The 144179-nt window shown below is 45.3% G+C and overlaps 1 protein-coding gene across 1 annotated transcript; it reads right to left on the reverse strand.

Annotated features, from left to right (window-relative positions):
• Positions 1–2411: 2411 nt before the first annotated feature.
• On the reverse strand, positions 2412–78433 carry GPR156 (G protein-coupled receptor 156). The gene is made up of 9 exons (XM_077293625.1): positions 78115–78433; positions 65393–65511; positions 65020–65143; positions 40861–40971; positions 23832–23957; positions 22823–22918; positions 22394–22630; positions 9122–9283; positions 2412–4169 (listed from the first exon to the last, which is right to left on the reverse strand). Exons 1-9 carry the CDS (start codon positions 78220–78222, stop codon positions 2973–2975), a joined length of 2280 nt encoding a protein of 759 aa, XP_077149740.1. The 5' UTR covers positions 78223–78433; the 3' UTR covers positions 2412–2972.
• Positions 78434–144179: the final 65746 nt, after the last annotated feature.

Consider the following 144179-nt stretch of genomic DNA (forward strand, 5'->3'; position numbering starts at 1 on the left):
GAGCCAGGTAGTAAAGCTGTGTTTTGGTCTCACTGCAAAGCAGGGACACAGGGAGATCCAATGGCGCCAAAAACACCTCCCTAGGACTGTCCAATAAGGAATTATGACCCATCTTAGGTTTTGGAGTTTTTAGCTGCTAAATGCAAGGGGCAGTCCAGTCCAGGAGAGGAGTGACCCCCAAGGGGTTAAGTGATGTCAGGCGGAGTAACGAGGTGTGGGTTCCTCACATGTGACAGCGGTGGGATTCTGGGTGACATTTCTGGTGCCATCCTTCATGTGTGGTGGCAGCATGGTGGGATTGAGATAATAGAGTGTGTAAGTGTGGGACCAATTTTCCCAGACACTAAGGACTACAAGCAGCAGCTTTTTGCCGCTGGGGTCTTAAGATCAGCTAAGTACTAGATAGTCAGAGTGCAAATACTGTAAGGTGTGCGTGCATCAAGCTGTAGCTCTGTGTCCGTGACCATAGATTGCAAAGATTGCCGGTGGCACCGGGGGCAGAGCCAGGGACATGGCAAATGCTGCAGATGGTGGGGAGGAGGTGGAAGATGATGTTGCTCAAACAGAGCTGGAGTCCAGCCCAGGGTCCCCAAGGAGCCACTCTGCAGCAGTCAGTCCCACAGTGGGTCGCTCACCACCTGTCCGTCCTCCAAGCCAGACAGGCTCGGATACCCTCCTGCAAGCTATCCTGGTCAGATTTGAGGCTGGAGACCAGTCCTCCTACAAGACTCTCATGGCAGCAGCAGAACGTCGTGAGGAAACTGAGCGCAAACACCAGCAACAAATGCTCCAGCCACAGAGCACAGAGGTTTGCAAGCCCCCTGAGATCCAGGACCCCAAGCTACGGGCAGAGGACTTTCCCCCTTGCTGTAAAAAAAGAGGGGACATGAACACTTTCTTGCTGGCATTTGAAAAAACTTACAATACCATTTGTCTGAGGACCAGTAGGTCTGGTTCTTAACCCCTCGCCTCACGAGTAAGGCCCTGGAAATCTTTGGGTATCTGCCTAGCATGACCACCCTGAGCTATGAGGATATCAAACACTCTCTGGTCCGGCAGTATAACTTGATTTTGAGACATACCGGAAAAAGCTACAGCGTATGCATCGGGTTCCTGCAGACAACTGGGCGGATCACATGCGGGCCCTACTGAGAGCACTTGACCAATGAACCACAGGATTGGAGCGCACCACCATCCAGCAGCTGATGCAACAGCGACAATTGCCGGCGACTACAGCAACACAAACCTGCTGGAGAAGGAGTAAGATGAACGTGGTGCCTGTGGTCCCTGCCCCCAAGCCAAAGAGGGCACCTGCCCATGTTTCCCTCTCAACGTTGGTGGGGGAACTCCAACTATATAATGTCTGCAAACAGCCGGGACACTTCAAAGCCATGTGATCCCAGCACCAGAAGGGCCTGTCCCAGTAAACGTCCACTTTTTTGTGTGGGTGAGAGTGGCGGGAAGTCCCTTGACAACTTTCAGCCCGTCACCATGGGCCAGGGCATGGCCATGGGACTGCGGGACACCAGCGCTGAGATGACTCCTGTGCAGCCTGAGCTGGTGTCCCCGCATGATTTGGTACCCGGGAAAACCCTAGCTGTTTCTGGAATTGGAGGAGTTTAACCGCCGCTCGGTACACGCCTGCTTAGGCAATATTGCCTTACGCAGGCGTGTACTCCGGAGGACAGAGAATGAACTTCAATCCAATATTGCGGCCAGCATGCAGCCAGCGGGTAAGGAAAAGGTGAATCAAACACCCGAAAACCCCGCCCATATGACCCAAAACTGGTCCCGCCAAATTCAGGTGACAGGTTCCCTTTAAATGTTACACAGCGGCCGACTTTTTTGCAATTTGGGTTGTATTACTGCTGACAACCAGCATGTATATCATTTGTGAGAGGTTGTCAGCTCCGCCCCCTGAGGATGACATCACGGATATCTGCTGATTACACACTACGAGCATTGATACAGGCAGACGGGTTTTTATGCGTCAGATCAGTTTTCCTGCAGATTAGACAGATTTCGTTCGGATCAGCCGCCCTTTACACACCCCGGATTTCACCGCTATCATCACTGATTAGTGTGGACGTCCGAGGGTGCGCTGCTCGGCTGGACGCTTGTGTTTGGATTATGTTATTATCTGAAGCCTGTCCACCTGTCAGTCCAAAACCACAACTTCCCTCCTTGTGACCGAGCTGTCGAGCTGAGGACGCGTTTTCTGCTAAAGGTCACAATTTTCAAGAGTTCAATGTGCGCAGACCTATGGATGTACAGTATATGGATACTTTTTATCTGTGATTCTGATGAAAAACAGACATGTGAGTGGACAGAAGTCCAGCAGGGCGGCGCCATCTTATAGGACACGGCAGAATACTTAGGGGACAATGTTAACAGATACTGGTGGTACATCATGTAAATAATGGCTTCCATCTCAAAGAAGCATGGCACCCTTCCGTTTCTTTTTAAAAATGGACATTTCTCTGTGACTTTCTTTTTTTTTGCAGACACACTCTCTACAAAAAGCCTGGGCATGTGAATATAGACTTTAATGGGTACGTGTTCTACCCACATACATGATTCACAGACGTCTGAATAGCGCCTGAGGGTTAATGCTGCTGAGATTGTGCTGAGACTTCCTGCTGGGAGAGGGGGACAAAGAGCTGATCAGAAAGCTGAGGATTGTTTTTCCATAGGCAAATTACATTAATTTTTTTTAGGGGAAAAAGTGCTCTTTGGACTGGAAGCCCTGCAGTGGAAAGTTTTTTTTTATTGTTCTTGTTCATTATTCCTCTGCTCCTGGCTCAGGGAAAAACCAAATCCGCCTACTGATTTACATGTATGGCTCCTACACAGGTCACAATTCACAAAGTCATAAATGACCAGCCAGGACACATTGCTGTCTCTCTAGACAAATGTCGGGCTGTCAGCCTTCGGTCAGAAAGGGAGAGGGGGAATCACAACTGGTTTCACCATCAAACAAAGGTTGGTGTAAGGTCCTCTTTAAAGTTTATGACCATGCGCGTGGTGCGGAGCTGATCCGGCCACCCGTACCGCCGGTCTGTGGTTTCCGTGTCCGTGTTGCAGCTGTCGCTGGAGTCGCACGTATGTGGTGAACACATGTCACAGTACTGTCTGTGGCAGTAGCACAGAGTCTCCTCTGAGCTACTGGAGTCTGACTCTGAGCAGAGGGTCTGGGGTCTGAAGGTTTCTGTGACTATATGGTTCCAGCGGTTAGCATGGCTGGAGCCATTTGATGTCTCTGGTGGCTCTGATAATTTGGTTATCCATAGGTCACCATTTTCTTGGCCACAAGAGTCCACGGTCTTCATTGGATCTGAAGGACGATGGGAACGTTGAAGGTTTGCTTCATCCAGTCTTCTATCACCCGGGTCATCACTTAGAGGGTTTGACCTATTATGTCTGTTGCTGATACCAATCAGACAGTTGGTTGGAGAAAATATGGGCGTAGAGTACTGCGAGGTGGTGGAGATGTTCCTGCGGCCATATCCATGCCCTCTCCTCCTCCGTGTTATGTATGGGGATAAGCTGATGCAGACATTTCGGAACCCTTCGGGGGGATGTGGTATGGGCTCTCGTTGGACGCTGTGACTGGCACGTCTCTGCCTTTGAGGAGACCCCTGATTACACCCTGACAGGGTCTCCACGCTGAGCTCCCTGAGGATCTCCTGAAGCTTCTCACTGCTGACGTAGTTCACCTTTCTGGATAGTTGCTCCCAGGCCTCGGTCGGGCCATCCACCGATCTCTCCGTGTACTCCCTATGAGACTTTGTGACGCTGTCCACAAAACTGACGTTTCTGGAGACTGACGCAAGGTCACTGTCTGCTCTTGGTCCTGCGGATAGGACAAAATCATGGAAATCGTCTCGCTCCTCACCAGGGAGCTTTATGTCTTCATCCTTGCAATTCACATCAGCCTGGATGACCATGCTTTGGGTTACGTCATCGTCTTGGCCGGCGGTCAGGGGTCCCTTGCCTTCCGGATAAGCAGTGGTCTCTGTAGTGGCCTTGTACTGATTGAGGGTCAGCGTGGAGGTGGAGATGGCAGAGACCTGTGTAATCTCCATGCTGGATTCTGACTTCAGGAGCTCCACCAGCTTCTCCTTGGCGTTGGTCACCTGCTCCTGGAGACTTTCTATCACTGCATTCTTCTGTCATGTGAAACAAACAGAGAAAAAGCCATTTACTGACAGGACAGAGGTCAGCGTAAAGTGTTTACTAGGCTTAATACAGAAAAGATAAATATGTTTGTACCATGTTAGCCAGTAGATAGAAAAATATGTAGAATTGAGAGTCCTCAGTGGTTGATACCTTTTAATGGCTAATGGCTATCAAGTCTATGCTTGATGAAGAGACGTGAGTAGTCTCGAAAGCTGCGATTTGTTACCTTTTAATGGCTAACTGAGAAGATGGTATCAACCACTGAGGACTTTCAATTCTAAATACTAGGCTTAAGATATTTATTGCATAGGCATGAGATAGGTCATCCATGTCTAAATAGTGGAGGTGCAGCACCCAGCCCCCTCAGCAAGCTCTGGACACATTCACTTCAATAGGGGCTGCAGTATCCCAGAACGAGCACTACAGTGAGCAGCGCTGTGCTGGTCTGGGACCGATGGAGGTGACCGACACCATAGATATGATATGGAGGATCAATCCTAGGCATAAACCCCTCTAATTACCAGGTAGTGAAACACTTTCTGATATATGTGGTATCTCAATCCATTACTTGTTTAAAAATCTCTGCTGTCTGGCAGTGAATAGGAACATATTCCTATTTATATTCAGAGGCTAAAAACCCTTTCCTGGCCTAGATGTTCTCACAGCTGAACATTTGTTACAATGCATCCCATCTAGGAAATCCTCCACACAGCTGTAGCACAGATCTCTCCTGTCCTGATATTCTGCAAGGTTCCTCCTCCATTAATGCCGGGGCAGACAACACATTGGTGCAGCTGCACGGGGCCCGAGAGGCACGGGGTCCACTGATATGATATACTGTTCTTGCACAAGGCCTCTCCTGTCTACATCCACCCTCTGCACTAACATTGTATCACTTTCCAGCCTTCACTTCTGACATTAGGACCCCAGAATAATTCTGGGTATCCATCAGGGGCGTAATGACCGCTGTCACAGTGGTCTCGACTGGGCCGTGCAGGTGGGGTATTGGTGCTGCCTATACCAGCAGAGACTTCAACTGGATTCGCATCCTTGGACACATCCAGTTGAAGTGTATTATTTGCACAGACCCGTCGCGTACGTGTACAGCAATACAAGCTGCCGGCCAATCAGAGACCAGCAGCTGATGTCATGGCCTGGATGGGGCCCGGAATAAGGGACATATATAGTGGAATTTAAAATGTATTACGCCCCTGGTCAAAATTACTGTTATTGTGAACAGATAAGCAATGTGAAGGTGAAATAACCTCATAAAGGCCTCAAGTAAAAGAGGACACATATATATATATATATATATATATATATATATATATATATATATATCTATATATATAATTGTCTAAGGGTTTTTCCGTCTGTCTGTCTGTCTGTCTGTCCTGGAAATCCCGCGTCTCTGATTGGTCGAGGCCACCATGCCTCGACCAATCAGAGACGGGCACAGCATGGCGACGATGATGATGTCATAATGGAAATCCCGCGTCTCTGATTGGTCGAGGCCGCCAGGCCTCGACCAATCAGCGACGGGCACAGTATCGACGTAGATGTCATAATGGTTGCCATGGCGACGATAATGTCATAAAGGTTGCCTCGACCAATCAGCGACGGGCACAGTCTGCCGCGAATTCTGGAATCATCATTGTCCATATACTACGGGGACATGCATATTCTAGAATACCCGATGCGTTAGAATCGGGCCACAGTCTAGTATATATATATATATATATATATATATATATATATATATATATATATATATATATATATATTATATATACAGTGGGGCAAAAAAGTATTTAGTCATTCAGCAATAGTGCAAGTTCCACCACTTAAAAGGATGAGAGGCGTCTGTAATTTACATCATAGGTAGACCTCAACTATGGGAGACAAACTGAGAAATAAAAATCCAGAAAATCACAGTCTGTTTTTTTTATCATTTTATTTGCATATTATGGTGGAAAATAAGTATTTGGTCAGAAACAAACAATCCAGATTTCTGGCTCTCACAGACCTGTAACTTCTTCTTTAAGAGTCTCCTCTTTCCTCCACTCATCACCTGTAGTAATGGCACCTGTTTAAACTTGTTATCAGTATAAAAAGACACCTGTGCACACCCTCAAACAGTCTGACTCCAAACTCCACTATGGTGAAGACCAAAGAGCTGTCAAAGGACACCAGAAACAAAATTGTAGCCCTGCACCAGGCTGGGAAGACTGAATCTGCAATAGCCAACCAGCTGGGAGTGAAGAAATCAACAGTGGGAGCAATAATTAGAAAATGGAAGACATTCAAGACCACTGATAATCTCCCTCGATCTGGGGCTCCACGCAAAATCCCACCCCGTGGGGTCAGAATGATCACAAGAACGGTGAGCAAAAATCCCAGAACCACGCGGGGGGACCTAGTGAATGAACTGCAGAGAGCTGGGACCAATGTAACAAGGCCTACCATAAGTAACACACTACGCCACCATGGACTCAGATCCTGCAGTGCCAGACGTGTCCCACTGCTTAAGCCAGTACATGTCCGGGCCCGTCTGAAGTTTGCTAGAGAGCATTTGGATGATCCAGAGGAGTTTTGGGAGAATGTCCTATGGTCTGATGAAACCAAACTGGAACTGTTTGTAGAAACACAACTTGTCGTGTTTGGAGGAAAAAGAATACTGAGTTGCATCCATCAAACACCATACCTACTGTAAAGCATGGTGGTGGAAACATCATGCTTTGGGGCTGTTTCTCTGCAAAGGGGCCAGGACGACTGATCCGGGTACATGAAAGAATGAATGGGGCCATGTATCGTGAGATTTTGAGTGCAAACCTCCTTCCATCAGCAAGGACATTGAAGATGAAACGTGGCTGGGTCTTTCAACATGACAATGATCCAAAGCACACCGCCAGGGCAACGAAGGAGTGGCTTCGTAAGAAGCATTTCAAGGTCCTGGAGTGGCCTAGCCAGTCTCCAGATCTCAACCCTATAGAAAACCTTTGGAGGGAGTTGAAAGTCCGTGTTGCCAAGCGAAAAGCCAAAAACATCACTGCTCTAGAGGAGATCTGCATGGAGGAATGGGCCAACATACCAACAACAGTGTGTGGCAACCTTGTGAAGACTTACAGAAAACGTTTGACCTCTGTCATTGCCAACAAAGGATATATTACAAAGTATTGAGATGAAATTTTGTTTCTGACCAAATACTTATTTTCCACCATAATATGCAAATAAAATGATAAAAAAACAGACAATGTGATTTTCTGGATTTTTTTTTCTCAGTTTGTCTCCCATAGTTGAGGTCTACCTATGATGTAAATTACAGACGCCTCTCATCTTTTTAAGTGGTGGAACTTGCACTATTGCTGACTGACTAAATACTTTTTTGCCCCACTGTATATATATAGTAATTTTTTATATTTTAAAAATTAGAAAAGGAAAATTTGTGTTCTCAGATAACTTTGATCGAGGTTTCAGACCTTAATTAGTCTGTTAGGGTTATGGCTTGGTCACCATCATCGTTAGGAAAGGCCAGGTGATACAAATTTCCCAGCCTTATAAAACCCAGCCTCCTCTATCCTTGTGTCAAAACACAGCAGCCATGGGTTCTTCTAAGCAGCTGCCGAGCACTCTGATAATGGAAATGGTGGATGCCCACAAAGCAGAAGAAGACTATAAGAGAATAGCAAAGTGATTTCAAGTTGTCCTTTCCTAGAGAGGTAAATCAGAACCCCCGATTGACTGTAGAAGACCTTCAGAAAGATTTAGCAGACTCCGGAGTTGTGGTACATTGTTCTACTGTTCAGAGACACCTTGACAAATATGGCCTTCATGGAGAAGAAAACATCTCCTGCATCCCCACCATAAAATTGAGCATCTGAAGTATGGAAAAGAACATCAAACCTGATGCATTTGGGAACAAATCCGGTGGGTCGATGAGAATAAAATTGAATTCTCTGGCCACAATGATCACAGGTATGTGTGGAGAAAAAGGGGCACAGAATTACAAGAAAAGAACATCTAGCCAACCATTAAGCCTGGAGGAGGATCAATCATGCTTTGGGGTTGTGTTGCAGCCGATGGCACGGGGAACATTTCATGGGTAGAGGGAAGAATGGAATCAATTAAATTTCAACAAATTCTTCATGCAAACATAAAAGATCTGTAGAAAAGCTGAAGGTGAGAAGAGGAAGAGGATGGCTGCTACAAACGGGGAATGATCCTAAACACGTCACAACCACAATAGACGACCTCAAAAGGCGCAAAATGAAGGTTTTACGATGGCCCTCACGGTCCCCTGATCTGAATATCATTGAAAATCTGTATCTAGACATCAAAATAGCAGTGGAAGCAAGACGCCAGAGGAATCTCACAGAACTGGAGGAATTCTCCAAGGAAGAATGGATAAAAGCCTCTTGTCTGGCTACAAAAGCTAAGATACTTGCAAAAGGGGGTGCTACTAGGTACTAGCCATGCAGGGTGCCCAAACCTTTGCATCGACTCACTTTTCCTTTTTGTAATTTTTAAACTGTAAAAGATGAAAAAATATATATTTTTTTTTGTCTAAAAGTAAATGTATCATCTCTAACTTTAGGCCTGTTAGATCATTTCATCTTCAACTTGCTTAACTGGTCACAATAACAGTAATTCTGACCAGGGGTGCACAGACTTTTATATGCCACTGTATACCAGGATGGGAGATATATATACTAGGACCGGGCACATCCAACTCTAGTTACGCCACTGGTGTCCATAGATCCGTTACATCCAGGCCGGGGGTCCCAAGGCTGGGCTGAGGGTGCCGAGGCCGGGCTGGGAGTGCCGAGGCTGGGCTGGGGGGTGCCGAAGTTGGGCCGGGGGTGCCGAGGTTGGGCCGGAAGTGCTGAGGCCAGGATGGGGTGCCGAGGCCCAATCAAGGACTGGGCTCGTGGGTCAGACTCGCCTCGGTCAGCAGCCGTCTCATGGAGGTGTTCTCTCCCAGCAGCTGGTAGATTTGCTCTTCGCTGTACATAGACCTCATGCTCTTGCAGGGACTGGTGAAGTACTTGGCCATCTGCACGGTGCTCTGACTCGGGTCTTCTTTAAACTGCTTCCATTGCAAAAGCTGCGGAGACAGAACAGAGCCACGTGTTATCAGAAATTCATTCAGACCCTTGGAATAGGGGGAGAGGAGCCATCACAGAGGGGACCACAGACATTCGCTGACTTACAGCCGCAAACACTAGTTGCACCCAAAAGACTAAAGATACTTTATGTAAATCCAATCATGGCCAATGCAAGTTGTAGAGAGGCAGCGCATGACCACAAAACAAAACTCTGGCCCGGCACTAGGTATTACACGGTGTGTGTTTTCTTGCAGTGCTCCTTTAACACGCTGTGGTTCTGTAGTACACTGGGTACACGCCGGAGAGATGTCACCTGTGTGCCCTGCCTGTTATAATGGGGGCTCAAAGTATCAACATCCAAGTCCACACAGTAAAGAGGGGGCTGCCGCCCCAGAAGTCCACTGGAGCTTAATGGAGTGGCCCCCCAGGGTGGGGGATCATGGAGCCCCCATTCTGAGGACTTCTCCTGTTCTGGATCATCAGGTTGGGGGAGTCTCGATTGGACGGGAGGTTTCGGACTTTGCGTGCTTTACATATGGATCCGGGATTGTGGCATAAAACTGCCCAATCTTCCCTTCCTGAACCCGTAGTGTTGGGTGTGAGCTGCTGATCGTCAGTGGTTTTCCTTCTGTGGCGGGTGTGACGTCCGCAGTGTTATGTGCTCACAGACCCTGGAGGAGAGAAGCTGCAGCTGCATCCCCCTCCTCCCTCCGCCATGCACATGGATGTAATGATGGCGGCAGGGAGATGTCTATCAGGATTCCCGGCTCAGGCCGTGTTTCATTGTCAGGACCTTTCCGTTTAGTTATGTTTCATTGTATTATTCGGGCAGTTCTGATTGTGCGGATGGTGCATCAGAAGCCGCGTCCTTCATACAGACGGAGCCATCACATCCGATCATGGCGAACTCCTCCTGTACTGACAGTGAGAGGGAAATCGCTGTGACGGGGCTGTCCACTAGCAGAAAAACATGGCTGCTTTATATTTTAAGGAAAGAGCGCCCCATGTGCCCATGGCTGTGTGCGGTATTACTGCTGAGCTCCATTCTCTTTACAGGAGCTGCAGTATCCCATAGATCCTGTAGTCAGGGGTGGCGCTGTGGGGTGAGCGATCCTGGACAGCTTCAGTAAGGGCCCTGGTCCTCGCTCCATCTCCTATATCATCTCTAAGCTGCACAGGTGGAGAGCTGGCGGTCTAGTCAGGAATAACATGGTCTCCGAGGCCGGCGGTACGGCGACGATGACCCTGCTATTATGGTGGGTAAGAACCATTCCTGTATTGTGTCATGTGGCTCCATGCAGGTAGGATGGGACATGAGGAGGTCTCTGCAGCCCTGAGCCATGACAATACCTGTATACAATCACTGCCAGAAGGAATCATCTGTTCTAATCACTGCAGAAACCCGCTAGGTCATACGCCCCGATTCAGACCTGCCGTAATGAGACATATGGATGATGCTGGAAGGATGCGAGAAGGATGGGAGAATGGGAGAAGGATGGGAGAAGGATGGGAGAAGGAAGCGAGAAGGATGGGAGGATGGGAGAAGGATGGGAGGATGGGAGAAGGATGGGAGAAGGATGGGAGAAGGAAGCGAGAAGGATGGGAGAAGGATGCTACAAGTATAAATGCTGATGTCAGCTCAGCCGTCCCAATACACAATATCTTATCCCGTAAGGTGTTCTGCTGCCCCCTACAGGACACATGAGTATCCGACATCTGCTTCTCCCTCTGGGCTGATCACTAAGGAAACGGTCCAGAACCAGCAGCATCACACACATACATAATAACAGGGGACTGGAAACGTGTAGTGTGGCATCATGTCCCTATAATTACAGGTTGTGCATGTACCTGTAGTGACATGAAGGAGCCAGAATCTGTAACAATACCGTACAACTACTATAATACTGCCCCTATGTACAAGAATATAACTACTATAATACTGCTCCTATGTACAAGAATATAACTGCTATAATACTGCTCCTATGTACAAGAATATACTATAATACTGCTCCTATGTACAAGAATATAACTACTATAATACTGCCCCTATGTACAAGAATATAACTACTATAATACTGCCCCTATGTACAAGAATATAACTACTATAATACTGCCCCTATGTACAAGAATATAACTACTATAATACTGCCCCTATGTACAAGAATATAACTACTATAATACTGCCCCTATGTACAAGAATATAACTACTATAATACTGCTCCTATGTACAAGAATATAACTGCTATAATACTGCTCCTATGTACAAGAATATACTATAATACTGCTCCTATGTACAAGAATATAACTACTATAATACTGCCCCTATGTACAAGAATATAACTACTATAATACTGCCCCTATGTACAAGAATATAACTACTATAATACTGCCCCTATGTACAAGAATATAACTACTATAATACTGCCCCTATGTACAAGAATATAACTACTATAATACTGCCCCTATGTACAAGAATATAACTACTATAATACTGCCCCTATGTACAAGACTATAACTACTATAATACTGCTCCTATGTACAAGAATATAACTACTATAATACTACTCCTATATACAAGAATATAACTACTATAATACTGCCCCTATGTACAAGAATATAACTACTATAATACTGCTCCTACATACAAGAATATAACTACTATAATACTGCCCCTATGTACAAGAATATAACTACTATAATACTGCCCCTATGTACAAGAATATAACTACTATAATACTGCTCCTATGTACAAGAATATAACTACTATAATACTGCTCCTATGTACAAGAATATAACTACTATAATACTGCCCCTATGTACAAGAATATAACTACTATAATACTGCTCCTATGTACAAGAATATAACTACTATAATACTGCTCCTATGTACGAGAATATAACTACTATAATACTGCCCCCTATGTACAGGAATATAGCTACTATAATACTGCCCCTATGTACAAGAATATAACTACTATAATACTGCTCCTATATACAAGAATATAACTACTATAATACTGCTCCTATGTACAATAATATAACTACTATAATACTGCCCCTATGTACAAGACTATAACTACCATAATACTGCCCCTATGTACAGGAATATAACTACTATAATACTGCCCCTATGTACAAGAATATAACTGCTATAATACTGCTCTCTATGTACAAGAATATAACTACTATAATACTGCCCCTATGTACAAAAATATAACTACTATAATACTGCCCCTATGTACAAGAATATAACTACTATAATACTGCTCCTATGTACAAGAATATAACTACTATAATACTGCTCCTATGTACGAGAATATAACTACTATAATACTGCCCCCTATGTACAGGAATATAGCTACTATAATACTGCCCCTATGTACAAGAATATAACTACTATAATACTGCTCCTATATACAAGAATATAACTACTATAATACTGCTCCTATGTACAATAATATAACTACTATAATACTGCCCCTATGTACAAGACTATAACTACCATAATACTGCCCCTATGTACAGGAATATAACTACTATAATACTGCCCCTATGTACAAGAATATAACTGCTATAATACTGCTCTCTATGTACAAGAATATAACTACTATAATACTGCCCCTATGTACAAAAATATAACTACTATAATACTGCTCCTATGTACAAGAATATAACTACTATAATACTGCCCCTATGTACAAGAATATAACTACTATAATACTGCTCCTATGTACAAGAATATAACTGCTATAATACTGCTCCTATGTACAAGAATATACTATAATACTGCTCCTATGTACAAGAATATAACTACTATAATACTGCCCCTATGTACAAGAATATAACTACTATAATACTGCCCCTATGTACAAGAATATAACTACTATAATACTGCCCCTATGTACAAGAATATAACTACTATAATACTGCCCCTATGTACAAGAATATAACTACTATAATACTGCCCCTATGTACAAGAATATAACTACTATAATACTGCCCCTATGTACAAGACTATAACTACTATAATACTGCTCCTATGTACAAGAATATAACTACTATAATACTACTCCTATATACAAGAATATAACTACTATAATACTGCCCCTACGTACAAGAATATAACTACTATAATACTGCTCCTACATACAAGAATATAACTACTATAATACTGCCCCTATGTACAAGAATATAACTACTATAATACTGCCCCTATGTACAAGAATATAACTACTATAATACTGCTCCTATGTACAAGAATATAACTACTATAATACTGCTCCTATGTACAAGAATATAACTACTATAATACTGCCCCTATGTACAAGAATATAACTACTATAATACTGCTCCTATGTACAAGAATATAACTACTATAATACTGCTCCTATGTACGAGAATATAACTACTATAATACTGCCCCCTATGTACAGGAATATAGCTACTATAATACTGCCCCTATGTACAAGAATATAACTACTATAATACTGCTCCTATATACAAGAATATAACTACTATAATACTGCTCCTATGTACAATAATATAACTACTATAATACTGCCCCTATGTACAAGACTATAACTACCATAATACTGCCCCTATGTACAGGAATATAACTACTATAATACTGCCCCTATGTACAAGAATATAACTGCTATAATACTGCTCTCTATGTACAAGAATATAACTACTATAATACTGCCCCTATGTACAAAAATATAACTACTATAATACTGCCCCTATGTACAAGAATATAACTACTATAATACTGCTCCTATGTACAAGAATATAACTACTATAATACTGCTCCTATGTACGAGAATATAACTACTATAATACTGCCCCCTATGTACAGGAATATAGCTACTATAATACTGCCCCTATGTACAAGAATATAACTACTATAATACTGCTCCTATATACAAGAATATAACTACTATAATACTGCTCCTATGTACAATAATATAACTACTATAATACTGCCCCTATGTACAAGACTATAACTACCATAATACTGCCCCTATGTACAGGAATATAACTACTATAATACTGCCCCTATGTACAAGAATATAACTGCTATAATACTGCTCTCTATGTACAAGAATATAACTACTATAATACTGCCCCTATGTACAAAAATATAACTACTATAATACTGCTCCTATGTACAAGAATATAACTACTATAATACTGCCCCTATGTACAAGAATATAACTACTATAATACTGCCCCTATGTACAAGAATATAACTACTCTAATACTGCTCCTATGTACAAGAATATAACTACTATAGTACTGCCTCCTATGTACAAGAATATAACTACTAATATACTTCTCCCTATGTACAAGAATATAACTGCTATAATACTGCCCCTATACACAAGAATATAACTACTATAATACTGCTCCTATGTACAAGAATATAACTACTCTAATACTGCCCCTATGTACAAGAATATAACTACTATAATACTGCCCCTATGTACAAGAATATAACTACTATAATACTACTCCTATGTACAAGAATATAACTACTCTAATACTGCCCCTATGTACAGGAATATAACTACTATAATACTGCCCCTATGTACAGGAATATAACTACTATAGTACTGCCTCCTATGTACAATAATATAACTACTAATATACTTCTCCCTATGTACAAGAATATAACTGCTATAATACTGCCCCTATGCACAAGAATATAACTACTATAATACTGCTCCTATGTACAAGAATATAACTACTATAATACAGCCCCTATGTACAAGAATATAACTACTATAATACTACTCCTATGTACAAGAATATAACTACACTAATACTGCCCCTATGTACAGGAATATAACTACTATAATACTGCCCCTATGTACAAGAATATAACTGCTATAATACTGCTCCTATGTACAAGAATATAACTACTATAATACTGCTTCCTATGTACAAGAATATAACTACTAATATACTTCTCCCTATGTACAAGAATATAACTGCTATAATACTGCCCCTATGCACAAGAATATAACTACTATAATACTGCCCCTATGTACAAGAATCTAACTACTATGATACTGCTCCTATGTACAATAATATAACTACTATAATACTGCCCCTATATACAAGAATATAACTACTATAATACTGCTTCCTATGTACAAGAATATAACTACTAATATACTTCTCCCTATGTACAAGAATATAACTGCTATAATACTGCCCCTATGCACAAGAATATAACTACTATAATACTGCCCCCTATGTACAAGAATATAACTACTATAATACTGCTTCCTATGTACAAGAATATAACTACTAATATACTTCTCCCTATGTACAAGAATATAACTACTATAATACTGCCCCTATGCACAAGAATATAACTACTATAATACTGCTTCCTATGTACAAGAATATAACTACTAATATACTTCTCCCTATGTACAAGAATATAACCACTATAATACTGCCCCTATATACAAGAATATTACTACTATAAGACTGCTCCTATGTACAAGAATATAACTACTATAATACTGCCCCTATGTACAAGAATATAACTACTATAATACTGCCCCTATGTACAAGTATATAACTACTATAATATTGCTCCTATGTACAAGAATATAACTACTAATATACTTCTCCCTATGTACAAGAATATAACTACTATAATACTGCCCCTATGTACAAGAATATAACTGCTATAATACTGCTCCTATGTACAAGAATATAACTACTATAATACTGCCCCCTATGTACAAGAATATAACTACTATAATACTGCTTCCTATGTACAAGAATATAACTACTAATATACTTCTCCCTATGTACAAGAATATAACTACTATAATACTGCCCCTATGCACAAGAATATAACTAATAATATACTTCTCCCTATGTACAAGAATATAACTACTATAATACTGCCCCTATGTACAAGAATATAACTACTAATATACTTCTCCCTATGTACAAGAATATAACTGCTATAATACTGCCCCTATGCACAAGAATATAACTACTATAATACTGCCCCCTATGTACAAGAATATAACTACTATAATACTGCCCCCTATGTACAAGAATATAACTACTATAATACTGCTTCCTATGTACAAGAATATAACTACTAATATACTTCTCCCTATGTACAAGAATATAACTACTATAATACTGCCCCTATGCACAAGAATATAACTACTATAATACTGCCCCTATGTACAAGAATCTAACTACTATGATACTGCTCCTATGTACAATAATATAACTACTATAATACTGCTTCCTATGTACAAGAATATAACTACTAATATACTTCTCCCTATGTACAAGAATATAACCACTATAATACTGCCCCTATATACAAGAATATTACTACTATAATACTGCTCCTATGTACAAGAATATAACTACTATAATACTGCCCCTATGTACAAGAATATAACTACTATAATACTGCCCCTATGTACTAGAATATAACTACTATAATATTGCTCCTATGTACAAGAATATAACTACTATAATACTGCCCCTATGCACAAGAATATAACTACTATAATATTGCTCCTATGTACAAGAATATAACTACTATAATACTGCCCCTATGCACAAGAATATAACTACTATGATACTGCTCCTATGTACAAGAATATAACTACTATAATACTGCCCCTATGTACAAGAATATAACTACAATAATACTGCTCCTATGTACAAGAATATAACTACTATAATACTGCCCCGATGTACAAGAATATAACTACAATAATACTGCTCCTATGTACAAGAATATAACTACTATAATACTGCCCCTATGTACAAGAATATAACTACAATAATACTGCTCCTATGTACAAGAATATAACTACTATAATACTGCTCCTATGTACAAGAATATAACTACTATAATACTGCCCCTATGTACAAGAATATAACTACTATAATACTGCCCCTATGTACAAGAATATAACTACTATGATACTGCTCCTATGTACAAGAATCTAACTACTATGATACTGCCCTTATGTACAAGAATATAACTACTATAATACTGCTCCTATGTACAAGAATATAACTACTATAATACTGCTCCTATGTACAAGAATATAACTACTATAATACTGCTTCCTATGTACAGGAATATAACTACTAATATACTTCTCCCTATGTACAAGAATATAACTACTATGATACTGCTCCTATGTACAAGAATATAACTACTATAATACTGCTCCTATGTACAAGAATATAACTACTATAATACTGCCCCTATGCACAAGAATATAACTACTATGATACTGCTCCTATGTACAAGAATATAACTACTATAATACTGCCCCTATATACAAGAACATAACTACTATAATACTGTTCCTATGTACAAGAACATAACTACTATAATACTGCCCCCTATGTACAAGAATATAACTACTATGATACTGCTCCTATGTACAAGAATATAACTACTATAATACTGCCCCTATTTACAAGAACATAACTACTATAATACTGTTCCTATGTACAAGAACATAACTACTATAATACTGCCCCCTATGTACAAGAATATAACTACTATAATACTGCCCCTATGTACAAGAATATAACTACTATAATACTTCCCCTATGCACAAGAATATAACTACTATGATACTGCTCCTATGTAAAAGAATATAACTACTATAATACTGCTCCTATGTACAAGAATATAACTACTATAATACTGCCCCTATGTACAAGAATATAACTACTATGATACTGCTCCTATGTACAAGAATATAACTACTATGATACTGCTCCTATGAACAAGAATATAACTACTATAATACTGCCCCTATGTACAAGAATATAACCACTATAATACTGCCCCTATGTACAAGAATATAACTACTATAATACTGCTCCTATGTACAAGAATATAACTACTATGATACTGCTCCTATGTACAAGAATATAACTACTATAATACTGCCCCTATGTACAAGAATATAACCACTATAATACTGCCCCTATGTACAAGAATATAACTACTATAATACTGCCCCTATGTACAAGAATATAACTACTATAATACTGCTTCCTATGTACAAGAATATAACTACTAATATACTTCTCCCTATGTACAAGAATGTAACTACTATAATACTGCCCCTATGTACAAGAACATAACTACTATAATACTGCTCCTATGTACAAGAATATAACTACTATAATACTGCCCCCTATGTACAAGAATATAACTACTATAATGCTTCCCCTATGTGCAAGAATGTAACTACTATAATACTGCCCCTATGTACAAGAATGTAACTGCTATAATACTGCTCCTATATACAAGAATATAAGTACTATAATACTGCTCCCTAGGTACAAGAATATAACTACTATAATACTGCTCCTATGTACAAGAATGTAACTACTATAATACTGCCCCTATGTACAAGAATATCACTGCTATAATACTGCTCCTATGTACAAGAATATAACTACTATAATACTGCCCCTATGTACAAGAATATAACTACCATAATACTGCCTCTATGTACAGGAATATAACTACTATAATACTGCCCTCTATGTGCAACAATATAACTACTATAATACTGCCCCTATGTACAAGAATATAACTACTATAATACTGCTCCTATGTACAAGAATATAACTTCTATAATACTGCTCCAATGTACAAGAATATAACTACTATAATACTGCCCCTATGTACAAGAATATAACTACTATAATACTGCCCCTATGTACAAGAATATAACTACTATAATACTGCCCCTATGTAAAAGAATATAACTACTATAATACTGCTCCTATGTACAAGAATATAACTTCTATAATACTGCTCCAATGTACAAGAATATAACTACTATAATACTGCTCCTATGTACATGAATATAACTACTATAATACTGCTCCTATGTACAAGAATATAACTACTGTAATACTGCCCCTATGTACAGGAATATAACTACTATAATGCTGCCCCTATGTACAAGAATATAACTACTATAATACTGCCCCTATATACAAGAATATATACTATAATACTGCCCCTATGTACAGGAATATAACTACTATAATACTGCTCCTATGTACAAGAATATAACTACTATAATACTGCCCCTATGTACAAGAATATAACTACTATAATACTGCCCCTATGTACAGGAATATAACTACTATAATACTGCCCCCTATGTGCAAGAATATAACTACTATAACACTGCTCCCTATGTACAAGAATATAACTACTATAATACTGCCTCTATGTACAAGAATATAACTACTATAATACTGCCCCTATGTACAAGAATATAACTACTATAATACTGCTCCTATATACAAGAATATAACTACTATAATACTGCTCCTATGTACAAGAATATAACTACTATAATACTGCCCCTATGTACAAGAATATAACTACTATAATACTGCCCCTATGTACAAGAATATAACTACTATAATACTGCTGCTATGTACAAGAATATATGTACTATAATACTGCCCCTATGTACAAGAATATAACTACTATAATACTGCTCCTATGTACAAGAATATAACTACTATAATACTGCCCCTATGTACAAGAATATAACTACTATAATACTGCCCCTATGTACAAGAATATAACTACTATAATACTGCCCCTATGTACAAGAATATAACTACTATAATACTGCTCCTATGTACAAGAATATAACTACTATAATACTGCCCCTATATACAAGAATATAACTACTATAATACTGCCCCTATGTACAAGAATATAACTACTATAATACTGCTCCTATGTACAAGAATATAACTACTATAATACTGCTCCTATGTACAAGAATATAACTACTATAATACTGCCCCTATGTACAAGAATATAACTACTATAATACTGCCCCTATGTACAAGAATATAACTACTATAATACTGCTCCTATATACAAGAATATAACTACTATAATACTGCTCCTATGTACAAGAATATAACTACTATAATACTGCTCCTATGTACAAGAATATAACTACTATAATACTGCCCCTATGTACAAGAATATAACTACTATAATACTGCCCCTATGTAGAAGAATATAACTACTATAATACTGCTCCTATGTACAAGGATATAACTACTATAATACTGTCCCTATATACAAGAATATAACTACTATAATACTGCCCCTATGTACAAGACACTACTATAATACTGCTCCTATGTACAAGAATATAACTACTATAATACTGCCCCTATGTGCAAGAATATAACTACTATAATACTGCCCCTATGTACAAGAATATAACTACTATAATACTGCCCCTATGTACAAGGATATAACTACTATAATACTGCCCCTATATACAAGAATATAACTACTATAATACTGCCCTTATGTACAAGAATATAGCTACTATAATACTCCCCCCTATGTACAAGAATATAACTACTATAATACTGCCCCTATGTACAAGAATATAACTACTATAATACTGCCCCTATGTACAAGAATATAGCTACTATAATACTCCCCCCTATGTACAAGAATATAACTACTATAATACTGCCCCTATGTACAAGAATATAACTACTATAATACTGCCCCTATGTACAAGAATATAACTACTATAATACTGCTCCTATGTACAAGAATATAACTACTATAATACTGCCCCTATGTACAAGAATATAACTACTATAATACTGCCCCTATATACAAGAATATAACTACTATAATACTGCCCCTATGTACAAGAATATAACTACTATAATACTGCTCCTATATACAAGAATATAAGTACTATAATACTGCCCCTATGTACAAGAATATAACTACTATAATACTGCCCCTATGTACAAGAATATAACTACTATAATACTTCCCCTATGTACAAGAATATAACTACTATAATACTGCCCCTATATACAAGAATATAACTACTATAATACTGCTCCTATGTACAAGAATATAACTACTATAATACTGCCCCTATGTACAATAATATAACTACTATAATACTGCTCCCTATGTACAAGAATATAACTACTATAATACTGCTCCTATGTACAAGAATATAACTACTATAATACTGCTCCCTCCTATGTACAAGAATATAACTACTATAATACTGCTCCTATGTACAAGAATATAACTACTATAATACTGCCCTTATGTACAAGAATATAACTACTATAATACTGCCCTTATGTACAAGAATATAACTACTATAATACTGCTCCTATGTACAGGAATATAACTGCTATCATACTGCTCCTATATACAAGAATATAACTACTATAATACTGCCCCTATGTACAAGAATATAACTACTATAATACTGCTCCTATGTACAAGAATATAACTACTATAATACTGCTCCTATGTACAAGAATATAACTACTATAATACTGCTCCTATGTACAAGAATATAACTACTATAATACTGCTCCTATGTACAAGAATATAACTACTATAATACTGCCCCTATGTACAAGAATATAACTACTATAATACTGCTCCTATGTACAAGAATATAACTACTATAATACTGCTCCTATGTACAAGAATATAACTACTATAATACTGCCCCTATGTACAAGAATATAACTACTATAATACTGCTCCTATGTACAAGAATATAACTACTATAATACTGCTCCTATGTACAAGAATATAACTATTATAATACTACTCCTATGTACAAGAATATAACTACTATAATACTGCCCCTATGTACAAGAATATAACTACTATAATACTGACCCTATGTACAAGAATATAACTACTATAATACTGCCCCTATATACAAGAATATATACTATAATACTGCCCCTATGTACAGGAATATAACTACTATAATACTACTCCTATGTACAAGAATATAACTACTATAATACTGCCCCTATGTACAAGAATATAACTACTATAATACTGACCCTATGTACAAGAATATAACTACTATAATACTGCCCCTATATACAAGAATATATACTATAATACTGCCCCTATGTACAGGAATATAACTGCTATCATACTGCCCTGTGTGCTACATGACGCGGTTTGGTCGGCTGTGTAGGACAGGTGCGTCTGGGATAATGTCTGTGGACGGTTTTACCTGCGGGATGAAGATGAGGCAGGTGATGGTTGTCGTGCAGAGGAGGACGCTGCCGGCCGTCACCCCATAGACCAGGCTGGGCCAGTTATAGAAGAAGCGTGACACTAATAGGACGACCCCAGTGGCCACCATCACCAGGCTGCTGCCCACCATGATCACCAGGGACTGGTTCACCGGAGGAGTGCTGATATTCTTGGTCAGACCGGCCAAATATGTACCGTAAACCAGAAACATGGCCTGCAAGGCACAGAAGAGGGGAGTTCAGAGGCAAGAAGCACAGATGTTGCGGATTCACAGGGAGCATTGTATAGCCTGGAGTCTTCTTCAGCTGTGTTCATCCTGGGCCTCCTGGTTCATGAAGAGGCTGCCAGGATCACCGCTCACCCGCACAGGACGGATGGAAGGATCTGATATAAAATAATAGAGCACCTTGAATCCGAGCAGTAGAGCGGTCCAGAAGTCCATGTACTTGGAGGAGCAGAGCCGGGTCCTGGAGACGTCACAGAATGTGGCCCGATCCGCAGCCTGGGGAGGGCGAGAAGTGGAGGAATGACAATACATGGATCATTGTGATATTCTGCAGAAAATGATAAAGTAGGCAGCAAATAAAGGGGCGGCTGGGCCTGGGGTAAGGACAGGGGTAGAGCGAGACCCCCCAGAGCTGCAGACAAGGGGCAGAACAGGACCCCTCTAATTCAGGACTGGCAGGGAACTTGCAGGCGTCACTGATTTAAAGGGCCAGTCAGGTGTGATGTTAATATTTGATTTCCATTTTCCGACCTCCACAAGATCAATCAGTGGGAACTTTCTCATTTACATTCAGAAGCTGAGAACAGAGATGGACTTAAAGGATTCTTACATGTTTAGAGGACGTCACCCACCCTGAGGTTAGGGGGTGAATCACTGGTTCCCAGGGTCTAATCTGGGGGCTTTTAATTCCCCCATTAGAATGAAGCGATAGCTGAGCTGTTCCAGTTATTGTCTATGGAACTGTCAGAAAAAGGTGATCGCAGACAGCGGGTATCCCCAGCAGGTCCGTAGTCAATGGTCGGAGTGGACCCCAGAACCATCTAACTGGGCACTGCAGAGCCCCCCTCTCTGGATCAGTGGAGGTCTTAGCTGTCAGACCACCAGAAATAAGTTATCTAAAGAGTGAGGATTTGTTACAAATTTTGTTTGTTTGATTCTGTCTCCACTGATACATTATATCAGCCGGAGAGAAACATTAAAGTCTCTGGATGGAAGCCGGGCAGTGAGTGCTTGCTGTCAGTGAATAAACGCATAGATCTTGAAAAGGGCGAGGAATGAAGCGGTCAGTATTAGAGCTGCGGCTTTGTGTCTTTGTCTCTTTTCCCACATGACCAGCGAGGTCAGCACTGCTGTGCGGCCTGACATTGTTACCATGACTAGTACTAGCAGTGATCTCACGGTGCGTCACCTTAATGCCAGCGCTCACATTCTGGGCACAGATCACGGGGTCCGATAACACCCAGGTGAGGAGCAGCAGAGCGTCAGCGACCAGCAGCGCGGCCTCCAGCCCCAGCAGCGTGATGTCCTTTATAATCTATAGGGGAAGGAACAAGCCGTCATCAGTATCAGCCCAAGACATGAATATAAGGACTGCACCGCCTCATCAGGAGCAGCCGCAGATACACACTGGATACAAAAAGTCTACACACCCCTGGTAAAATGCCAGCTTTTCATCATGTACGGCTTCACTAGAAGAAGATGGAAGTTTAGGAACGGCCGAGCGCAGACCTGAACCCAAGTGACAATCTGTGCTGACCGGAAGAGGGCGCTGTACACAGGAGATGCCCCTGATACATATGTAGCTAGGAGGTGCGGGCAAAGATCGCCAATTCTGATATTCTGATAGACCATGACCCAGAAGTCTGAATGCTGCCAGAAATTCACAGGGGACTGCAACAAAGTATTAGTGTAAGGGTACCGCCTCACAGTGGCACTTTGGTCGCTACGACGGCACGATCCGTGACGCTCCAGGGTCGCTCCATTATCGCTCCAGCGTCGTAGATTGCGGTCACACTTCGCAATGCACGGCGCTGGAGCGATAATTTCATGACGTATTTGCGATGTAGAAGCCGTTGGTTACTGTGCGCACATCGTATACAACCTTTGCAGGGCCGGACTGGCCATAGGGCACTTCTGGCAAATGCCAGAAGGGCCGGTGCCAGTGGTGGGCCGCTCAATCCGCCGCCCCCGCCGTCGCATTCAACTATACCGGCGTATAGACGCCGGTACAGTTGAATGCAATGATGGAGGAGAGAGCGTCTACAGACGCTCCTCTCCCATCATTCCCCGCTCTGCCTCTGACACTGCGGGTGCGCGATGATGTCATATCATCGCGCACCTGCTGTGTCCCGGGCAGACTGCAGCTGCTGAGACAGGAGCAGGAACCAGGAAGCAACGCTGGGCACGAGGAGAGGTGAGGAGAGGTTTTTTTTTTTTTCTGGACTGTGGGGCCATTCTCGGAGGAGGGGAGGGGAGGGGAGGGGAGGAAGAGAAGAGATGTGGGCTGTATATAGTTCTCTGTGGGCTGTGCTCTGTGCTGTATACTGCTGTGGGCTGTATATAGTTCTCTGTGGGCTGTGCTGTATACTGCTGTGGGCTGTATATAGTACTCTGTGGGCTGTGCTCTGTGCTGTATACTACTGTGTGCTATATATAGTTCTCTGGGCTGTGCTCTGTGCTGTATACTACTGTGGGCTGTATATAGTACTCTGTGGGCTGTGCTCTGTGCTGTATACTACTGTGGGCTGTATATAGTACTCTGTGGGCTGTGCTCTGTGCTGTATACTACTGTGGGCTGTATATAGTACTCTGTGGGCTGTGCTCTGTGCTGTATACTACTGTGTGCTATATATAGTTCTCTGGGCTGTGCTCTGTGCTGTATACTACTGTGGGCTGTATATAGTACTCTATGGGCTGTGCTCTGTGCTGTATACTACTGTGGGCTGTATATAGTACTCTGTGGGCTGTGCTCTGTGCTGTATACTACTGTGGGCTGTATATAGTTATCTGTGGGCTGTGCTCTGTGCTGTATGCTACTGTGGGCTGTATATAGTTCTCTGTGGGCTGTGCTCTGTGCTGTATATAGTTCTCTGTGGGCTGTGCTCTGTGCTGTATACTACTGTGGGCTGTATATAGTTCTCTGTGGGCTGTGCTCTGTGCTGTATACTACTGTGGGCTGTATATAGTTCTCTGTGGGCTGTGCTCTGTGCTGTATACTACTGTGTGCTGTATATAGTTCTCTGTGGGCTGTGCTGTATATAGTACTCTGTGGGCTGTGCTGTATATAGTACTCTGTGGGCTGTGCTGTATATAGTACTCTGTGGGCTGTGCTGTATATAGTACTCTGTGGGCTGTGCTGTATATAGTACTCTGTGGGCTGTGCTGTATATAGTACTCTGTGGGCTGTGCTGTATATAGTACTCTGTGGGCTGTGCTGTATATAGTACTCTGTGGGCTGTGCTGTATATAGTACTCTGTGGGCTGTGCTGTGTATAGTACTCTGTGGGCTGTGCTGTATATAGTACTCTCTGGGCTGTGCTGTATATAGTACTCTCTGGGCTGTGCTGTATATAGTACTCTCTGGGCTGTGCTGTATATAGTACTCTCTGGGCTGTGCTGTATATAGTACTCTGGGCTGTGCTTTATATAGTTCTCTGTGGGCTGGGCTGTATATAGTTCTCTGTGGGCTGTGCTGTATATAGTTCTCTGGGCTGTGCTGTATATATTACTTTGTGGGCTGTGCTGTATATATTACTTTGTGGGCTGTGCTGTATATATTACTCTGTGGGCTGTGCTGTATACTACTGTGTGGACTGTGCTGTATACTTCTACGTGGGCTGTGCTGTATACTACTGTGTGGTCTGTGCTGTATACTACTGTGTGGTCTGTGCTGAATACTGCTGTGTGATCTACTACGCGAGCTGTGCTATAGTATGCAGGCTGTGCTGTATACTATGCGGTTTGTGCTATATAATATGCGGGCTTTGCTATATACTATGGGGAGTATATTATATTCTATGGGGGAGGCCATGTTATGTACTATGTGGCTGTGTTATATACTATTGTGGGGGTATATTATATTCTATGGGGGAGGCTGCGTTATATACTATGGGGGGCTGCATTATATTCTATGGGGGGCTACATTATATATTATGGGGAGGTGGGCTGTATTATATTCTATGGGGGTTACATACTCTGGGGTGGCTGCATTATACTCTGTGGGGTGGCTGCATTATACTCTGGGGTGGCTGCATTATACTCTGGGGTGGCTGCATTATACTCTGAGGTGGCTGCATTATACTCTGGGGTGGCTGCATTATACTATATGTTACATAGTTACATAGTTACATAGTTATTAAGGTTGAAGGAAGACTGTAAGTCCATCTAGTTCAACCCATAGCCTAACCTAACATGCCCTAACATGTTGATCCAGGGGAAGGCAAAAAAAACCCATGTGGCAAAGAGTAACTCCACCATGGGGAAAAAAATTCCTTCCCGACTCCACATATGGCAATCAGACTAGTTCCCTGGATCAACGCCTTATCAAGGAATCTAATATATATACCCTGTAATATTATACTTTTCCAGAAAGGTATCCAGTCCCCTCTTAAATTGAAGCAATGAGTCACTCATTACAACATCATACGGCAGAGAGTTCCATAGTCTCACTGCTCTTACAGTAAAGAATCCGCGTCTGTTATTATGCTTAAACCTTCTTTCCTCCAGACGTAGAGGATGCCCCCTTGTCCCTGTCTCAGGTCTATGATTAAAAAGATCATCAGAAAGGTCTTTGTACTGTCCCCTCATATATTTATACATTAAAATAAGATCACCCCTTAGTCTTCGTTTTTCCAAACTAAATAGCCCCAAGTGTAATAACCTATCTTGGTATTGCAGACCCCCCAGTCCTCTAATAACCTTGGTCGCTCTTCTCTGCACCTGCTCCAGTTCAGCTATGTCTTTCTTATACACCGGAGACCAGAACTGTGCACAGTATTCTAAGTGTGGTCGAACTAGTGACTTGTATAGAGGTAAAATTATGTTCTCCTCATGAGCATCTATGCCTCTTTTAATACATCCCATTATTTTATTTGCCTTTGTAGCAGCTGCCTGACACTGGCCACTGAATATGAGTTTGTCATCCACCCATACACCCAGGTCTTTTTCATTGACGGTTTTGCCCAGAGTATTAGAATTAAGCACATAGTTATACATCTTATTACTTCTACCCAAGTGCATGACCTTACATTTATCCCCATTAAAGCTCATTTGCCATTTATCAGCCCAAGCTTCTAGTTTACATAAATCATCCTGTAATATAAAATTGTCCTCCCCTGTATTGATTACCCTGCAGAGTTTAGTGTCATCTGCAAATATTGAAATTCTACTCTGAATGCCCACTACAAGGTCATTAATAAATATGTTAAAAAGAAGAGGGCCCAATACTGACCCCTGTGGTACCCCACTGCTAACCGTGACCCAGTCCGAGTGTGCTCCATTAATAACCACCCTTTGTTTCCTATCCCTGAGCCAGCTCTCAACCCACTTACACATATTTTCCCCTATCCCCATTACTCTCATTTTATGTAACAACCTTTTGTGTGGCACCGTATCAAAAGCTTTGGAAAAGTCCATATATACTACGTCCACTGGGTTCCCTTGGTCCAGTCCGGAACTTACCTCTTCATAGAAGCTGATCAAATTAGTCTGACATGAACGGTCCCTAGTAAACCCGTGCTGATACTGGGTCATGAGGTTATTCCTCTTCAGATACTCCAGCATAGCATCCCTTAGAATGCCCTCCAGGATTTTACCCACAGTAGAGGTTAAGCTTACTGGCCTATAATTACCGAGTTCAGTTTTTGCCCCTTTTTTGAATATTGGCACCACATTTGCTATACGCCAGTCCTGTGGTACAGACCCTGTTATTATGGAGTCTTTAAAGATTAAAAATAATGGTCTATCAATGACTGTACTTAGTTCCTGCAGTACTCGGGGATGTATCCCATCCGGGCCCGGAGATATGTGGGCTGCATTATACTGTATCGAGGACTATGGGGAATACGTTATACTATATGAAGAACTATGGGGTGCATTATACTATGGGAAGTGAATTGTACTACATGGATGACTGGCGGTGCATTATACTATATGGAGCACTATGAGGATTGTATTATGCTATATGGAGGACTATGAGGATTGTACTATGCTATATGGAGGACTATGAGGAGTGTATTATACTATGTGGAGGACTGAGCAGTGTATTTTAATATATGGAGGACTATAGGGAGTGTATTATACTATATGGAGGACTATGGAGCACATTATAATATATGGAGGACTATGGGGTGTATTTTACTAAACAAGTAAAATGCTGCATATTCGGATTGTTTTTGCTGGAACTAAAAGCCTTGTTGTCAGCAGCACATTGCCAGTGTAAACTGTAGATGTGCTGCTGAAAACATGATACTGTATGGTGATCTGTTAGTGATCTATTAGTGATCGTTCTGTCTCATCATTATTCCTCAGCTGGTGGAAAGAGGCCGGGAAACAAGCGTTGAACAACTTCAGTATTGTCGATCAAACTCGTTTAGCGGCCTGAACTCAGCGCACGTAAATACAACAGAAAGGCTTCTGTGTGATGTGCAATATGTTAGCATTTGGGGACCCATTTTAAACTTTGCCTAGGGCCCCACTTTGCCTAAAACCGGCCCTGCCTACAAGTGTACAAAGATATTATACAGTCACCATGTGACAAGTGGGCCTGTGTAACTTCAAATGCCAGGGCTGAATTTTAGTCCCAGTCCGGCCCTGAACCTTTGTTACACGATGCGATCATACCGCCACAGCAGGACACTTGAGAAAAGAAAGTTTCAAACGATCTGCTACAACGTACGATTCTCAGCGGGGTCCCTGATCGCAGTAGCGTGTCAGACACAGCGAGATCGTATGGATATCGCTGGAACGTCACAGATCGTGCCGTCGTAGCGACCAAAGTGCCACTGTGAGACGGTACCCTAAGGGTGTGCAAATTTATGCAACCACATTATTTTACCTTATTATCTTTTCCAACTATATATATATATATATATATATATATATATATATATATATATATATATATATATACATACTGCTCTAAAACATAAAGGGAACACTTAAACAACAGAATCTATCTCCAAGTAAATCAAATTTCTGTGAAATTAAACTGTCCACTCAGGAACCAACACTGACTGACAATCAATTTCACATGCTGTTGTGTAAATGGAATAGACGACAGATGAAAATTATTGGCAATTATCAAGACACCCTCAATAAAGGAGTGGTTCTGCAGGTGGGGACCACAGACCACATCTCAGTACCAATGCTTTCTGGCTGATGTGTTGGTCACTTTTGAATGTTGGTTGTGCTTTCACACTCGTGGTACCATGAGATGGACTCTACAACCCACACAAGTGGCTCAGGTAGTGCAGCTCATCCAGGATGGCACATCAATGTGAGCTGTGGTAAGAAGGTTTGCTGTGTCTGTCAGCGTAGTGTCCAGAGGCTGGAGGCGCTACCAGGAGACAGGCCAGTACACCAGGAGTCGTGGAGGGGGCCGTAGGAGGGCAACAACCCAGCAGCAGGACCGCTACCTCAGCCTTTGTGCAGGAGGAACAGGAGGAGCACTGCCAGAGCCCTGCAAAATGACCTCCAGCAGGCCACAAATGTGCATGTGTCTGCACAAACAGTTAGAAACCGACTCCATGAGGTTGGTCTGAGTGCCTGACGTCCACAGATGGGGGTTGTGCTCACAGCCCAACACCGTGCAGGACGCTTGGCATTTGCCACAGAACACCAGGATTGTCAAATTCACCACTGGCACCCTGTGCTCTTCACAGATGAAAGCAGGTTCACACTGAGCACATGTGACAGACGTGGCAGAGTCTGGAGACGCCGTGGAGAGTGATCTGCTGCCTGCAACATCCTTCAGCATGACCGGTTTGGCAGTGGGTCAGTAATGGTGTGGGGTGGCATTACTTTGGAGGGCCGCACAGCCCCCCTTGTGCTCGCCAGAGGTAGCCTGACTGCCATTAGTTACTGAGATGAGATCCTCAGACCCCTTGTGAGACCATATGCTGGTGCGGTTGGCCCTGGGTTGCTCCTAATGCAGGACAATGCCAGACCTCATGTGGCTGGAGTGTGTTAGCAGTTCCTGCAAGATGAAGGCATTGAAGCTATGGAATGGCGGCCCGTACCCCAGACCTGAATCCGATAGAACACATCTGGGACATCATGTCTCGCTCCATCCACCAACGTCACGTTGCACCACAGACTGTCCAGGAGTTGGCAGATGCTTTAGTCTGGAAGGAGATCCCTCAGGAGACCATCCGCCGCCTCATCAGGAGCATGCCCAGGCGTTGTAGGGAGATCAGGCACATGGAGGCCACACACACTACTGAGCATCATTTCCTTGTCTTCAGGCATTTCCACTGAAGTTGGATCAGCCTGTAACTTCATCTTCCACTTTGATTTTGAGCATCATTCCAACTCCAGACCTCCGTGGGTTTTATTGTTCTCAACACATTCCACTATGTAATGAATAAAGATTTACAAGTGGAATATTTCATTCAGTGATATCTAGGATGTGGGAGTTCAGTGTTCCCTTTATTTTTTTGAGATATATATATATATATATACAGTATATATATATATATATATATATATATATATATATATATTGTAATGCAGCGGTAGGACCGTACGCAGTGAAACGGCAGTGACCCAAGCAAGTTCAAACAAAACGTTCCTTTATTTTGTTACTTCACACAGTCTATTAGCAATACACAGTAACCGGCTTTAGTTTGCAGTCCCTACACAGGCCAGACTTCCCTTTGTCCAGTTTCCCTGGGGCGACCGCCGATGCCAAGTCTCTTTACTCACGCTGTGCACCTAACGCTATCCTCCAGGTTTCAGTCTGGCAAACACAAGACAGCCTGGGACGCAGGGTGTCAGTTCCTTTAGCCTCTGTGTTGCTCCACACAGAAAGACCTCTGCAGACAACTGCCCTGTCTGCTTCCAAGACCAACACTGACACCCCTCCCCCTATACTACAGGGCTTTTAATCAGTCACTGCTTCACTATTCTAATTACAGCCACACTTGTGTCTACAGTACGCCCTCATGGCCTCACTACGCCTCTGTGCGCATTCTGGAGAGCATAAACAGCGCCCCCTAGCTGTACCAGGGGTCACTGCCTCACTCTATATATATGTATGTGTATATATATATATATGTATATATTTCCACTTCCTGGGAGTTTTTTTTTTATATGACAAAAACCTTGAATTTTACAAAAGGTGTGTAGACTTTTTATATTCACTGTGTGTATATAATAGCTGCGCCTGCCTCACAAGGACAATGATAGGGGCATCTTGCACTCATGGGTGGATCTCCTGCAGATTGTTACATTACCAAGAATTGTTAATAACATGTAACAAAATCTCATTCAAATGCTACAAAGAAAATCCGTGTGTAAATAACCTGCAGAGATATATTTATATGTAGCAAGTAGAGTAAATTTATGGATCACAATAAGGAGAAAAACTGCGGCACTCACCACGTTGTAGATTTCAAAGTCCTTTTATTTCACCTTTGTGTGGCCAAGACATTGAAAAAGACGTGCGGACTAAGGCCGGCCTCACACTCAGCGTATAAAAAAGTACAGAAAAGTCCCCAAAATAGTGGTCCGTATGTCATCCGTAGTCCGGGTGTGTCAGCGTATTTTGCGCATGGCATCCTCCGTATGTAATCCGTATGGCATCCGTACTGCGAGATTTTCTCGCAGGCTTACAAAACCGACATCTAATGGATTTATGGGCTCAAATGTTCGTTAAAACATATATACAGTATATATATATATATATATATATATATATATATATATATCATTGAGACACATATATATATATTCTGTATTTATATTTAATTCAGCGCGATATATGTTAAAAGCCGGTAATTCAATTGCCGGCTTTTCATTTCTCCTGCACAAACCCGACAGGATATGAGACATGATTACATACAGTAAACCATCTCATATCCCCCTTTTTTTTGCATGTTCCACACTACTAATGTTAGTAGTGTGTATGTGCAAAATTTGGGCGCTGTAGCTGCTAAAATAAAGGGTTAAATGGCGGAAAAAATTGGCGTGGGCTCCCGCGCAATTTTCTCCGCCAGAGTGGTAAAGCCAGTGACTGACGGCAGATATTAATAGCCAGGAGAGGGTCCATGGTTATTGGCCCCCCCTGGCTACAAACATCTGCCCCCAGCCACCCCAGAAAAGGCACATCTGGAAGATGCGCCTATTCTGGCACTTGGCCACTCCCTTCCCACTCCCGTGTAGCGGTGGGATATGGGGTAATTGTCATGATCTCCATGGCCAGAGAACTAGCATAAGCCTCTATAGGAACAAGCTCTTGGAAGATGTAACTATACTGACCATGAACTAAACCTACCGCATCATCTAGAAGTAGCCAGGTAGCATGTCCTACTTTTTATCCCTATATGCCCAGCGCCGGCCGGAGAACTAAATAATGCTAGCAGAGGGAAATATAAGACCTGACTCACCTCTAGAGAAATGCCCAAAAAAAAGGAGACAGAGGCCCCCCACATATATTGGCGGTGATTTCAGAAGAAATAACAAACGCAGCAGGAAAATAGTTTTAGCAAATTTGAGGTCCGCTTTCTAGATAGCAGAAGACAGAAAGCATACTTTCATGGTCAGTAGAAAACCCTAACAAAACACATCCAGAAATTACTTTAGGACTCTGGCATTAACTCATAATACCAGAGTGGCAATTCCTGATCAACAAGAGCTTTCCAGACACAGTAACGAAACTGCAGCTGTGAACTGGAACCAAAATACAAAAACAAAACATGGACGAATGTCCAACTTATCTAGTAGATGTCTGGGAGCAGGAACAAGCACAGAGAGGCTTCTGATAACATTGTTGACCGGCAAGCATCTAACAGAGAAGCCAGGTTATATAGCGACACCCAGATCTAATCAGAACAGGTGAACAGGGAAGATGATGTCACAAGTTCAATTCCACCAGTAGCCACCGGGGGAGCCCAGAATCCAAATTCACAACAGTACCCCCCCCTCAAGGAGGGGGCACCGAACCCTCACCAGAACCACCAGGGCGATCAGGATGGGCCCTATGAAAGGCACGAACCAGATCAGAGGCATGAACATCAGATGCAGTGACCCAAGAATTATCCTCCTGGCCATATCCCTTCCACTTGACCAGATACTGGAGTCTCCGTCTGGAAACACGGGAGTCTAGGATTTTTTCCACAACGTACTCCAACTCACCCTCAACCAACACCGGAGCAGGAGGCTCAACGGAAGGCACAACCGGTGCCTCATACCTGCGCAATAACGACCGATGAAAAACGTTATGAATAGAAAAGGATGCAGGGAGGTCCAAACGGAAGGAAACAGGGTTAAGAATCTCCAATATTTTATACGGACCGATGAACCGAGGCTTAAACTTAGGAGATGAGACCCTCATAGGGACAAAACGAGAAGACAACCACACCAAATCTCCAACACAAAGCCGAGGACCAACACGACGGTGACGGTTGGCAAAAAGCTGAGTCTTCTCCTGGGACAACTTTAAATTGTCCATCACCTGCCCCCAGATATGATGCAATCTCTCCACCACCGCATCCACTCCAGGACAATCCGAGGATTCCATCTGACCGGAGGAAAATCGAGAATGGAACCCCGAATTACAGAAAAACGGGGAAACCAAGGTGGCAGAGCTGGCCCGATTATTGAGGGCGAACTCCGCCAATGGCAAAAAAGCAACCCAATCATCCTGGTCAGCAGACACAAAACACCTCAGATATGTCTCCAGGGTCTGATTAGTCCGCTCGGTCTGGCCATTAGTCTGAGGGTGAAAAGCAGACGAAAAAGACAAATCTATGCCCATCCTAGCACAAAATGCCCGCCAAAATCTAGACACAAATTGGGTTCCTCTGTCAGAAACGATATTCTCAGGAATACCATGCAAACGAACAACATTTTGAAAAAACAGGGGCACCAACTCGGAAGAAGAAGGCAATTTGGGCAGGGGAACCAAATGAACCATCTTAGAAAAACGGTCACACACCACCCAGATGACAGACATCTTCTGAGAAACAGGCAGATCTGAAATAAAATCCATCGAGATGTGTGTCCAAGGCCTCTTAGGAATAGGCAAGGGCAACAATAATCCACTAGCCCGAGAACAACAAGGCTTGGCCCGAGCACAAACGTCACAAGACTGCACAAAGCCTCGCACATCTCGTGACAGGGAAGGCCACCAGAAGGATCTTGCCACCAAATCCCTGGTACCAAAAATTCCAGGATGACCTGCCAACGCAGAAGAATGCACCTCAGAGATGACTTTACTGGTCCAATCATCAGGAACAAACAGCCTATCAGGCGGACAACGATCCGGTCTATCCGCCTGAAACTCCTGCAAGACCCGCCGCAGGTCTGGAGAAACGGCTGACAAGATAACTCCCTCCTTAAGAATACCTGTGGGGTCAGAGTTGCCAGGTGAATCAGGCTCAAAACTCCTAGAAAGGGCATCCGCCTTAACATTCTTAGAACCTGGTAGGTACGATACCACAAAATTAAACCGAGAAAAAAATAATGACCAGCGCGCCTGTCTAGGATTCAGGCGCCTGGCGGTCTCAAGATAAATCAAATTTTTGTGGTCAGTCAATACCACCACACGATGTCTGGACCCCTCAAGCCAATGGCGCCACTCCTCAAACGCCCACTTCATGGCCAAAAGCTCCCGATTCCCAACATCATAATTCCGCTCAGCGGGCGAAAATTTACGGGAAAAGAAGGCACAAGGCCTCATCACGGCGCAGTCAGAACTTTTCTGCGACAACACTGCCCCAGCTCCGATCTCAGAAGCGTCGACCTCAACCTGAAAAGGAAGAGTCACATCAGGCTGACGCAACACAGGGGCAGAAGAAAAACAGCGCTTAAGCTCCTGAAAGGCCTCCACAGCATCAGGGGACCAATTAGCAACATCAGCACCCTGTCTAGTCAAATCGGTCAATGGCTTAACGACATCCGAAAAACCAGAAATAAATCGACGATAAAAGTTGGCAAAGCCCAAAAATTTCTGAAGACTTTTAAGAGAAGAGGGCTGCGTCCAATCACAAATAGCTTGAACCTTGACAGGATCCATCTCAATGGAAGAGGGAGAAAAAATATATCCCAAAAAGGAAATTCTCTGAACCCCAAAAACGCACTTAGAACCCTTGACACACAGAGAATTAGACCGCAAAACCTGAAAAACCCTCTTAACTTGCCGGACATGAGAGTCCCAGTCATCCGAAAAAATCAAAATATCATCCAGATACACTATCATAAATTTATCCAAAAAATCGCGGAAAATATCATGCATAAAGGACTGGAAGACTGAAGGGGCATTAGAAAGACCAAAAGGCATCACCAAATACTCAAAGTGGCCCTCGGGCGTATTAAATGCGGTTTTCCACTCATCCCCCTGCCTGATTCGCACCAAATTATACGCCCCACGAAGGTCAATCTTAGAGAACCACTTGGCCCCCTTTATGCGAGCAAACAAATCAGTCAGCAACGGCAATGGGTATTGATATTTAACCGTGATTTTATTCAAAAGCCGATAATCAATACATGGTCTCAAAGAGCCGTCTTTTTTTGACACAAAGAAAAAACCGGCTCCTAAGGGAGATGACGATGGACGAATATGTCCCTTTTCCAAGGACTCCTTTATATATTCTCGCATAGCAGTATGTTCAGGCACAGACAGATTAAATAAACGACCCTTTGGGTATTTACTACCCGGAATTAAATCTATAGCACAATCGCACTCACGGTGCGGAGGTAGTGAACCCAGCTTGGGTTCTTCAAAGACGTCACGATAATCAGACAGGAACTCAGGGATTTCAGAGGGAATAGATGATGAAAAGGACACCAAAGGTACGTCCCCATGAGTCCCCTTACATCCCCAGCTCAACACAGACATAGCTCTCCAGTCAAGGACTGGGTTGTGAGACTGCAGCCATGGCAATCCCAGCACCAAATCATAATGTAGATTATACAGCACCAGAAAACGAATAGTCTCCTGGTGATCCGGATTAATACACATAGTCACTTGTGTCCAGTATTGTGGTTTATTATTAGCCAATGGGGTGGAGTCAATCCCCTTCAGAGGAATAAGAGTTTCCAAAGGCTCTAAATCATACCCACAACGATTGGCAAAGGACCAATCCATAAGACTCAAAGCGGCGCCAGAGTCGATATAGGCGTCAGTAGTAATAGATGACAAAGAGCAAATCAGGGTCACAGACAAAATAAATTTAGACTGTAAAGTGCCAATGGAAACGGATTTATCAAGCTTTTTAGTACGCTTAGAGCATGCTGATATAACATGAGTAGAATCCCCACAATAGAAACACAACCCATTTTTCCGTCTAAAATTCTGCCGCTCGCTTCTGGACAGAATTCTATCACACTGCATGCTTTCTGGCGTCTTCTCAGTGGACACCGCCAGATGGTGCACTGGTTTGCGCTCCCGCAGACGCCTATCGATCTGAATGGCCATTGTCATGGACTCATTCAGACCCGCAGGCACAGGGAACCCCACCATAACATCCTTAATGGCATCAGAGAGACCCTCTCTGAAAGTAGCCGCCAAGGCACACTCATTCCACTGAGTAAGCACAGACCATTTACGGAATCTTTGGCAGTAAATTTCAGCTTCATCTTGCCCCTGCGATAGGGACATCAAAGTTTTTTCTGCCTGAAGTTCCAAATGAGGTTCCTCATACAGCAAGCCCAAGGCCAAAAAAAACGCATCCACATTGCACAACGCAGGATCCCCTGGTGCCAATGCAAAAGCCCAGTCTTGAGGGTCGCCGCGGAGCAAGGAAATCACAATCCCAACCTGCTGTGCAGGGTCTCCAGCAGAACGAGATTTCAGGGACAAAAATAGCTTACAATTATTTCTAAAATTCTGAAAGCTAGATCTATTCCCTGAGAAGAATTCCGGCAAAGGAATTCTCGGCTCAGATACCGGAGCATGAATAATAAAATCTTGCAAATTTTGTACTTTCGTGGTGAGATTATTCAAACCTGCAGTTACACTCTGAAGATCCATTATTAACAGGTGAACACAAAGCCATTCAAAGATTATAAGGAGAGAGAAAAAAAAGAAAGACTGCAGCATAGACAGACTGGCAAGTGATCCAATTAAGAGCACAGAGAAAAAAAAAAAAAAAAAAAAAACTCTCAGCAGACTTCTTATTTCTCTCCTTTCTCAGCCAAGGATTTTAACCCTTTAGTGGGCCGGTCAAACTGTCATGATCTCCATGGCCAGAGAACTAGCTTAAGCCTCTATAGGAACAAGCTCTTGGAAGATGTAACTATACTGACCATGAACTAAACCTACCGCATCATCTAGAAGTAGCCAGGTAGCATGTCCTACTTTTTATCCCTATATGCCCAGCGCCGGCCGGAGAACTAAATAATGCTAGCAGAGGGAAATATAAGACCTGACTCACCTCTAGAGAAATGCCCAAAAAAAAGGAGACAGAGGCCCCCCACATATATTGGCGGTGATTTCAGAAGAAATAACAAACGCAGCAGGAAAATAGTTTTAGCAAATTTGAGGTCCGCTTTCTAGATAGCAGAAGACAGAAAGCATACTTTCATGGTCAGTAGAAAACCCTAACAAAACACATCCAGAAATTACTTTAGGACTCTGGCATTAACTCATAACACCAGAGTGGCAATTCCTGATCAACAAGAGCTTTCCAGACACAGTAACGAAACTGCAGCTGTGAACTGGAACCAAAATACAAAAACAAAACATGGACGAATGTCCAACTTATCTAGTAGATGTCTGGGAGCAGGAACAAGCACAGAGAGGCTTCTGATAACATTGTTGACCGGCAAGCATCTAACAGAGAAGCCAGGTTATATAGCGACACCCAGATCTAATCAGAACAGGTGAACAGGGAAGATGATGTCACAAGTTCAATTCCACCAGTAGCCACCGGGGGAGCCCAGAATCCAAATTCACAACAGGTAATGAAGGGTTAATGTCACCTTGCTATTGTAAGGTGACATTAAGCCAGATTAATAATGGAGAGGCGTCAATTATGTCACCTATCCATTATTAATCCAATTGTATGAAAGGGTTAAAAAACACACACACACATTATTAAAAATTATTTTAATGAAATAAACACAGGTTGTTTTAATATTTTATTGCTCTCTCAATCCACCTGAAGACCCTCGCTTGGCAAAATAATAAACCAACAATATACATACTTTCTGATGATCTGTCACGTCCCACGATGTAAATCCATCTGAAGGGGTTAAATCAATTTACAGGCGGGAGCTGTGCTAAAGCACTCGCTCGTACCTGTAAACCCCGGGTGCTGAAAGGAAAGCTGGGTGATCTGTACTTACTTTGAGTCGCGGTGAGGCGCCCTCTGCTGGATGTCCTCATGAACTGTAGCCTTGGAAAAGTTCCCACGCTCGAGTTCATGTGAGTTCATTCTGCAGAGGGCGCCAGCAGAATAGTGAGTGCAGCTCTGGAGTATAATACAGGATGTAACTCAGGATCAGTAATGTAATCTATGTACACAGTGACTGCACCAGCAGAATAGTGAGTGCAGCTCTGGAGTATAATACAGGATGTAACCCAGGATCAGTAATGTAATGTATGTACACAGTGACTGCACCAGCAGAATAGTGAGTGCAGCTCTGGAGTATAATACAGGATGTAACTCAGGATCAGTAATGTAATGTATGTACACAGTGACTGCACCAGCAGAATAGTGAGTGCAGCTCTGGAGTATAATACAGGATGTAACTCAGGATCAGTAATGTAATGTATGTACACAGTGACTGCACCAGCAGAATAGTGAGTGCAGCTCTGGGGTATAATATAGGAGGTAACTCAGGATCAGTAATGTAATGTATGTACACAGTGACTGCACCAGCAGAATAGTGAGTGCAGCTCTGGAGTATAATACAGGATGTAACTCAGGATCAGTAATGTAATGTATGTACACAGTGACTGCACCAGCAGAATAGTGAGTGCAGCTCTGGGGTATAATATAGGATGTAACTCAGGATCAGTAATGTAATGTATGTACACAGTGACTGCACCAGCAGAATAGTGAGTGCAGCTCTGGAGTATAATACAGGATGTAACTCAGGATCAGTAATGTAATCTATGTACACAGTGACTGCACCAGCAGAATAGTGAGTGCAGCTCTGGAGTATAATACAGGATGTAACCCAGGATCAGTAATGTAATCTATGTACACAGTGACTGCACCAGCAGAATAGTGAGTGCAGCTCTGGAGTATAATACAGGATGTAACCCAGGATCAGTAATGTAATGTATGTACACAGTGACTGCACCAGCAGAATAGTGAGTGCAGCTCTGGGGTATAATACAGGATGTAACTCAGGATCAGTAATGTAATGTATGTACACAGTGACTGCACCAGCAGAATAGTGAGTGCAGCTCTGGGGTATAATATAGGATGTAACTCAGGATCAGTAATGTAATCTATGTACACAGTGACTGCACCAGCAGAATAGTGAGTGCAGCTCTGGAGTATAATACAGGATGTAACTCAGGATCAGTAATGTAATCTATGTACACAGTGACTGCACCAGCAGAATAGTGAGTGCAGCTCTGGAGTATAATACAGGATGTAACCCAGGATCAGTAATGTAATCTATGTACACAGTGACTGCACCAGCAGAATAGTGAGTGCAGCTCTGGAGTATAATACAGGATGTAACCCAGGATCAGTAATGTAATGTATGTACACAGTGACTGCACCAGCAGAATAGTGAGTGCAGCTCTGGAGTATAATACAGGATGTAACTCAGGATCAGTAATGTAATGTATGTACACAGTGTCTGCACAAGCAGAATAGTGAGTGCAGCTCTGGAGTATAATACAGGATGTAACTCAGGATCAGTAATGTAATGTATGTACACAGTGACTGCACCAGCAGAATAGTGAGTGCAGCTCTGGAGTATAATACAGGAGGTAACTCAGGATCAGTAATGTAATGTATGTACACAGTGACTGCACCAGCAGAATAGTGAGTGCAGCTCTGGAGTATAATACAGGATGTAACTCAGGATCAGTAATGTAATGTATGTACACAGTGACTGCACCAGCAGAATAGTGAGTGCAGCTCTGGAGTATAATACAGGAGGTAACTCAGGATCAGTAATGTAATGTATGTACACAGTGACTGCACCAGCAGAATAGTGAGTGCAGCTCTGGAGTATAATACAGGATAAATCGGACATGACTGGAGCCTGGTTATACAGTCAGTATCAGTTATGGTGGCCCTTGTATTACTCACCACTCGTTTATCTGGAACTCGATGAGTAAACACTCGATAAAGTCTCCAGCTCTTCCCCAGCAGAGGCCCAAACACCAGACTGAGGCCAATATACAGAAGACTGACTCTGGCCTGGGAGCAGAAAAAAACAACTTTCCGCAATTAATGACAGTGACTCTAGTAGGCTGAGGGTCAAATATTGTAGGTTATATCGATGTATATTAAAAATAAATACTGCAGTGCAAGTCAGCATTAAAGGGAACCTGTCCAGAAGCATTTACAGATATATTGTTCATCTGCAGGACAATAGAGTTAATCCTTCCTGCCATATTGTAATAGCGGCTACTGGAAGAAAATGAACTTCTATCCCCCCTGCAGCCGCTCACATACAGTTATTGGGGCGGTTGTCATGTCGGACGCTGTTCAGACCAGGTCGTCCGACAGACAGCGGTAATTCCGCTTTTGTCCACTATGCGCTCATTGGCGTCGGCTAGATTTTATCTAGCTGGTCCGGGGTTAATTTACCTGGTGCTCGGATTGGAAGCTGGGCCACGCCCACTGCCTTTAAATAGTTCTCCTGAACATTGGGCATCGCCGATTATAGCTTCTGTCTTGTGCGTTGTTATCTCGGTCTGGAGTGGTGAGCTAAGTAGTTGGAGTATCGTATCTGGTGGTGTATTTCCCTTTGTCTTATTTTCTCCTTCCCATATTTGTATTTGTTTTGCCCTTTGCATTTATAGTGTATTCCTGAGTGACTGCGGCGTGGTGCTTATTTTTCCGTTATCCTTGTCTGTGCTAACTGTGGGTATTGGAGTGTGATCTCTTCACTGGGTGGTGGGTAGTGGTTTCAGTCTAGGGTTGAAACAGGAGATAGGGCGAGGGTGGAGGCCCAGACATGCACACCATCAGTGTAAACTCTGGGAGAGGGTCAGTCAGGGTTTCCCTAGTCTGAGGGAAATCGCAGGGGCCCGGGTTATTAGCTCTTTCCTACCTAGGTCTCCCGTGACATTATAATCGGCCAACATTATTTCCATGGATCCCATGATTTCCATAACCCGCCAGTTGGAGGCGCTGTCCCTACAGGTCACTGAGTTGAGGGGGGCAGTGCAGCAACAGGGACTAGCAGTATCTAATGTGCAAGCCGGAGTTACAGGTAAAGTTGCTGAGCCTAAGTTTCCTTTGCCTGAAAAATTTGCTGGGGAACGCAGTAAATTTGTTTCTTTTCGTGAAGCTTGCAAACTGTATTTCCGTATGCGCCCGATCTCCTCCGGTAATGAGGCTCAGCGTGTGGGCCTGGTGTTGTCATTATTAAGCGGGGATCCCCAAGCATGGGCGTTTTCTTTGGCGTCTGATTCTGCTACATTTAACTCTGTGGAGAGTTTCTTTTCTGGTCTAGGACACATTTACGACGATCCAGACAGAATGGCTCTAGCAGAATCTAAGATACGCACAATTTGCCAGGGGGAGCGTGTTGCAGAGGATTACTGTTCTGAATTTCGCCTCTGGGCGGTCGACACACAGTGGAATGATCCCGCGCTGCGGAGTCACTTTATTCACGGAGTTTCTAATAGGCCTCCTGATGTACGAGACTACTGCTTCACTAGATTCCGCTATGAGTCTTGTTGTCCGCATTGATCGCCGTTTGCGTCAGGGGGATCATAAGACGCCGCCTGTGGGAGAAGGTTTAGGTTCACGTGAGGTTGCTGCAGGTGAGCCCACGGAACCTATGCAAATCGCAGGGGTATCACATGTTAAGCATCAAGCCCCTGAGCTCAGGAAGCAGAGAGCCTGTTTTTACTGCGGTAAAACTGGTCATTTTATTAATATCTGTCCTCTGCTGTCAAAGAAAAACGCAACGGCGGAAAACTTCTGAGCTCAGAGGGTGTGGAGGAGTCCAATCTGAGCTTATGTATATCCTCCATGGTGGTTTCTCAGTGCATGCTCCCTGCCAAAGTTGTTGTTGCTGGCAGAGAGCTGCCAATCACTGTTTTTGTGGATAGTGGTTCTGCCACAAATCTCATTGATGAGGAGTTTGCGCGCACTGCTGGTTTTAGGATCGAAAAATTGCCTCATCCTATTCGCGTGGTCACCATCAATTCTGCTCCTCTCCCACAGGGGGAGATTACTGAGTTTGTGGCTGAGGTTAAACTCCACATTGGGGTTCTTCATTTTGAGCAGGTTACATGTAAGGTGCTCAAGAGTCTTCCAGCACCATTGGTTCTGGGTTTTCCATGGTTGTCTACACACAACCCGGAGATAGACTGGAAAACTCAGGACATAATTCAGTGGAGCGAATTCTGCCAGGAGAATTGCCTGGCCACATGTGTGTCTGCTGTGACTTCAAGCGTTCCTGAGTCACTTCTGGATTTTGTGGATGTGTTCTCTGAGAAGGGTTGCTCAGAGTTGCCGCCACATCGCTCCTATGACTGTACTATCAGGTTTAAACCAGGGGCCAAATTGCCAAAAGCAAGGATGTTTAACATCTCCGGTCCGGAGAGACAAGCGCTAAAGGATTACATTGCTGACAGTTTGAGCAAAGGGCACATCAGGCCGTCATCCTCACCAGTGGCAGCAGGGTTCTTCTTCGTGAAGAAGAAAGATGGCGGATTACGCCCCTGTTTGGATTTCAGGGAGTTGAACCAGATTACGGTTCGTGATCCGTACCCTATGCCTCTGATACCAGATTTGTTCAACCAGGTGGCAGGTGCTAAGTGGTTTACCAAGCTTGACCTCAGGGGGGCGTACAACCTCATAAGAGTCCGTCAAGGTGATGAGTGGAAGACGGCTTTTAATACCCCTGAGGGTCATTTTGAAAATTTGGTGATGCCTTTTGGGTTGACTAACGCACCTGCAGTGTTCCAACATTTCATTAATGATGTGTTCTCACATGTTTTGGGGAAATTCGTTATGGTGTACCTAGATGACATTCTCATATATTCTTGCGACCGTGATACTCATTTAGATCATGTCAGGCAGGTGTTACAGCTTCTCAGAGAGAATAAGCTGTATGCTAAACTTGAGAAATGTGTATTTTCTGTTCAAGAGTTGCCTTTCTTGGGTTATATTGTGTCTGCTTCTGGTTTTAAAATGGACGCCGCTAAGGTGCAAGCAGTGCTGCATTGGGAACGGCCTGATAACCTAAAAGCACTTCAGCGGTTCCTTGGGTTTTCTAACTACTATAGGAAATTTATCAAGGATTTTTCCATCATTGCTAAACCGCTAACTGACATGACTAAAAAGGGTACCAATTTCTCCGTTTGGCCTGAGGCTGCTGTGCGCGCATTTGAATTTCTTAAGAACAGTTTTGTTTCAGCCCCCATTCTTGTGCAGCCAGACGTATCGAAACCCTTTGTCGTAGAAGTCGATGCGTCTGAGGTTGGTGTGGGGGCGGTACTATCTCAAGGCTCATCCTTGAGCGGTTTACGTCCATGCGCCTATTTTTCCAAGAAACTGTCGTCCGCCGAACGTAACTACGATATCGGCAACAGGGAGTTGTTGGCAATCAATTTGGCCTTTGAGGAATGGCGACACTTCTTGGAGGGGTCGGTTCATCAGGTAACTGTTATTACCGACCATAAGAATTTGCTGTATTTGGAGTCTGCCAAGCGTCTGTCCCCCAGGCAGGCTCGCTGGGCATTGTTTTTCACGCGGTTCAACTTTGTTGTCACTTACAGACCTGGTTCTAAAAACACTAAGACGGATGCTTTGTCCAGGTGTTTTCCGGGGGGAGAACCTCGGGAGGATCCAGTACCCATCCTCCAAAAGGGTGTTGTGGTTTCGGCTCTCACTACCGAGGTTGAGGCGGAGATTGCCGAGGCTCAGGAGGAGGTACCATCTGAGCTTCCCATCAACAAAACGTTTGTACCGCTTCATCTCCGCTTAAAGGTTTTGGCGGAGCATCATGATACCATCCTGGCTGGCCATCCAGGGGTTAGAGGTACCTTGGAGTTGGTGTCACGTCGGTTTTGGTGGCCCAAGATCCGACAGGACGTGGTCTCATACGTGTCAGCTTGTACCACGTGCGCTAGGGCTAAGATGCCCCGCTCCCATCCTGTTGGCACACTACTTCCTCTTGAGGTACCTAGTAAGCCTTGGACGGAGATCTCCATGGATTTTATCACTGACTTGCCCTCCTCAGCTGGGAACACGGTCATCTTGGTGATTGTTGATCGGTTCTCAAAAATGTCGCACTTTGTGTCTTTGCCTTCGTTGCCTAACGCTAAGACTCTGGCTCAGGTATTTGTGCAGGAGGTGGTCAGACTTCATGGGGTTCCGTCTGACATCGTTTCTGATAGGGGGTCTCAGTTTGTGGCAAAATTTTGGAAAGCATTTTGTTCACGGCTGGGGATCAAGTTGTCTCATTCTTCGGCGTTTCATCCTCAGTCAAATGGTTAGACCGAGCGTATGAACCAAAATTTGGAGCAGTACTTACGCTGCTTTGTTTCTGATAATCAGGAGGAGTGGTCGAAGTTCCTTCCTTTGGCTGAGTTTGCCATCAATAATCACCGCCAGGAGTCGTCTGGGGAGTCTCCGTTTTTTTGTGTTTATGGGCTTCATCCTCAATTTTGCACTTTGAGTCAGAGGGGCTCTTCCGGCGTTCCGGAGGAGGACCAGTTAGGAGCACAATTGTCATCAGTCTGGAGGAGAGTTAAACAGCGCTTGCTGAGTGTGGGTGCTAGGTACAAACGTGTGGCTGACAGTGGACGTGTGCCAGGTCCGGACCTGGGTGTGGATGACTGGGTGTGGTTATCCACAAAAAGCATAAGACTCAAAATACCATCCCTTAAATTGGGTCCACGGTTTATTGGTCCATTTAGGGTCACCGCCGTCATTAACCCAGTAGCGTACCGATTGGAGCTTCCTACGTTGTATAAAATACACGTGTTCCACAGATCGTTGTTAAAGAAGGTGGTGGGTCTTGTGGACACGACACCAATGCCTTCTCCAGTCTTGGTGGATGGTAATTTGGAATTTGAAGTCTCCAGGGTGATTGACTCTCGTGTAGTGCGCCGCACTTTACAGTAGTTGGTACACTGGCGTGGTTATGGGCCTGAGGAGAGGTCCTGGGTACCAGCCTCGGACGTTCATGCGGATCGGCTGGTCAGGTTGTTTCACCGCCGCCATCCGGACAAGCCGGGTCCTATAAGCCGTGAGGGCCCTGGGGTCCCTCGTAGAAGGCGGGGTACTGTCATGTCGGATGCTGTTCAGACCAGGTCGTTCGACAGACAGCGGTAATTCCGCTTTTGACCACTATGTGCTCATTGGCGTCGGCTAGATTTTATCTAGCTGGTCCAGGGTTAATTTACCTAATGCTCGGATTGGAAGCTGGGCCATGCCCATTGCCTTTAAATAGTTCTCCTGAACATTGGGCGTCACCGATTATAGCTTCTGTCTTGTGCGTTGTTATCTCGGTCTGGAGTGGTGAGCTAGGAGTTGGAGTATCGTTGCTGGTGGTGTATTTCCCTTTGTCTTATTTGCTCCTTCCCATATTTGTATTTGTTTTGCCCTTTGCATTTATAGTGTATTCCTGAGTGACTGCGGCGTGGTGCTTATTTTTCCGTTATCCTTGTCTGTGCTAACTGTGGGTATTGGTGTATTATCTCTTCACTGGGTGGTGGGTGGTGGTTTCAGCCTAGGGTTGAAACAGGAGACAGGGCGAGGGTCGAGGCCTAGACATGCACACCATCAGTGTAAACTCTGGGAGAGGGTCAGTCAGGATTTCCCTAGTCTGAGGGAAATCGCAGGGGCCCGGGTTATTAGCTCTTTCCTACCTAGGTCTCCCGTGACAGCGGTGCAGGGGCGGTTACAGTCCCCAATCTCTACACAGGGAGCGCGCTTTGATCACTCTCTAGCACTTTGATATGTGATAGTGCTTTGTGGGGTGTGTGCAGAGCAGGATGTCAGTCAACGTTTAGGGGAGTGATTGCAGCGCACCATGTAGTGAACGGTGATTGTAATCACCCTGATGACTGAAAGCGAGAGGCTGCAGGGAGAGACACACAGAGCTCACATCCAGCCTATATTACTGGGAGACACACAGACTTCACATCCAGTCTATATTACTGGGAGACACACAGACCTCACATCCAGTCTATATTACTGGGAGACACACAGACCTCACATCCAGCCTATATTACTGGGAGACACACAGACTTCACATCCAGTCTTTATTACTGGGAGACAGACAGACCTCACATCCAGCCTATATTACTTGGAGAGACACACAGACCTCACATCCAGCCTATATTACTGGGAGACACAGAGCTCACATCCAGCCTATATTACTGGAAGAGACACACAGACCTCACATCCAGCCTATATTACTGATATTACTGGGAGAGACACACAGACCTCACATCCAGCCTATATTACTGGGAGAGACACACTGACCTCACATCCAGCCTATATTACTGGGAGACACACAGAGCTCACATCCAGCCTATATTACTAGGAGAGACACACAGACCTCACATCCAGATTATATTACTGGGAGACACACAGACCTCACATCCAGCCTATATAACTGGGAGAGACATATGGACCTCACATCCAGCCTATATTACTGGGAGAGACACACAGACCTCACATCCAGCCTATATTACTGGGAGAGACACACAGAGCTCACATCCAGCCTATATTACTGGGGGAGACACACAGCTCACATACAGCCTATATTACTCGGAGAGACACACACAGACCTCACATCCAGCCTATATTACTGGGAGAGACACACAGAGCTCACATCCAGTCTATATTACTGGGAGAGACACAGAGCTCACATCCTGCCTATATTACTGGGAGACACACAAACCTCACCTTGCCCTTTGCATTTATAGTGTATTCCTGAGTGACTGCGGCGTGGTGCTTATTTTTCCGTTATCCTTGTCTGTGCTAACTGTGGGTATTGGTGTATTATCTCTTCACTGGGTGGTGGGTGGTGGTTTCAGCCTAGGGTTGAAACAGGAGACAGGGCGAGGGTCGAGGCCTAGACATGCACACCATCAGTGTAAACTCTGGGAGAGGGTCAGTCAGGATTTCCCTAGTCTGAGGGAAATCGCAGGGGCCCGGGTTATTAGCTCTTTCCTACCTAGGTCTCCCGTGACAGCGGTGCAGGGGCGGTTACAGTCCCCAATCTCTACACAGGGAGCGCGCTTTGATCACTCTCTAGCACTTTGATATGTGATAGTGCTTTGTGGTGTGTGTGCAGAGCAGGATGTCAGTCAACGTTTAGGGGAGTGATTGCAGCGCACTATGTAGTGAACGGTGATTGTAATCACCCTGATGACTGAAAGCGAGAGGCTGCAGGGAGAGACACACAGAGCTCACATCCAGCCTATATTACTGGGAGACACACAGACTTCACATCCAGTCTATATTACTGGGAGACACACAGACCTCACATCCAGTCTATATTACTGGGAGACACACAGACCTCACATCCAGCCTATATTACTGGGAGACACACAGACTTCACATCCAGTCTTTATTACTGGGAGACAGACAGACCTCACATCCAGCCTATATTACTGGAAGAGACACACAGACCTCACATCCAGCCTATATTACTGATATTACTGGGAGAGACACACAGACCTCACATCCAGCCTATATTACTGGGAGAGACACACTGACCTCACATCCAGCCTATATTACTGGGAGACACACAGAGCTCACATCCAGCCTATATTACTAGGAGAGACACACAGACCTCACATCCAGATTATATTACTGGGAGACACACAGACCTCACATCCAGCCTATATAACTGGGAGAGACATATGGACCTCACATCCAGCCTATATTACTGGGAGAGACACGCAGATTTCACATCCAGCCTATATTACTGGGAGAGACACACAGACCTCACATCCAGCCTATATTACTGGGAGAGACACACAGACCTCACATCCAGCCTATATTACTGGGGGAGACACACAGCTCACATACAGCCTATATTACTCGGAGAGACACACACAGACCTCACATCCAGCCTATATTACTGGGAGAGACACACAGAGCTCACATCCAGTCTATATTACTGGGAGAGACACAGAGCTCACATCCTGCCTATATTACTGGGAGACACACAGACCTCACATCCAGCCTATATTACTGGGAGAGACACACAGACCTCACATCCAGCCTATATTACTGGGAGAGACACACAGACCTCACATCCAGCCTATATTACTGGGAGAGACACACAGACCTCACATCCAACCTACAGTTATATGAAAAAGTTTGGGCACCCCTATTAATCTTAAGCTTAATGTTTTATAAAAAATTGTTTTTTTTTGCAACAGCTATTTCAGTTTCATATATCTAATAACTGTTGGACACAGTAATGTTTCTGCCTTGAAATGAGTTTTATTGTACTAACAGAAAATGTGCAATCTGCATTCAAACAAAATTTGACAGGTGCATAAGTATGGGCACCCTTATCATTTTCTTGTTTTAAAAGCTCCTACCTACTTTTTACTGACTTACTAAAGCACTTTTTTTGGGTTTTGTAACCTCATTGAGCTTTGAACTTCATAGCCAGGTGTATGCAATCATGAGAAAAGCTACTTAAAGTGGCCACTTGCAAGTTGTTCTCCTGTTTGAATCTCCTCTGAAGAGTGGCATCATTGGCTCCTCAAAACAACTGTCAAATGATCTGAAAACAAAGATTATTCAACATAGTCCTTCAGGGAAAGGATACAAAAAGCTGTCTCAGAGGTTTAACCTGTCAATTTCCACTGTGAGGAACATAGTAAGGAAATGGAAGAACACAGGTACAGTTCTTGTTAAGGCCAGAAGTGGCAGGCCAAGAAAAACATCAGAAAGGCAGAGAAGAAGAATGGTGAGATCAGTCAAGGACAATCCTCAGGCCACCTCCAGAGAGCTGCAGCATCAACTTGCTGCAGATGGTGTCACTGTGCATCGGTCAACTATACAACGCACTTTGCACAAGGAGACGCTGTATGGGAGAGTGATGCGAAAGAAGCCGTTTCTGCAAGCACGCCACAAACAGAGTCGGCTGAGGTATGGAAAAGCACATTTGGAGAAGGCAATTTCTTTTTGGAAGAAGGTCCTGTGGACTAATGAAACCAAGATTGAGTTGTTTGGTCATACAAAAAGGTGTTATGCATGGCGGCAAGAAAACACAGCATTCCAAGAAAAACACTTGCTACCCACAGTAAAATTTGGTGGAGGTTCCATCATGCTTTGGGGCTGTGTGGCCAATGCCGGCACCGGGAATCTTGTTAAAGTTGAGGGATGCATGTGCAGCGCCCCAGAGTCCTGGTCGTTGCAGTACTGTGGCTCCGCCACTATGGGGAGCTATGGTACGTCTGATTGCACTAAGGGAGTTTCTCTGACCAGGTAACACCTCACTACACTTCACACTCCGGCCACCAGGGGGGGTGGTCCTATCTAGTAGGCCACTCCTCACACTCTGGTAAAACTGGGGGTTGGACAGGAAGACAGGGAGAAGTAATTGGGAAGAGCTAGTGAGAGGACCTGTCAGGGATGGGATCCTGGCAGACTCCTCAGAGCAGAACTAACCAGTGCACAACGGGAATACAGTAAAGAGGAATTAGAACCAGAAGGAGTCGTGCTGTTAGACCGAGGCAACATCCTTCTGAGGCGCAAACAGTCGGTGGCCGGAACGCCGAGCAAGTAAGAGACTTTAAGTACACTGCAAACCACGGCCGGACAGCTAATTACAGGTTGGCTGTCTCACTTAACACCTAAGCAGACAACGGAGGCAGCTGTGGGAGAGGGGCGACTCTAGGGTCCCGGAAGAACTCCAGGCCTACCCCGTCATACGGGTGCGTCCTACCATATCACCTGGAGGACGGAGAGAACGAACAGTAGAGACAGACAGAAACAGTTGTGAGGACTATCCCGGGAGCTCAGCAGGGAAGAACTACAACACTCAGCGCTAGAAGGTAGACACTGATTCCCACCTGTGAAGAGAACCCCTGATGTGCCTTTGGACCGGCCGGTCTCTGACAGCCCAGTTAACAGCGCTCTGGACTGAGGTCTCCAAAACCTTCAGTAAAGAGGTAAAGAGACTGCAACCTGGTGTCCTCATTATTTACCGCGACCTGCACCCCACAACTGCACCATTATCATCATTTATTGCACTGGACGTTCCCCCACTGACAGACAGGGCCACGGACCGGGTCTAGCCACCGTGACAACCCCAGAACTGAGACTCAGAGGCCCGGCTCCGGGTACCCCTCGGCCCTGCGGCGGTGTGGGGGCGCTCCAACTTGGCGTCACGAACAGGATCTACTTAAGCCTGAAGAATCAGGTCATGTGTGCCTTGGAACTGTGATTTATTGTGCTTGGACTGTGTATCGCCATTTACCGCCAAAATTCGCCATTGCCGCGCACGGAGGGAGGAGCCTTAGCTACGTGGGCGGAACCAGCCAAAAGAAGCGCGGAACGGAAAGCGCGGTAAGGCGCCAATCCCGGAAGAGGAACTCCGACCTCCAGCAGGTTAGTGGGAGGAAGGGACAGCCATGTCCGAGTCGGGAGGAGAGGAGGTGGCGGCCGCAGCCGCGGACGCAGGGGCAGCTCCGGTCCCCGCAGCGGGCGAAGCCGCGGCCCTAATACCACCACCGGTTGCCGCAGAACCTGCTGCCCCCAGCAGTCAGTCGGACGCTGCCGCTAACACAAAAGCCATAATGCCCTTCTCTATGCCGTACCTGCCCGGAGCGGCCTGGCTTCCGCGATACTCCGGGGAGTCGCATACATTCACTGACTTTAAGGAAGGGCTCTGCAGCCTGCTCGAGTTCTATCCCCTGACAGAGCCTCAGAAGGTTCATATGATAACCGGCCAACTCTTTGGGGCGGCTCTGAGAGAATTGAAGTCCTGGCCCGCCGAGGATAAGGGAACTGTGCAACAGATTTTTGCAAAGCTTAAGGCCACCTTCGATACTCGCACTGCTACAGAAATTAAACTGACTTTCTATGGATGCAAACAAAGGCCGCAGGATAGCTTACGGGATTACGCCCTTAATCTCCAAGAGGCGATGCGGGCCATTAAGCAGAGTGACCCCGGCAGCATGCAAGATGAGGATAAACTTCTGAAGGAGCGGTTCATTGAGGGGCTCCTGTGCAGTCACCAGCGGGGCCAATTGCACTTCCTGGCCATGCAAAATCCAGACTTGACTTTTGCGCAATTCAAAGATAAAGCTATCCAGGCATTGCAGGAGCGACAGCCCAACCGCGCAATACCACCCAGGCGCCCCGCTCTCACATACCACCAGGAGGTGGCATCGGACACCCCAGTTGCCGCGGAGGCCGACGCCCAGAGCTTCGAGGACGACTCCCCTGCAGGACTCAGTCTCCAGATGCAAGAGCTAACCAAGAGCGTTGCTGCCCTGGCCCGGACGGTGCAGTCCCTACAGGAGGCCCCCAAAGAGAAGATCCAGTTGGCTTCCAGCCCGGAGGATGTCCCTTGGATGCGACAGAGGAGGACTCCGCCGACCAGGAGCCGGCCCGACGATCGCTTCCACCAGGATGGACGACCCATCTGCCGCTGTCACCAGGTGGGCCACCTTGCAAGGTACTGTCCTTTAAACGAGCAACCCCTGGGGCAAAGGGCCAACCCCCAGGAGTAGGACGATCCGGCCCGCAGCATTGGAGAACCAAGTATATTGGAGGACGACCAGTTCTCCCTGTAGTGATTGATGGGATCCCCTTGAACGCTTTGCTGGACACCGGTTCTCAGGTGACGACTATACCTTACGTGCTTTATAAACGGTATTGGGAGGACGCTGATATTACTCGTGGCCCTGACGATGATTTCACCATAATAGCCAGTAATGGTCAGCCGTTGCCACAAGTGGGGTATAAGGAGGTCACCATCAAGGTGGGGCGGGTGGAATTGAAAGCCCAAGGGATTGTGATTGTTGATATTGATCGTCGAGAATGTAATCCCATGATGACTCTTGGTACTAATGTTATAGAAAATTGTCTTGCAGAAGTTATTGTTTTGTTGCAACAGGTGGCAGAAACCGCTGGCCACAGTGAGCAACGTGCCCTGCAGAAGGAAATCAAAGCTCTGATGCAGAGACAGCAGGTAGAGCTGACTGGTGGTGAGATTGGTCGTGTCACTGTGAGTGATTCAAACCCCATCGCGATACCCCCCAGGAGTGAGATGTTAATATGGTGTCGGGCAGCCATAGGCCTCAGGGGTAAGGACTACCAGGCCTTGGTAGAACCCGTATATTCAGACAATAGGCCTACTGTTCTGACAGCCCGGGGGGTGGTCGACGTCCGCCAGGGGAGGGTGCCCGTACGTGTCCTCAATTGTGGGGAGGAAGAGGTTCACCTCACCAAGTATACCACACTCGCCAAACTGTTCACTGTCAATAATAATGTGATACAGACACCTGAACCCTTGGGCCCGTCAAACGTGGCGGAGAACAAAGGTTCTGCAGAGCCCTCGAAAGACTGGTGTCGGGAATTGCATGTGGGCACTGACTCTACCCCATCCCATCAAAAACAGGGGGCTTACAGGGTGGTACACGAGTACGAGCAGGTATTCAGCAAACACCCCTTAGATTTTGGGCAGGTGAAAGGGATCCAACATCACAACCCCACGGGAGATCACCGACCCATAAAGGAGAGATATCGCCCTGAGCTGGGGGCTCATTACCAGTGTGCCAAGGACATGTTGCGGGAAATGAAGGAGGCTGGGGTGGTGAGAGACAGCTGTAGCCCCTGGGCAGCTCCGTTAGTCCTTGTTAAAAAGAAAGATGGTACAATGAGGATGTGTGTTGATTACAGGCAGTTGAATCGCATTACACATAAGGGCGCATACCCACTGCCCAGGAGGAGTCTCTGGCTTCCTTAAAATCTGCTAACTACTTCTCTACCTTAGATCTCACCAGTGGGTACTGGCAGGTTCCTGTAGCGGAGGCGGACAAAGAGAAGACGGCCTTCACGACACCAATGGGTCTCTGTGAGTTCAACTACATGCCCTTCGGATTGTGCAATGCTCCCGGGACGTTCCAGAGGATGATGGAGTGCTGCCTGGGACACATGAACTTTGAAACCGTGCTGCTGTATTTGGATGATGTCATTGTCTTCTCTAAGACCTACGAAGACCATCTGAAGCACCTGGCCGAGGTGTTTGAAGCCCTATCTAACTTCGGCTTAAAGGTGAAACCGTCCAAGTGTCATCTGCTGAAACCTAAAGTGCAGTACCTGGGCCATGTGGTGAGCGCTGAAGGAGTGGCCCCAGACCCCGACAAGGTCACAGTGATCAAGGACTGGCCAAAGCCCAGTGACCTCCACGAAGTCCGGCAGTTCCTCGGGCTGGTAGGCTATTACCGGAGGTTCATTAAGGACTTCACCAAGAAGGCCGCACCCTTGCAAAACCTGTTGGTGGGCCAACCAAAGAAGACCAAGGGGAGGAACACCCCCTTTGACTGGAACGAAGAGCTGGAGGAATCCTTCACCTGTTTGAAGTCGGCACTGACGGGAGAAGAGGTACTGGCTTACCCCGAATACGACCAACCGTTTGTGCTGTACACAGATGCCAGCAATGTGGGATTAGGAGCCGTGCTGTCCCAGGTCCAGGAAGGCAAAGAGAGGGTGATCGCTTACGCCAGCCGGAAACTTCGTCCCACGGAAAGGAACCCTGACAACTACAGTTCCTTTAAGCTGGAATTCCTTGCCATTGTCTGGGCAGTGACAGAGAGGTTCAAACACTACCTGGCCTCTGCGAAATTCACCGTCTTCACGGACAACAATCCACTAACGCATCTGGATACTGCTAAACTAGGGGCCTTGGAGCAGCGGTGGATGGCCCGGCTATCCAACTACAATTTCACCATCAAGTACCGGGCAGGACACAAGAATGCCAATGCCGATGCCTTGTCCCGAATGCCCAATTTGCCAGAAGCGGAAGAAGACCCGGAGGCACTTGAAGAGGTGGAGCTGCCTGCATTCCATCGCCCCAAAGCCACCCAAAACTCTCATCAGGTGAAGAATAGGCACAAGAACCAACCGGATGCCACGCTGAATCCCCTGCCCCATCACGGATGGGCAGAAACTCAGGATAGTGACCCCGCGGTCCGTCAGGTGAAGGAGCTCTTGACGCAGGCAGGGTTGCACCCTGGCCCAGATGACCCACAAGAAACCCAGCAGCTGTGGAAGGGGAGAAGCAAACTGTTTATCCATGATGGCAAGCTGTGCAGGAGGAGCATTGACCCACGTACTCATGAATTGGTGTGGCAGATAGTGGTGCCCAGGCGAGATGCGCCCATGGTTCTGGGAGCCTACCATGATGGAGCCGGACACTTCGGATGGAGGAAGCTAGAGAAGCTGCTCCGAGGGAGGTTCTATTGGATTGGCATGAAGAGAACCATTGAGAAGTGGTGTCGGGAGTGTGGTCCATGTAGTCTGCGCAGGAAGGACCGTGACAGTCAACGGGCTCCCCTGCGGCCTATCATCACCAAAAGGCCGCTCGAACTGGTCGCGCTGGATCATGTGAAGCTGACACCTAGCCGGTCGGGCTATATCTACGCCCTTACCATCGTGGACCACTACTCCAGGTTTTTGGTGGTTGTGCCTGTCAAGGATCTAACGGCCAGGACTGCCGCCAGGGCCTTCCAGCAGCACTTTTGTAGGCCCCATGGCTACCCAGAGAAGGTACTGACCGATCAGGGACCTGCATTCGAAGCGGAAGTGTTCCAAGAATTCTGCCAACTGTACGGGTGCAAGAAGATCAAAACCACACCGTACCATCCTCAAACCAACGGGATGTGCGAGAAGATGAACCAAGTGGTAATTGATTTATTGAAGACCTTACCCGTGGAGGAACGGAACCTGTGGCCGACAAAGTTGCCTGACTTGGTGGATATGTACAATCACATCCCAGTAAGTTCCACCAACTGTACTCCAGCGTACCTGATGCGAGGAAGATCTAGTCGGTTACCCGTTGATCTGGACATGGGGGTCCTAGTACCCGAAGATACTTCGCCGGATGCAGATTGGGATGCAGAAAGGCAGCGAAGGTACCGCGAAGTACAGGAGTGTGTAGAGAGAAGTCTCGCCCAGGCTAGGCAGAAGCAAGAAAGGGACTACAACCAACACGCTCCTGCGATTCCCCTGTCACCTGGTGAGCAAGTACTTAAACGAAAGAGGAGATTACACAAGCTCGATGACCAATGGGAAGCGGAACCGTATACCATCCTGCCATCCGACTTCGACAACACAAAGGTCTGTCTCATCAGCAAGGACAGAGGGGAGACCTCGACAGCGGTATCCAGGGATCACCTTAAGGTCTGCCCCGATAAGTTGAAAGAGAGGGGCACGGCCCCAGAAATCTCCCCGCCGGTGGAAAAGGAGAAGATGTTCCATACCATCCTTGGTGACTTTCCCCAATCCTGGACTCAGATAAACCAAGCCATCGTGGTGCCTGTTCTAATGTTTCAACAGCCGGACCCACCAGAACCAATGGTGGTACCAGATCATCTGGCCCCGCTACCTCAACAAGCCTTACCTGATGAAACCATGCCAACCGTTGAACTGGCAAATCCTCCCTCTGCTGTCAGTGAATCTGTTGTACCCACTGTTGATAGCAGCAGCTCTGAGAGCCCTAACCTGCCAGTGCTACCCAGACTCACTAGAAGTGTAGCTAGAAGACAGTGCACTACACCAGCGGTAGCAAGCATAGCGGGCCCTGTTAGGCCAATAGCAACCCCTGCGCTGCGGAGGTCCACACGCAGCACTCAGAATCAAACTCCCCTCCGCTACAAAACTTGGAGGTATTAATAAGGGCTGCTATTTAATTGAAAATGTTTGTATGCATATCTTTTTGTTACAGGTTTTTAAATGGACAATAGAGTAATGGACGGTGAATTGCTCAAAAACTTTCAAAAAGGGGGACCCCTTTGTTTACCCGGGGTCCCCGCTGTTTCAACCACTGAACTGAGAGTCATAAACTGTGCATGACCTAACTTTCGCAACGTTCAAGAGTTCTCACCTCCCATAAAGGGAAGCTGTTGTGGATTCTGTTGGTGGGCTCCCTCTGGTGGTTACTGCTGGTACTGGGTGACTTTGGTGGGTTGCAGCCTTTGGTTTCCACCTGTCCATCAGAGGCTGGGTGTTTCCTATTTTACCTGGCCTTTCTGTCATTTCCCTTGCCGGCTATCAATGTGTTCAGATGTGCTCTGTTTGGTTCCTGCCTACCTGCTCCCAGATCTTTCAGGATAAGCTAAGTGCTGATTTTCAGTTGTTTGGTTTTTGGTCCAGCTTGCTTAGAATGTCTCTATGCTAGCTGGTTGCTCTAGTGGACTGAGGTTCTCCCCATGTGCCATGAGTTGGCACATGGGTTCTTGTAATCTCAGGATGGTTTTTTGATTAGGGTTTTTTGCTGACCGCTCAGTCCCCTTTTGTATCATTCTGCTTTCTAGTTTACAGCGGGCCTCAATTTGCTAGACCTATATATATCATCTCTATGTGTGTGCCTTCCTCTCATTTCACCGTCAATACATGTGGGGGGCAACTATACCTTTTGGGGTTAATTCCTCTGGAGGCAAGTGAGGTCTTGTTTTCTCTACAGTACTAGTTAGCTCTTAGGCTGGTGCGTGGCGTCTAGAACCAACGTAGGAACGCTCCCTGGCTATCTCTAGTTGCGTTTGTCAGGCGTAGGGCAGCGGTCAGCCCAGGTTCCATCACCCTAGAGCTCGTCCGATATTTGTTATACTTTGCTTGTCCTGTGCTATCCCTAGCCATTGGGGATTCATGACAGGAAGCACTGTTATGTTTAATTGTTTATGCTATTTCAAAATGTTGTGTGTTTCCTGTTGACATGTATTGTTGTTCTTGTTTTCCCAGTCCCGGAGTACTGGATTTAACCAGGGGGGAGTGCAGCGCCCCAGAGTCCTGGTCGTTGCAGTACTGTGGCTCCGCCACTATGGGGAGCTATGGTACGTCTGATTGCACTAAGGGAGTTTCTCTGACCAGGTAACACCTCACTACACTTCACACTCCGGCCACCAGGGGGGGTGGTCCTATCTAGTAGGCCACTCCTCACACTCTGGTAAAACTGGGGGTTGGACAGGAAGACAGGGAGAAGTAGCTGGGAAGAGCTGGTGAGAGGACCTGTCAGGGATGGGATCCTGGCAGACTCCTCAGAGCAGAACTAACCAGTGCACAACGGGAATACAGTAAAGAGGAATTGGGACCAGAAGGAGTCGTGCTGTTAGACCGAGGCAACATCCTTCTGAGGCGCAAACAGTCGGTGGCCGGAACGCCGAGCAAGTAAGAGACTTTAAGTACACTGCAAACCACGGCCGGACAGCCAATTATAGGTTGGCTGTCTCACACAAATCACCTAAGCAGACAACGGAGGCAGCTGTGGGAGAGGGGCGACTCTAGGGTCCCGGAAGAACTCCAGGCCTACCCCGTCATACGGGTGCGTCCTACCATATCACCTGGAGGACGGAGAGAACGAACAGTAGAGACAGACAGAAACAGTTGTGAGGACTATCCCGGGAGCTCAGCAGGGAAGAACTACAACACTCAGCGCTAGAAGGTAGACACTGATTCCCACCTGTGAAGAGAACCCCTGATGTGCCTTTGGACCGGCCGGTCTCTGACAGCCCAGTTAACAGCGCTCTGGACTGAGGTCTCCAAAACCTTCAGTAAAGAGGTAAAGAGACTGCAACCTGGTGTCCTCATTATTTACCGCGACCTGCACCCCACAACTGCACCATTATCATCATTTATTGCACTGGACGTTCCCCCACTGACAGACAGGGCCACGGACCGGGTCTAGCCACCGTGACAACCCCAGAACTGAGACTCAGAGGCCCGGCTCCGGGTACCCCTCGGCCCTGCGGCGGTGTGGGGGCGCTCCACATGGATTCCTCTCAGTATCAGCAGATTCTTGACAATAATGTTCATGAATCAGTGACAAAGTTGAAGTTACGCAGGGGATGGATCTTTCAGCAAGACAATGATCCAAAACACCGCTCCAAATCTACTCAGGCATTCATGCAGAGGAACAAATACACTGTTCTGGAATGGCCATCCCAGTCCCCAGACCTGAATATCATTGAACATCATTTGAAGAGGGCTGTCCATGCTCGGCGACCATCAAACTTAACTGAACTGGAATTGTTTTGTAAAGAGGAATGGTCAAAAATACCTTCATCCAGGATCCAGGAACTCATTAAAAGCTACAGGAAGCGACTAGAGGCTGTTATTTTTGCAAAAGGAGGATCTACTAAATATTAATGTCACTTTTCTGGTGAGGTGCCTATACTTATGCACCTGTCAAATTTTGTTTGAATGCAGATTGCACATTTTCTGTTAGTACAATAAACCTCATTTCAAGGCAGAAACATTACTGTGTCCAACAGTTATTAGATATATGAAACTGAAATAGCTGTTGCAAAAAAAACTATTTTTAGAAAACATTAAGCTTAAGATTAATAGGGGTGCCCAACATTTTCATATAACTGTATATTACTGGGAGAGACACACATACCTCATATCCAGCCTATATTACTGGGAGAGACACACAGAGCTCACATCCAACCTATATTACTGGGAGAGACACACAGATCTCACATCCTGCCTATATTACTGGGAGAGACACACAGACCTCACATCCAGCCTATATTACTGGGAGAGACACACAGACCTCACATCCAGCCTATATTACTGGGGGAGGCACAGACCTCACATCCTGCCTATATTACTGGGAGAGACACACAGACCTCACATCCAGCCTATATTACTGGGAGAGACACACAGACCTCACATCCAGCCTATATTACTGGGAGAGACACACAGACCTCACATCCAGCCTATATTAATGGGGGAGGCACAGACCTCACATCCTGCCTATATTACTGGGAGAGACACACAGAGCTCACATCCAGCCTATATTACTGGGAGAGACACACAGATCTCACATCCAGTCTATATTACTGGGAGACACACAGACCTCACATCCAGCCTATATTACTTGGAGAGACACACAGACCTCACATCCAGCCTATATTACTGGGAGACACACAGACCTCACATCCAGCCTATATTACTGGGAGAGACACACAGACCTCACATCCAGCCTGTATTACTGAAAGAAACACACAGACCTCACATCCAGCCTATATTACTGGGAGACACACAGACCTCACATCCAGTCTATATTACTGAGAGAGACACACAGACCTCACATCCAGATTATATTACTGGGAGACACACAGACCTCACATCCAGCCTATATTACTGAGAGAGACACACAGACCTCACATCCAGCCTATATTACTGGGAGAGAAACACAGACCTCACATCCAGCCTATATTACTGGGAGAGACACACAGACCTCACATCCAGCCTATATTACTGGGAGAGACACACAGACCTCACATCCAGCCTATATTACTGGGGGAGGCACAGACCTCACATCCTGCCTATATTACTGGGAGAGACACACAGACCTCACATCCAGCCTATATTACTGGGAGAGACACACAGATCTCACATCCAGCCTATATTACTGGGAGAGACACACAGACCTCACATCCAGCCTATATTAATGGGGGAGGCACAGACCTCACATCCTGCCTATATTACTGGGAGAGACACACAGACCTCACATCCAGCCTATATTACTGGGAGAGACACACAGATCTCACATCCAGTCTATATTACTGGGAGACACACAGACCTCACATCCAGCCTATATTACTGGGAGAGACACACAGACCTCACATCCAGCCTATATTACTGGGAGAGACACACAGACCTCACATCCAGCCTATATTACTGGGAGAGACACACAGACCTCACATCCAGCCTATATTACTGGGAGAGACACACAGACCTCACATCCAGCCTATATTACTGGGAGAGACACACAGACCTCACATCCAGCCTATATTAATGGGGGAGGCACAGACCTCACATCCTGCCTATATTACTGGGAGAGACACACAGACCTCACATCCAGCCTATATTTCTGTTGGAGAAGCTCCAACAATAAAAAAAAAAAAAGTCAGAAAATTGTATCAGGCTGCAAATTGCATATTGGCAGGGTTTGTCTGAAAATTATTGGAGGGAAGAAGCTGTATGATGTAATGATGTGTAAGTGCATTAATATAATCGCCCATAGCGATCTTTTCCGGTTTCCAGGGCCGGTTTCACATGTGACCGGTCCGCCTCTTTGCTGGGACTGCTGTGTGCATGGAGCAGATTTCCTCAGTGTAAGGCCGGCCTCACACATGGCGTAAGACAATACGCCACGTATTATACGTCCGTACTACGGCCGTAATACGGAGAAATGTTCCCAAAATATTGATCCGTAGTCAGGGTGTGTCAGCGTATTTTGCGCATGGCATCCTCCGTATGTAATCCGTATGGCATCCGTACTGCGAGATTTTCTCGCAGGCTTGCAAAACCGACATCTAATGGATTTATGTGCTCAAATGTTCGGGAAAACATATATACAGTATATATATATATATATATATATATATATATATATATATATATATATATATATATGTCATTGAGACACAGATATATATATTCTGTATTTAGATTTCATTCAGCGCGATATGTGTTAAAAGCCGGTAATTCAATTGCCGGCTTTTCATTTCTCCTGCACAAACCCGACATGATATGAGACATGGTTTACATACAGTAAACCATCTCATATCCCCCTTTTTTTTGCATATTCCACACTACTAATGTTAGTAGTGTGTATGTGCAAAATTTCAGCGCTGTAGCTGCGGAAATAAAGGGTTAAATGGCGGAAAAAATTGGCGTGGGCTCCCGCGCAATTTTCTCCGCCAGAATGGTAAAGCCAGTGACTGAGGGCAGATATTAATAGCCAGGAGAGGGTCCATGGTTATTGGCCCCCCCGTGGCTAAAAACATCTGCCCCCAGCCACCCCAGAAAAGGCACATCTGGAAGATGCGCCTATTCTGGCACTTGGCCACTCTCTTCCCACTCCCTGTAGCGGTGGGATATGGGGTAATGAAGGGTTAATGCCACCTTGCTATTGTAAGGTGACATTACGCCAGATTAATAATGGACAGGCGTCAATTATGACACCTATCCATTATTAATCCAATTGTTTGAAAGGGTTAAAAAAACACACACACATGATTTAAAAGTATTTTAATGAAATAAACACAGCGGTTGTTGTAATAATTTATTGTTCTCGCAATCCATCAGGAACACCCTCGCTTGGAAAAATAATAAACGCACAAGATACATACCTTCTGGTGAACCGTCTCGTCCCACGAAGTAATCCATCTGAAGGGGTTAACTAATATTACAGGCAGGAGCCCTGCAAATGCAGCTGTGCTCCGTGCTTGTAATTCCCCGGCGAATGAATGAAATGTAGGTCATTGACCTACATTTCCTTCAGTCGCGGTGAGGCGCCCTCTGGTGGATGTTCTCATGAACTGCAGCCTGGGAACTTTTTCCCACGCTCCAGGTCATATGAGGACATCCAGCAGGGGGCGCATCACCGCGACTGAAGGAAATGTAGGTCAATGACCTACATTTCATTCATTCCCCGGGGATTACAAGCACGGAGCACAGCTGCATTTGCAGGGCTCCTGCCTGTAATATTAGTTAACCCCTTCAGATGGATTACTTCGTGGGACGAGACGGTTCACCAGAAGGTATGTATCTTGTGCGTTTATTATTTTTCCAAGCGAGGGTGTTGCTGATGGATTGAGAGAACAATAAATTATTACAACAACCGCTGTGTTTATTTCATTAAAATACTTTTAAATCATGTGTGTGTGTTTTTTTAACCCTTTCAAACAATTGGATTAATAATGGATAGGTGTCATAATTGACGCCTGTCCATTATTAATCTGGCATAATGTCACCTTACAATAGCAAGGTGGCATTAACCCTTCATTACCCCATATCCCACCGCTACAGGGAGTGGGAAGAGAGTGGCCAAGTGCCAGAATAGGCGCATCTTCCAGATGTGCCTTTTCTGGGGTGGCTGGGGGCAGATGTTTGTAGCCACGGGGGGGCCAATAACCATGGACCCTCTCTAGGCTATTAATATCTGCCCTCAGTCACTGGCTTTACCATTCTGGCGGAGAAAATTGCGCGGGAGCCCATGCCAATTTTTTCCGCCATTTAACCCTTTATTTTAGCAGCTACAGCGCTGAAATTTTGCACATACACACTACTAACATTAGTAGTGTGGAATATGCAAAAAAAAAGGGGATATGAGATGGTTTACTGTATGTAATCATGTCTCATATCCTGTCGGGTTTGTGCAGGAGAAATGAAAAAGCCGGCAATTGAATTACCGACTTTTCACTAACACCGCTGCGTATTTCTCGCAAGTCACACTGCAGGTCCGTGTGGAATCCGTATTTTTCTCGCCCCCATAGACTTTCATTGGCGATTTTTTTGCGCAATACGGTGACAAACGCAGCATGCTGCGATTTTGTACGGCCGTAGAAAGCCGTATAATACTGAACCGTAATATACGGCTAATAGGAGCAGCCCCATTGAGAATAATTGTGCAGTTTATTTTGCGAGTTTTACGGACGTAGTTTATGCGCTCTTACGTCCGTAAAACTCGCTAGTGTGAGGCCAGCCTAAGTCTATGGAGCAGCAGAATGAGCGACTGCTGAATCTCACTGGATATGTGCACACGTATTTTTGAGGGCTGCGGATTTTTCCGCAGCGGATTTACTGCATTTTACCTGCGGTTTTTGTGCAGATTCCTAATATGGACCAGATTTAAACCGCTGCGGAATCCGCACAAAGAATTGACATGCTGTGGAATGTAAACCGCTACATTTTTTTCCGCAGCATGGGCACTGTGGATTGCATTTTCCATAGGTTTACATGGTACTGTACAACACATGGAAAGCTTCTGCGGACCCGCAGCAAAATCCGCACCGTGTGCACAGAGCCACTGAGCCCGGCCCCTGTCTGAGCCCGGCCCCTGTCTGAGCCCGGCCCCCGTCTGAGCCCGGCCCCCGTCTGAGCCCGGCCCCCGTCTGAGCCCGGCCCCCGTCTGAGCCCGGCCCCCGTCTGAGCCCGGCCCCCGTCTGAGCCCAGTCGTCTACCTGCAGGTCACTTGGCCAGAGGAGAGCCGGAGCGGCGCAGGAAGACGATGAACGGTGAGTCCATGAACGCACTGACACATCAGCACCGGGTCATTAGGTGTAACCACTAATGTACAGAGTAGCTTTGTGGTGTTAAAGGTCTTTAAAGGGAATGCACATTGCACATGGCTACCCCATTGGTTACTAGTTAATTGATGGGTTGGGTCAGATGGTATATAATGGTGGTTATATGGTCTTTTCACTATGCTTGATAAAGGTCTCAGGACCGAAACATTGCAGATGGCAGAATAAACACGTAAGCTGTTCTGTCACAATTGCTGTGGTGCTGTCTGTTTCTTCTTTTGCATTTAAAGGGAATGTGTCAGGCGATTCATGCGGCCCAAACCTCAGGCAGCAGGATCGCAGCCGGGCTGCAGGTTTATGCTCCGAAACCTCCTGATCTTCACAATATGGTTTCTCGGAAACGCAGGAGCGTTCCTGAATAATACACCTGTGCACAACAGTGCGGCCATCCCCGCTGCCTGTGATTTCAGCAGCATGACTCGCCTGACAGGATCCCTTTAAATGCTCCGTACAGACATGGTGACAGCAAGGGGCAGCAGAGAGATGTGAGCTCAGTAACCATCAAGATTGTGACTGCAGCTCTGGCTGTGACTAGAGGATACGGGATGATGTAACAGAATTATGACTGCAGCTCTGGCTGTGACTAGAGGATACGAGATGATGTAACAGGATTAAGATTGCAGCTCTGGCTGTGACTTGGAGGATAAGACACGATGTAACAGAATTATGAGTGCAGCTCTGGCTGTGACTGGAGGATAAGAGGTGATGTAACAGAATTATGAGCGCAGCTCTGGCTGTGACTGGAGGATAAGAGGTGATGTAACAGAATTATGAGTGCAGCTCTGGCTGTGACTGGAGGATAACACCAGATGATGTCTCTAGGACACGTTGATCTCATGGAAGTGATTATTGGGGATTGAACAAGATCTTCTTAGTAAAAATCATTAAATATTTCCAAATTTTATAGGAAATCCACAACAAAACGACAACAATCCGGAAAACCAGGGAGACAGTGCAGGGTCCGTGGCCCACTCACCTGGATAATGGTCTCCATGGAGACAGCGCGTCCTTGTGCCGAAAACATAAAGGCGCTGATGTAGGAGAAGACGCTGCCAAACACGATGACCAGGTTCAGGTTGGGACTGGACATCTTCACTATCCTGATACACAGAGACACAAGTCACACCGAGGTCTGAACCGCACTCTAGTCACATCCAAAGCTGCACTCAGAGTTCTCCTACATAAGACTGTCAGAAACAAATCCCCAGCTCTGGGGGATAAGAAACAATGTAACAGCAGAATTGTGACTGCAGCTCTGGAGGTGACTGGAGGATAAGACACGATGTAACAGCAGAATAGTGAGTGCAGCTCTGGAGGTTCTCTGTTGCATTGGGATCACACTTATTTACCTATTTTTCCTGAAGCGAATGGTGAAGATGAAGAAAAAGATGGACAACAGAAGTCCGCAGGTCAGAAGAGACCCCAGCACCCCCTGCACCGCCAGAGAGATGTGCGCCACGTCTGGAGCCTGCGAGAAAAGCAAAGGCTGAAGGTGAGCGGTACAATCATGTATGGATGCAATCTGTGCACCTATCCTGTGTGATACTGACTGCTGAGCCGTGTATCTAATCCTATCCTGTGTGATACTGACTGCTGAGCCGTGTATCTAATCCTCTCCTGTGTGATACTGACTGCTGAGCCGTGTATCTAATCCTCTCCTGTGTGATACTGACTGCTGAGCCGTGTATCTAATCCTCTCCTGTGTGATACTGACTGCTGAGCTGTGTATCTAATCCTCTCCTGTGTGATACTGACTGCTGAGCTGTGTATCTAATCCTCTCCTGTGTGATACTGACTGCTGAGCCGTGTATCTAATCCTATCCTGTGTGATACTGACTGCTGAGCCGTGTATCTAATCCTCTCCTGTGTGATACTGACTGCTGAGCCGTGTATCTAATCCTCTCCTGTGTGATACTGACTGCTGAGCTGTGTATCTAATCCTCTCCTGTGTGATACTGACTGCTGAGCTGTGTATCTAATCCTCTCCTGTGTGATACTGACTGCTGAGCCGTGTATCTAATCCTATCCTGTGTGATACTGACTGCTGAGCCGTGTATCTAATCCTATCCTGTGTGATACTGACTGCTGAGCCGTGTATCTAATCCTCTCCTGTGTGATACTGACTGCTGAGCCGTGTATCTAACCCTCTCCGTGGTGTGATACTGACTGCTGAGCTGTGTATCTAATCCTATCCTGTGTGATACTGTCTGCTGAGCTGTGTATCTAATCCTCTCCTGTGTGATACTGACTGCTGATCCGTGTATCTAATCCTATCCTGTGTGATACTGTCTGCTGAGCCGTGTATCTAATCCTATCCTGTGATACTGTGCTGAGCTGTGTATCTAATCCTCTCCTGTGTGATACTGTCTGCTGAGCCGTGTATCTAATCCTCTCCTGTGTGATACTGTCTGCTGAGCCGTGTATCTAATCCTCTCCTGTGTGATACTGACTGCTGAGCTGTGTATCTAATCCTCTCCTGTGTGATACTGACTGCTGAGCTGTGTATCTAATCCTCTCCTGTGTGATACTGCCTGCTGAGCCGTGTATCTAATCCTCTCCTGTGTGATACTGTCTGCTGAGCCGTGTATCTAATCCTCTCCTGTGTGATACTGTCTGCTGAGCTGTGTATCTAATCCTCTCCTGTGTGATACTGACTGCTGAGCCGTGTATCTAATCCTCTCCTGTGTGATACTGTCTGCTGAGCCGTGTATCTAATCCTCTCCTGTGTGATACTGACTGCTGAGCCGTGTATCTAATCCTATCCTGTGTGATACTGTCTGCTGAGCCGTGTATCTAATCCTCTCCTGTGTGATACTGACTGCTGAGCCATGTATCTAATCCTCTCCTGTGTGATACTGACTGCTGAGCTGTGTATCTAATCCTCTCCTGTGTGATACTGCCTGCTGAGCCGTGTATCTAATCCTCTCCTGTGTGATACTGCCTGCTGAGCCGTGTATCTAATCCTATCCTGTGTGATACTGTCTGCTGAGCCGTGTATCTAATCCTCTCTTGTGTGATACTGTCTGCTGAGCCGTGTATCTAATCCTCTCCTGTGTGATACTGTCTGCTGAGCCGTGTATCTAATCCTATCCTGTGTGATACTGTCTGCTGAGCCGTGTATCTAATCCTCTCCTGTGTGATACTGTCTGCTGAGCCGTGTATCTAATCCTATCCTGTGTGATACTGTCTGCTGAGCCGTGTATCTAATCCTCTCCTGTGTGATACTGACTGCTGAGCCATGTATCTAATCCTCTCCTGTGTGATACTGACTGCTGAGCTGTGTATCTAATCCTCTCCTGTGTGATACTGCCTGCTGAGCCGTGTATCTAATCCTCTCCTGTGTGATACTGCCTGCTGAGCCGTGTATCTAATCCTATCCTGTGTGATACTGTCTGCTGAGCCGTGTATCTAATCCTCTCTTGTGTGATACTGTCTGCTGAGCCGCGTATCTAATCCTCTCCTGTGTGATACTGTCTGCTGAGCCGCGTATCTAATCCTCTCCTGTGTGATACTGTCTGCTGAGCCGTGTATCTAATCCTCTCCTGTGTGATACTATCTGCTGAGCCGTGTATCTGATCCTCTCCTGTGTGATACTGTCTGCTGAGCCGTGTATCTAATCCTCTCCTGTGTGATACTGTCTGCTGAGCCGTGTATCTAATCCTGCCCGGTGTGGTACTGACTGCTGAGCCGCGTATCTAATCCTCTCCTCTGTGATACTGACTGCTGAGCTGTGTATCTAATCCTCTCCTGTGTGATACTGTCTGCTGAGCCGCGTATCTAATCCTGCCCGGTGTGGTACTGTGCACTGTGTATATATACAGTTAGGTCCAGTGACAAATCCTCCTGATTTCAGCTCTGCAGGTCGCTATTCTGTAATTTTTGCAATTGAATTGGAGACGTTTATGGTTAATTAAAGGGATTGAACAGAAATACTTCGTTCAGGAATTGCAGCCATTTTCCTACAAATTCTCCTCATTTCAGGAGCACGGAAGTAATTGGACAAATTCACTTTAAAAATAAATAAAATGTCCATGTTTAACCCTTTGCAGTGATGACAGCCTGAAGTCTGGAAGCCATGGACTTCACTATCGCTGGTGTCAGGATTCAAACCCAGTAGCTCCTGTGCAAAAGGTGGCAGCTCTGTCCTCTGAGCTATTCAGCTTGCTGGACAGTTCTTCCTTCTTTGCTAGATTATTGAGCTTCCAGCCTTTAGGCCATGTTCACACAATGCGTTTTTTACCGCGGAACCGCAGCGATTTTGCCGTTGCGGGTCCGCAGCTGTTTTCCATGCAGGGTACAGTACAATGTAACCCTATGGAAAACAGGAAACGCTGTGCACATGATCCTGAAATTCACTAAAAAAGCCGCGCTGAATAGCTGCGGGAAAAAAGAAGGAGCATGTCACTTCTTTGTGCGGAACTGCAGCGGTTCTGCACCCATAGACCTCCATTGTGAGGTCAAACCCACAGTAAAACCCGCAGATCAAAAATATATCTGCGGGTTTTATTGCGGTTATGGGTGGAGAACCGCTGCAGCAGGAAGTGCGGGGAAGCGGCCGGAAGTGCGTGGGCGGAAGTGCGTGGGCGGAAGTGCGTGGGCGGAAGTGCGTGGGCGGAAGTGCGTGGGCGGAGTGTGTTCCGAAGTGACGGAGGCATACCGTCGCATGGGGATCGATGTCGGCCGTTTGATAGATTTGGTATGTGTGTGTGTGTGTATGTATGTGTGTGTGTATGGGTGTGTATGTGTGTGTGTGTGTGTGTGTGTGTGTGGGTGTGTGTATGTATGTGTGTGTGTGCGTGTGTGTCCCCATGCGACGCTAGTGCCACCATTGTGCTAAGTCGCCGTATGGGACTACTACTCCCATCCGGTATTAGGATGGGAGAGTTGTCCCTGTGTCCGGCGACTTAGCACAGTTGTAAAGTTACACAAAACACACACAATACACATATATGACACACAGTACATACAACATATAACACAGAGTATATACTCACCAACAGCACACTGGTAGGCGAAGCCCTCGATCCCCTAGAAAAAATCCCAAAATAAAAAACCAAATTCATACTCCCTGTCCGCAGAATCCATAAAACGAGTGTCCCACGCCGATCGGCTGCTCTCCGGCGATATACTGCCAGGAGCGAAGCTCCTAGCAGTGTATCGCGTACTGTTCCGGAGTTCAATGGCTCCGGCGTCTCGGTTAACGGCAGTACAGCTGCGTTGAACTTTCCCACGCAGCACTGCCATTAAGCGAGAGTGCCGGGGTCAATGACCGCCGGTAAACTCGCTCGCGCATGCGCAGTGACACACCGACAGGAACTATGGCTCCTGTCAGTGTGTTGCTGCAGCCGTGGAGAGCAGACATATCTCTGGATGTGTCTGTTCTCCATGGAAGATCTTCGTGGGACCCTCGATGGATTTCTGCGGACAGGGCCAGGGAGTATGAATTTGTTTTTTTATTTTGCGTCTTTTTCAGGTCGAGGGTCTTCAGGACGGATTGAGCGTACAATAAAATATGGTCAAAAAGTGGGTGTCTTTATTTCATTAAAATATTTTTTTTCTAGTGTTTGTGGGTTTTTTTTAACCCTTTCATAGGATTAATAACGGATAGGCGTCTTATTGACGCCTCTCCATTATTAACCGGGCTTAATGCCACCTTACAATAGCAAGGTGGCATTAACCCCTCATTACCCCATATCCCACCGCTACAGGGAGTGGGAAGAGAGGAGCTAAGTGCCGGAATTGGCACATCATTTTGATGCGCCTTTTCTGGGGCGGCTGCGGGCTTATATTTGTAGCCAGGGGGGGGGGGGGGGGGCAAATATCCATGGCCCCTTTCCTAGGCTATGAATATAAGCCCACGGCTGTCTGCGTAGCCTTTCTGGCCTAAAAATTTAGGGGGACCCCAACACTTTTTTGGGGGGGGGCTCTCCCTTTATTTCTGAGCCAGAAAGGCTACGCAGACAGCTGTGGGCTTCATATTCATGGCCTGGGAACAGCCATGGGTATTTTAACCCCTTCCCAGGCCACAAATATTGGCCCGCAGCTGTCTGCCTAGCCTTTCTAGCCTAAAAATATAGGGGGACCCTATGTCATTTTGTTTTTTTTGGGGGGGTCCCCCTATATTTTTTTTGATCATTTTAATAGCATTAATAATGGATAGGCGTCTTATTGACGCCTCTCCATTATTAACCGGGATTAATGCCACCTTACAATAGCAAAAATACGTGCAACTGAAATACGTGGCACTTAAATACGTGATACGTGGCACTGAAATACATGGCACTGAAATACGTGGCACTTAAATACGTGGCACTTAAATACGTGGCACTGAAATACGTGATACGTGGCACTGAAATACGTGATACGTGGCACTGAAATACGTGATATGTGGCACTGAAATACGTGATACGTGGCACTGAAATACGTGGCACTGAAATACGTGGCACTGAAATACGTGGCACTGAAATACGTGATACGTGGCACTTAAATACGTGGCACTGAAATACGTGATACGTGGCACTTAAATACGTGGCACTGAAATACGTGATACGTGGCACTTAAATACGTGATACGTGGCACTGAAATACGTGGCACTGAAATACGTGGCACTGAAATACGTGGCACTGAAATACGTGGCACTTAAATACGTGATGCGTGGCACTTAAATACGTGGCACTTAAATACGTGGCACTTAAATACGTGGCACTTAAATACGTGGCACTGAAATTCGTGATACGTGGCACTTAAATATGTGGCACTTAAATACGTGATACGTGGCACTTAAATACGTTGCACTTAAATACGTGGCACTGAAATACGTGATATGTGGCACTAAGTCTACGTTCACATTTGCGGTCTGCGCCGCAGCGTCGGGCGCCGCAGCGTCGCCGCATGCGTCATGCGCCCCTATATTTAACATGGGGGCGCATGGACATGCGTTGCACTTGCGTTTTGCGCCGCATGCGTCCCTGCGGCGCCCGCGTCCGGGCGCAGAGGATGCAGCAAGTTGCATTTTTGCTGCGTCCAAAATCAACCAAAAAAAGGACGCATGCGTCGCAAAATGCAGCGTTGTGCATGCGTTTTGCTGCGTTTTTGTTTGCGTTGTGCGTTGCGTCGCCGACGCTGCGGCGCACAACGCAAATGTGAACATAGCCTTAAATACGTGGCACTTAAATAGCTGGATAGAGCTGGATCCGCGGGCTGTGATCTGGCCTACGCTCAGCACTCTGCGGAGCGCTGTCATTCAAAACACGTCCACTCATTTTGGTGTTTAGTCCCAAAATGGAGGATGGAAGAAGAAAAGGGTTGGACAAGGAAATGACATCATTTTCTTTTTTCCCCACTGCAGTTAAAGCTTTATTTGTGTCAAACACAGACAATCTGCAGAGAAAACTGCATAAAAAACCGCACTAAAAACCGCATCAAAAACCGCACCAAAAAACGCACCAAAACGCACCAAAAACCGCACCTGCGTTTTCTGCCAAGAGCTGCGGTTTTTAGTGCAGAAGAACAGCAGGGAAATCAGGAACGTGTGAACATGGCCTTAGTCTAGCTTCTTCCTACCTGCTGATTATCTTCAAGATCCTACTGCTGCTCCATGTACCGACCTCTGGCTATATCCTGACTATATTACCTGCTTATCCTCCCAACTACACTGCTGCTCCGTGTACCGACCTCTGGCTATATCCTGACTACGTTACCTGCTTACCCTCCCAACTACACTGCTGCTCTGTGTACCGACCTCTGGCTATATCCTGACTACATTACCTGCTTATCCTCCCAACTATACTGCTGCTCCGTGTACCGACCTCTGGCTATAATCTGACTATGTTACCTGCTTATCCTCCCAACTATACTGCTGCTCCGTGTACCGACCTCTGGCTATAATCTGACTACGTTACCTGCTTATCCTCCCAACTATACTGCTGCTCCGTGTACCGACCTCTGGCTATATCCTGACTACGTTACCTGCTTATCCTCCCAACTACACTGCTGCTCTGTGTACCAACCTCTGGCTATATCCTGACTACATTACCTGCTTATCCTCCCAACTATACTGCTGCTCCGCATACTGACCTCTGGCTATATCCTGACTATATTACCTGCTTATCCTCCCAACTACACTGCTGCTGTGTGTACCAACCTCTGGCTATATCCTAACTATGTTACCTGCTTATCCTCCCAACTATACTGCTGCTCCGTGTACCGACCTCTGGCTATAATCTGACTACGTTACCTGCTTATCCTCCCAACTACACTGCTGCTCTGTGTACAACCTCTGGCTATATCCTAACTACGTTACCTGCTTATCATCCCAACTATACTGCTGCTCCGTGTACTGACCTCTGGCTATATCCTGACTGTTACCTGCTTATCTTCCCAACTATACTGCTGCTCCGTGTACTGACCTCTGGCTATATCCTGACTATGTTACCTGCTTATCCTCCCAACTACACTGCTGCTCCGTGTACTGACCTCTGGCTATATCCTGACTACGTTACCTGCTTATCCTCCCAACTATACTGCTGCTCCGTGTACTGACCCCTGGCTATATCCTGACTACATTACCTGCTTATCCTCCCAACTACACTACTGCTCTGTGTACCGACCTCTGGTTATATCCTGACTATGATTCCTGCTTATCCTCCCAACTACACTGCTGCTCCATGTACCGACCTCTGGCTATATCCTGACAACGTTACCTGCTTATCCTCCCAACTACACTGCTGCTCCGTGTACTGACCCCTGGCTATATCCTGACTACATTACCTGCTTATCCTCCCAACTACACTACTGCTCTGTGTACCGACCTCTGGTTATATCCTGACTATGATTCCTGCTTATCCTCCCAACTACACTGCTGCTCCATGTACCGACCTCTGGCTATATCCTGACAACGTTACCTGCTTATCCTCCCAACTATAGTGCTGCTCCATGTACTGACCTCTGGCTATATCCTGACTATGATTCCTGCTTATCCTCCCAACTATACTGCTGCTCCGTGTACCGACCTCTGGCTATATCCTGACTACGTTACCTGCTTATCCTCCCAACTACACTGCTGCTCCATGTACCGACCTCTGGCTATATCCTGACTACATTACCTGCTTATCCTCCCAACTACACTGCTGCTCCGTGTACCGACCTCTGGTTATATCCTGACTACATTACCTGCTTATCCTCCCAACTATACTGCTGCTCCGTGTACCGACCTCTGGCTATATCCTGACTATGTTACCTGCTTATCCTCCCAACTACACTGCTGCTCCGTGTACCGACCTCTGGCTATATCCTGACTATATTACCTGCTTATCCTCCCAACTATACTGCTGCTCCATGTACCGACCTCTGGCTATATCCTGACTACGTTACCTGCTTATCCTCCCAACTACACTGCTGCTCCGTGTACTGACCTCTGGCTATATCCTGCCTACATTACCTGCTTATCCTCCCAACTATACTGCTGCTCCGTGTACCGACCTCTGGCTATATCCTGATTACAATGCCTGCTTATCCTCCCAACTATACTGCTGCTCCGTGTACCGACCTCTGGCTATATCCTGACTACGTTACCTGCTTATCCTCCCAACTACACTGCTGCTCCGTGTACTGACCTCTGGCTATATCCTGCCTACATTACCTGCTTATCCTCCCAACTATACTGCTGCTCCGTGTACCGACCTCTGGCTATATCCTGATTACAATGCCTGCTTATCCTCCCAACTATACTGCTGCTCCGTGTACCGACCTCTGACTATATCCTGACTACCTTACCTGCTTATCCTCCCAACTACACTGCTGCTCCGTGTACCGACCTCTGGCTATATCCTGACTATGTTACCTGCTTATCCTCCCAACTACACTGCTGCTCCGTGTACCGACCTCTGGCTATATCCTGACTATGCTACCTGCTTATCCTCCCAACTACACTGCTGCTCCGTGTACCGACCTCTGGCTATATCCTGACTATGCTACCTGCTTATCCTCCCAACTACACTGCTGCTCCGTGTACCGACCTCTGGCTATATCCTGACTATGCTACCTGCTTATCCTCCCAACTATACTGCTGCTCCATGTACCGACCTCTGGCTATATCTTATGATTCCTGCTTATCCTCCCAACTACACTGCTGTTCCATGTACCGACCTCTGGCTATATCCTGACTACGTTACCTGTTTATCCTTCCAACTATACTGCGGTTCTACGTACTGACCTCTGGCTATATCCTGACTATGATTCCTGCTTATCCTCCCAACTATACTTCTGCTCCGTGTACTGACCTCTGGCTATATCTTGACTACGATTCCTGCTTATCCTCCCAACTATACTGCTGTTCCATGTACCGACCTCTGGCTATATCTTGACTACGATTCCTGCTTATCCTCCCAACTACACTGCTGTTCCATGTACCGACCTCTGGCTATATCCTGACTACGTTAACTGTTTATCCTCCCAACTACACTGCTGCTCCGTGTACTGACCTCTGGCTATATCCTGACTACGTTACCTGCTTATCCTCCCAACTACACTGCTGCTCCGTGTACTGACCTCTGGCTATATCCTGCCTACATTACCTGCTTATCCTCCCAACTATACTGCTGCTCCGTGTACCGACCTCTGGCTATATCCTGATTACAATGCCTGCTTATCCTCCCAACTATACTGCTGCTCCGTGTACCGACCTCTGGCTATATCCTGACTACGTTACCTGCTTATCCTCCCAACTACACTGCTGCTCCGTGTACCGACCTCTGGCTATATCCTGACTATATTACCTGCTTATCCTCCCAACTATACTGCTGTTCTGTGTACCGACCTCTGGCTATATCCTGAAGACGCTACCTGCCGGTGCTGACCCTAGTGGTTGCAATATCACTACTCCAACTCAAGTCAGTCCTTAACAGCTGGTCTCCTTTGGTGTGAGGCTTTGCAGCATTGATGGCCTGAAGTCTGGAGGCCATGGCCATCACCATTGCTGGTATCATCCGGTGTGAGGCCTTGCAGCAATGATGTCCTGAAGTCTGGAGGCCATGGATGTCACCATCGCTGGTCTCCTCCAGTGTGAGGCTTTGCAGCAATTATGGCCTTGGGTCTGGAGGCCATGGATACCACCATCGCTGGTGTCCTCAGGTGTGAGGCTTTGCCGCCTTTACTGCAGTGACTTCAGTTCTTGTTTGTGGCTCTTTCTGCCCTCAGTTTTGTCTTCAGCCTGTGAAACGCGGCTATATGGGCTGAGATCTGGTGGTGACTCGGCCATTGCAGAACATTCCACTTCTTTACTTTCGCATGATGTTATTGATCATTGTCCATCTCTCCGTCCAATCATCTTTGTTGCATTTGGGTGAAACAGGGCAGAAAGTATCGCCTTGTACACACAGGATTCATTCAGCTGCTTCTGACTTCATCAATAACCACTAGTGATCTGGTGTCATTGGAAGCCATGCATGCCCACGCCATCACACTGCCTCCACAGTGTGTAAAGGTACCGTCACACTTAGCAACGCTGCAGCGATACAGATAACGATTCCGATCGCTGCAGCGTCGCTGTTTGGTCGCTGGAGAGCTGTCACACAGACCGCTCTCCAGCGACCAACGATGCCGAGGTCCCCGGGTAACCAGGGTAAACATCGGGTTACTAAGCGCAGGGCCGCGCTTAGTAACCCGATGTTTACCCTGGTTACCAGTGTAAAAGTAAAAAAAAAAAACACTACATACTTACATTCCGCTGTCTGTCCCCCATCGCTGTGCTTCACTGCAATGTGTAAGTGCCAGCCGGAAAGCAGGGCACAGCGGTGACGTCACCGCTCTGCTTTCCGGCCGCTGTGCTTACACAGTGCAGAGAAGCAGAACGCCGGGGGACAGACAGCGGAAGGTGAGTATGTAGTGTTTGTTTTTTTTACTTTTACGCTGGTAACCAGGGTAAACATCGGGTTACTAAGTGCGGCCCTGCGCTTAGCAACCCGATGTTTACCCTGGTTACCAGTGTAAAACATCGCTGGTATTGTTGCTTTTGGTGTCAAACACAACGATACACGGCGATCTGACGACCAAATAAAGTTCTGGACTTTCAGCAACGACCAGCGATATCACAGCAGGATCCTGATCGCTGCTGCCTGTCAAACTCAACGATATCGCTAGCCAGGACGCTGCAACGTCACGGATCGCTAGCGATATCGTTTAGTGTGACGGTACCTTTACACAGGATGTGCCGAGGATCAGGAGCCGCACCAAGCTTTCTCCAGACTTTCTTCTTCCCATCAAGGCAAAGTGAAGGACAGCATCCAATTTTGGGCTTTGCCATGGTATGTACTCTCCCACTTGGGTCCGGTGGAATTAGGCATCCCTTTGCCAGTGGTGCTGTCGGCCACCTTCCAATATTTCTTCTTCCCATGATTTTGGAACAGGCTGATGTTAGATTTGCTTTTCCAAGACTGGGCTGCTTCTTTAGGTGTTTTTAGTCTAATCTGGCCTTTTTATTTTCCATCTGATTAATGTCTGCACCTTGCTGTGAACCCTCAGTATTTGCTCTCATGACGTCTCCTCTTTCTGGTGGACTTAGTTACTGAGACCCCGACTTCCTGGAGCGTGTTCTTCTCTTGGGGGGGATTATGTAAATGTTTTTTTTTGTCACCATGCGAAGAATTCTGCGATGATCCGCCACAGAAGTGTTCCGGGGACGTCCAGGCCTTTCTGAGTTTCCAGCTCACCAGTGCGCTATTTTTTTTCCAGAATGTACCAAACTGTTGTTTTGGCCGGTCCTAACTTTTCTGCTCTGTCTAATGGATTTTTTTCTTTTCTTTTTTTTTTCAGCCTATTGATCGTCTGTTTTCCTTCCATTGAGAGCTCCTCTGACCGCATGTTGTGGGTTCAGAGTAACAGCTTCCAAATGCAAATGTCGCACCTGCAATCAGCTCCAGACCTTTTACCTGCTTCATTGATAATAGATTAACAAGGGAATAGTTCATGTTGCCAATTAAAGAGTTTCAGAGATAATTGTCCAAGTACGGTACCTTTGATCTCTTTAATAAGAGGCAGCTGCATATTAACGAGCTGTAATTCCTAAACTTCCCCCAATTAAGATGTGAATCCCTCATATTACACTTGTCACTTTACACCCAGATTGATTATAGAACTGGATCTGGAATATGTTTTGGTAAACGCTTAAAATGCCCAAACCTGTGTCACTGTCCAAATATTTTTGAACTTAACTGTATCTAATCCTGCTGGGTGTAGTACTCCCTGTGACTCCTGTATCTAATTCTGCTCGGGGTGTGTAGTATCCCCTGTGAGTCTTGTATCTAATCCTACCATGTGTGGTACTTCCTGTGAGCCGTGTATCCAATCCTGTCTGGCATCGTACTCTGTGAACCGTGCGTCTATTCCTGCTCAGTATGGCACTTCCTGTGATCCACGTATCTAATTCTTCCCTGTGTGTGGCACTCCTTGTGAGCCATGTACCTAATCCTGCCCAGTGTGGTATCTTGTGAGCTGTATATCTAATCCCGCCCAGTGTGGTACCCTGTGAGCCATGTATCTAATCCCGCCCAGTGTGGTACCCTGTGAGCCATGTATCTAATCCCGCCCAGTGTGGTACCCTGTGAGCCATGTATCTAATCCCGCCCAGTGTGGTACCCTGTGAGCCATGTATCTAATCCCGCCCAGTGTGGTACCCTGTGAGCCATGTATCTAATCCCGCCCAGTGTGGTACCCTGTGAGCCATGTATCTAATCCCGCCCAGTGTGGTACCCTGTGAGCCATGTATCTAATCCCGCCCAGTGTGGTACCCTGTGAGCCATGTATCTAATCCCGCCCAGTGTGGTACCCTGTGAGCCATGTATCTAATCCCGCCCAGTGTGGTACCCTGTGAGCCATGTATCTAATCCCGCCCAGTGTGGTACCCTGTGAGCCATGTATCTAATCCCGCCCAGTGTGGTACCCTGTGAGCCATGTATCTAATCCCGCCCAGTGTGGTACCCTGTGAGCCATGTATCTAATCCCGCCCAGTGTGGTACCCTGTGAGCCATGTATCTAATCCCGCCCAGTGTGGTACCCTGTGAGCCAGGCTTCTCACCCACGCTGTCTGGCACAGCTCCTGTAATATTCCCAGTGCTTCCAGTCTGTCCAGTGCGGTGTCCAGGTGACACTGAAGCAGTCGGCTGCAGTTCAGGGTGGGCTCCATGCCCGGTGCCAAGTGTGAGGCTCAGCTGCTGTCATCCAGAGTACGGCGCCGTCTCCCTGTCATGGACGGTGCTGATCCAGGACAGTTCTGTTAGGGCTGGAGCGGAGGTGACCCAGCTCATCACCGTGGACTCGTCACTGTGAGGTCGTCACCATACGCTCATTATTGTGGGCTCATTGCTGTCGGCTCATCACTGTGGGCTCATTGCTGTCGGCTCGTCACCAAGTGCTCATCACTGTCGGCTCATCACCATGGGCTCATCACCGTGGGCTCATCACTGTCAGCTCATCATCGTGGGCTCATCACTGTCGTCTTGTCACTGTGGGCTCATCACTAGGAGCTCGTCACTGTGGGCTCATCACTAGGAGCTCGTCACTGTGGGCTCGTCACCAGGGGCTTGTCGCTGTCGGCTCGTCACTGTGGGCTCGTCGCTGTCGGCTCGTCACTGTGGGCTCGTCGCTGTCGGCTCGTCACTGTGGGCTCATCACCGTGGCCTCATTCCTGGTCCTTCTGGCTGCTGGACTGGACCCGGGGGCGATGTTCTTCTCAGGGACCTGCAGGACAGGAATTGTATATATGACGTCCGGGCATAAACTGCTGTATACAGGTGTGTGTTATCATGGCATGCAGTACTCAGGAGTGACCACAGGGCGGCAGCACTGACCATTCATTATCTGCCTACAGGTGAGGTCAGCGGAGGTCCAGCAGGAGATCTGTATACATGTATGTGCTGCCCCTTGCAGCCGCCGCTGCTGCCGCCACTCCGCTATCAATCAGCTTTTTCAGACTTCAAAATATCAAATTCACTTGGATATCAAATGATGGAGTGCTGTGAAAAAGTAAGTGCCCCCTAGCTACTAAGTTAACCTATTACCCAGATTTATTGATAGTTGGGTGGATGTCACCGGCTGCACCAGTCACGATTCCTGCCAGGCTGGAGGCAACACAAATATCCCATAAAGCGCCTGATTCCACAATGATAAAGATACCGGTACGAATGCGCAGACCATCAGCAGAGGCCGATCCACGGGCGACCACATGTCCTGTGTGCGGGTCAGGTGGGGATTAATATCTGGTGTAAAGTGGACTCATCACCCGCCCTAAGACCCTCATACTAAACCGTCATAGTGGTAGAGGGATGACTTCTGGTGGTATTGTGATTGTACCGTAGTGTGATGATGATGATGATGGTGCCGGGTTTGGGTTTAGGGGGACACCAGCAGCAGTTAGATGTAGGGGGCACCTACTGATGTTAGGTGTAGAGGCACAAGCAGGTTTAAAGGGCACCGGTTGGGTTGGGGGGCACCAGCAGGTGTTATGTTTTGGGGGGCACTAGCAGGTGTTAGATTTAGGGGGCATCAGGCTTATGTTGGGTTTAGGTGTGGACAGGTAATTAGACTGGTGTATTTGCTGGGAATAGCAATGAAGTTTGGGGTTTGTTTAATAAAGGGCGGAGAAGTAGTCTCTTCCCTGGGATAAGCCTCTATGATGAAAGATCCTCCCCAGACTTTGTGTCTCCAATGTACAGTTATGAATATTGGGATTAGTATTGGTCCGATATTGATGAGACATACAGTATCAACTTCAGGACTAATACAGGAAGAATATTCATATTTTTTTATAAATGTGAAATATGCGAATCCAGCCCCAAATCAATAGCGACCAGAGAGCTGACAACAGCCATGCCATGTTTCCCATCTATGAAAAGGTAAAATCCTGATTAAAAAATCTGATGGAGAAATCGAATGCCTGTGATCGTCAGGAGTGAAAATATCGTGAAATTTGGGAATCTCATAATTTTCTGAAACTGAAGCCACGTCCCCTGACCAGCCCTGTTATGAGTCAGGTTTTTCCCCTTTGTAAAATATTTTGTACATTTTTTTAAAAACTGTATTTCTGGATTTAATATAAAATGTAACAGTTCTGTTCCTTTTGTTCTGTAAACAACACCCCTGAAGCCATACGCTACCTGTCAGGTGTCCAGTCGGCCTGTAAACGATCGGTGGTGGCAGCTAGTAGTACCGTTGCTATCGTGGAGCCGGCAGTGACCATACTGGGGGCATAGACAGTTGTGTTAAAAAGTGTTCGCCCCCTCCCTGATTTCCTGTTCTTTTGCATGTTTGTCACTTAAATGTTTCAGATCACCAAATAAATGTAAATATTAGACAAAGATAACACAAGTAATTATTATTATTAAGAAAAAAATAAATCCAAACCTACAGGGCCCTGTGTGATAAAGTGATTGCCCCCAAACTTAATAACTGGTTGGGCTGCTCTTAGCAGCAACAACTGCAATCAAGCGTTTGTGATAACTGGCAATGAGTATTTTACAATGATCTGGAGGAATTTTGGCCGCTCATCTTTGCAGAATTGTTGTAATTCAGCCACATTGGATGTTTCCAAGCATGAACCACCTTTTTAAGGTCATTACAGCATCTCAATCGCATAGCAACACTGATTGACAATCAATTTCACATGCTGTTGTGCGAATGGAAAAGACAACAGATGGAAATTATTGGTAATTATCAAGACCCCCTCAATAAAGGAGCGGTTCTGCAGGTGGGGACCATAGACCACATCTCAGTACCAATGCTTTCTGGCTGATGTTTTGGTCACTTTTGAACGTTGGTTGTGCTTTCACACTCGTGGTACCATGAGACGGACTCTACAACACACACAAGTGGCTCAGGTAGTGCAGCTCATCCAGGATGGCACATCAATGCGAGCTGTGGCAAGAAGGTTTGCTGTGTCTGTCAGCGTAGTGTCCAGAGGCTGGAGGCGCTACCAGGAGACAGGCCAGTACACCAGGACTTGTGGAGGGGGCCGTAGGAGGGCAACAACCCAGCGGCAGGACCGCTACCTCAGCCATTGTGCGAGGAGGAACAGGAGGAGCACTGCCAGAGCCCTGCAAAATGACCTCCAGCAGGTCACAAATGTGCATGTGTCTGCACAAACGGTTAGAAACCGACTCCATGAGGATGGTCTGAGTGCCCGACGTCCACAGATGGGGGTTGTGCTCACAGCCTAACACCATGCTGGACACTTGGCATTTGCCACAGAACACCAGGATTGTCAAATTCACCACTGGCGCCCTGTGCTCCTCACAGATGAAAGCAGGTTCACACTGAGCACATGTGACAGACGTGACAGAGTCTGGAGACGCCGTGGAGAGTGATCTGCTGCCTGAACATCCTTCAGCATGACAGGTTTGGCAGTGGGTCAGTAATGGTGTGGGGTGGCATTTCTTTGGGGGCCGCACAGCCCTCCATGTGCTTGCCAGAGGTAGCCTGACTGCCATTAGGTACCGAGATGAGATCCTCAGACCCCTTGTGAGACCATATGCTGGTGCGGTTGGCCCTGGGTTCCTCCTAATGCAGGACAATGCCAGACCTCATGTGGCTGGAGTGTGTCAGCAGTTCCTGCAAGATGAAGGCATTGAAGCTATGGACTGGCCCGCCCGCTCCCCAGACCTGAATCCGATTGAACACACTGGGACATCATGTCTCGCTCCATCCACCAACGTCACGTTGCACCACAGACTGTCCAGGAGTTGGCGGATGCTTTAGTCCAGGTCTGGGAGGAGATCCCTCAGGAGACCATCAGCAGCCTCATCAGGAGCATGCTCAGGCGCTGTAGGGAGATCAGTCACGTGGAGGCCACACACACTACTGAGCATCATTTCTTTGTCTTGAGGCATTTCCACCGAAGTTGGATCAGCCTGTAACTTCATTTTCCCTTTGATTTTGAGCATCATTCCAACTCCAGACCTCCGTGTGATATTAGTTGTGATTTACGTTGATCATTTTTAGGTTTTTATTGTTCTCAACACATTCCACTATGTAATGAATAAAGATTTACACCTGGAATATTTCATTCAGTGATATCTAGGATGTGGGATTATAGTGCTCCCTTTATTTTTTTGAGCAGTGTGTATTGCACTAGTTGGAGGTGTATATACCAGAAGCTCACTGTTAGTTTTCCAATAACCGGCCTTGTAGTAAAAACAGCCGAAACCTCCTCCGTTAATCGTCGGTCAGCTGCGTAGTTGTCCTGACGATAGGGGGCAGCAGAGGGCTGTTCGTGGCAAAAAGGTATCAGTTTGGTGGGCTCAGAGTGACCCCCCAGCTGAGAGTTTTGACAGACGATATAAAAGCTTTTCTGTTTCCTCGTTGTCAGGCAAATATCAGCTCCTTTAGATCTGAGCATAATTAACCCTCACCCTCATCATCTCACACCCTCCCCCGATGTCGAATCTTATCCTAAGAGTAAAGATTCATGCTGAAATCCTGGGATGAGTCAACATTCCCACCATTAATATCGTCTAAGGCCGGCGTCACACTGGCGAGTTTTACGGACGTAAGAGCGCAGAAACTACGTCCGTAAAACTCGCATAACATACGGCACAATTATTCTCAATGGGGCTGCTCCTATTAGCCGTATATTACGGTTCAGTATTATACGGCTTTCTACGGCCGTACAAAATCCCAGCATGCTGCGTTTGTCAGCGTACTGCGCAAAAAAATCGCCAATGAAAGTCTATGGGGGCGAGAAAAATACGGATTCCACACGGACCAGCAGTGTGACTTGCGAGAAATACGCAGCGGTGTTAGTGAAAAGTCGGTAATTCAATTGCCGGCTTTTCATTTCTCCTGCACAAACCCGACAGGATATGAGACGTGGTTTACATACAGTAAACCATCTCATATCCCCCTTTTTTTTGCATATTCCACACTACTAATGTTAGTAGTGTGTATGTGCAAAATTTCAGCGCTGTAGCTGCTAAAATAAAGGGTTAAATGGCGGAAAAAATTGGCGTGGGCTCCCGCGCAATTTTCTCCGCCAGAGTGGTAAAGCCAGTGACTGAGGTCAGATATTAATAGCCAGGAGAGGGTCCATGGTTATTGGCCCCCCCGTGGCTAAAAACATCTGCCCCCAGCCACCCCAGAAAAGGCACATCTGGAAGATGCCCCTATTCTGGCACTTGGCCACTCTCTTCCCACTCCCTGTAGCGGTGGGATATGGGGTAATGAAGGGTTAATGCCACCTTGCTATTGGAAGGTGACATTAAGCCAGATTAATAATGGAGAGGCGTCAATTATGTCACCTATCCATTATTAATCCAATTGTAGGAAAGGGTTAAAAAACACACACACACACATGATTTAAAAGTATTTTAATTAAATAAACACAGCGGTTGTTGTAATAATTTATTGTTCTCTCAAATCCATTTGCAGTCCCTCGCTTGGCAACATAATAAACCCACAAGATACATACCTTCTGATGTCAGATCACGTCCCACGAAGTAATCCATCTGAAGGGGTTAACTAATATTACAGGCAGGAGCTGTGCTAAATGCAGCGGTGCTCGTGTCTGTAATCCCCGGGGAATGAATGAAATGTAGGTCATTGACCTACATTTCCTTCAGTCGCGGTGAGGCGCCCCCTGGTGGATGTCCTCATATGACCTGGAGCGTGGGAAAAAGTTCCCAGGCTGCAGTTCATGAGAACATCCACCAGAGGGCGCCTCACCGCGACTGAAGGAAATGTAGGTCAATGACCTACATTTCATTCATTCGCCGGGGATTACAAGCACGAGCACAGCTGCATTATAGCAGGGCTCCTGCCTGTAATATTAGTTAACCCCTTCAGATGGATTACTTCGTGGGACCTGACAGTACATCAGAAGGTATGTATATTGTGCGTTTATTATTTTGCCAAGCGAGGGCCTGCAAATGGATTTGAGAGAACAATAAATTATTACAACAACCGCTGTGTTTATTTCATTAAAATCCTTTTTAATCGTGTGTGTGTGTTTTTTAACCCTTTCAGACTACTGGATTAATAATGGATAGGTGTCCTAATTGACGCCTCTCCATTATTAACCTGGCTTAATGTCACCTTACAATAGCAAGGTGGCATTAACCCTTCATTACCCCATATCCCACCGCTACAGGGAGTGGGAAGAGAGTGGCCAAGTGCCAGAATAGGCGCATCTTCCAGATGTGCCTTTTCTGGGGTGGCTGGGGGCAGATGTTTGTAGCCAGGGGGGGGGGCAATAACCATGGACCCTCTCCTGGCTATTAATATCTGACCTCAGTCACTGGCTTTACCACTCTGGCGGAGAAAATTGCGCGGGAGCCCACGTCATTTTTTTCCGCCATTTAACCCTTTATTTCAGCAGCTACAGCGCTGAAATTTTGCACATACACACTACTAACATTAGTAGTGTGGAATATGCAAAAAAAAAAGGGGATATGAGATGGTTTACTGTATGTAATCATGTCTCATATCCTGTCGGGTTTGTGCAGGAGAAATGAAAAGCCGGCAATTGAATTACCGGCTGTTCACAGATATCGCGCTGAATTAAATCTAAATACAGAATATATATATATGTGTCTCAATGACATATATATATATATATATATACTGTATATATGTTTTCCCGAACATTTGAGCACATAAATCCATTAGATGTCGGTTTTGCAAGCCTGCGCGAAAATCTCGCAGTACGGATGCCATACGGATTACATACGGAGGATGCCATGCGCAAAATACGCTGACACACCCTGACTACGGATCAATATTTTGGGAACATTTCTCCGTATTACGGCCGTAGTACGGACGTATAATACGTGGCGTATTGTCTTACGCCAAGTGTGACGCCGGCCTAATGCTGAGCACCCCAGTGCAGCTCTTGAGGAGCAGGAATGCCAGTCAGGAGTCTGGGAAAGCTGAGTGACAACCAAGAAGGATATTGGTGACAGCGGCCATATTGGTTGTCATCCAACCAGCAAGAGAAAGAGCAACCAAGAATCATTTATAACACATGGTAAGATTAAAACTGTAAAATAAAATAGCGCTACACGTTGTCTACAAAATGCGACCAAATAATAGTGCGGTTCACTAAATAATACCGTGCAGTGCCCACGTAATACTGCCATAACTATACACTGTAATAATGCCACATAGTAATACTAGCACCATACAGTGCCCACATAATACTGCTATAACTACACACTGTAATAGTGCCACATACTAATATTAGCACCATACAGTGCCCACATAATACTGCTTTAACTACACACTGTAATGGCGCCATATAGTAATACTAGCACCATACAGTGCCCACATAATACTGCTATAACCACACACTGTAATAGTGCCACATACTAATACTAGCACCATACAGTGCCCACATAATACTGCCATAACTATACACTGTAATAATGCCACATAGTAATACTAGCACCATACAGTGCCCACATAATACTGCCATAACTATACACTGTAATAATGCCACATAGTAATACTAGCACCATACAGTGCCCACATAATACTGCTATAACTACACACTGTAATAGCGCCATATAGTAATACTAGCACCATACACTGCCCACATAATACTGCTATAACTACACACTGTAATGGCGCCATATACTAATACTAGCACCATACAGTGCCCACATAATACTGCTATAACTACACACTGTAATAGTGCCACATACTAATACTAGCACCATACACTGCCCACATAATACTGCTATAACTACACACTGTAATAGTGCCATATACTGATACTAGCTCCATACAGTGCCCACATAATACTGCTATAACCACACACTGTAATAGTGCCACATACTAATACTAGCACCATACAGTGCCCACATAATACTGCCATAACTATACACTGTAATAATGCCACATAGTAATACTAGCACCATACAGTGCCCACATAATACTGCCATAACTATACACTGTAATAATGCCACATAGTAATACTAGCACCATACAGTGCCCACATAATACTGCCATAACTATACACTGTAATAATGCCACATAGTAATACTAGCACCATACACTGCCCACATAATACTGCTATAACTACACACTGTAATAGCGCCATATAGTAATACTAGCACCATACAGTGCCCACATAATACTGCTATAACCACACACTGTAATGGCGCCATATACTAATACTAGCACCATACAGTGCCCACATAATACTGCTATAACTACACACTGTAATAGTGCCACATACTAATACTAGCACCATACAGTGCCCACATAATACTGCCATAACTATACACTGTAATAATGCCACATAGTAATACTAGCACCATACAGTGCCCACATAATACTGCTATAACTACACACTGTAATGGCGCCATATAGTAATACTAGCACCATACAGTGCCCATGTAATACTGCCATAACTATACACTGTAATAATGCCACATAGTAATACTAGCGCCATACAGTGCCCACGTAATACTGCCATAACTATACACTGTAATAATGCCACATACTAATACTAGCACCATACACTGCCCACATAATACTGCTATAACTACACACTGTAATGGCGCCATATAGTAATACTAGCACCATACAGTGCCCACATAATACTGCTATAACCACACACTGTAATGGCGCCATATGGTAATACTAGCACCATACAGTGCCCACGTAATACTGCCATAACTATACACTGTAATAATGCCACATACTAATACTAGCACCATACAGTGCCTACATAATACTGCTATAACTACACACTGTAATAGTGCCACATACTAATACTAGCACCATACAGTGCCCACATAATACTGCTATAACTACACACTGTAATAGTGCCACATACTAATACTAGCACCATACAGTGCCCACATAATACTGCTATAACTACACACTGTAATGGTGCCATATTCTAATACTAGCACCATACAGTGCCCACATAATACTGCTTTAACTACACACTGTAATGGCGCCATATAGTAATACTAGCACCATACAGTGCCCACATAATACTGCTATAACCACACACTGTAATAGTGCCATATACTAATACTAGCACCATACAGTGCCCACATAATACTGCTATAACTACACACTGTAATAGTGCCATATACTGATACTAGCTCCATACAGTGCCCACATAATACTGCTATAACCACACACTGTAATAGTGCCACATACTAATACTAGCACCATACAGTGCCCACATAATACTGCTATAACTACACACTGTAATGGCGCCATATAGTAATACTAGCACCATACAGTGCCCACATAATACTGCCATAACTATACACTGTAATAATGCCACATAGTAATTCTAGCACCATACAGTGCCCACATAATACTGCCATAACTATACACTGTAATAATGCCACATAGTAATACTAGCACCATACACTGCCCACATAATACTGCTATAACTACACACTGTAATGGCGCCATATAGTAATACTAGCACCATACAGTGCCCACATAATACTGCTATAACCACACACTGTAATAGTGCCACATACTAATACTAGCACCATACAGTGCCCACATAATACTGCTATAACCACACACTGTAATGGCGCCATATAGTAATACTAGCACCATACAGTGCCCACATAATACTGCTATAACTACACACTGTAATAGTGCCACATACTAATACTAGCACCATACAGTGCCCACATAATACTGCCATAACTATACACTGTAATAATGCCACATAGTAATACTAGCACCATACACTGCCCACATAATACTGCTATAACCACACACTGTAATGGCGCCATATAGTAATACTAGCACCATACAGTGCCCACATAATACTGCTATAACTACACACTGTAATAGTGCCACATACTAATACTAGCTCCATACAGTGCCCACATAATACTGCTATAACTACACACTGTAATGGCGCCATATAGTAATACTAGCACCATACAGTGCCCACATAATACTGCTATAACCACACACTGTAATGGCGCCATATAGTAATACTAGCACCATACAGTGCCCACGTAATACTGCTATAACTACACACTGTAATAGTGCCACATACTAATACTAGCTCCATACAGTGCCCACATAATACTGCCATAACTATACACTGTAATAGTGCCATATTCTAATACTAGCACCATACAGTGCCCACATAATACTGCTATAACTACACACTGTAATAGTGCCACATACTAATACTAGCACTGTACAGTGCCCACATAATACTGCTATAACTACACACTGTAATAGTGCCACATACTAATACTAGCTCCATACAGTGCCCACATAATACTGCCATAACTATACACTGTAATAGTGTCATATTCTAATACTAGCACCATACAGTGCCCACATAATACTGCTTTAACTACACACTGTAATGGCGCCATATAGTAATACTAGCACCATACAGTGCCCACATAATACTGCTATAACCACACACTGTAATAGTGCCATATACTAATACTAGCACCATACAGTGCCCACATAATACTGCTATAACTACACACTGTAATAGTGCCACATACTAATACTAGCTCCATACAGTGCCCACATAATACTGCTATAACCACACACTGTAATAGTGCCACATACTAATACTAGCACCATACAGTGCCCACATAATACTGCTATAACCACACACTGTAATAGTGCCACATACTAATACTAGCACCATACAGTGCCCACATAATACTGCTATAACTACACACTGTAATGGCGCCATATAGTAATACTAGCACCATACAGTGCCCACATAATACTGCTATAACTACACACTGTAATGGTGCCATATACTAATACTAGCTCCATACACTGCCCACATAATACTGCTATAACTACACACTGTAATGGTGCCATATACTAGCACCATACACTGCCCACATAATACTGCTATAACCACACACTGTAATAGTGCCACATACTAATACTAGCACCATACAGTGCCCACATAACACTGCTATAACCACACACTGTAATAGTGCCATATACTAATACTAGCACCATGCAGTGCCCACATAATACTGCCATAACTATACACTGTAATAGTGCCATATACTAATACTAGCTCCATACAGTGCCCACATAATACTGCTATAACCACACACTGTAATAGTGCCATATTCTAATACTAGCACCATACAGTGCCCACATAATACTGCTTTAACTACACACTGTAATGGCGCCATATAGTAATACTAGCACCATACAGTGCCCACATAATACTGCTATAACTACACACTGTAATAGTGCCATATTCTAATACTAGCTCCATACAGTGCCTACATAATACTGCTATAACTACACACTGTAATAGTGCCATATACTAATACTAGCTCCATACAGTGCCCACATAATACTGCTATAACCACACACTGTAATAGTGCCATATACTAATACTAGCTCCATACACTGCCCACATAATACTGCTATAACCACACACTGTAATAGTGCCATATACTAATACTAGCTCCATACAGTGCCCACATAATACTGCTATAACCACACACTGTAATGGCGCCATATAGTAATACTAGCACCATACAGTGCCCACATAATACTGCTATAACTACACACTGTAATGGCGCCATATAGTAATACTAGCACCATACAGTGCCCACATAATACTGCCATAACTATACACTGTAATAGTGCCACATAGTAATACTAGCACCATACAGTGCCCACGTAATACTGCTATAACCACACACTGTAATAGTGCCACATACTAATACTAGCACCATACAGTGCCCACATAATACTGCCATAACTATACACTGTAATAGTGCCACATACTAATACTAGCTCCATACAGTGCCCACATAATACTGCTATAACCACACACTGTAATAGTGCCACATACTAATACTAGCACCATACAGTGCCCACATAATACTGCCATAACTATACACTGTAATAGTGCCACATACTAATACTAGCACCATAGAGTGCCCACATAATACTGCCATAACTATACACTGTAATAGTGCCACATAGTAATACTAGCACCATACAGTGCCCACATAATACTGCTATAACTACACACTGTAATGGCGCCATATAGTAATACTAGCACCATACAGTGCCCACATAATACTGCTATAACCACACACTGTAATAGTGCCATATACTAATACTAGCACCATACAGTGCCCACATAATACTGCTATAACCACACACTGTAATAGTGCCACATACTAATACTAGCACCATACAGTGCCCACATAACACTGCTGTAACCACACACTGTAATACTGCCATATACTAATACTAGCACCATACACTGCCCACATAATACTGCTATAACCACACACTGTAATAGTGCCACATACTAATACTAGCACCATACAGTGCCCACATAACACTGCTGTAACCACACACTGTAATAGTGCCATATTCTAATACTAGCACCATACAGTGCCCACATAATACTGCTATAACTACACACTGTAATGGCGCCATATAGTAATACTAGCACCATACAGTGCCCACATAATACTGCTATAACTACACACTGTAATGGTGCCATATACTAATACTAGCACCATACACTGCCCACATAATACTGCTATAACTACACACTGTAATAGTGCCACATACTAATACTAGCACCATACAGTGCCCACATAACACTGCTATAACCACACACTGTAATAGTGCCATATACTAATACTAGCACCATGCAGTGCCCACATAATACTGCCATAACTATACACTGTAATAGTGCCATATACTAATACTAGCTCCATACAGTGCCCACATAATACTGCTATAACCACACACTGTAATAGTGCCATATTCTAATACTAGCACCATACAGTGCCCACATAATACTGCTTTAACTACACACTGTAATGGCGCCATATAGTAATACTAGCACCATACAGTGCCCACATAATACTGCTATAACTACACACTGTAATAGTGCCATATTCTAATACTAGCTCCATACAGTGCCTACATAATACTGCTATAACTACACACTGTAATAGTGCCATATACTAATACTAGCTCCATACAGTGCCCACATAATACTGCTATAACCACACACTGTAATAGTGCCATATACTAATACTAGCTCCATACACTGCCCACATAATACTGCTATAACCACACACTGTAATAGTGCCACATACTAATACTAGCACCATACAGTGCCCACATAATACTGCTATAACTACACACTGTAATGGCGCCATATAGTAATACTAGCACCATACAGTGCCCACATAATACTGCTATAACTACACACTGTAATGGCGCCATATAGTAATACTAGCACCATACAGTGCCCACATAATACTGCTATAACTACACACTGTAATAGTGCCATATTCTAATACTAGCTCCATACAGTGCCTACATAATACTGCTATAACTACACACTGTAATAGTGCCATATACTAATACTAGCTCCATACAGTGCCCACATAATACTGCTATAACCACACACTGTAATAGTGCCATATACTAATACTAGCTCCATACACTGCCCACATAATACTGCTATAACCACACACTGTAATAGTGCCACATACTAATACTAGCACCATACAGTGCCCACATAATACTGCTATAACTACACACTGTAATGGCGCCATATAGTAATACTAGCACCATACAGTGCCCACATAATACTGCTATAACTACACACTGTAATGGCGCCATATAGTAATACTAGCACCATACACTGCCCACATAACACTGCTATAACCACACACTGTAATAGTGCCACATACTAATACTAGCACCATACAGTGCCCACATAATACTGCTATAACTACACAGTGTAATAGTGCCATATAGTAATACTAGCACCATACAGTGCCCACATAACACTGCTATAACCACACACTGTAATAGTGCCATATAGTAATACTAGCACCATACAGTGCCCACATAACACTGCTGTAACCACACACTGTAATAGTGCCACATAGTAATACTAGCACCATACAGTGCCCACATAATACTGCTATAACTACACACTGTAATAGTGCCACATAGTAATACTAGCACCATACAGTGCCCACATAATACTGCTATAACCACACACTGTAATAGTGCCATATAGTAATACTAGCACCATACAGTGCCCACATAACACTGCTATAACCACACACTGTAATAGTGCCATATAGTAATACTAGCACCATACACTGCCCACATAATACTGCTATAACTACACACTGTAATAGTGCCACATACTAATACTAGCACCATACAGTGCCCACATAATACTGCTATAACCACACACTGTAATGGCGCCATATAGTAATACTAGCACCATACAGTGCCCACATAATACTGCTATAACCACACACTGTAATAGTGCCATATAGTAATACTAGCACCATACACTGCCCACATAACACTGCTGTAACCACACACTGTAATAGTGCCACATACTAATACTAGCACCATACAGTGCCCACATAATACTGCTATAACCACACACTGTAATGGCGCCATATAGTAATACTAGCACCATACAGTGCCCACATAATACTGCTATAACCACACACTGTAATAGTGCCACATACTAATACTAGCACCATACAGTGCCCACATAATACTGCTATAACCACACACTGTAATAGTGCCACATAGTAATACTAGCACCATACAGTGCCCACATAATACTGCTATAACTACACACTGTAATAGTGCCACATACTAATACTATCCCCATACAGTGCCCACATAACACTGCTATAACCACACACTGTAATAGTGCCACATAGTAATACTAGCACCATACAGTGCCCACATAATACTGCTATAACCACACACTGTAATGGTGCCATATAGTAATACTAGCACCATACAGTGCCCACATAATACTGCTATAACTACACACTGTAATAGTGCCACATACTAATACTATCCCCATACAGTGCCCACATAATACTGCTATAACCACACACTGTAATAGTGCCACATACTAATACTATCCCCATACAGTGCCCACATAACACTGCTATAACTACACACTGTAATAGTGCCACATACTAATACTATCCCCATACAGTGCCCACATAATACTGCTATAACTACACACTGTAATAGTGCCACATACTAATACTATCCCCATACAGTGCCCACATAATACTGCTATAACCACACACTGTAATAGTGCCACATACTAATACTAGCACCATACAGTGCCCACATAATACTGCTATAACCACACACTGTAATAGTGCCACATACTAATACTAGCACCATACAGTGCCCACATAATACTGCTATAACTACACACTGTAATGGCGCCATATAGTAATACTAGCACCATACAGTGCCCACATAACACTGCTATAACCACACACTGTAATGGCGCCATATAGTAATACTAGCACCATACAGTGCCCACATAACACTGCTATAACCACACACTGTAATAGTGCCATATAGTAATACTAGCACCATACAGTGCCCACATAATACTGCTATAACCACACACTGTAATAGTGCCATATAGTAATACTAGCTCCATACAGTGCCCACATAATACTGCTATAACCACACACTGTAATGGCGCCATATAGTAATACTAGCACCATACAGTGCCCACATAACACTGCTATAACCACACACTGTAATGGCGCCATATAGTAATACTAGCACCATACAGTGCCCACATAACACTGCTATAACCACACACTGTAATGGCGCCATATACTAATACTAGCACCATACAGTGCCCACATAATACTGCTATAACCACACACTGTAATAGTGCCACATAGTAATACTAGCACCATACACTGCCCACATAATACTGCTGTAACAGTAGTAATGGCCCCATTACCGGGGTCTCTTCCTCTTCCCATAATGTGTCCTGTAGGAACGATGCCGCTCACGCCACAGAGAAGGGAAGAGCCACGGGAAAAAGCAGAAAAAAATCCCTGTGACCTGAAAGGGTTAATGACCTCATGCGGCTGGAGCCGGGTCAGACGCCGCCCTGTAGTGGGGTACAGACCCCCCGAGTCTCAGCAGTATTTCCACCCGTCCAGCCTTCTCTTCTCCGGAGCAGCGCTCATCCTTCAGCTGCGGATACTGGAACAGTCTGAGGGGATTGGGGGCTGCAGCACTGAGGGTCCTGGGGGGTCACAACTAATTCCCAGAGATTGACTGGTGCTGATATTATTCCCTGCAGGACACGGACCCCCCACATGGACGCGGCTCCATTATATGATCCGCTCCTCGGGGGGCGACAGGAATGAAGCGGACACCGTCTGTAACGTGGAGGACAGATGAACTGTGAGGGGCCGCGGTGTATATACGGTGTATATACCGTGTATATACCGTATATATATACTGTGGGGGGCTGCGGTGTTTATACCGTATATATATATATATATATATATATATATACTGTGGGGGGCCGCGGTGTATATACCGTATATATATATATATACTGTGGGGGGCTGCGGTGTATATACGGTGTATATACCGTATATATATACTGTGGGGGGCTGCGGTGTTTATACCGTATATATATATATATATATATATATATATACTGTGGGGGGCCGCGGTGTATATACCGTATATATATATATATACTGTGGGGGGCCGCGGTGTATATACGGTGTATATACCGTATATATATATACTGTGGGGGGCTGCGGTGTATATACTGTGTATATATATATATATACTGTGGGGGGCTGCGGTGTATATACTGTGTATATATATATATATACTGTGGGGGGCTGCGGTGTATATATCGTATATATATATATATATATACTGTGAGGGGCTGCGGTGTTTATACCGTATATATATATACTGTGGGGGGCTGCGGTGTATATACTGTGTATATATATATATATATATACTGTGGGGGGCTGCGGTGTATATACTGTGTATATATATATATATATACTGTGGGGGGCTGCGGTGTATATATCGTATATATATATATATATACTGTGGGGGGCTGCGGTGTATATACCGCATATATATATATATATATATACTGTGGGGGGCTGCGGTGTATATACTGTGTATATATATATATATATACTGTGGGGGGCTGCGGTGTATATATCGTATATATATATATATATACTGTGGGGGGCTGCGGTGTATATACCGCATATATATATATATATATACTGTGGGGGGCTGCGGTGTATATACCGTATATATATACTGTGGGGGGCTGCGGTGTATATACTGTGTATATATATATACTGTGAGGGGCCGCGGTGTATATACCGTATATATATATATATATATATATATACACTGTGGGGGGCTGCGGTGTATATACTGTGTATATATATATACTGTGGGGGGCTGCGGTGTATATATCGTGTATATATATATATATATATATATATATATACTGTGGGGGGCTGCGGTGTATATACCGCATATATATATATATATATATATATATATATATATATATATATATATATATATATATATATATATATATATATATATATATATATATATATATACTGTGGGGGGCCGCGGTGTATATACCGTATATATATACTGTGGGGGGCTGCGGTGTTTATACCGTATATATATACTGTGGGGGGCTGCGGTGTTTATACCGTATATATATATATATATATATATATATATATATACTGTGGGGGGCTGCAGTGTATATACCGTATATATATATATATATATATATATATATATACTGTGGGGGGCTGCGGTGTATATACCGTATATATATATATATATATATACTGTGGGGGGCTGCAGTGTATATACCGTATATATATATATATATATATATATATACTGTGGGGGGCCGCGGTGTATATACCGTATATATATATATATATATATATATATATACTGTGGGGGGCCGCGGTGTATATACCGTATATATATATATATATATATATACTGTGGGGGGCTGCGGTGTTTATACCGTATATATATATATATATATATATATATATATATATATATATACTGTGGGGGGCTGCAGTGTATATACCGTATATATATATATATACTGTGGGGGGCTGCAGTGTATATACCGTATATATATATATATATATATATATATATATATATATATATATATATATATATACTGTGGGGGGCTGCGGTGTATATACCGTATATATATATATATATACTGTGGGGGGCTGCGGTGTTTATACCGTATATATATATATATATATATACTGTGGGGGGCTGCGGTGTTTATACCGTATATATATATATATATATATATATATATATATATATACTGTGGGGGGCTGCAGTGTATATACCGTATATATATATATATATACTGTGGGGGGCTGCAGTGTATATACCGTATATATATATATATATATATATATACTGTGGGGGGCTGCGGTGTATATACCGCATATATATATATATATATACTGTGGGGGGCTGCGGTGTTTATACCGTATATATATATATATACTGTGGGGGGCTGCGGTGTTTATACCGTATATATATATATATATATATATATACTGTGGGGGGCTGCAGTGTATATACCGTATATATATATATATATATACTGTGGGGGGCCGCGGTGTATATACCGTATATATATACTGTGGGGGGCTGCTGTGTTTATACCGTATATATATACTGTGGGGGGCTGCGGTTTTATACCGTATATATATATATATATACTGTGGGGGGCTGCAGTGTATATACCGTATATATATATATATATATACTGTGGGGGGCTGCGGTGTTTATACCGTATATATATATATATATATATACTGTGGGGGGCTGCAGTGTATATACCATATATATATATATATATATATATATATATACTGTGGGGGGCTGCAGTGTATATATCGTATATATATATAAAAATACTGTGGGGGGCTGCGGTGTATGTATATATATATATATATATATATATACTGTGGGGGGCTGCGGTGTTTATACCGTATATATATATATCTATATATATATAATTGTCTAAGGGTTTTTCCGTCTGTCTGTCTGTCTGTCTGTCTGTCCTGGAAATCCCGCGTCTCTGATTGGTCGAGGCCGCTAGGCCTCGACCAATCAGAGACAGGCACAGCATGGCGACGATGATGTCATAATGGAAATCCCACGTCTCTGATTCAGCGACGGGCACAGTATCAACGTAGATGTCATAATGGTTGCCATGGCGACGATGATGTCATAAAGGTTGCCTCGACCAATCAGCGACGGGCACAGTCTGCCGCGAATTCTGGAATCATCATTGTCCATATACTACGGGGACATGCATATTCTAGAATACCCGATGCATTAGAATCGGGCCACAATCTAGTATATATATATATATATATATATATATATATATATATATATATATATATATATATATATATATACACTGTGGGGGGCTGCAGTGTATATACCGTATATATATAGTGGGGCAAAAAAGTATTTAGTCGTTCAGCAATAGTGCAAGTTCCACCACTTAAAAAGATGAGAGGCGTCTGTAATTTACATCATAGGTAGACCTCAACTATGGGAGACAAACTGAGAAAAAAAATACAGAAAATCACATTGTCTGTTTTTTTTATCATTTTATTTGCATATTCTGGTGGAAAATAAGTATTTGGTCAGAAACAAAATTTCATCTCAATACTTTGTAATCTATCCTTTGTTGGCAATGACAGAGGTCAAACGTTTTCTGTAAGTCTTCACAAGGTTGCCACACACTGTTGTTTGTATGTTGGCCCATTCCTCCATGCAGATCTCCTCTAGAGCAGTGATGTTTTTGGCTTTTCGCTTGGCAACACGGACTTTCAACTCCCTCCAAAGGTTTTCTATAGGGTTGAGATCTGGAGACTGGCTAGGCCACTCCAGGACCTTGAAATGCTTCTTACGAAGCCACTCCTTCGTTGCCCTGGCGGTGTGCTTTGGATCATTGTCATGTTGAAAGACCCAGCCACGTTTCATCTTCAATGCCCTTGCTGATGGAAGGAGGTTTGCACTCAAAATCTCACGATACATGGCCCCATTCATTCTTTCATGTACCCGGATCAGTCGTCCTGGCCCCTTTGCAGAGAAACAGCCCCAAAGCATGATGTTTCCACCACCATGCTTTACAGTAGGTATGGTGTTTGATGGATGCAACTCAGTATTCTTTTTCCTCCAAACACGACAAGTTGTGTTTCTACCAAACAGTTCCAGTTTGGTTTCATCAGACCATAGGACATTCTCCCAAAACTCCTCTGGATCATCCAAATGCTCTCTAGCAAACTTCAGACGGGCCCAGACATGTACTGGCTTAAGCAATGGGACACGTCTGGCACTGCAGGATCTGAGTCCATGGTGGTGTAGTGTGTTACTTATGGTAGGCCTTGTTACATTGGTCCCAGCTCTCTGCAGTTCATTCACTAGGTCCCCCGCGTGGTTCTGGGATTTTTGCTCACCGTTCTTGTGATCATTCTGACCCCACGGGGTGGGATTTTGCATGGAGCCCCAGATCGAGGGAGATTATCAGTGGTCTTGAATGTCTTCCATTTTCTAATTATTGCTCCCACTGTTGATTTCTTCACTCCCAGCTGGTTGGCTATTGCAGATTCAGTCTTCCCAGCCTGGTGCAGGGCTACAGTTTTGTTTCTGGTGTCCTTTGACAGCTCTTTGGTCTTCACCATAGTGGAGTTTGGAGTCAGACTGTTTGAGGGTGTGGACAGGTGTCTTTTTATACTGATAACAAGTTTACACAGGTGCCATTACTACAGGTAATGAGTGGAGGAAAGAGGAGACTCTTAAAGAAGAAGTTACAGGTCTGTGAGAGCCAGAAATCTGGATTGTTTGTTTCTGACCAAATACTTATTTTCCACCATAAAATGCAAATAAAATGATAAAAAAACAGACAATGTGATTTTCTGGATTTTCTTTTCTCAGTTTGTCTCCCATAGTTGAGGTCTACCTATGATGTAAATTACAGACGCCTCTCATCTTTTTAAGTGGTGGAACTTGCACTATTGCTGAATGATTAAATACTTTTTTGCCCCACTCTATATACTGTGCACTGTGAGGGGCTGCAGTGTTTATACCGTATATACTACAGACCAAAAGTTTGGACACACCTTCTCATTTTAAATATTTTTCTGTATTTTCATGACTATGAAAATTGTACATTTACACTGAAGGCATCAAAACTATGAATTAACACATGTGGAATTATATACTTAACAAAAAAGTGTGAAACAACTGAAATTACCGTATATACTCGAGTATAAGCCGACCCGAGTATAAGCCGACCCGAGTATAAGCCGACCCCCCTAATTTTGCCACAAAAAACTGGGAAAACTTATTGACTCGAGTATAAGCCTAGGGTGGAAAATGCAGCAGGTACCGGTGAATTTCAAAATTAAAAATAGATGCTCCATACCGTTCATTATGGCCCCATAGATGCTCCACATAAAGCTGTGCCATATATACAATGCTCTGCACCGTTGCCCCATAGATAGCTGTGCCATATATATAGTGCTCTGCACCGTTGCCCCATAGCTGTGCCATATATATATAATGCTCTGCACCGTTGCCCCATAGCTGTGCCATATATATAATGCTCTGCACCATTGCCCCATAGCTGTGCCATATATATAATGCTCTGCACCATTGCCCCATAGCTGTGCCATATATATAATGCTCTGCACCATTGCCCCATAGCTGTGCCATATAGTGCTCTGCACCGTTGCCCCATAGCTGTGCCATATATATAATGCTCTGCACCATTGCCCCATAGCTGTGCCATATATATAGTGCTCTGCACCATTGCCCCATAGCTGTGCCATGTATATAGTGCTCTGCACCGTTGCCCCATAGCTGTGCCATATATACAATGCTCTGCACCGTTGCCCCATAGCTGTGCCATATATATAGTGCTCTGCACCATTGCCCCATAGCTGTGCCATGTATATAGTGCTCTGCACAATTGCCCCATAGCTGTGCCATATATATAATGCTCTGCACCGTTGCCCCATAGCTGTGCCATATATATAATGCTCTGCACCATTGCCCCATAGCTGTGCCATATATATAATGCTCTGCACCGTTGCCCCATAGCTGTGCCATATAGTGCTCTGCACCGTTGCCCCATAGCTGTGCCATATAGTGCTCTGCACCGTTGCCGCATAGCTGTGCCATATAGTGCTCTGCACCGTTGCCCCATAGCTGTGCCATATATATAGTGCTCTGCACCGTTGCCCCATAGCTGTGCCATATAGTGCTCTGCACCGTTGCCCCATAGCTGTGCCATATAATGCTCTGCACCGTTGCCCCATAGCTGTGCCATATAGTGCTCTGCACCGTTGCCCCATAGCTGTGCCATATATATAGTGCTCTGCACCGTTGCCCCATAGCTGTGCCATATATATAATACTCTGTACCATTGCCCCATAGCTGTGCCATATATATAATGCTCTGCACCGTTGCCCCATAGCTGTGCCATATAGTGCTCTGCACCGTTGCCCCATAGCTGTGCCATATAGTGCTCTGCACCGTTGCCCCATAGCTGTGCCATATAATGCTCTGCACTGTTGCCCCATAGCTGTGCCATATAGTGCTCTGCACCGTTGCCCCATAGATGCTCCACATAAAGTTGTGCCATTGCTGCTGCTGCAATAAAAAAAAAACACATACTCACCTCTCTTGCTTGCAGCTCCTCAGCGTCCCGTCCCGGCGTCTCTCCGCACTGACTGATCAGGCAGAGGGCGGCGCGCACACTATATGCGTCATCGCGCCCTCTGACCTGCACAGTCAGTGCGGAGAGACGCCGGGAAGATGGCGCGACGCCCGGCGTGTGGAACGAGGGAAGGTAAATATGACATACTTACCTGCTCCCGGCGTCCCGCTCCTTCCCCCAGACAGCTGGTCTTCGGTGCCGCAGCCTCTTCCTCTGTCAGCAGTCACCGGCACCGCTGATTAGAGAAATGAATAGGCGGCTCCGCCCCTATGGGAGTGGAGTCCATATTCATTTCTCTAATGAGCGGTCCCACGTGACCGCTCAGGGGAAGAGCTGCGGCACCCGGAGACCGTGGGACGGGCAGGGGGAGCGCCAGGAGCCCCGGAAGCTGGTAAGTATGCCTCAGCGCCCTCTCCCCCTCACCCGCCGACCGTGACTCGAGTATAAGCCGAGAGGGGCACTTTCAGGCCAAAAATTTGGGCTGAAAATCTCGGCTTATACTCAAGTATATACGGTATGTCTTATATTCTAGGTTCTTCAAAGTAGCCACCTTTTGCTTTGATGACTGCTTTGCACACTCTTGGCATTCTCTTGATGAGCTTCAAGAGGTAGTCACCAGGAATGGTCTTCCAACAATCTTGAAGGAGTTCCCACAGATGCTTAGCACTTGTTGGCCCTTTTGCCTTCACTCTGCGGTCCAGCTCACCCCAAACCATCTCGATTGGGTTCAGGTCTGGTGACTGTAGAGGCCAGGTCATCTGGCGTAGCACCCCATTACTCTCCTTCTTGGTCAAATAGCCCTTACACAGCCTGGAGGTGTGTTTGGGGTCATTGTCCTGTTGAAAAATAAATGATGGCCCAACTAAACGCAAACCGGATGGAATAGCATGCTGCTGCAAGATGCTGTGGTAGCCATGCTGGTTCAGTATGCCTTCAATTTTGAATAAATCCCCAACCATGTCACCAGCAAAGCACCCCCACACCATCACACCTCCTCCTCCATGCTTCATGGTGGGAACCAGGCATGTAGAGTCCATCCGTTCACCTTTTCTGCGTCGTACAAAGACACGGTGGTTGGAACCAAAGATCTCAAATTTGGACTCATCAGACCAAAGCACAGATTTCCTCTGGTCTAATGTCCATTCCTTGTGTTCTTTAGCCCAAACAAGTCTCTTCTGCTTGTTGCCTGTCCTTAGCAGTGGTTTCCTAGCAGCTATTTTACCATGAAGGCCTGCTGCACAAAGTCTCCTCTTAACAGTTGTTGTAGAGATGTGTCTGCTGCTAGAACTCTGTGTGGCATTGACCTGGTCTCTAATCTGAGCTGCTGTTAACCTGCGATTTCTGAGGCTGGTGACTCGGATAAACTTATCCTCAGAAGCAGAGGTGACTCTTGGTCTTCCTTTCCTGGGGCAGTCCTCATGTGAGCCAGTTTATTTGTAGCGCTTGATGGTTTTTGCCACTGCACTTTTGGACACTTTCAAAGTTTCCCAATTTTTCGGACTGACTGACCTTTATTTCTTAAAGTAATGATGGCCACTCGTTTTTCTTTACTTAGCTGCTTTTTTCTTGCCATAATACAAATTCTAACAGTCTATTCAGTAGGACTATCAGCTGTGTATCCACCAGACTTCTGCACAACACAACTGATGGTCCCAACACCATTTATAAGGCAAGAAATCCCACTTATTAAACCTGACAGGGCACACCTGTGAAGTGAAGACCATTCCTGGTGACTACCTCTTGAAGCTCATCAAGAGAATGCCAAGAGTGTGCAAAGCAGTCATCAAAGCAAAAGGTGGCTACTTTGAAGAACCTAGAATATAAGACATAATTTCAGTTGTTTCACACTTTTTTGTTAAAGGGAACCTGTCACCCCCAAAATCGAAGGTGAGCTAAGCCCACCAGGTAATGCTGTAGATAAGCCCCTGATGTATCCTGAAAGAGGAGAAAAAGACGTTAGATTATACTCACCCAGGGGCGGTCCCGCTGCAGTCCGGTCCTATGGGCGTCGTGGTCCGGTCCGGGGCCTCCCATCCTCATCAGATGACGTCCTCTTCTTGTCTTCACACTGCGGCTCCGGCACCGGCGTACTTTGTCTGCCTTGTAGAGGCCTCTCTGACCTTTCCCAGCACCTGCGCACTGCAGTACTTTGCTCTGCCCTCAACAGGACAGATCAGTCCGCCTGCGCCGGAGCCGCAGTGTGAAGACAAGAAGAGGACGTCATCGTAAGAAGATGGAGGCCCCGGACCGCGACGCCCATCGGACCGGACCGCCCGCCCAGGTGAGTATAATCTAACCTCTTTTTCTCATCTTTCAGGATACATCGGGGCTTATCTACAGCATTACAGAATCATTACAGAATGCTGCAGATAAGCCCCTGATGCCGGTGAGCTTAGCTCACCTTCGATTTCGGGGGTTACAGGTTCCCTTTAAGTACTGTATATAATTCCACATGTGTTAATTCATAGTTTTGATGCCTTCAGTGTGAATGTACAATTTTCATAGTCATGAAGATACAGAAAAATCTTTAAATGAGAAGGTGTGTCCAAACTTTTGGTCTGTACTGTATAAATATTTACATACGGCTCTGGCAAAAACTAAGAGACCACTGCAGAATGTTCAGTTTGTCTGATTTTTCTCTGTATATTTGTGAGTAAAATGTAAATTGTTCTTTTATTCACTATCCCTGTGTGGCCCAATAAAAAAAACAAAAAACAAAACCCATAATCAGGTTCCTCGCATCATGTTCTCATACACTTTATGCAGTTAATAGCCTCTGTGTCTGTACTGCTGCATACTTAGGCTGATAACTGGTTCCTGCAGCTTTACATGAACACCCGAGCCTTACACTATGGCTGGTCCAAATAACTAAAGCAATTGTTACCATCCACCTCTCGTGTCTCCCCTTTTCCTCATAGTTTGTAGCTTGCGAGCAGCAGGGCCCTCATTCCTCCTGGTATCTGTTGTGAACTGTGATTTCTGTTATGCTGTAATGTCTATTGTCTGTACCTGTACAAGTCCCCTCTATAAGTTGTAAAGCGCTGCGGAATATGTTGGCGCTATAGAAATAAAATTATTATTAATTATTATTATTATCTTCTGACAACATGTCAGACCTCAAATAAAACACAAACCCCCTCGTGCTTTCAGACCTCAAATAATGCAGAAAAAAACAAGTCCATAATCATTTAGAAACAACAATACTAATGTTTTACCCCAGGAAGAGTTCAGAAATCAATATTTTGTGGAATAACCATGATGTGTAATCCCAGCTTTCCTGCGTCTTGGCAGCTTCCCACCAGTCTATCACACCACTCCTGGTACAATAATGTCAGCCGTTCTTCTGTGTGTGATGACTTGTGACTCTCCATCATCCTCCTGATCACATTCCAGAGGTTTTCAATGTGGTTCAGGTCTGGAGATCGGGCGGCCATGACAGGGGTCTGATGTGGGGGTCTCTTAATTTTTGCCAGAGCTGTATGTATACTGTGCACTGTGAGGGTCTCAGCAGCACGGGGCCCCTGGTGACCGGGGGCCGTAGATGGTTGTCCTGGCAACACAGATGACAGCGAATTCCAGCAGCCACAACAATGGTCTGCGCTGAGCGAGGGCCGGTGCCGGGACGATCTCATTACAGGGCGTCAGTCACAGCGGCAGTTATAGCTGCAGGGAAAACGGCGCACTCAGAGGAATGACAGCCGGAGCAACAAGGGGTTAATGACCCGATACATTGTATCAACACTAGGGAAACAATCACTGCCCCCATAACATTATCAAACACAGTCACTTTATGTACGTACACAGTGACTGCACCAGCAGAATAGTGAGTGCAGCTCTGGAGTGTAATACAGGATGTAACTCAGGATCAGTAATGTAATGTATGTACACAGTGACTGCACCAGCAGAATAGTGAGTGCAGCTCTGGAGTGTAATACAGGATGTAACTCAGGATCAGTAATGTAATGTATGTACACAGTGACTGCACCAGCAGAATAGTGAGTGCAGCTCTGGAGTGTAATACAGGATGTAACTCAGGATCAGTAATGTAATGTATGTTCACAGTGACTGCACCAGCAGAATAGTGAGTGCAGCTCTGGAGTATATTACAGGATGTAACTCAGGATCAGTAATGTATGTACACAGTGACTGCACCGGCAGAATAGTGAGTGCAGCTCTGGAGTATAATACAGGAGGTAACTCAGGATCAGTAATGTAATGTATGTTCACAGTGACTGCACCAGCAGAATAGTGAGTGCAGCTCTGGAGTATAATACAGGATGTAACTCAGGATCAGTAATGTATGTTCACAGTGACTGCACCGGCAGAATAGTGAGTGCAGCTCTGGAGTATAATACAGGAGGTAACTCAGGATCAGTAATGTAATGTATGTACACAGTGACTGCACCAGCAGAATAGTGAGTGCAGCTCTGCAGTATAATACAGGATGTAACTCAGGATCAGTAATGTAATGTATGTACACAGTGACTGCACCAGCAGAATAGTGAGTGCAGCTCTGGAGTATAATACAGGAGGTAACTCAGGATCAGTAATGTAATGTATGTACACAGTGACTGCACCAGCAGAATAGTGAGTGCAGCTCTGGGGTATAATACAGGATGTAACTCAGGATCAGTAATGTACGTACACAGTGACTGCACCAGCAGAATAGTGAGTGCAGCTCTGCAGTATAATACAGGATGTAACTCAGGATCAGTAATGTACGTACACAGTGACTGCACCAGCAGAATAGTGAGTGCAGCTCTGGAGTGTAATACAGGATGTAACTCAGGATCAGTAATGTAATGTATGTACACAGTGAGTGCACCAGCAGAATAGTGAGTGCAGCTCTGGGGTATAATACAGGATGTAACTCAGGATCAGTAATGTAATGTATGCACACAGTAACTGCACCAGCAGAATAGTGAGTGCAGCACTGGGGTATAATACAGGAGGTAACTCAGGATCAGTAATGTATGTACACAGTGACTGCACCAGCAGAATAGTGAGTGCAGCACTGGGGTATAATGCAGGATGTAACTCAGGATCAGTAATGTAATGTATGTTCACAGTGACTGCACCAGCAGAATAGTGAGTGCAGCTCTGGAGTATATTACAGGATGTAACTCAGGATCAGTAATGTATGTACACAGTGACTGCACCGGCAGAATAGTGAGTGCAGCTCTGGAGTATAATACAGGAGGTAACTCAGGATCAGTAATGTAATGTATGTTCACAGTGACTGCACCAGCAGAATAGTGAGTGCAGCTCTGGAGTATAATACAGGATGTAACTCAGGATCAGTAATGTATGTTCACAGTGACTGCACCGGCAGAATAGTGAGTGCAGCTCTGGAGTATAATACAGGAGGTAACTCAGGATCAGTAATGTAATGTATGTACACAGTGACTGCACCAGCAGAATAGTGAGTGCAGCTCTGCAGTATAATACAGGATGTAACTCAGGATCAGTAATGTAATGTATGTACACAGTGACTGCACCAGCAGAATAGTGAGCGCAGCTCTGGGGTATAATACAGGAGGTAACTCAGGATCAGTAATGTAATGTATGTACACAGTGACTGCACCAGCAGAATAGTGAGTGCAGCTCTGGGGTATAATACAGGATGTAACTCAGGATCAGTAATGTACGTACACAGTGACTGCACCAGCAGAATAGTGAGTGCAGCTCTGCAGTATAATACAGGATGTAACTCAGGATCAGTAATGTACGTACACAGTGACTGCACCAGCAGAATAGTGAGTGCAGCTCTGGAGTATAATACAGGATGTAACTCAGGATCAGTAATGTAATGTATGTACACAGTGACTGCACCAGCAGAATAGTGAGTGCAGCTCTGGAGTATAATACAGGATGTAACTCAGGATCAGTAATGTATGTTCACAGTGACTGCACCGGCAGAATAGTGAGTGCAGCTCTGGAGTATAATACAGGAGGTAACTCAGGATCAGTAATGTAATGTATGTACACAGTGACTGCACCAGCAGAATAGTGAGTGCAGCTCTGCAGTATAATACAGGATGTAACTCAGGATCAGTAATGTAATGTATGTACACAGTGACTGCACCAGCAGAATAGTGAGTGCAGCTCTGGAGTATAATACAGGAGGTAACTCAGGATCAGTAATGTAATGTATGTACACAGTGACTGCACCAGCAGAATAGTGAGTGCAGCTCTGGGGTATAATACAGGATGTAACTCAGGATCAGTAATGTACGTACACAGTGACTGCACCAGCAGAATAGTGAGTGCAGCTCTGCAGTATAATACAGGATGTAACTCAGGATCAGTAATGTACGTACACAGTGACTGCACCAGCAGAATAGTGAGTGCAGCTCTGGAGTGTAATACAGGATGTAACTCAGGATCAGTAATGTAATGTATGTTCACAGTGACTGCACCAGCAGAATAGTGAGTGCAGCTCTGGAGTATATTACAGGATGTAACTCAGGATCAGTAATGTATGTACACAGTGACTGCACCGGCAGAATAGTGAGTGCAGCTCTGGAGTATAATACAGGAGGTAACTCAGGATCAGTAATGTAATGTATGTTCACAGTGACTGCACCAGCAGAATAGTGAGTGCAGCTCTGGAGTATAATACAGGATGTAACTCAGGATCAGTAATGTATGTTCACAGTGACTGCACCGGCAGAATAGTGAGTGCAGCTCTGGAGTATAATACAGGAGGTAACTCAGGATCAGTAATGTAATGTATGTACACAGTGACTGCACCAGCAGAATAGTGAGTGCAGCTCTGCAGTATAATACAGGATGTAACTCAGGATCAGTAATGTAATGTATGTACACAGTGACTGCACCAGCAGAATAGTGAGCGCAGCTCTGGGGTATAATACAGGAGGTAACTCAGGATCAGTAATGTAATGTATGTACACAGTGACTGCACCAGCAGAATAGTGAGTGCAGCTCTGGGGTATAATACAGGATGTAACTCAGGATCAGTAATGTACGTACACAGTGACTGCACCAGCAGAATAGTGAGTGCAGCTCTGCAGTATAATACAGGATGTAACTCAGGATCAGTAATGTACGTACACAGTGACTGCACCAGCAGAATAGTGAGTGCAGCTCTGGAGTATAATACAGGATGTAACTCAGGATCAGTAATGTAATGTATGTACACAGTGACTGCACCAGCAGAATAGTGAGTGCAGCTCTGGAGTATAATACAGGATGTAACTCAGGATCAGTAATGTAATGTATGTACACAGTGACTGCACCAGCAGAATAGTGAGTGCAGCTCTGGGGTATAATACAGGATGTAACTCAGGATCAGTAATGTAATGTATGTACACAGTGACTGCACCAGCAGAATAGTGAGTGCAGCTCTGGGGTATAATACAGGATGTAACTCAGGATCAGTAATGTAATGTATGTACAGTGACTGCACGAGCAAAATAGTGAGTGCAGCTCTGGGGTATAACACAGGATGTAACTCAGGATCAGTAATGTAATGTATGTACACAGTGACTGCACCAGCAGAATAGTGAGTGCAGCTCTGGAGTATAATACAGGATGTAACTCAGGATCAGTAATGTAATGTATGTAGACAGTGACTGCACCAGCAGAATAGTGAGTGCAGCTCTGGAGTATAATACAGGATGTAACTCAGGATCAGTAATGTAATGTATGTACAATTATTGCACCAGCAGAATAGTGAGTGCAGCTCTGGGGTATAATACAGGAGGTAACTCTGGATCAGTAATGTAATGTATGTAGACAGTGACTGCACCAGCAGAATAGTGAGTGACATCCTGTATTTTACCCCAGAGCTGCACTCAGGATCAGTAATGTCATGTATGTAGTCAGTGGCTCTGTTGTATACGTACGTTCTATATGTTCCCTGTATGATGCTGATGTGGACGGGGTCCCCCTGTAAGTCGCTGCAGGGGCCGGTTTTCGTCCTGTGTATACATTAGTGATCTGGATACATTATACCTGGTGTGAGGATGTGGTTGGGAGTCTGGAGGACACATAATACTTCCGCTTTGTACATTTTTCAGGAGCTGCGCTCTGCACATGGCCTGCGGTAACATTAGACTGCGGATCGGTGCTCTGAGGATTATAGCTGTGATAATGTTCTTCTCATATATACGACTGACAGACAAACGTCCGCAGAACAGACGGCTCGTCCTGTCCGCGCCATTTCAGCTGCAGTAACCTCTTACAAAGAATATCATAACTAAAAACTCCACTTCTTGCAGCTGAGGGTTTGCTACAGTTGTATCCAGTCTCCACAATCCTCATTGATCTAGACATTCTAAACTTCTGACTGATACATTGTAACAAACTGTCAGAGCAGAGGACATCTGTGCTGCTAATGTATGCACCTTACAGAGGATTGTCTGGAATGGATACAACTGTAACAAACCCTCAGCTGTGAGACTTATCCGGTCAGAGAGGGCATTCAGACTCTCGTCATATTTAGGAATGTCCCTATTTACTGACAGCAAGCAGACGGACTGGTGAGGAGTTAGTCCACGGACTCCGCACAGGCAGAATACAACATGAGTCGGTCAGAACTGGGACCAATGGTGTTCAGCAGATGACATCCTCCGACATTGTGGAGCCTGTAATGGCCGCCTGCCTGTGTCAGAATACACTGCCATGTGTGGCTCGCCCATAGAATGTCATCTGTTGTCAGTCCCGTAAATAAATGGACGACATACGAGTGAAAGTCGCACCCTTATATATCCGCTCGTGTGAACTTAGAAGGTTACAGAACTTTTCATTGGACGATGGTTCCATTATGTTCCCAGGAGACACCATACATGGTGACCAGAAGATGCATTCTACTGTCAGAGCCCTGGAGATCGGAAGCGTGATGGCGCCGGCGTGATGGATTATTATAAAGCTGCTACGTAATCCGCCACGGCTCGCGCCGCTCGTCTCAGTGACGGGGAAGACTTTCCAAAAATGTCACCTAACGAGATGTGACAGCAGCAATCAATTATCAATAATCACCGCGGCGATAAGGGCATTGCTAGTTATTATTCACCCCGGTGATCACGATATTAACGATTGTCACCGCGGCGATCAACATACTAATCAAGAGATTGGAGCCGCCATATTTGTGAGACGCCAGATATCACACAGCTCGGCCTGTTTGCTGCAAGTAGCAATAATTGAAGTTCTGGAACTTCAAGATCATTGATTGCTGTCAGTGAATGGAAACCTCCATCGCCAGCGTCGTACATCAGTGGACACGTAGTCATGTATGTTATTACAGCCGTCACATAGATACAGTTACTGTCCCCCTGATACATTGTTACAGTCATAGACTGATTCCATTACAATTATGTATTGTTTCGGTCATACAGAGCTGCGATCAGTCACACGCACATATAGTAGCAGTCGCCTCGATGCCTTCCTGTATATACATTGTTGTGATCAGTCTTAGACTGTTACATTGTCTGATGGTAACAATGTATAAGACACCGGAGCGGCCCCCAGACCCGCAGTCAGATGGATTATTAGGGTTTGGGCACATGGCGCCTTCCTCAGGCCTAATAAAGGGCGAAACGCTGAAATGAATGACCAATGTAACAATGAGGCGCTGGTCACATCTTCAGGCTTTTGAGCATCTTTTAACCACTTCATGTTTATAAAGTTGTGAATGGAGGGGCCGGTTCGTACTTCAGGCATTTTCAGCTGCGAAAACTCTCTGTACTTTATAACAGGTCAGTGGGACGTCTCCGAGACGCCGGACGGATTTCTGAGCGTTTTGCCACCATTTTACTTTAACAATCAATAGCAATTTCTTCAGTATTGAATGAAGCAAAAACAGAATGTCGAACAAAAATGGCTGAAAAATGCTGGTAGTCAAAAAAGGGCTAAAAAACAATAAAAAAAGATGCTTAGCCAAAAACATGACGGCGTTTCCTGAAGCATCGTCCTCTAGAAAAATTCTGACTCATCCTCCTGAAAAAGACGTCTTATGTACAGACCCCAAAAGTCACATTGATAGTTACCGATAACTCACAGATACATTGTTACAGGCAGACATGAATATACTGCCGCAGTCACCCCGATACATTGTTACAGGCAGACATGAATATACCGCCGCAGTCACCCCGATACATTGTTACAGGCAGACATGAATATACCGCCGCAGTCACCCTGATACATTGTTACAGGCAGACATGAATATACTGCCGCAGTCACCCCGATACATTGTTACAGGCAGACATGAATATACCGCCGCAGTCACCCCGATACAATGTTACAGGCAGACATGAATATACCGCCGCAGTCACCCCGATACAATGTTACAGGCAGACATGAATATACTGCCGCAGTCACCCCGATACATTGTTACAGGCAGACATGAATATACCGCCGCAGTCACCCCGATACATTGTTACAGGCAGACATGAATATACCACCGCAGTCACCCCGATACATTGTTACAGGCAGGCATGAATATACTGCCGCAGTCACCCCGATACATTGTTACAGGCAGACATGAATATACCGCCGCAGTCACCCGGATACATTGTTACGGTCACTCAGCTATATAGTTGCAGTCGTATTGATACATTGTTACAGGCAGACATGAATATACTGCCGCAGTCACCCCGATACATTGTTACAGGCAGACATGAATATACCGCCGCAGTCACCCCAATACATTGTTACAGGCAGACATGAATATACCGCCGCAGTCACCCCCATACATGGTTACAGTCACTCAGCTATATAGTTGCAGTCGTATTGATACATTGTTACAGGCAGACATGAATATACTGCCGCAGTCACCCGGATACATTGTTACAGGCAGACATGAATATACTGCCGCAGTCACCCCGATACATTGTTACAGGCAGACATGAATATACCGCCGCAGTCACCCCGATACATTGTTACAGGCAGACATTAATATACTGCCGCAGTCACCCCGATACATTGTTACAGGCAGACATAAATATACCGCCGCAGTCACCCCGATACATTGTTACAGGCAGACATGAATATACCGCCGCAGTCACCCCCATACATGGTTACAGTCACTCAGCTATATAGTTGCAGTCGTATTGATACATTGTTACAGGCAGACATGAATATACTGCCGCAGTCACCCCGATACATTGTTACAGGCAGACATGAATATACTGCCGCAGTCACCCCGATACATTGTTACAGGCAGACATGAATATACCGCCGCAGTCACCCCGATACAATGTTACAGGCAGACATGAATATACCGCCGCAGTCACCCCGATACAATGTTACAGGCAGACATGAATATACTGCCGCAGTCACCCCGATACATTGTTACAGGCAGACATGAATATACCGCCGCAGTCACCCCGATACATTGTTACAGGCAGACATGAATATACCACCGCAGTCACCCCGATACATTGTTACAGGCAGACATGAATATACTGCCGCAGTCACCCCGATACATTGTTACAGGCAGACATGAATATACCGCCGCAGTCACCCGGATACATTGTTACGGTCACTCAGCTATATAGTTGCAGTCGTATTGATACATTGTTACAGGCAGACATGAATATACTGCCGCAGTCACCCCGATACATTGTTACAGGCAGACATGAATATACCGCCGCAGTCACCCCAATACATTGTTACAGGCAGACATGAATATACCGCCGCAGTCACCCGGATACATTGTTACGGTCACTCAGCTATATAGTTGCAGTCGTATTGATACATTGTTACAGGCAGACATGAATATACTGCCGCAGTCACCCGGATACATTGTTACAGGCAGACATGAATATACTGCCGCAGTCACCCCGATACATTGTTACAGGCAGACATGAATATACCGCCGCAGTCACCCCGATACATTGTTACAGGCAGACATAAATATACCGCCGCAGTCACCCCGATACATTGTTACAGGCAGACATGAATATACCGCCGCAGTCACCCCCATACATGGTTACAGTCACTCAGCTATATAGTTGCAGTCGTATTGATACATTGTTACAGGCAGACATGAATATACTGCCGCAGTCACCCCGATACATTGTTACAGGCAGACATGAATATACTGCCGCAGTCAGCCCGATACATTGTTACAGGCAGACATGAATATACCGCCGCAGTCACCCCCATACATGGTTACAGGCAGACATGAATATACCACCGCAGTCACCCCGATACATTGTTACAGGCAGACATGAATATACCGCCGCAGTCACCCCCATACATGGTTACAGTCACTCAGCTATATAGTTGCAGTCGTATTGATACATTGTTACAGGCAGACATGAATATAAAGCCGCAGTCACCCCGATACATTGTTACAGGCAGACATGAATATACTGCCGCAGTCACCCCGATACATTGTTACAGGCAGACATGAATATACTGCCGCAGTCACCCCGATACATTGTTACAGGCAAACATGAATATACTGCCGCAGTCACCCGGATACATTGTTACAGGCAGACATGAATATACTGCCGCAGTCACCCCGATACATTGTTACAGGCAGACATGAATATACTGCCGCAGTCACCCCGATACATTGTTACAGGCAGACATGAATATACTGCCGCAGTCACCCGGATACATTGTTACAGTCAGATATGAATATACCGCCGCAGTCACCCCGATACATTGTTACAGTCACTCAGCTATATAATTGCAGTCGTATTGATACATTGTTACAGGCAGACATGAATATACCGCTGCAGTCACCCCCATACATGGTTACAGTCACTCAGCTATATAGTTGCAGTCGTATTGATACATTGTTACAGGCAGACATGAATATACTGCCGCAGTCACCCCGATACATTGTTACAGGCAAACATGAATATACTGCCGCAGTCACCCGGATACATTGTTACAGGCAGACATGAATATACTGCCGCAGTCACCCCGATACATTGTTACAGGCAGACATGAATATACTGCCGCAGTCACCCCGATACATTGTTACAGGCAGACATGAATATACTGCCGCAGTCACCCCGATACATTGTTACAGGCAGACATGAATATACTGCCGCAGTCACCCGGATACATTGTTACAGTCAGATATGAATATTCCGCCGCAGTCACCCCGATACATTGTTACAGTCACTCAGCTATATAATTGCAGTCGTATTGATACATTGTTACAGGCAGACATGAATATACCGCCGCAGTCACCCCCATACATGGTTACAGTCACTCAGCTATATACAGTTAGGTCCATATATATTTGGACAGAGACAACATTTTTCTCATTTTGGTTATAGACATTACCACAATTTAATTTTAAACAAAACAATTCAGATGCAGTTGAAGTTCAGACTTTCAGCTTTCATTTGAGGGTATCCATATTAAAATTGGATGAAGAGTTTAGGAGTTTCAGCTCCTTAACCTGTGCCACCCTGTTTTTTAAAGGGACCAAAAGTAATTGGACAATTGACTCCAAGGCTATGTCATGGACAGGTGTGGGCAATCCCTTCGTTATGTCATTCTCAATTAAGCAGATAAAAGGCCTGGAGCTGATTTGAGGTGTGGTGCTGCATTTGGAAGGTTTTCCTATGAAGTAAACATGCGGTCAAAGGAGCTCTCCATGCAGGTGAAACAAGCCATCCTTAAGCTGCGAAAACAGAAAAAAAACATCCGAGAAATTGCTACAATATTAGGAGTGGCAAAATCTACAGTTTGGTCCATCCTGAGAAAGAAAGAAAGCACTGGTGAACTCATCAATGCAAAAAGACCTGGGCGCCCACGGAAGACAACAGTGGTGGATGATCGCAGAATAATCTCCATGGTGAAGAGAAACCCCTTCACAACAGCCAACCAAGTGACCAACACTCTCCAGGAGGTCGGCGTATCAATATCCAAATCTACCATAAAGAGAAGACTGCATGAAAGTAACTACAGAGGGTTCACTGCACGGTGCAGCCACTCATAAGCATCAAGAATAAAAAGGCTAAAAACATCTATAAAAGCCAGCACAGTTCTGGAAGAACATTCTGTGGACAGATGAAACCAAGATCAACCTCTACCAGAATGATGGAAAGAGAAAAGTATGGCGAAGGGGTGGTACAGCTCATGATCCAAAGCATACCACATCACCTGTAACACATGGCGGAGGCAGTGTGATGGCTTGGGCATGCATGGCTGCCAGTGGCACTGGGTCACTAGTGTTTATGGATGATGTGACACAGGAATGAATTCTGAGGTCTTCAGAGCCGCCATACTGTGTGCTCAGATCCAGCCAAATGCAGCCAAACTGATTGGTCGTCGTTTCATACTACAGATGGACAATGACCCAAAACATAAAGCCAAAGCAACCCAGGAGTTTATTAAAGCAAAGAAGTGGAATATTCCTGAATGGCCAAGTCAGTCACCTGATCTCAACCCAATTGAGCAGCATTTCACTTGTTAAAGACTAAACTTCAGACAGAAAGGCCACAAACAACCAGCAACTGAAAACCACCGCAGTGAAGGCCTGGGGAGCATCAAAAAGGAGGAAACAGCGTCTGGTGATGTCCATGAGTTCAAGACTTCAGGCAGTCATTGCCAACAAAGGGTTTTCAACCAAGTACTAGAAATGAACATTTTATTTAAAATTATTGAATCTGTCCAATTACTTTTGGTCCCTTTAAAAACTGGGTGGCACATGTTAAGGAGCTGAAACTCCTAAACCCTTCATCCAATTTTAATGTGGATCCCCTCAAATGAAAGCTGAAAGTCTGAACTTCAACTGCATCTGAATCGTTTTGTTTAAAATTCATTGTGGTAATGTCTGTAACCAAAATGAGAAAAATGTTGTCTCTGTCCAAATATATATGGACCTAACTGTAGTTGCAGTCGTATTGATACATTGTTACAGGCAGACATGAATATACTGCCGCAGTCACCCCGATACATTGTTACAGGCAGACATGAATATACTGCCGCAGTCACCCGGATACATTGTTACAGGCAGACATGAATATACTGCCGCAGTCACCCCGATACATTGTTACAGTCAGATATGAATATACCGCCGCAGTCACCCCGATACATTGTTACAGTCACTCAGCTATATAGTTGCAGTCGTATTGATACATTGTTACAGGCAGACATGAATATACCGCCGCAGTCACCCCCATACATGGTTACAGTCACTCAGCTATATAGTTGCAGTCGTATTGATACATTGTTACAGGCAGACATGAATATACTGCCGCAGTCACCCCAATACATTGTTACAGGCAGACATGAATATAAAGCCGCAGTCACCCCGATACATTGTTACAGGCAGACATGAATATACTGCCGCAGTCACCCCGATACATTGTTACAGGCAGACATGAATATACTGCCGCAGTCACCCCGATACATTGTTACAGTCACTCAGCTATATAGTTGCAGTCGTATTGATACATTGTTACAGGCAGACATTAATATACCGCCGCAGTCACCCGGATACATTGTTACAGGCAGACATGAATATACCGCTGCAGTCACCCCGATACATTGTTACAGGCAGACATAAATATACCGCCGCAGTCACCCCGATACATTGTTACAGGCAGACATAAATATACCGCCGCAGTCACCCCGATACATTGTTACAGGCAGACATAAATATACCGCCGCAGTCACCCCGATACATTGTTACAGGCAGACATAAATATACCGCCGCAGTCACCCCGATACATTGTTACAGGCAGACATGAATATACCGCCGCAGTCACCCCGAAACATTGTTACAGGCAGACATAAATTTACCGCTGCAGTCACCCGGATACATTGTTACAGGCAGACATAAATATACCGCCGCAGTCACCCCGATACATTGTTACAGGCACACATAAATATACCGCCGCAGTCACCCCGATACATTGTTACAGTCACTCAGCTATATAGTTGCAGTCGTATTGATACATTGTTACAGGCGGACATGAATATACCGCCGCAGTCACCCCGATACATTGTTACAGGCAGACATGAATATACCGCCGCAGTCACCCCGATACATTGTTACAGGCAGACATGAATATACTGCCGCAGTCACCCCGATACATTGTTACAGGCAAACATGAATATACTGCCGCAGTCACCCGGATACATTGTTACAGGCAGACATGAATATACTGCCGCAGTCACCCCGATACATTGTTACAGGCAGACATGAATATACTGCCGCAGTCACCCCGATACATTGTTACAGGCAGACATGAATATACTGCCGCAGTCACCCCGATACATTGTTACAGGCAGACATGAATATACTGCCGCAGTCACCCCGATACATTGTTACAGGCAGACATGAATATACTGCCGCAGTCACCCCCATACATGGTTACAGTCACTCAGCTATATAGTTGCAGTCGTATTGATACATTGTTACAGGCAGACATGAATATACCGCCGCAGTCACCCCCATACATGGTTACAGTCACTCAGCTATATAGTTGCAGTCGTATTGATACATTGTTACAGGCAGACATGAATATACTGCCGCAGTCACCCCGATACATTGTTACAGGCAAACATGAATATACTGCCGCAGTCACCCCGATACATTGTTACAGGCAGACATGAATATACTGCCGCAGTCACCCCGATACATTGTTACAGGCAGACATGAATATACCGCCGCAGTCACCCCGATACATTGTTACAGGCAGACATAAATATACCGCCGCAGTCACCCCGATACATTGTTACAGTCAGATATGAATATACCGCCGCAGTCACCCCGATACATTGTTACAGGCAGACATGAATATACTGCCGCAGTCACCCCGATACATTGTTACAGGCAGACATGAATATACCGCCGCAGTCACCCCGATACATTGTTACAGGCAGACATGAATATACCGCCGCAGTCACCCCGATACATTGTTACAGGCAGACATGAATATACTGCCGCAGTCACCCCGATACATTGTTACGGTCACTGAGCTATATAGTTGCAGTCGTATTGATACATTGTTACAGGCAGACATGAATATACCGCCGCAGTCACCCCGATACATTGTTACGGTCACTGAGCTATATAGTTGCAGTCGTATTGATACATTGTTACAGGCGGACATGAATATACCGCCGCAGTCACCCCGATACATTGTTACGGTCACTGAGCTATATAGTTGCAGTCGTATTGATACATTGTTACAGGCAGACATTAATATACCGCCGCAGTCACCCGGATACATTGTTACAGGCAGACATGAATATACCGCTGCAGTCACCCCGATACATTGTTACAGGCAGACATAAATATACCGCCGCAGTCACCCCGATACATTGTTACAGGCAGACATGAATATACTGCCGCAGTCACCCCGATACATTGTTACGGTCACTGAGCTATATAGTTGCAGTCGTATTGATACATTGTTACAGGCAGACATGAATATACCGCCGCAGTCACCCCGATACATTGTTACGGTCACTGAGCTATATAGTTGCAGTCGTATTGATACATTGTTACAGGCGGACATGAATATACCGCCGCAGTCACCCCGATACATTGTTACGGTCACTGAGCTATATAGTTGCAGTCGTATTGATACATTGTTACAGGCAGACATGAATATACCGCTGCAGTTACCCCGATACATTGTTACAGGCAGACATGAATATACTGCCGCAGTCACCCCGATACATTGTTACAGGCAGACATGAATATACTGCCGCAGTCACCCCGATACATTGTTACGGTCACTGAGCTATATAGTTGCAGTCGTATTGATACATTGTTACAGGCAGACATGAATATACCACCGCAGTCACCCGGATACATTGTTACAGGCAGACATAAATATACTGCCGCAGTCACCCGGATACATTGTTACAGGCAGACATGAATATACTGCCGCAGTCACCCCGATACATTGTTACAGGCAGACATGAATATACCGCCGCAGTCACCCCGATACATTGTTACGGTCACTGAGCTATATAGTTGCAGTCGTATTGATACATTGTTACAGGCAGACATGAATATACCGCTGCAGTTACCCCGATACATTGTTACAGGCAGACATGAATATACCACCGCAGTCACCCGGATACATTGTTACGGTCACTGAGCTATATAGTTGCAGTCGTATTGATACATTGTTACAGGCAGACATAAATATACCGCCGCAGTCACCCCGATACATTGTTACAGGCAGACATGAATATACCGCCGCAGTCACCCCGATACATTGTTACAGGCAGACATGAATATACCGCCGCAGTCACCCCGATACATTGTTACGGTCACTGAGCTATATAGTTGCCGTCGTATTGATACATTGTTGCACTCACATGATGGCAGCTCTCGCTCCTCCGTGCAGGACCCCATCCCTGGCTGGTCTGCGCCCCGTGTCGCTGCCCTATAATGTTACGTGGTGTCGGGCAGGTAACGTGACGCCCGTGTCGCCCTCTTCTATCCCTCGCATCCAGCGCTCATCATCACCCGCCCGGGTCACACCCTGTTACCTGCTGGGAGGGAGCAGCCCAGGTGTTGAGATCGTCGTAGAAACCTGGGCCGTCACCCACCTGTCATCGGACTCTTCCCCAGCCAGTGACTACCACATTCCAGTTTGTCAGGTCCATGTTACCAGGCGACCCCTCAGACACCAAACTCTGACACTTCCGAAATATAGGGGCGCAGGGAGGACAATGGGGGCTGCAGGGGAAACAACAAGTGGCAGCTGGGGGCAGTGCCAGGGTGTAGAGGCCAGAAACCTGCAAGTATGGAAAATACCAGAGTAGTGTGAATAGGGCTGACTGACATGACGCACACCGCACTGTGCAGTCTCATTACATGGCACCCAGCTCTCCACACACCCTGAATGGCTACCTCACCCCTCCTGCATCTCTGCTCCTCTGTCAGTCCACACTACCTCTCTGATATTCTATCCATGACCCAGCAGAATGTCTGGGAAAACCGCTGTAGGTCCAGAGTCGTCCTTAAAGGGGTTGTCTAGTATTAGAAAAACATGACTGCTTTCTTTCACAGCGCCATCCTCAGCCTATGAATAGTATTGCAACTCAGCTGCAAAGAAGTGCATCGAGTCAGGTGGTTCTCATTCTGGACAACCCCTTTAAGGTGGCCATACACCGCATTCCAAAGCAGTCCACAAACCGGATGCAAGTGTCGGAAAGATGTCATTTACTGCTTTTCCCATAACCTCATGGACGGTTTGTGTCTCGGGGTCTATGGGACCCTGTGATAACTAGTGGCCAGTGACCAATACAAGCTCCTTAAGAAGGAGGACGCTCCACATGGGAAAGAAAAGGAGCTCTGCTGACGTAGTGCACATGTCAACCTCATCCGGTCCCCGAGGTGAGTGCAGAGGCGTATCTAGGGTTTCTGGCACCCGGGGCAAGAATTCATTTTGGCGCCCCCCCAGGAATATGTGATTTGCACACTCAGTCATGTACCCACGAGCTCCTCTCCCTAATGCTCTCAATGATCAGTGAAAAACTGAGAGAAGCAGAAGAGAAGCTCGTTGTCACAGGACCACAAGTATGAAAACCACATATGAGTGACGTGTCCATGTGACGACTGCTGGAACCTGCAGAGCTGAATCCTGACATCGCAGCTTCTGAATTCTCACAACTCATGCACTGCACACTTTTAGGATTCTCCCTGGCCGGTGGAGTCATGTCAGCACAAGCATGTGATTTGTATACTTCTGACCACATCCCGACTAGACGTGCCCGACCTCACTCAGTTCATTATCATTGATGGAGGCCACACATGTCTAGTCAGCACGTGACCGCATGTATGTAAATCGCCAGCACGAGGGAATCCTGACAGCGTGCAGTGCGCACTGTGAGAAGTCAGAAGTCTGCAGTCACAAAGAATGACTGCAGACTCATCACAAACCTGGACATCCCCTTTAATGCTCCTAACATAAATAAAAACATGAGAGTTAGTCAGTATCACAAATAACATTTACATCCAGGTACCTGATAGATGACGTCGTCTCTGGAGCCGATCTCCTTCATTTCTTCATCTTGTCCAGACCCCATGATGAGTTTTCTCATCCACAGCCGTCTCTGCAGACTTCCATCTTCTCCGCTCTTTTGCAGAAAATCTCCACATGACGCCCTTAAAGATACAAGTGTCATTATAATGCTCCTGAATAAAAAATTGCCCCTCACTATATTGTCTACACAAAATATGACCCCCACACTGTAACTTATGGTACAAGTGTGGCGCTCCAGGGTCCTGGTCATCACAGTGGTATTGCTTTCCTCCAGGGGAGAGTGATGCTACGTTTGGAGGCAAGAAAGGATAACCGCATCCAGGTACCACAAACATGCAACACATTCACACTCCAGGCCACCAGGGGGAGCTTCTGCTCCTATTTATTAGGTCACTCCCCACATATATATAACTGGTAGTCTGTAGGGAAAGTTAGTCAGTTCCAGACAGCAGTTAGTTGCTGGCTGAGCTCAGCTCAGTTAGTTCCAGACAACAGTCTGAGGAGGACAGAGGGTCCACGGAGCTGTGCATGCCCTCAGAGCTGCAGCTCCTAGAAAGAGACATTGAAAGGCAGAATTGTATTGCAGCGAGCGTGAAGGAAGTTGAAGCAAAGGAGAGGATACCAGAAGGGGACCAGCCCCAAACAGGTTGCCTCCTTCTGAGGCGCAGAATCCCGGTAGCCGGAACACTGAGGGAGTAAGGACCTCTACGCCTTATTTCAGAGACCGGCAGGACAGCTAATTGCAGGTTACCTGTCCACACCTACACACAGGAGGCACGGTGACAACCTACTGGTCATCTAAGAGACCCTATAAACAGGCTCAAGTCACCAGTCATACGGGTTTTGTCCTATCCTATACAGTGGACAGAGAGAGCGAACCATCGCATCTGTGAGACCCTTATGTGAAGCCATAGGCAGTAAGGGACTACACTACTGCAGCGCAAAGGAAGGCTACTGATTTCCACCTGGACAAGGGGACTCCGGACTTGCCTCCAAACCGGACGGACTCTGCCTGCCCTGTGATCTGGTGCTCTGGACTGTGGATGCTGATGTAATAATTATAGGGGATAACTTAGGAGACTCTTTGCGTGGAACAAGACAACTACAGGACACAGTTTTATAAGTGGTAAAGTCTATATTATCACGCGGTGATTCAAACAGGTGCAGAGAGAAACTGAACTCCACAACACTTGGTGCAAATAATAAACGCAGCTCAGCAGTCTATAGGAAACTTCAGAGGAAAATGCAATCACGCAGAAAGTCTATGAAGCGCAGTTATTCTTGAGGATACTTGACACGAATAAGTCCTTGCTTAGTCCAAAACACAGATAGATATGCTTATAAGGCAGTTCAAATAATATCTTGGCTCAACCAGGGAGGCCTGGGTAATAGTCTCAGGTTTTTGCAGAGCAGCAACAGCTTACATGTCCTGACATTACTCCCTCCTTAGAAGCGGCCTCAGGACGATCCTGGACCTGGTTTCTCAGGGAATCTCTGATGAAAACGAGAAATCTTCTGTTGGGCATTGATGTTTTCCACAGGTTCCCAAGAGTCTTCCTCAGGGGGATATCCCTGCCATCTTATCAGATATTGGAGCCGATTCCTGCGAATCCTGGAATCAATAATTTCCTCCACCACAAATTGTTCTTGCCCATCAATCACCACAGGCTGCGGAGGTGGCACACTGGGTACTGGGTGTACCTTCATAGTCCTAGGCAGCTTCAGCCGGCAGGCCACAGAGCTCACAATACTGTTGATCTTGAAAGGGCCAATGAATTTCTGTCCAAGTTTTTGTGAAGGAACGTTTAACTTCAGATTCTTAGATGCTAACCACACGGAATCTCCTACCTTGAACATGGGTGCAGGTTTACGGAATCTATCAGCCGATCTCTTATAACGTTCTTGAGCTGTGGTCAGGGATTCCTTCAGAACCTCCAGATTCTGTCTCATCGCAGTCAGCCTTTCCTCCACTGCTGGAACCGGAGAATTAATTGGAGACCTAGGTAAGATACACGGATGATAACCCAGATTGGCAAAGAAAGGTGTAAATTTAGTGGAGGCGCTCTGAGAATTGTTATATGAAAATTCGGCTAACGGCAACAACTCCAACCAATCATCCTGGAGATGGCTGACATAGCATCTTAGATATTGTTCCAGTGTCTGGTTGGTACGCTCAGTCTGACCATTTGTCTGGGGATGGTAAGCGGAAGAGAGACAGACATTAATATTGAGTGCAGAGCAAAACCCCTTCCAGAATCTTGAAGTGAACTGTACTCCACGGTCAGAGATGATCTCATCCGGAACCCCATGCAACCGAAAGACATTCTGTATAAACAAGTTCACTGTATCTTTAGCTGAGGGGAGGCCGGCGCACGGAACAAAATGAGCAGCTTTAGTCAGGCGATCAACTACCACCATGATTGTATTCATGCCCCCCGATGTAGGCAGCTCCACAATAAAGTCCATTGATATAGACCCCCAAGGGCGGGATGGAACAGGTAATGGTTGTAGAAGACCTGTAGGTGCCACATGAGGAGTCTTGTAACGGGCACATACCTTGCAAGAGAGAACATAGTCCTTGGTATCCTTCAGGCAGGTTAGCCACCAGAAGAATCGGCTCAGGAACTCTGTGTTTTCTGTACCCCCCTGTGACCAGCCAACTTGGAGTCATGTACCAACTTGAGGATCTGCAGACGGACAACCTCCGGGATGTAGATCCGTCGATCTCTGAACCACATGCCACCCTTAAAGACAAGATTAATATCCACAGGTGGGTTGGCCAGAAATACATCACCTTCATAGGCCTCCCTGCACTCCTTCCACATGTCCTGATCGTGGATAACTCCGATGAAATTGGCATCAGATAGAATGGTCTTGGACGGGGCTCCAGGTACGGAATCCGCAGCATGGATTTGGGATAAAGCATCAGCCTTCCCATTACGAGAACCTGGACGGTACGAGATAACAAAGTTAAATTGATTTAAAAATAAGTTCCAACGAGCCTGACGAGGAGAAAGACATCTAGCGGATCTAAGGAACTCTAAATTGCGATGGTCAGTTAGCACTATGATCTGTTGTGCAGCTCCTTGCAGATGATGCCTCCATTCTTTGAAAGCTGCAATAATAGCCAGCAATTCCTTGTCTCCCACATCGTAATTCTTCTCTGCTGAGGTTAGTCTATGGGAAAAGAAAGCACAAGGATGTAGCAGACCCTTCTCTCCAGTTCTTTGGGAGAGAATAGCCCCCAAAGCATTATCAGAAGTGTCCACCTCCACAATGAAAGAAAGTGTTGGATCTGGGTCTATCAACAGCGGTGCTGATGTGAAACAGATCTTAAGCCGATCAAAAGCTTTTTGAGCCTGTGATGACCACTTAAAGGGCTTTTCCTTCTTTGTCAAGGAAGTAATGGGACGGACAATATCAGAAAAATTTCGAATGAAGCGTCTGTAGAAATTTGCAAAACCAATAAAACGTTGGACCTCCTTAACGTTCTTGGGTACCGGCCAGTCAAGGATAGCCTGAATCTTACCAGATTCCATGTTCAGCCCCTGCCTGGGGAGAGATGATATAACCTAAGAACTGTATCTCAGAACGATGGAACTCGCATTTCTCCAGCTTAATATACAGATGGTTCTGTTTCAGATGTCTTAAAACAGTTTTGACATGTTCTTCATGTTCCTGTAGAGAGTCAGAAAAGATTAGTATATCGTCCAAATAGATCATCACAAACTGGTCCAACAAATCTCTGAAAATGTCATTAGCAAGGTGTTGAAACGTTGCAGGGGCGTTACAAAGCCCGAAGGGCATCACAAGATATTCAAAGTGTCTATACCGGCATCTGAATGCTGTCTTCCACTCATCCCCTGGACGAATACGCACCAAATTATAAGCCCCACGAAGATCCAGCTTAGAGAACACCTTAGCATGGCGGACTCTTTCCAGTAATTCGGGAATCAGAGGCAAAGGGTAACGGTTTCGTACGGTTACCTTATTGAGTTCCCGATAGTCAACACAGGGTCTCAGGGTCCCATCCTTCTTCTTTACAAAAAAGATAGGTGCCCCTGCTGGTGAGGAAGAAGGACGTATGAAGCCTTTGGCCAGATTTTCATCAATATACTCTTTTAAGGCTTGAAGCTCAGGTGCCGCCAAAGGGTATACGTTACCAAAAGGAATAGCTGCCCCAGGAAGCAGCTCAATGGGATAGTCATAATGCCTGTGTGGAGGAAGCTGATCTACATTCTTCTTGTCACAGATGTCAGAGAACTCTTTATATGCTGGAGGTAAAGAAAATACCTGTACATGTGGTTCCGTAGCCGTGGACTCAGGGACAGCTTCTGTTAACGCTGAGTTGCTCCTTGTTGGGTAGATAATCTCCTTGGTCTCCCAGTTGATAATTGGGTTCTGAGAATGCAACCAAGGAATGCCTAAAATCACAGGAAAATGTGGAGAAGAAATTAGCAAGAAAGAAAGTTGCTCCTGATGATTAGGCTCCAACAAAATTTCAAGGGGTTCGGTCACCTGATCCACAGGCCCAGAGATTAAAGGTGACCCATCCACTGTTTCCATGGTAATTGGAGAGGCTCTTTGCTGAATTTCAATACCATGTTCCTTGGCAAATGCGATATCCATGAAATTGCCACCTGCACCAGAGTCAATCATAGCTGCACTGGAAATCCACTGACCTGAACACAGGATCTTAATAGGGAGAGAACAGTGAGAGTTCTTTTCCTTCAGCACCTTGGGGGGTGAAGTCATAGAAAGTGAATGGAATACAGCGTTTAAAGGCAGGCTACATTCAGAGATGTCAGATTCATCATCACAGTTGTCATACTCCCCTACTGCTGCTAGCACCTTGTTAGGCCGTCTAGGACACTTAGGACAATTGATCAAGAAGTGGTCAGACTGGCCACAGTAGAAACATAGACTTTCACGAAGGCGATGCTCCCGGCGCTCATTGATCTCGCGCCTCTGAACGGAATCAATTTGCATGGGCACCTCTTCCACCTCCCGAGATGTTTTACCTGCAGGCTCGTTGGAAGAAAGGGAAAAATTAGAAATACGGTTATATGCAGCAAACTTCTCCTGCCTACGCTCAGTAAGGCGAATGTCTATGTGCACACAATGCTGTATAAATGTCTCTAGCTCTTGTGGTGACTCAGAGCGAGCTAGTTCATCTTTTACAATACTAGACAGACCCTTTTAAAAATAGGCAATTGTGCATAACTGTCCCAATTGGTATCTACCGCTAATCTCCTGAATTCAGTAGCATACTCAATAACAGAACGTTTTGCCTGGCGTAAAGACAATAAAGCAGATTCAGCGGTTGCACGGCGATTAGGATCATCAAACATTAATGCCATAGCAGCCAAGAAATCATCCAAGTTATTTAACCGTGGGTCACGAGACTCAATCATCGGATTCGCCCAGGTGAGCGCTTGTGCGGTCAGCAGCATTATTACACACAATACTTTGGATCTATCATTAGGAAAATGGTCAGCATGCACATCAAAATATAGCATACATTGATTCACAAAGCCACGAAAGTTGTCACGATCACTATTAAATCTGAATGGGGGCAACTTAGGTGGGCTAGCTGGTGGCGGTTGCCCAGAGGGTAAAGTCGCTTGTGCAGCTATTTGCTTGCTTATGTCCTGAAAAATACTGGGACTCTATGCCAGCAAGTTTGTTTTCCTGGGCTGCCATGCAGGTGCTTAAGTCCTGCAAAGTCTGTCCAAACACTTGTTGATTGTGTTCAAAGCTTCCAAACTTCTTTTGCAGACCTTCCACATCTTTCTGCAGTGATCTAATTATGGAAAACACCTGCTCTAGTCTGCTTTCTGCAGTCATTGTTCCAGCAGTCTCCTTTTTTGTGGCTAGAGTATCCTGTAATTATAGGGGATAACTCAGGAGACTCTTTGCGTGGAACAAGACAACTACAGGACACAGTTTTATAAGTGGTAAAGTCTATATTATCACACGGTGATTCAAACAGGTGCAGAAAGAAACTCAAGTCCACAACACTTGGTGTAAATATTAAACACAGCTTAGCAGTCTATAGGAAACTTCAGAGGAAAATGAAATCACGCAGAAAGTCTATGAAGCACAATTATTCTTGAGGATACTTGACACGAATAAGTCCTTGCTTAGTCCAAAACACAGATAAATATGCTTATAAGGCAGTTCAAATAATATCTTAGCTCAACCAGGGAGGCCTGGGTAATAGTCTCAGTTTTTTGCAGAGCAGCAACAGCTTACATGTCCAGCAAATGCAGATGGAAGTAAACACGAGCAGCAGATGAAGGAGGATTACTGGAAACTGGTGTATGCAGCAGGAACTCAGAGCAGAGTAGCAGGATCACCACGCAGGTTCACAGGAGCAGGTATATAGCCAGGGAGTCACCAGGGTCAGAAGCTGGATGCAAGGCAGAATACTCTAGAACAGACTGAAGGCTGGGGTGGAGTTTTATAGCAGGAAGACACAGTGCACATGAGACCAAAGACGCCATCTTGGAAAAGGGCAGTAATGCACAAAAGGTAATAAAAAATGTTCAGAGTCCTGACAGCTGAAGTCTTCAGTAAAGGTAAAAAGACTGCAACCTTGTGTCCTCTTTCTTTACTGCGCCTCTCACCATACCACCATCTACACACTGGGAAGCCCTGGGGATATACTCCACCTGTGGGAAGGTATACCATCTAGCTGCCATAACATCACCCCAGAGGACCCCTTAAAGCAGCGTCGGTCGCCCTGACCGAAAACCACAGGTGGCGTCACGAACATAAACTCTATCCCTTTAAAGTCCTTTCCCCTTTTACATGGGCGCCCTGGGCCACGGACCGGGTCGCAGCCACTGTGACATCCCCCTGTAAAGCAGTAGGACCTGGTACCGAGTACCCCTTGCCCTCGGGGCGACTCATCTTTGACGTCACGAACAGGATCTACTAAACCCCGTGAATCGGGTCATGTGTGCCTAAAGACTGTGCCAGAACTGTGCCTGAACGGTACTTTATCGTGGGACTGTGTGGGACTGTTCACTGTAGAAGACCGCCAAAATTGCCGACAAAACCGCCAAAATTGCAGCGCCATGTGGCGTGCAGGAGGAGTGGGGCGTGTCATCGTGGGAGTAGCCTGGAAAAACGGCGCGAAAATGGAAGCTGTCCCACACAGATACTACTATGTCCGAAAGATATGCCCATCAACAAAAGGGATCCGCCTCCTAGTCTGGGATGGTGGAGGGAGAAGAAGGAACCGCCCTCCAGGAGAAGAGGAGCTGGAATGACAGGAAGACGCCGAGCAGAACCTGGTTAGCAAGATAGCGAGCGGAGGTCACCTGGAGGAGGGTGAGAAAGCCTGCGGCGCCCCGCACCAATCGGAGGAAGAGAAGGCCCCGTCGTCACTCATGAACCCGGAGGTTCTTGGCGCGGAGGTCGAAGTGCTGTGTCATCAGCTCCGGAGCTCGTGGCACCGAGCGGCTGCCAGCATCCAGGAGTGGCAGCGCAATCAACCAGCGGAGCCTCAGCCTGCAGTGGAGGAGACCAGCGCCAAAGACGCCACGGCAGGGGTTAAGCCTACTGACCCTGCCCTGGTAGCCAAGGACACCACCCTGCTAGTGGCCATAGACTCGCTCCCGCCACCACCACCAGGCCGAGTGTGTAGCCACCTGGAGTGGGAAAGGTCCTGGGAGACCCTGAGGACCTCCGATGCCCCGCTGCAGCCCACTAAACAGACTGTGGACGTCCAGGGGGAGTGGGTGACTTTCCGGTGGACCCACACCACCACCGACCTGATCGGGTTCCCTGGAGAGACCCAGCCAGAAGGGGAGCAAATCGAGGTCATCAGCCAACAGGAGTACCACCGACAGCAGGCACTTCGGCGTGAGCAGAAGGAGAGGGAAGAGGAGCTCAGGCGCCAGGCTGCACATGAAAAGGATCTGCAGGCCAAAGCTCGAGCCCGGAAGGTGGGCCATGGAGACCGAGGCCCACGGAGGAGTGGAACCGTGGTCACATTCCGCCTTAATTCCGGCTGGGGATTCATCAAGGAACCAGACCTTTACCCCGAAGTCTTTGTGAACAGACAGGATGTGGAGACACAATTGATGGAGGGACACCCTGGCAGGAACCTCTACCCTGGTGACCGTGTCACCTACACCAGACATTGACGAGACAAGGGGAGGTACTCCCTACACATGCATAAACGTGAGCTGAGTGAAGGGAGATTGCCATCTCGTGGCCTGGAGCCCTTACCATCAGCGGTACCATGTTGCCCCGCATCGCCTCCACCTGAACAGGTGACCCCTGCACCGGTCACCATGTGTTCAAAGTGCACCCAAACTCGTGGAGCAGAGGTCAGTGAGCACCCAAACTCCTATCAGGAGTGCAGACGTACTTTATGTGTTACCTGGTAGCCGCCCATATCCAAAGGGACTACCTTTGCCGGTACTACCACAGTGAAACAAAACAAATCTGAAAAGTCACTGTAAATAGTTATTTTCTGCAAGTTTAAAAGGACTGTTGCCGTTACAAGGTTACTGAACCCTACCAGGGTTTCTTCTTAAAGGGGTCCCCTGTTTAAAGGGATCCCATGTTTTGCACATGTTTGCACAAGTTACCTTCTCGTTTAAAGAACTGCGAATCATGAGCGAAGGCAAACAGGATCATGGGGTGCATTAAGAGGTCTGGATACACATGATGAGAGCATTATACTGCCTCTGTACAAATCCCTAGTTAGACCGCACATGGAGTACTGTGTCCAGTTTTGGGCACCGGTGCTCAGGAAGGATATAATGGAACTAGAGAGAGTACAAAGGAGGGCAACAAAATTAATAAAGGGGATGGGAGAACTACAATACCCAGATAGATTAGTGAAATTAGGATTATTTAGTCTAGAAAAAAGACGACTGAGGGGCGATCTAATAACCATGTATAAGTATATAAGGGGACAATACAAATATCTCGCTGAGGATCTGTTTATACCAAGGAAGGTGACGGGCACAAGGGGGCATTCTTTGCGTCTGGAGGAGAGAAGGTTTTTCCACCAACATAGAAGAGGATTCTTTACTGTTAGGGCAGTGACAATCTGGAATTCCTTGCCTGAGGAGGTGGTGATGGCGAACTCAGTTGAGGGGTTCAAGAGAGACCTGGATGTCTTCCTGGAGCAGAACAATATTGTATCATACAATTATTAGGTTCTGTAGAAGGACGTAGATCTGGGGATTTATTATGATGGAATATAGGCTGAACTGGATGGACAAATGTCTTTTTTCGGCCTTACTAACTATGTTACTATGTTACTATGTTACTATGTAACTGTGCATGATCAAAAAACTTTCCATTGTAAATAGTTTGCACCTTCTTAAAGGTGCTTCCTACTGGTTTTACAAAAGAAGTTTTAAAAGACTGCTTCTAACATTGTTGTGAGAACTGCTTTGTTTTCCAGGGACCTGAAGAAAAATCTGTTTGGCGCGGCAGGATTCCAGGTCTGGATACACGCCTTGTAGCCCGCCTAAGACCAACGTTGTGGGTTATGTTATGGACCTGGTGGTTAGGAGCACCCGGAATGACCTGATGAGTAAACTAGTAATCGGAACAAGCTCTGGGAAAGTGGGAACTCTGCTGACCGCAAACTCTACTCCTATCACACACACTAGAAATAGCCGTGGAGGATACCTAACTCTCCCTAGACGCCTCTTCACAGCCTAATAGCTAACTACCCCTAAAGATAGAAATAGAAGCCTAACCTTGCCTCAGAGAAATTCCCCAAAGGTAAAGGCAGCCCCCCACATATATTGACTGTGAGTTAAGAGGAAAGTCACAAACACAGGAATGAAACAGGTTTTAGCAAAGGAGGCCAGACTTCACTAAATATAAAAATAAACACCGTGTGCACCGCTATGTATTGGTGCAGAGACTAGGTTCCCAAGCCGTATAGTAAATTATAAGAAAGTCTCGCACTCAACTTAAATCTGATAGATTTATTGGTACTAAGGTAGCACTGGAAACGTTTCAGCTCTTTTCGAGCTTTCATCAGTCACGTGCTGTGCCTTATAGTGTGTCGAACGTGTCCTTATTTAGAATGCAGATCATGCATAATGCAGTCAATGACTGCTTTTAAAAATGGTAGAGGTGATTCAATATATGACGCAGGATGCGTTAGAGCTTATGCACGTTATGGCTATAATAATCCCAGAGTTCAGACAGTACTTTTAGAGGCACTGGAGGAGAATGCACCAATACTTGTGAGTGCATACAGTGCTATTTGCATATAATGTGCCAGAACCTAGAAGGTCATACCTGGGGGGTAAGCCGCCTGGATATATATATTAGCAGGGGCTGGTAGGGGAGCCGCCCGAGCGTGCGTATTCCTCTCAGACGTGGTATCTGTTGTGAACTCTATTTTTGGGCTCCCTCTAGTGGTCACAAGCGGTACTGTGTAGTGTTGTCTTTCTGCAGGTTGGCTTCATCACCTGGTTCGTTATCCTTGGTTGGTTTCCTACTTAGCTCACCTGGATACTCAGTTCCTTGCCTGCTATCAATGTATTCAGTGCTCTTCAGATTCCTGGTGACTACCTTGCTCCCAGTCTCTCCAAGACAAGCTAAGTTTTTGTTTGTTCAGTTTCTGATTATCAGCGTTCATCATGTTTTTTTGTCCAGCTTGTTAAAATGTGATTTCTTACTTGCTGGTTGCTCTAGGGGACTGAGTTTCTCCCCTCACACCGTTAGTTGGTGTGGGGGTTCTTGAAATCTCAGTGTGGATATTTTGTAAGGGTTTTTTACTGACCGCATAGACCCCTTTTCTATTTTCTGCTATCTAGTATTAGTGGGCCTCTTTTGCTGAATCTGCTTTCACCCCTGTGTATGTGCCTTCCTCTTACCTCACCGTTATTATCTGTTGGGGGCTTCTATATCTTTGGGAATTATTTCTCTGGAGGCAAGAGAGGTCTTTCTTTCTCTCTAGGGGTAGTTAGTTCCTCAGGCTGGCTCGAGACGTCTAGGATTTTAGACACGTTCGCTGCCTCTAGTGTGGTTGGATAGGTTCAGTTTTGCAGTCAGTCCAGTTTTCCACCTCCCTAGAGCTTGTCCTATGTTTAGTCACCTTGCTGGAGTATTTGTGATCCTCAACCACTAAGGATCATAACAGTATAGCAGGCCTAAAGGTGTTTTATGCATCGCAGAAGTGGGATTAAAAGAAGACCTGAGTACATTTTTTTTTTTTCCCTCCCGCTTTTCCTTTGCTGCAGTCTGTCTATCTTCTTTCATCCCCTTGAACTCTGGGTGGTTTTGAGCTCAGCTGCAGACATGGATGTTCAGACTCTGACTTCTAGTGTGGATCATCTTGCTGCACGGGTGCAAAGTATTCAGGATTTTGTTATTCATAGCCCTATGTCAGAACCTAAGATACCCATTCCTGAGTTGTTTTCTGGAGATAGATCTAGGTTTCTGAATTTTAAGAATAATTGTAAGATATTTCTATCTCTGAGACCTCGTTCCTCTGGTGATTCCGCTCAGCAAGTAAAGATTGTTATCTCCTTGTTGCGTGGCGACCCGCAGGATTGGGCTTTCTCTCTGGCGCCAGGAGATCCTGCATTGCTCAGTGTGGATGCGTTTTTTCTGGCCCTTGGACTGCTTTATGAGGAGCCTAATCTTGAGAATCAGGCAGAAAAAGCGTTGCTGGCCCTCTCTCAAGGGCAGGATGAAGCAGAGGTGTATTGTCAAAAATTTCAGAAATGGTCGGTGCTTACTCAATGGAATGAGTGTGCCCTGGCTGCAAATTTCAGAGAAGGTCTTTCTGAGGCCGTTAAGAATGTTATGGTGGGGTTTCCCACCCCTACAAGTCTGAGTGATTCTATGGCTTTAGCCATTCAGGTTGATCGGCGTTTGCGGGAGCGCAAATCTGCTCATCCTTTGGCGGTATTTTCTGGACAGAGACCTGAGTCTATGCAATGTGATCGAACTCTGACCAGAATTGAGCGACAAAGTCATAGACGTCAAAATGGGTTGTGCTTTTACTGTGGTGATTCTACTCATGTTATCTCAGCATGCTCTAAACGCTTAAAAAAAATCGCTAAACCTGTCACCATTGGTACTATACAGCCTAAGTTCATTTTGTCTGTTACTTTAATCTGTTCTTTGTCATCCTACTCGGTTATGGCTTTTGTGGATTCAGGTGCTGCCCTGAATCTTATAGATTTGTCATTTGCCAGGCGCTGTGGTGTTGTCCTGGAGCCTTTGGAATTTCCTATTCCTCTGAGGGGAATTGATGCTACGCCATTGGCTGAGAATAAGCCTCAGTATTGGACGCAAATGACCATGTGCATCACTCCCGTACATCAGGAGGTGATTCGCTTTCTTGTGCTGCATAATTTGCATGATGTTGTCGTTTTGGGTCTGCCATGGCTGCAGGCTCATAATCCAGTCTTGGATTGGAAAGCTATGTCTGTGTCTAGTTGGGGTTGTCAGGGAATTCATGGCGATACTCCATTGGTGTCTATTGCTTCTTCCACTCCTTCTGTGGTCCCTGAGTTTTTGTCTGACTACCAGGATGTATTTGATGAGCCCAGGTCCAGTGTCCTGCCCCCTCATAGGGATTGTGACTGTGCTATAAATTTAATTCCTGGTAGTAAATTCCCTAAGGGACGACTTTTTAATTTGTCTATACCAGAGCATGCCGCGATGCGGAGTTATATAAAGGAGTCTTTGGAGAAGGGACATATTCGCCCGTCCTCTTCCCCTCTTGGTGCAGGATTCTTTTTTGTGGCCAAGAAGGATGGTTCTCTGAGACCGTGTATAGATTATCGTCTTCTGAATAAAATTACAGTCAAATTTCAGTATCCTTTGCCACTATTGTCTGATCTGTTTGCTCGGATTAAGGGTGCCAGTTGGTTCACCAAGATAGATCTCCGTGGTGCGTATAACCTTGTGCGCATTAAGTGGGGAGATGAATGGAAAACAGCATTTAATACGCCCGAAGGCCATTTTGAGTACTTGGTGATGCCTTTTGGACTCTCTAATGCTCCTTCTGTGTTTCAGTCCTTCATGCATGACATTTTCCGAGAATATCTGGATAAATTTATGATTGTTTATCTGGATGACATTTTGTTTTTTTCTGATGATTGGGAGTCCCATGTGAAGCAGGTCAGGATGGTGTTTCAGGTCCTGTGTGCTAATGCTTTATTTGTGAAGGGCTCAAAATGCCTCTTTGGAGTACAGAAGGTCTCCTTTTTGGGTTTTATTTTTTCTCCTTCTACTGTGGAGATGGACCCAGTCAAGGTCCAGGCTATTCATGACTGGACTCAGCCCACGTCTGTTAAGAGTCTTCAGAAGTTCTTGGGTTTTGCTAATTTTTACCGTCGTTTCATCGCTAATTTTTCTAGTGTGGTTAAACCTTTGACGGATTTGACCAAGAAGGGTTCTGATGTGACTAATTGGTCTCCTGCGGCCGTGGAGGCCTTTCGGGAGCTTAAGCACCGGTTTTCTTCAGCTCCAGTCTTATGTCAGCCAGATGTCTCTCTCCCCTTCCAGGTCGAGGTTGATGCTTCTGAGATTGGAGCGGGGGCGGTTTTGTCACAGAGAAGCTCTGATGGCTCTGTGATGAAGCCGTGTGCTTTCTTTTCAAGAAAGTTTTCGCCTGCCGAGCGAAATTATGATGTTGGTAATCGGGAGTTGTTGGCTATGAAGTGGGCATTTGAGTAGTGGCGACATTGGCTCGAAGGAGCTAAACATCGTGTGTTGGTCCTGACTGATCACAAAAATCTGATTTACCTCGAGTCTGCCAAGCGCCTGAATCCTAGACAGGCTCGTTGGTCGTTGTTTTTCTCCCGTTTCAACTTCGTGGTCTCATACCTGCCTGGTTCAAAGAACGTGAAAGCTGATGCACTTTCTAGGAGTTTTGTGCCTGACTCTCCGGGAGTTTCTGAGTCGGCTGGTATTCTCAGAGAGGGAGTGATTTTGTCTGCCATTTCTCCAGATTTGCGACGAGTGCTGCAGAAATTTCAGGCGGATAGACCTGACCGTTGTCCACCAGAGAGACTGTTTGTCCCGGATAGATGGACCAGCAGAGTTATTTCCGAGGTTCATTCTTCGGTGTTGGCGAGTCATCCTGGGATTTTTGGTACCAGAGATTTGGTGGCTAGGTCCTTCTGGTGGCCTTCCTTGTCGCGGGATGTGCGTTCCTTTGTGCAGTCTTGTGGGATTTGTGCTCGGGCTAAGCCTTGCTGTTCTCGTGCCAGCGGTTTGCTTTTGCCTTTGCCTGTCCCAAAAAGGCCTTGGACGCACATTTCCATGGATTTTATTTCGGATCTGCCAGTATCTCAGAAAATGTCTGTCATCTGGGTGGTGTGTGAACATTTTTCCAAGATGGTCCATTTGGTGCCCTTGCCTAAGCTGCCTTCCTCCTCCGATTTGGTTCCTCTATTTTTTCAGAATGTGGTTCGCTTGCACGGCATTCCTGAAAATATTGTGTCTGATAGAGGATCCCAGTTTGTGTCCAGGTTTTGGCGGACTTTTTGTGCTAAGATGGGCATTGATTTGTCTTTTTCGTCGGCCTTCCATCCTCAGACTAATGGCCAAACCGAGCGAACTAATCAGATGTTGGAGACTTATTTGAGATGTTTTGTTTCTGCTGATCAGGATGATTGGGTGACTTTTTTGCCATTGGCCGAGTTTGCCCTTAATAATTGGGCTAGTTCTGCTACCTTGGTTTCGCCTTTTTTCTGCAATTCTGGTTTCCATCCTCGTTTTTCCTCGGGTCAGGTTGAGTCTTCTGACTGTCCTGGGGTGGATTCTGTGGTGGATAGGTTGCAGCAGATTTGGAGCCATGTGGTGGACAATCAGAAATTGTCACAGGAGAGGGCTCAGCGCTTTGCCAACCGCCGCCGCGGTGTGGGTCCCCGACTTCGTGTTGGGGATTTGGTGTGGCTGCCTTCTCGGTATGTTCCTATGAAGGTCTCCTCTCCTAAATTCAAGCCTCGCTTCATCGGTCCTTATAAGATCTTGGAAATCCTTAACCCGGTGTCTTTTCGTTTGGATCTCCCGGCATCGTTTGCCATTCATAATGTGTTCCATAGGTCTTTGTTGCGGAGGTATGTGGTACCTGTGGTTCCTTCTGTTGAGCCTCCTGCTCCGGTGCTGGTCGAGGGCGAATTGGAGTACGTGGTGGAGAAGATTTTGGATTCTCGTATCTCTAGACGGAGACTTCAGTATCTGGTTAAGTGGAAGGGCTATGGTCAGGAGGATAATTCCTGGGTTGTCGCCTCTGATGTTCATGCGGCCGATTTGGTTCGTGCCTTCCACGCAGCTCGTCCTGATCGCCCTGGGGGTCTTGAGGAGGGTTCGGTGACCCCTCCTCAAGGGGGGGGGTACTGTTGTGAACTCTATTTTTGGGCTCCCTCTAGTGGTCACAAGCGGTACTGTGTAGTGTTGTCTTTCTGCAGGTTGGCTTCATCACCTGGTTCGTTATCCTTGGTTGGTTTCCTACTTAGCTCACCTGGATACTCAGTTCCTTGCCTGCTATCAATGTATTCAGTGCTCTTCAGATTCCTGGTGACTACCTTGCTCCCAGTCTCTCCAAGACAAGCTAAGTTTTTGTTTGTTCAGTTTCTGATTATCAGCGTTCATCATGTTTTTTTGTCCAGCTTGTTAAAATGTGATTTCTTACTTGCTGGTTGCTCTAGGGGACTGAGTTTCTCCCCTCACACCGTTAGTTGGTGTAGGGGTTCTTGAAATCTCAGTGTGGATATTTTGTAAGGGTTTTTTACTGACCGCATAGACCCCTTTTCTATTTTCTGCTATCTAGAATTAGTGGGCCTCTTTTGCTGAATCTGCTTTCACCCCTGTGTATGTGCCTTCCTCTTACCTCACCGTTATTATCTGTTGGGGGCTTCTATATCTTTGGGAATTATTTATCTGGAGGCAAGAGAGGTCTTTCTTTCTCTCTAGGGGTAGTTAGTCCCTTAGGCTGGCTCGAGACGTCTAGTATTTTAGACATGTTCACCGGCTGCCTCTAGTGTGGTTGGATAGGTTCAGTTTTGCGGTCAGTCCAGTTTTCCACCTCCCTAGAGCTTGTCCTATGTTTAGTCACCTTGCTGGAGTATTTGTGATCCTCAACCTCTAAGGATCATAACAGTTATCCACCGCTAGTCATTAAGACTAGCGGTGGATACCGCGTCTGAGAGGAATACGCACGCCCGGGCGGCTCCCCTACCAGCCCCTGCTAATATATATATCCAGGCGGCTTACCCCCCAGGTATGACCTTCTAGGTTCTGGCACATTATATGCAAATAGCACTGTATGCACTCACAAGTATTGGTGCATTCTCCTCCAGTGCCTCTAACAGTACTGTCTGAACTCTGGGATTATTATAGCCATAACGTGCATAAGCTCTAACGCATCCTGCCTCATATATTGAATCACCTCTACCATTCTTAAAAGCAGTCATTGACTGCATTATGCATGATCTGCATTCTAAATAAGGACACGTTCGACACACTATAAGGCACAGCACGTGACTGATGAAAGCTCGAAAAGAGCTGAAACGTTTCCAGTGCTACCTTAGTACCAATAAATCTATCAGATTTAAGTTGAGTGCGAGACTTTCTTATAATTCACTAAATAGTCAGAGGATAGAAAAGGGAACTATGCGGTCAGCACAAAAGACTACAAAAAAACACGCAGAGTAAGCAAAAAGACTCCCCACACCGACTCACGGTGTGGAGGTGCCACTCTGCACCCCAGAGCTTCCAGCTAGCAAGGGAATATCATGATAGCAAGCTGGGCTAGAAATTAGCAGTACTAAGAAATATATTCAGGAAGCAGTAACAACAAATGAACTAGCAGGGACTTAGCTTCTGCTGGAGTAGACAGGTCCTCAGAGAAGTCCAAGAGAGATCTGAACCAATACTGAAACATTGACAGCTGGCATGAAGTAACGATCTGAGTGGAGTTAAATAGGGAAGCCAGCATAGCAATAAACGAGAGCAGCTGACAAAACCAACCTCAGTGACCAGCAGTTCCGCTCAAAGCCACCAGAGGGAGTCCAAGAGCAGAACTAACCAAAGTACCATTCATGACCACAGGAGGGAGTCCGAGAACAGAATTCACAACAGGGTTAATGACGGGTCCCTCTCATCGTTACTGCTGTTATAACATTAGTGATTGACTTGAATATTAATGTGATTGATACATTTGCACTACCTCAAAAAGACAAGGACTTGAATATTGTTTGAACCCTTAAAGGGGATGTTTAATTGTTGCACTTTGACAGATAGACTTGTATGTTACAAGATAGAAGGTTAATATATTAAGAAGTTAATATAGTTAATAGCGATGAAAGCTGAGATTTCACTTTAGGTAGAATCTTGTTTTAGGTAGTTGATATCCTGATGCACTTTTGATAAAATGGAGAGAATAAAGTAACCCGCGGTGGTTGGACGAAGACTTTGCTCTTAAGAGATAATAGTAATCTTTATTTTTATATAGCGCTAACATATTCCGCAGCGCTTTACAGGTTGCACACATTATCGTCGCTGTCCCCATTGAGGCTCACAATCTAAATTCCCTATCAGTATGTCTTTGGGATGTGGGAGGAAACCGGAGTAAACCTACGCAAACACAGAGAGAGCATACAAACTCTTTGCAGATGATGTCCTTAGTGGAGTTTCAACCCAGGACTCCAACGCTGCATGGCTGCAGTGCTATCCACTGCGCCACCGTGCTGCCCAAGTATACCTGTGAGGGTCGTGGCACTTAATAGTTAGTTAATAATCATATTGTTTTATTAAAGTTTCCTATCCATGAAAGTAGGCCTACAATGTAAATATGTTTTGTAACGTTCAAGTGACCTCACCTCCCATAAAGGGAAGCTTTAGCTAAAATATAAATTTGTTTTATACGTTTATTGCATTTTAAAAATTTGTATATCTTTTGCTAACCTGTAACTGTTGTTTTTCTTTTCCCAGTCCGGGAGTACTGGATTTAACGGAGGGGGGGGGGGGGGGGGATTGTGGCACCCCAGGGTCTTGGTCATCACAGTGGTATTGCTGTCTCCTCGGGGAGAGTGAATGCTACATTTGGAGGCAAGAAAGGATAACTGCATCCAGTTATCACAAACATGCAACACATTCACACTCCAGGCCACCCGGGGGAGCTTCTGCTCCTATTTATTAGGTCACTTCCCACATACATATAGCTGGTAACCTGTAAGGAAAGTTAGTCAGTTCCAGACAGCAGTTAGTTGCTGGCTGAGCTCAGCTCAGTTAGTTCCAGACAGCCGTCTGAGGAGGACAGAGGGTCCACGGAGCTGTGCATGCCCTCAGAGCTGCAGCTCCTAGAAAGAGACATTGAAAGGCAGAATTGTATTGCAGCGAGCATGAAGAAAGTCGAAGCAAAGGAGAGGATACCAGAAAGGGACCAGCCCCGAAAACAGGCTGCATCCTTCTGAGGCGCAGAATCCCGGTAGCCGGAATACCGAAAGAGTAAGGACCTCTACACCTTGTTTCAGAGACCGGCAGGACAGCAAATTGCAGGTTACCTGTCCGCACCTATACCCAGGAGGCACGGTGACACCTACAGAGCTGGGTTGTCTAAGAGACCCTATAAACAGGCTCAAGTCACCAGTCATACGGGGTTTTGTCCTATCCTATATGGGGGACAGAGAGAGCGAACCATCGCATCTGTGAGACCCTTACAGAAAGTCATAGACAGTTTGGGACTACACCACTGCAGCGCAAGGGAAGGCTACTGATTTCCTTCTGGACAAGGGGACTCTGGACTTGCCTCCAAACCGGCCGAACTCTGCCTGCCCTGTGATCTGGTGCTCTGGACTGTGGATGCTGAAGTCTTCAGTAAAGGTAAAGAGACTGCAACCTTGTTGGGAAGCCCTGGGGATATACTTCACCTGTGGGAAGGTATACCATCTAGCTGCCATAACATCACCCCAGTGAACCCCTTAAAGCAGCGTCGGTCGCCCTGACCGAATACCACAGGTGGCGTCACGATCATAAACTCTATCCCTTTAAAGACCTTTCCCCTTTTACATGGGCGCCCTGGGCCACGGACCGGGTCGCAGCGACCGTGACATCCCCCTGTGAAGCAGTAGGACCCGGTACCGAGTACCCCTTGCCCGTGGGGCGACTCACATGCTCTTCACACTGACCTCTCTTCCATACCGGCCCCCTCTTCACACTGTCCTCTCATACTGTGTCCCCCTATAGGGCCCAGTATTAATACTGTACTCTCATCACATTCCCCCTCCTTTTTATACTGTCTCCTCCTGGCTGTGCCCTTACACTGTCCCTCCATGCTATGCCCCCACTACTCAGTTTCTATTCTGTGCCCAATCACTTTTCTCCCCCCATACTGTCTCCTCACACTATTCCCCTCCCTCCTCATACTGTCTCCTCTCACATCCCCCTGTTCACCATACTGTCTCCTCATATATTTATATTTTATTTACTTATTCACTTTCTACACTGCCTGCTCACCTTACTCCCCATACTGTGTCTGCACAGATCCCATCACCCTCACTCCCCATACTCTGTCCACATACATTTTTCACATCGCTACTCATACTGTGTCCACATACAATCCCCATTCGCTCCTCATACTGTCTGCACCCATCCCCATACTGTTTCCTCAGATGTGCCCTGTTATGATCCGGTGACCTTGGAGCCGCATGAAACTTTCTCTGGAGTAGGTGGAAACTATACTGACCGCAGATCCTGAACTAACACTGCAACTAGAAGTAGCCGTGGGGTGTGCCTAACAGACCCTAGACACCTCGAAACAGCCGGAGGACTAAATACCCCTATAGATGGAAATAGGAATACTACCTTGCCTCAGAGCAGAACCCCAAAGGATAGGCAGCCCCCACGAATATTGACTGTGAGTAGGAGAAGAAAAGACACACGCAGGCAGAAAACAAGATTTAGCAAAAGAGGCCACTCTAGCTAAATAGGAAAGGATAGGACAGAATACTAGGCGGTCAGTATTAACCCACTAGCACGGGAACAACAAGGCTTGGCCCGCGCACAAGTCCCACAGGACTGCACAAAAGAACGCACATCACGTGACAAGGAAGGCCACCAAAAGGACCTACCAACCAAATCTCTGGTACCAAAAATACCAGGATGACCAGCCAACATGGAACAGTGAACCTCAGAAATCACTCTACTAGTCCATCTGTCAGGAACAAACAATTTCCCCACTGGACAGCGGTCAGGTCTGTCAGCCTGAAATTCCTGAAGAACCCGCCGTAAATCAGGGGAAATGGCAGAAAGGACCCCCCCTTCTTTCAGAATGCCGACCGGTTCAAGGACCTCAGGAGAATCAGGCAAAAAACTCCTAGAAAGGGCATCAGCCTTAATATTCTTAGAACCCGGAAGATACGAAACCACGAAATCAAAACGGGAAAAAAACAAGGACCATCGAGCCTGTCTAGGACTCAGCCGTTTGGCAGACTCGAGGTAAATCAGATTTTTATGATCGGTCAAGACCACAATACGGTGCTTAGCTCCCTCAAGCCAATGTCACCACTCCTCAAACGCCCACTTCATAAGCCAACAACTCCTGATTGCCGACATCATAATTGCGTTCAGCAGGCGAAAACTTATGGGAAAAGAAGGCACACGGTTTCATCAAAGAACCAACAGAATCCCTCTGAGACAAAATGGCCCCTGCCCCAATCTCAGAGGCGTCAATCTCAACCTGAAACGGAAGGGAAACATCCGGTTGGCGCAACACCGGAGCAGAAGTAAATCGGTGTTTAAGCTCCTGAAAGGCAGAGACAGCCGCAGAGGACCAATTCGCCACATCCGCGCCTTTCTTCGTCAAATCAGTCAAGGGTTTAACCACGCTGGAGAAATTAGCAATGAAACGGCGATAAAAATTTGCAAAACCCCAAAATTTCTGAAGGCTCTTCACGGATGTGGGTTGAATCCAATCATAAATGGCCTGAACCTTAACCGGATCCATCTCCATAGATGAGGGAGAAAAAATGAAGCCCAAAAAAGAAACCTTCTGCACCCCAAAGAGGCACTTAGACCCCTTCACAAACAAAGCATTGTCACGAAGGATCTGAAATACCATCCTGACCTGTTCCACATGAGACTCCCAATCATCAGAAAAAATCAATATATCGTCCAAATATACAATCAAGAATTTATCAATATAAGTCCGGAAGATATCATGCATGAAGGATTGAAAAACCGATGGAGCATTAGTGAGCCCGAATGGCATCACAAGGTATTCAAAATGGCCTTCGGGCGTATTAAACGCAGTTTTCCATTCATCACCCTGTTTAATACAAACAAGATTATATGCCCCCCGAAGGTCAATCTTAGTAAACCAACTAGCCCCCTTAATCCTAGCAAACAAATCAGAAAGCAAAGGTAAAGGGTATTGAAACTTGACCGTGATCTTATTCAAGAGGCGATAATCAATACAAGGTCTCAAGGAGCCATCTTTTTTGGCAACAAAAAAAAAACCTGCTCCCAATGGTGAAGAAGACGGCCGAATATGCCCTTTCTCCAAAGACTCCTTAACATAACTCCGCATGGCGGTATGTTCAGGCACAGACAGGTTGAAAAGTCGGCCCTTAGGAAACTTACTGCCTGGAATCAAGTCAATCGCACAATCACAGTCCCTGTGCGGTGGAAGAGAACTGGACTTGGGCTCATCGAATACATCCTGAAAATCAGACAAAAACTCTGGAATTTCAGAAGAGGAAGAAGAGGAGATTGACATCAAAGGAACATCATTATGAACCCCCTGACAACCCCAACTAGTCACAGACATAGACTTCCAATCCAACACAGGATTATGTACCTGCAACCACGGAAAACCCAGCACGATAACATCATGCAAATTATGCAACACCAGAAATCGACAATCTTCCTGATGGGCTGGCGCCATGTGCATGGTCACCTGTGTCCAAAACTGAGGCTTATTTTTAGCCAAAGGTGTTGCATCAATCCCCCTTAAAGGAATAGGGTTCTGCAAAGGCTGCAAGGGAAAACCACAACGCCTGGCAAACTCAAAATCCATTAAGTTCAAGGCGGCGCCTGAATCCACAAACGCCATGACAGAAAATGATGACAATGAGCAGATCAAGGACACCGATAACAGAAATTTAGGTTGCACAGTACTGATGGTAAATTAACTAGCGATCCTTTTTGTCCGCTTAGGGCAGACTGAAATGGCATGAGAAGCGTCGCCACAATAATAACACAACCTATTCTGACATCTGAATCCTTGTCGTTCCGTTCTAGACAAAATCCTATCACACTGCATTGGCTCAGGCATTGGCTCAGGAATTGGCTCTGAGGACGACGCCACAGTGCGCACAGTTCTACGCTCCCGTAAGCGCCGATCAATCTGAATGGCCAGAGACATAGAATCACTCAGACCGGAAGGCGTGGGAAACCCCACCATAACATCTTTAACGGATTCAGAAAGACCCTTTCTGAAAATTGCCGCCAAAGCATCATCATTCCATTTAGTCAACACAGACCATTTTCTGAATTTCTGACAATACAATTCTGCCGCCTCTTGACCCTGAGACAGGGCCAACAAGGTCTTCTCCGCTTGATCCACAGAATTTGGTTCATCATATAATAATCCTAAAGCCTGAAAAAAGGAGTCTACATTAAGCAAAGCAGGATTCCCAGATTCCAGGGAAAATGCCCAATCCTGTGGATCACCACGCAGCAGGGAGATGACGATTTTAACCTGCTGAATGGAATCACCGGAGGATCGAGGTCTCAAAGCAAAAAACAGTTTACAATTGTTTTTAAAACTCAAAAATTTGGACCTGTCACCAAAAAACAAATCAGGAGTAGGAATCTTCGGTTCTAAAACAGGAGTCTGAACAATATAATCAGAAATACCCTGTACCCTAGCAGCAAGCTGGTCTACACGAGAAGCTAATTCCTGAACATCCATGCTAGCATAAGACTCCTCAGCCACCCATAGATAAAGAGGGAAGAAAAGACAAAACAGACTACAGAAAAAAAAAATGGCTCAACACCTTTCTTCCCTTCTTCTGAGATGCATTTAGCTCATTATTGGCCAGTTGTACTGTTATGATCCGGTGACCTTGGAGCCGCATGAAACTTTCTCTGGAGTAGGTGGAAACTATACTGACCGCAGATCCTGAACTAACACCGCAACTAGAAGTAGCCGTGGGGTGTGCCTAACAAACCCTAGACACCTCAACACAGCCGGAGGACTAAATACCCCTATAGATGGAAATAGGAATACTACCTTGCCTCAGAGCAGAACCCCAAAGGATAGGCAGCTCCCACGAATATTGACTGTGAGTAGGAGAAGAAAAGACACACGCAGGCAGAAAACAAGATTTAGCAAAAGAGGCCACTCTAGCTAAATAGGAAAGGATAGGACAGAATACTAGGCGGTCAGTATTAAAACCCTTCAAAAAATATCCACAGCAGATAATACAAAAAATTCCACAATCTAACTAAAGACGTGGAATGAATATCTGCAACCCGAGAGAATCCAACAAGACTGAGAAAATACTGACACAATCTAAGCTGGACAAGAAAACACAA

The sequence above is a fragment of the Ranitomeya variabilis genome, chromosome 3 (assembly GCF_051348905.1).
Source record: "Ranitomeya variabilis isolate aRanVar5 chromosome 3, aRanVar5.hap1, whole genome shotgun sequence".
Taxonomy (NCBI): Eukaryota; Metazoa; Chordata; class Amphibia; order Anura; family Dendrobatidae; genus Ranitomeya; species Ranitomeya variabilis.

Excerpts from the sequence above, each read along its gene's own strand:
- GPR156 (XM_077293625.1), bottom strand. The coding sequence starts at position 78,222 with ATGGAGCCCACCCTGAACTGCAGCCGACTGCTTCAGTGTCACCTGGAC. Across the intron at positions 65,512-78,114 it reads AGCTGTGCCAGACAGCGTGG|GCTCCAGACGTGGCGCACAT; the intron begins GTGAGAAGCCTG and ends CTTTTCTCGCAG. Across the intron at positions 22,919-23,831 it reads ATGTGAGCGCTGGCATTAAG|GCTGCGGATCGGGCCACATT; the intron begins GTGACGCACCGT and ends CGCCCTCCCCAG.